Genomic DNA, 110,925 nt, shown 5'->3' with positions numbered 1-110,925 from the left:
GAACCACGTTACTTGCAGAGAGCTTTCGAAGATGTACTCCGAATGTTCAGTACATTGACATAAAAATAAAAAAAAATTGGCTTTAGCCTTTCAGTCGACTGAGCCGGACGCATAAAGGAACCTGTGAGTTTTTCACGATCACATTAAGCTACGTCATTCGCTTACGCGTCAGCATTATGTTCCATTATGCTAAATGTCGGGCTTATAAGCGCTATCGCCTACACTGTCCGAATCGCTAGTGACCCTAAAGTTCTTACCGAAATGAGCGCCCGTAATTTCAAGGTGAAGAAACCAGCTCCGGACAGCGCCATTTCACTCGGCTTCAAGGAATTCCTCGGGTGGAGCATCTGTAAAACATAAGTATTGGCTATGTAGTCCTATTAAGCAAACATATTCAGCTGAATAGGCTTGCTGATGGCGAAGAAGCAGTGTATTTTAGGGGCTATCTCATATTCAGGTGAATAGGCTAGCTGATGGCGAAGAAGCAGTGTATTTTCGAAGTCAAGGGGTGATCTCATATTCAGCCGAATAGGCTTGCTGATGGCGAAGAAGCAATGTATTTTAGGGGCGATCTCATATTCAGCTGAATAGGCTTGCTGATGGCGAAGAAGCAGTGAATTTTCGAAGTCAAGGGGTCATCTCATATTCACCCGAATAGGCTTGCTGATGGCGAAGAAGCAGGGTATTTTCGAAGTCAAGGGGCGATCTCCAATGAGGCCGTCCGCTTCACATTGCGAAGGTTGGTCCGCAAAAAGCGAGAGAGTTCGTCTAGCTTTTACTCTTGACAGCAACTTGTAAAGATTCCTCAAGATTCCCACATGCCGCCACCTACCCTGAGGGAATCGCGAGGAAATGCGAATGCACTGCGTAGCGTTCATAACGCTGTTTCACACGTGGGAACCCATCGTTAGAAGAGTAGTGTTTTTTTTTCTTACGCCGTGCAGCGAATAGCACCGTTTGCCACACGATGCCTTTTTCTGTGGCGAGAAACGTGGTATGTGTTTTCAGCTCAATAGCTAACGTGCACGGTTAAAAAATACTATGAAGTTATAGTTAACTAGAACCAACATTGTTGGTACTAGTTCACTATAACTTTATAGTATTTTGTAACCGTGCACTCTAGCTATTGAGCTGAAAACGCATCTAGTTCACTATAAATGAATTGAACAAAACAAACAGCGTTTTTGTCTCGGTGTTGGCTTTTCACAGCGGTGTCTTGAGCCCACATTTCCGGATTTTCTTGAGAGGTCCCCAGCCAGCGAACGGTCAAAAGTGAGGCGCGAGTGGACGGCTAAGTGAGGTGCAGATAGGAGAAAGAGCGAATGGCGCGAGAAAGAGTGGTGAAGCACTGCACCTGCCCTTTCCTACACTCTCTCGCACCATGTACTCCGGTAGTTACGGGCAAGGCGCGCGCGCCTGCAGCTGTTGCAATGAAAGAGGGAGTGAGATAGGAGAGATAACTCCAGCCGGCGCGCGGACACCGTGGTGGACAACGCCGGATGCCTGACATAGGCCGACTAAGAAATACATTTGCAATTTAAAAATGTTAAAGTTCGCAAGCACGTCCTCAGTACACTTACGGCGTCTTTTTTTTTATGAGCGAAGCTCCTTATGGCGTGGCTTGGGCGTCCCTCGTATGTAACCACCAGTGGCACATACCCGAAATAGGTATAACACTTGACCTCCAAGGTGGTGCCAGTGAGAGATTTCTTCTGTGCGTTGTTTAACAATAAAAAATAGTGCTCAATGTACATGCCAATGGCTGCTAATGGGAAATGAGATACATGAGCATTCGGCTTTTAGTCAACGCGCACGCTGCGATCCCCATTAGCAGCCATTGGCATGTACATTGAGCACTATCGGACAAGAAAGGGATGCTACATTATACTCGCTGGGTGTAACCTCCTTAGCTTTAGAAAGGTTTAGCGAGCGTTGAGCCGCAGTGCCATGAATACAATGAACTTGTATATACCATGAATGAACTCAAGGTGGTTAAAAATGAGAAGTAGATACGAAGCGCAAGCCGTAAGAAAGTAAAAGCCGAATTCTCCTGTCTCTCATTTCTCATTAGCAGCCATTGGCATGTAAATTGAGCCCTATCTGACAGGGAAAGGTTGCTACGTTATACTCGCTGGTCGTAACCTCCTTGGTTTTCGAAAGGTTTAGTGAGCGTTTGGTCGCAGTGCCATGAATACAGTGAACTAGAATATACCATGAACTCGAGGTGGTTAAAGGTGGGAAGTGGACCCAAAGCGCAGGCCGTAAGAAAGTGTGCGTGTGCCACCTCTCGTTTAGTCCTTGGAATGTCCGCTGGATGGCGGTGCTTCTATATGGGGAATATATGATAAAAAGATGCGAGATGGTGGGACTTGGAGTGTTGAATAGATGAACGAACGGACACACAAACAGATGCATGGATGGACGCATGAACGGACGCAGGGGCGGATGCACGAAAGAACGCAGGGACGGGCGCACAAACAGACGCATGGACGGTCACACAGACGGACGCATGGACGGACGAATGCTTCGCCCCACTCTCCATCATTCACTCCGTGGATATGCTGCCATTTTTTTTTCTATCAAGCATTGACCTCAGTTTAAAGCTGAATCTCTGCAGTATTTTGAAATAAAAGCTGACGGCTTTTTAAAGCTGAAGTCGTCCTGCAGTATTTTAAATAAATAAATAAATAAATTTAATGAGGCGTTAGTCGTGTCTAGACTGAAACTGAGGTTAGAAAAACTGCGTCGGAATGTAGCTTGCCCTAAGATGCTTCTTCTTTCTTACATGTCCAGTTTCAGTTCCATCTAAAGCTTGCAGGGAAGTGTGGTGCAGCTCCAATAGCATTCTCAGCTAACTGCTATCGCCATTTTTAGAACACCAATAACAAGTAGTAGGATATGCTTTATTTTTTGAGGAGCATAACTCTTTTACCATGGACCGTGAATGTGTAACACGCCTATACAAGCCGAGGCACTAACATGCTTCCGCGCCTAATAATTAAGGCAGCATTGTAAGCTGAACGCTCATTGAATGTGTACGAGAGCCGCGCTTACCTGGTTGAGGTAGTCCCTATTTTCGAAGGAGATCGTGGCTTTGCGCAGGGTGCGTCTCATTCCCCGTACCTTTAGAGAAAGCCGAGAATCGATTGAAAGATGCTATGTCAAAATACACAACTACAAGAAAAGTTCACGGCACGTTATATTTTAGAGTATCCTACATTGCTGCTTTCTCTGGAAACAGCATCCGGTCAATTGTCCCAGCGTCTAATGGTTGATGCCACCAATATTAGGTCTGTCATTATTGATTGATTGATATGTAGGGTGTAACGTTCCAAAACCACCATATCATTACGAGAGACGCCGTAGTGGAGGGCTCCGGAAATTTCGACCACCTGGGATTCTTTAACGCGCACTCAAAGCTGAGCACACGGGCCTACAAAATTTCCGCTTCCGTCTGCCATTAGAAGTGCTTTAAGAGTGTGTTAGGAGGTAAATTATGAGTATTATTCCCGAGCATATATGAAAATCCACTTTACAGTGCAGTTCACATCTCGTGAACTTTTGCAGTCCTGTGAGCATCAACGATGAAAAACCGCACATGTTTTGTTTACAGTGTAACCATTAGATCTTCTTAACCTTTTAACCTCGCTGACCGCCCATATATGGTACTTAAATGTCTTCATCTCCCATTTCTTCTTGACGAAGAGTTTCCTAAAATTAACTAGAGGGGACTCTGGTGCTGCGATCATTCAGCGACCATGAAAATGAGGGGTAGTACAAAGATTTGCCTTATCTTCGAACTTTAGGGTGGTGAATCGTACTTTATGCTCCGTTTATTGCTGTGTTTTGGTTTTGTTTTGTAGGAGAGACCGAAGCCTTTTGAACTTCGTGACCCGATTTGAAATGGTAAGCCTAAAAGATTAATGTGGTGAAGCGCAGCTGCTGAACATTTGCTTATTATTGTTTTGTGACAAAGCAGCTTCAAGCCACGGGAACCAAAAGGAACAAAAAGTACAACGACTAGGCGAATCCGTATACTACCCATAATTACCACGCTCACTGAACCACCAGCCGTCGCAGCTCCCATTAACACTAGTGTCAGAGTTCCCTCTAGTGTATATAAAGAAAACTATGCTTCTTGAAGGCAATTGAAATGCGCTTTTTTATTATTACAACTTTTATATATTCCTTTAATTGAAACTCCCAATATATTTGAGGTATATCTAGTACATGCCAAAAGCACAATACAAATACGAGGCACGCCGCAGTGGAAGGATCTGGTAATCCCAACCATCTGGTGTCTTTTTCTTTAACGCGCGCGGACATCGCACAGCGCACAGGCACCTATACTATTTTGCCCCATTCAAAATTCGGCCACACCGGCCGGGTCGAACCCACGACGATCGGGTTAGTTACACAGTTTCTTTCAACATTGACAGCTTAACTACACTTTTTATAGGTTGAAATAGCTAATAGCACTCACTTCTGTGCTGATTGCGTCATTGAGAATGGTGATGTCCCGAAAGTCGAGAGTCGTCGAAACGGCGAGCAAGAAGGTCATGAAGTTCTCCAGTGTCCAAAATTCTTCGACGAAGTTCAGGTAGATGCCGGCGCAGGAGGCTATGAGGACCTTAACGCCAGAGGCAGCTATTGCGTATTTCCAGCTTTCGTTTAGACTTCGCTTGAGGTGCGAAACGGCGCAGAGGTTCAATCTGACCCTTTCGACCAATCGCGGTCTCTCTTCCGAGCCGATGACGTCACTTCCGTGACTTTGCACGATAGACCTGGGGACACCATGCTGGTGTTCGATGTACAACCGTATCACTTCGCAGCCGGGCCTGAGCACCAGAAACGACGCCGCATCGTATACGAAAACGAGGAAATTGTCCGCGATGCACGTGAGTTTCAACGCTGTGTCAAGCGCGGGACCACAGCCGAATCGGTCTACGAATTCCAACGAGAGGTAGCTACTGGTGCATAAGTTCGCCGCGAATAGTGCCAGCAGTAAGAAGCCAATTGAGTAGTAGACGGCTGTCTGCTTGAGGTGATTCTTGGGTGCCACGAACCAAGCTCGCTGCTCGTATCTGTACGATTCACAGAAGAATCTCTGCATACATCTCGCCTTGACGAATGTGAGAGTCGCGTTGAGCGTCGCCTCGGCATTGACAACAACGAAGAGGACGACGTGGACGGTCGTGGTGAATGGCACATCGTGGGTGAATACGGCCAGCCAGAGCTCGTAAAAGAAGCCGATCTCGACAACGGCGCATACCGAGATGCAGACCGCGGAATAGATTAGGTACAGCTTATTCCACGAAAATATCTCCTCATTGGATTCCGGCGCCTGGAAGTGTGCAAGATCGCGAGACCGGAGCACTTGCAAATCATTTCGTACCACTTGAAGTGACGCCTCATGAAAGGTGACACGATGACCACTTTGTAATTGTTGAAACAAGAGTATCTTAGTATCCTCCAGATTTTTTTTTGAAAAGTAAGAGTTCGCGAGTGAACTCTGGGTTCCTAACCGCTATTTGTTTCAGTCACGCCAGTAGTCGGGAAAAGAAAAAAAAATAACGGGTAAAGTTGTAAAAGGTTATTGCGTAGTGACCTTCCTTCTAATCCATCGTGTTTTTGCGTAAGTGAAACTCAACTAACTCATGATTTTTGCGTTAAGTAATGCATATGAGAAAACATTCACGTAGGGCCAATGTTTCAGTTATGCACGGAGGCGTCAATATCACGTGCCTTTTGCACATTGGTTAAAATCACACATGTAAACAAAGTTTGGGCATGCTAAATGCACGATGGGTTATTTATTTTCACGTCACCCATGACAATGTAACTTTTATTTGTGTTACTGGTAGGAGCTAGGAGTTGCTTTAACACCCAACATTGTTTATGCTTATATACGTAACGTTGTGTTCTGAAAACTGCATTCACACGACGGACTCTGTTCTGTTTTAACTGTTTTGCTGTGGAGAGGTTGAGGTGCATATTGCCTCGGCTACTCCATATCACAAAGTTCTGCAGCGAAAAAAAAAAGAATAATAGAGAACGGTACCCAAAAATTAACAATACGGAAAAAAAACACGACAGACTCGGTCGCATCAGTCACATGATATGTGACGTGCATGATTCAAATCTTTTCGTAACTAAAATTCACACAACAGGAGAGAATTGATGCTACGAGCCAGAATTTCAGCACAGCTCCCCGAGGATCCCAACTGTGAATTGGACTTCCGTCGTTTCACGATTCGCTTCGCGCCAGCCGAAGCAGGAACGCGGGAACAGGTGGCGTATATGGTGACGTGGTATGCGATCCCCGGGGTCGAATCGCGATTTCATCCGTCGTGTGAATACAGCCTAAAAGTAATGACTTCATTGCAGTTACAACCTTACTCTATCAATTTATTGTTATATTTTTGCTTCTAGGCTACATGGCACGACACTAAGAACCCTTAGACATGTTCCGGAATGATATGGTAATTAAGTCTCAATCCCCAGCATACTGATGACTCTCTTTCCCACCATCTTTAAGCACTCACTCCCGCACTTGGAAGGGCCGTTCTTACACGTTTACTTGGCTGTTAGCTACTTAAGGAGCATCATCAACGACACTCTCTTAAAAGTTACCTGCGACGTGAAATGATCGCTCAACGTGAGGCGCTATACTTGCAAACACGGCTTGTATGTCGTGTTTGTTTGTGTTACTCTGGATACCATGCTTACACTGACTTATCAACGCTTCTTACGTCAGTCCAATTGTTTTCCTCCGGTGGCCACCAGCCAGGATCACACGAGAACTACCTCAGTGGCTCGCCGTGAGTGGGATCTTTGTCACGCAATAAACACATCGATTTGAACTGTCATTACGCATTCCTATAAAGTCGTTCTGCGGTGTCAACACGTGTCATGACCTGCATATTTTATCACTGCAGCCACACGCTGCGAAAAAATAGGGAAGTTTATTGCGAGCGAAATCTGAGTTCATGGCCCGTGAAGTCCAGGTGCAACTTTCCATTTGTCATCAGTGACGTCTAACTTGCAAAACACAATTTAGCGAGTGCTTTTCATTATCAACTCCGATTGATTCTCCAAAGGAGACGTGGGCTGCAGCCATACAGCCTACATGCTATGATTTGGTGTCAATTTGGCTTTCAGAAGGCATGCTGCAAAATAATAAACTCAGTGCTCGTATCAGTCTGCAATAACCTTCACTAAAAAGTATAAAACTACTGCGCCGCACGAAAACGATCGGAACAGCAATCAGGAAACCCTCACAATTTGTTTTTTGTTGTTTTTTGAAATTGCCTTTTGTTCGACGGTTAAGGTGACGCGTGTGACGAATCCTGTGCAAAACACGCAGACATTCCTCACCTTAACATCACATGACCATGTCACATCACTTGGTCAATTGTCTAATAAGGAATACCGTCATAGTCAACGAGTCGGAAAGCGAAATAAAGGAATAGATGAAAAAGATCAAGGACGGGGTCGTCGCTAAGGCAATACTTTCGTACGTGCCGCGGGAAGGCAGTTTGCATCTGATCAGTCTTAATAAATATGGTGAGACGTTTCTGCCTCTGCGTTCACAAAAAATATCACTGCCATATTCCCAGCGTGAATAATGTTAGAGGAGCTTGCTCGAAGATGATCGGGCAACCCACGGTTCTTCTGTACACATCTCCTATCACCATATATAGACGTGACAATGTTGTTATATATCCTGAGTTGTCACCGCAGAGTCTTGGAGGTGAGGCCACCGTGCTTCTGCCTTCGCTTCTGAGGTATTCATGCGGTTAAGCGGCAACGAAGAGTATTCACAACTCCCAGCTAAACTAAGGAAGCGCAGGGGCCGAGACTGGTGTGCGCCACCTTGATTGGCGGTGCGTCATCTAGTGAGAAGCAAAGCAATACGGAACTTTAATATACCGTTGGCAATAAACGTATATGGTCAGAGATTAGTAAAATTTATTGGTGCAAAAATATGGAATGACATGCTAATCGAGGGAAAGCAGAGCAATAATATTTCACACTGGTTAAAAAAAGTATTATCAACTGTAATGTAATCCGTATAGACATTTATGTCATGTACGCAACCAGTATCGATTCTATCGTTTTCTTTCTCTTCTCTCTCAATATTGATATCCTTACCACATGTCAGTTATACACGAGATGTTGTTTCATTGTTCTATACTATATATTCTTCTCTGTTAATTATGTGTGTGTATATGTATGTGTAAATATATGAGTGGCTATATATAGATGTGTGCGTGTATGCATATCTGCTATTTCTCATTTTATTAATGTGTATTTCTGTAATTATATGCCTGTAAATGACCCCAATACTAGCCTTCGGCTAAGGGGTCATACAGTGTTTGCAAACAAAATATACATATTCCATGTGAATGAAACTTCAAACCTCAAAAAATTCTTGAAATTACCGGAAAGTCGATGCTACCGATGCCTCGAGTGACAGCGCGCCATCTAGTCAGCGTTGCTAAAAACACTCAAGTAGGAACCTCAAGTAGGAGTTTCTGAAACACTCAAACGCTCCTAAAACAAGGTTCTAGAAACATCTGAAGTTTTCACTAAAGGTCGCAAATTTTTCTGGAGCATTTCTGGGAAGTTGTATGTACAGTCACGATCACGAGTTTGAGGACCACGCATGCCCTGTAGTAACTTGTTGCCTTGTGGCCTGCTGTCGAGAGACTAGTCCACTTTTCTGCTTGCTGTTGTGCATCCAGCTCGCTGTCCTGCTTAACTCGGTAGCTACACGCCCACCGGTTATCGGAATTAGCGATCGTTGCCGCCAGCAAGGCTCATGGCACAGATGCTACAGCCCAAACTCGACGGAGGGTGCGACCTCGTTGAGGTCTGCGAAGTGTGGATGAACGTCGCCAGCGTGTGCTGATATCCAGACGAGCGAAATTGCGTTTTCTGTGGGTGAATGAGGGGTTTGGTGTAGCACCATTTTACGATAAGGGAAGTCTCTCCAAGCAACGGGGAACGAGGTGTTTGCGTAGCAGGGAATGCCTGCCGTGCACATTAATGTGAATGTCAGAAGATTGGTAAGTTGGGCGAGTTGGTAATGAAGGCAATGGAAATAATAATATGAATGTTCTAATATTGCACCTGTGCGTGCTCTTTAAGAACCCTGTGGTGCTCTCCGATATCAGTTCAACAGATTGCATATCTGGCGTTGTAGTAGGCTCCAAAAGAACTCTACTAATCCCTCTTTTCCCCAACCGGCACTCTTGGCGGTATGCTTGCGGTATGCAAACAAGCATTATGCGAAATTCAGTGAGTACCTTTCGCTCTGTATGACCTTTAGAAAAGCCTGTTTGTCCATCAAACCAAGAGACGATGAAAGTGAAAATGCACGAGCATAGACAAATTAACGACTAGTGTCTTTTTGGTCGTAGATAAGTGGGGTTTAACGTCCCAAAACCACCATAAGATTATGAGAGACGCCATAATGGAAACCTCCGGAAACATTGACCACAAGGGGTTTCTTAACGTGCACCCAAACCTGAGCTAGCACAAGGGTCTCATGCGTTTCCACCTCCATCAAAAATGCAGCCGCCGCAGCCAGGATTCGATCCCGCGACCTGCGGGTCAGCAGCCAAGTGCCTTAGCCAGTAGATCACTGCGGCGGGGCCCTTTTCGATCGTAACATTCTGCCGGTTATAGCGATCTGCGCCCGGGGCGTTTAAGTTTTAAGTAGCTCGAAAACAGCGCCGCTGTTTCGTGATAAGCGCTGGTGGAGGCGGCAACCACAAATTTGGATGATCGGCGAGCGCTTCGGCACCAAGTGGCAGAGCAAGCCGGCCAGCGAGATAGAATGAGCACGCATGCACACTGCGATACCCTCGACAGCAGACTATAATCCCCGTGTTCTAGAACCTCGCTTCACTCAACGCTTCACCTTCACTTGAGAAAGCCGATGGGAGCGCTATCTCTAGGTACGACAAGTCACTGTATATCAGTGATAGTCTGCTGCGATTTTTTAGCAGCGCAGCGTCATTTTCAGCCGAGTGGTGGCGCAGTGCTCAACTCTGTCAAGTGAAGGGTGAAAGTCGAGTCGAGGAGCGTTTGTGAATACGGAGGTAAGCCACTACAGCGACTTGTTGAAAGGTTTTCTCAGCCGCTCACACGAGAGAGTAATGGCGAAACGATGGCTTTTTCCGATGCCATTGCTCTTCACGCTTGGCCAGTGGTCAGAACGTTGTTCCAGCCTGTTATCAACGTGACCAGCTATAGCTGCGAGTGTTGGACGATAAGAAAGGACAGCATGATGGCATCGCACCACGATAACAATCCTGAAACTGTGGTCTGCTTCAAGCTGCTGCCGAGTTAGCTGTCACGTTAGCACCGGGGTGATATATGCTCTGATCGTTCAGTGAGTGAAGTGGTCCACGATACAAGCGTGCAGTTTCGCTAAACGGGCACCTCACTTCCATTGTCGTTTTCGCCAAGAATTTTTCAATGTGGCTGTTTTCATCTGTGGGGGCATCAAGTCGCTGCTGTGGGCACTAAAGCGGCCACGGCACTAGGTTTCGCGGAATACGGGAGTGGCTGTGGCGGCTACTAATGTACGCATGTGGCCTACCTCTCCTTACTGCAACTTGTGTTCTGGCACCAGAGCCACCTTTCATTGCGCCTTTCTCAATTGCCCAACGAGCACAGGCCTCCGTGGTGGCAAGGGTCTGGAGACCAGATTTGATGGTAGACTACACTGTGCGCCTCGTAAACCAACTGGAGCTGCTGCTGCGAACACTGGGCTGGACCAGATGGGTCACCGACATGTGAATGTGCCTGGTCATCTAGAGCCTCTTTCCCATCCCCACCACATTCACATAATTATCCCGTGAGTCGATGAAGCCTCTTTGCCTGCATGCCTTCGTACCTACCCACCTCACCTACCAGCATATACCTAAGTTACGTTGCCTGCCTATCTGCTAAATTTCAGAGCGGGCACTGATTCGGTACAGGACATACTGTGACGAAAAAACAGCGCAAGAAGATAGCCGTGGGACGTCCCTATCTTATTGCACTGTTTTTTTTTTGTTACAATGCAACCAAATCAACTAGCTCACCAATTATCCAGTGCCTATATCATATTAAGAAAAGAGGTTAAAACTTACATCTAATACCCTTTTTAAATAAATAGTTCTAGATGAATAGTTATTCTCTTTTTTTGCTAGGTTTTGAATGGCTCACGTTTATCTGCATGGTATTTATCACTGCTTTCCTAAAAAATGCGCTGCTTACAGTTCCGTTTTATCATGCTTTTTGATTGAAAGCAATTGCCAAAATGCGATTCAGAAGGTGCGACAGACGGTCAATCATATGAAAGTGAAAACTTATTCCATCATGTTATACTTACCATCATGACCCCTATCTTTCAATCTCGTATAAATAACACATTTTGAAGCCTCCCTCACAAGAAATTGTGACCTGTATAGCACCAGAACCGGCCTTGATGAGATCATTCTAAATTGCCCGATCAAGCACAAGCCCCCGAGGCAGGGGTCTGATTGCCTGAACAAGCACAAGGGTCAGAACACCACGAAGCAAAGGTCATAGCACCAGGAGTGATGGTAGGCCGCTTTGCGCACCTAGCCACCAACCAGAGCTACAGCTGTGGACAGTGGGCCAGAGGCCGAAGCCTGGTGCCCGGCCATCTAGAACCGTCTACCCTAGTCACCATTACTTTCTCGTGCGTCACTTGAGCTTACGCGCCTACATATCTCTTCCCGGCATGGTTGGAGAGTAAGATGGGGAGGGACGAATTTCAGGCAGGCATGTGTCGTTCTGAGAAGTGAGAAAACGTAGTACAATTGGAAAAGCCCCGCGTGATCAAAATTATTACGCGGTTTTCTGATACGACGTGCCTCATTTAAGTATTGTCGCCTTGGCACTCTGAACACCCGAATGAGTTTTTATACCCCGCATGGCGAGCAAAGTCTTTCAATTCATATATTGTGTCACAGCCTTGCCACTCACAGCCTTGCCACTCGAACTTTGATCTGGAGGGTGCTACTGCACGCGCTGTTTTTACTGAGATTAGTAGGCGGCTCATGCCCATCGTAAAATTGAATTTGAAAGAAACGCGAACATGTAAAATTTACGCTGCATACTGTTTTGTACTTTTTCTCAAGTGGTTGTAGTCTAGATGGTGATAAAAGCCGCTATATTTCCGCAAAGGTGGGTTGTTACGCTGATATAATTGATATAATTAACGTAGAATTTAAGCACCTGCATACGATTGGGAAGCGTAACAAATAGCCTCAAGTCATTTACGTATCTATGTAGTCGAGGAGAACTGAAAAGGGTACTGACACCAGCTTTCGTAGCCGACTTCACTCCGCCATATCGTTCTCCTTGCATACGAAGGCAGCCGGGAGGTTTTGCTGTGTTTTATTTTGACATTAGAGTGAACTGAAGCGAGGTGCATTGTTGACGTCGTCACTAGTATTACTTTAGACGAGTGTCCATTCTGTTTACGTTATGCACCAGTGGGCTTATTTATGGCAATTTAAGGTATGAAATCTTCAAAAATGGCCGCTTGTGCGTAACCACTGGTGCCGTGGAGTGGCCGGGGAGACCCCACGTCAACTTGCTCGAGCTTGTGACTGAATGCTCATAATGTGTTCTAATACCTGGGCACAAAAAAGCCAAAAACTAGATGTTAAAAACATTCTAAAGTAGTTTTTCAGGATGCATTCACGCTTACGAGTAAATTTTCTAGGCTTTTTAGGGCTTGGCTTTTTTATTTAACACACGCACACAAAAATACTGAACTCAGTTCCGTCAGTACAAATTTATTGTCTGAGGTGACTGGCGAAAATATTCTCGCACTCACTTATTACAGTTACAAACCAATAATAGCATGTCAAGCAATATCTGAATACACATTTGCCTCTCCGAGTATAAAATGTGTTTGCGTAGTTTCCGAAGTCCTATAGAGCTCCCGATTGCGACGAGCTACGAGGTGATTCCTGAGCGACGTCCCATCTCCCATGTTCAGAATGGCCCAGTTCGGTTTGTTCTTGGTAGCGCCTGATGATCGACGCTGTCGCTCGTTTGCACCAAGATGACTGAATATGTTATGATAGCTCCGGCCAGCTGCAAAAAAAAAATGCGGTTGGATTATCCAAGGTAGCAGCACCGAGAGTCACTCGAGTTTCTTTTCGGGCACTTCGGTGCGGGTACTTCTGATTGTCCAAGTATGCAGAACTCTCCTAAAACCTGACACGTGTACGAAGTTGATGCTTCGGGTTGAAATTATCCGTTATTTTGGACACATATAGTATCGGAGCAAAATGTACTTAAGATAAGGGTGAATTATTTACCTGGACAATTAATGAGGATGAGTTAATCAATTGAGTTTGTTGAATCAGGCGACACTTATTTCTTTGTTGATTTATTGAGTATGAATGTGCTGCTCATTCTTTGGCAGGATTGCTACTAGAGGGGAATAATAACACCAAAAATCATTCACATCAGCAGTATAACCCTAAAGATTCGCAGGAGGGGACTCACTAGAGAAATAGAAATTATGAAGAAGAGTAGGTGTACAAGATAGGTAGTAGATTCAGTATTGATGTTCCATCGACATAAAAAGCTGACTATGGTAAAATGCAGCTGCAGCAGTTAGTGTGAATGTAAATACTGGCAAGCAAGCTAACACATGGGAAGTAATCATAAGAAAGGAAAATACGAACTATGTTATCAGGCTTATAGGTATGTGCTATGTGTAATTTTCCTATGAATACGTGGGGTTGGTGCTACACCTGGTAGAGCCGATTTTAACTGCGCGCTCATATGTACGTGACCTTCAAGATGTGCTTCGGGCACTGCGCTAAGCACACCTATAGCCTAAAGAATGGACCAGGGTACAGTAAAGGTGTGAGTAGCACTACCAGATGCACGGTCACATCAGTTTTGTTATGCATATGTGGCTCACGTTTGTACATTTCTGCAAAGCTTAACTTCATTTCTCTTCGGTGCTCTAGAGTACAAATCTAGATACATTTCAGCGTCATTTGAAGGCTATCGCAATATCGACCAAGACAACAGCGCCATTTTCCAGAATACTCTTGTGCGAAAAAGGGGGGGGGGGGGAGGGGGCAGGAAAGCTTCCCTTAGTGTTATTGCTGGTCCTTAAACTGAGATCACTCTGGTCCGAAAACAACGCATTTACATATTTTTCTTGTGATAATGCGGTACATGTAGGGCAACTTAGCATGCCGTTCCCATTAAGGAGTGCAAAAAACCTGCTTTGCTGCATATTTTCTAGCAATATCGCTATTGTACCAGTTAATAGGAGCCAATGAAATAGACTTTATTGCAATGATTAGAAATTTTTATATAAACAGAAAGAGTACAGAGTTAGTCGTATGGTTATTTTAGCGCCGTGCCCTGCCACGGTGGTCTACATAGTGTCGAAGGTACTCGGCTGCCGACCCGCAGGTCGCGGGATTGAATCCCGGCTGCGGCGGCTGCATTTTCGATGGAGGCGAAAATGCTGTAGGCCCGTGTGCTCAGATTTGGGTGCACGTTAAAAAACCCCAGGTGGTCGAAATTTCCAGAGCCCTCCACTACGGCGTCTCTCGTAGTGATATGGTGGTTTTAGAAGGTTAAACCCCACATATCATTCAATCGATTTTTGAGTCGGGGAACAGCCTACGCGGGAGATAAGGCGATATCTTCATTCTCAATGTTTTGAAACCTGCCGCTTGGTCCCTGGGACGTTGGGCAGGTCAACGCTCGTGCAATAGCTTGCATACAGTACACGACTGCCCATACAGAGGGAATGGGAAGGAGTGTGAACCGAGTGGCATCTACAATCTCTGCTGTTTCGTTGATTTTCAAAAGGTATAAGCCTCGATGGTAACATAAGATTGCTATCGTCATCTTCGATACAATCGAGAACTATTGAAGTGTCTCTGTATGGCCACCAAGGTCAGAGCGTGCGGTGCTGTGCGCGTTTCATTCCATCCTTCTTGTACTATAGGCTGATGCAATGATCTAGTTTTAATAACTGTTTTTCGGCGAGCAAAAGGGTATATACATCTTACCGACACCAGCAGTGGCATATTAAGCTTGAAATAATTTCCTCCAGTGAGGTACATTTCCTCAGGATGGATGGCATTGTGTAGGTACGCTACCTGCATACAGAACGAGCACTCTAATTGAGCAATTGTACAGTTGTTGGCCTTTACGAACACGGTAAGTACTCTTCACGTATGACAACGCAAGAAATGAGAGCAGGCGAACGGTTTTCTTTTATTTGTAATGCAAAAAGCTATGTTCTTGCCTGAGCACAACGGGCTGCCGACTCGTGCAACAAGGACACCGTCACCAGGTATTCCTTCAATTCCAGGAGCTGGTAAACGAAAAAAAAACATTACTTTGAATACATGCACGTGTACATAATGTGTTTCATGCAACAAGAACGTGAGATGCGTGTCTTCTGACTCGGACAATGCTAAGTAAAGAGCAACAAACCGGATACGAATCCCGGAACAATGCCGTTGTTCGGTGGCTTCGTGAATACTGTCACCTTTTTGAAACGATTAGTCATTTCATAAGTTATGATTACTTGCATTACGGTGAACGTTTGGACGTCTACTTCTTCGTGAAGTTGGTGAGCTTGATTCTCCGTGGTTTCCAGCCCGCTAGATCATTGCTATTATTATCCTGCGTTTCTAACGCTACACGAAAGGTGAAGACATATGCGGAGCGATGTACGCTTACATATCGCTTTGCATCTTTTGATGCAGCGAAATTTCGACCGGAGAGTTTGTTTGCGCAAGAGCGAAAAATCCCGATGACCCCAACTCCGCTTGTAAAGAAAAAATGAAAAACACTTGAATGGTCACAACGACAATCGTTAGACGGCTTCGTGCTACATCAAGTTCTCCAGTGCCGTTTGGGACAAATGCCTCCACGCTGTGCTTCCTGCAACAATGAAATCGTACCGTCAGACGGTCGGAAGACGAAAGTCTGTGGATACACGAGAAATACTAATGAGCACAATGTCTTCTGCATCTTGCACTAATGTTGGAATAGGACGGCAATATGAAAAATCCAGGTGCAATAGAGGTTAAACAAACTGCAACTATAGGAGCCTCAAGAAGACGCTTTGATCGGTGGTCCTATCTATTGACGGCACGATGCCACATCCTTGCCGATAACAGCTATCAAAGACAGGCAGATAACGTTCACGCGCAGAGATACCACGTGATCAACGATTTGTGCAGTCAGTTCTCTTCAACTCCATTTCAACTGTTATTTTGTAATGTTGTGCAGTGTCCGCTTAACCATGGCGAACGTCTGTTAGAGTTTTCTGATACTGATCGAATGATGGCTTATGTTTCGACAAAAAATGGCTAACGTCTGGTAATTATGCTTGATAGTGATGCTAAATTACGCTCAGGTTTGATTCGTAGTGGCTGAATAGTGGCAGATAGCCGAAGACATGATGCACTGTGAAATTACCAATGTGTATTTTGAAACAAAAATCCAACTATTCGGTTTTCCAGCGGTGTTCCACACATGCGAGATACTTGCCTCATTAGACATTTTCTGGCTCAGCCGCGCCACGTCGGCGAAGTCTACTGCCGAGTAGAAGCAGTACGACATGGTCAGCAGGAGCTGTTCCGTGCTTATGCCATCGTCGAACAGGCAGTAGGTGGAGACGCACGTGATGATGAGGACCACGGTCGCCGACGCCATGATCGAATACTGCCAGACGTCGTTTAGCAGCTTCTTCAGCTCTGCGATGGAGCAGAGGTTTACCCTCACCAGCTCCAGGTCACCGTTGTCGTCGGCTCCAGCGAGCTTCACGATGGCCGCTTTGCCGGTCGCCAGAGTCGCCTTGAGAGCGTCGTGCTGGTGGCGTATGTAGGACACGAGCACCTCGCAGCAAGGCTTCAGGGCCACGAAGTGCAGCACGTCGTGGACGAAGCAGAGCGAGTTGAACAGCATGACTCCGGCCTTGAGCGCGAACTGGAGGAACTGGTCTCCAGCTATGTGCACCGTCCGCATGCTCAGGTTGGCGCTGACCACGATGTGGCCGAAGAAGGCAACCAGGAAGAAGAACCTGCGCTTATTGGCATTTCGTTGCGGTAGTGGTGGTGTGCCTGGTACGTGGTTTGTTGTTTATTTATTTGATTTGCATGCACAGATACACAACGACACAGAGGAAAGAGGGAGAGAGCAAGCTGGCAACTGCCACCTGGAGGGGCACAACGCCTGTTCAGTCTTTCGGGAGGAGGGAAGAAACAGCGGAGACAAAGATTGTTTGAGGCACAGGAGAAAAGGTCGATTGTTTGCTCGTGTCACATCACATGGGCAAGGGCTTCTTACTGCTGTCTCTCTGCTTTCCTTCATTCTTTTTCTTCTGCCACTTAATGAAGGGTAGCAAATCGAGTGCAACAATTCTGGTTGACCTATCTGCCTTTCTCTTGTTTTACTACCACTTAATTTTCTCTGCATGCTACAATGACTACACGATCGGTTGTTCTGTGCCACTCGCAGTTACGTGCAGGTGCTGCAAATCAACTTTCCTCTCTTTCGTCTACCCAAAAAGGAAAGAAGTGGCTTAATTGTCTATTGAGCATGATGGGGCACCTATGACGCTTTAGACTCAATGGGGCCTAATGTGAATATTCATACACGGCGTTCATACGCGCACGTTTAGCAGTGTTTGTATAGTCAGTGTCAAACGTTTTGAGGCGACGGGACACAAGGTAAAGATGAATGTTTTGCCAGCTAGGAAACCTATCTGACCTGTTCTGTAACGTGTGCAATGCACATAGTGATTCAAAGGAGTACAGTTACGTTACAAATTGATGGAAAATTATAAGCTTTTTTCAGACTTATCAGTTTCTAAACTTGGCCATACACCTACTGTGCACCACCTAGGTTTGACACATTGATAACGCAAAGGCCACTTCAAAGACCGTATCACCACTCCTGCATCAGAGATCGTTCCCGTTACAACTACACGATTCCTTCTTCAAGGACTTCAGCTTCCTACGTGCGAATCTACTAATCTGTGGCTCCACCTAAACTGATTCCCGCTGCGTGCACTCACCACCGTTTTTAAGCGTAAGTCCATGGCCCCGAAAAATCTCAAGATGACAATGTACATTATACACGTACCTGCGAATAGGTGAACTGCTTGAACAACAGTAGGATTGGGGCCAGTGTTTCGAAAATCGCACTTGCCTTTACCAAGTCTAGAACTCATTGCTGTAAGCTACCCTAACGAAGGCAACTCTACTTGTCGTATAGTGTTAGCTCTAACAAAGCTTCCTGTTCGCCGATCTTTCATCGCTTCAAGCCGCAATCTTCCCCTGAACATCCACGTTGTTCGGATTACGTACCTTAGAATATACGATATCCAGGATCTGAAGCGGTGATGTTCCCGCGAGAACGCCGTCCTCTTCTCGTACTCGGCCGCCTTCCTGAAGAACGTAGCCATACCCCGGGCGCCGGCGAAGGCCGTGGCCACGTTCACGGTCACCCTCACCACCATCACGGCGGAGATGACCAGGATCATGGACTTCGTGAAGGAGCGTACTCTCAAGTAGACGCGTCGCACGTTGGACACGGCGACGGTGCCCTCGCCCGCAGCGAAGCAGAGCAGGCAGACGACCGAGTACAGAGTGTACCAGCTCTTCCACTTCTCTCGTACGTCGCGGACGTTCTTGGACTGCAGGCCTTGCACGAAGAACAGGCCTACGGCCCAGCAAATCCAGCCGTACGGTTTGAAGTGCGCGGCCATGACGCTTGCCATGACTGACCTTGTGACGTCGAAGAGCGCAACCCTGAAATTTGGCAAAGGTATGAGAGTAAAGCCTGGAGAGCATCACAGGACGCGCTATTTTGCAAAACACCAGGAATGGCAACACTTGTTTCTGTTTGAGTCGGTGCCTCAGTTTGCTAAGCGTGTTATTTCTGCTGCAATGCTTGCTGCATAAAAAAAAGACAGAGAAGAGACGAAAGAGGGCCGACTACCAACTGTCTAATAACGATAGAAGTGTGGCAACAAGTAAACTTCCCGGCATGTGCAGTGGCGTATGCTTCGAATAAACTGATAGTAGATGCCACTGTCCCGTTTCTTCTGCGTCCCTTTTTTGTGTTTCGAGCAATGCGCCAGAAATAACATGTACGGCGAAATCGGGAAACGCGTCTGTCCACAGGTCACTGCCATTTTCAAAAGATCCCGCCAAACCGTTATCACCTGAGCAGCTACTCGCGACACTCGATTTCATGCAAAGTCAGTCTCACCTTTCACTCTTAGTGCTGTAAAGAACGTACGGCGAGCGATGTTGCCCTGACCTAGCATATTTACTTTTACTAATAAGAATGGTAAGTACTAATCAATATTGGCTAGGATTAGTTTGTTGACCTAACGGTTCTTGGTGGAGGTTAAACGTAGGCTACATCCGCTGATTCATATATAGTTGGCGCACAGCGGAATCGGAATATGCGTCTTTGGCATACGTCACAGGATACAGTAGATACGCAATGCATTCTCACCTTGAGACTTCTAGAAGATAGCCTGCTTTAGTCCAGTGTTGTCCTGCTTCAGAATCAGTCGACTTTAGCGCACGCGAGCTTTGTCGATTTCGCACATGCGCTGGTGAAACTATCGAGTGTCGCGGCCACGCGGCGCCACCTGTCATCGAGCCGCAGCGTGGTCGATGTACAGGAAGGTCATTCACAATCCGTGCATAAATAATTTATCTGGACGAACTTGCATTGCAGTGCTCATTTTTAGAGGTTTCTTTTTTCCTTCGGTGTAGAGGAAATTCAAATGGAGGGACCCGATACGTATTGTTATTCATAACCTCGGATGTGAGCAGTTCATAGACGGCTATCGGAAGAGGTCTTTTTTTTGTGTGTGTATGTTTATTTCCATCTCTTTTTATCTCCATACTCGTGCTCTCAAGTTGTGCTCTCTCTTTTATTATTCGACACTTGCTGTAGCATCTTAGCTGGGCAGGGTACACATCTGTGGACAAACGAGATGCGTTGAGGTAGCGTCTTAGTTGGGCAGGGTGCACAAAACAAGATGTGTAGAGGTGCTTCGCAGCTCTACACATATATAAACTAACGAAATGCACCTCTACGCATGTCGTTTGTTCATAGCGACACGTCCATGGGGACACGTTCATGGGGACACGTTCATGGGGACACGTTCATGGGGACACGTCAATGTCAATGAGAGGCCAGCGTTGCCTCGTTGCTACGGACCGCGTCCAGCACACATCGATCACCGTGCTTAAGCTGACATGCTTGCTTACGTTGTAAAAGAGTATACGATCGGCACGCTTTCCCGATGGTCACGGGATCGAATCTTGTCCACGGTGGTCGCGTTTTTCAATGGAGGCAAAAGTACGTCATTTTTTGTACTTGGATTCATGTACACGTTAGAGAACCCCAGGAGGCCCAAATTTTTGGAGGTTTTTATTGCGGCATCTCGCGTAATCGTATCCTGGGTTTTGAAACGTTAAGCTCCGACGGTTACCATTATTCGGCAGGTTGTTTCTGTTCACTGTGTGGTGACGTTCGTTTAAGGTGTCTGTCTATAGGCCATCCTTACTGAAGTCAATCAAAGTTTGACACCGCTAATCTTCATGTAAACGAATTGTCTGAGAAGAAGTTCTGTGTTAATAAATGGTTAAAGTAATGCTTGCCAGTACGTGCTCAAACAGTTGATCAATTTTACAGTCTGACGCATCCTGAATCCTCGTGTGACACTCTACAAAAAATGATGAGCAATGTATGTACCTTATCGTACGCAATTCGTTTTCGACCTGGTCACATATGAAGCTGTCTGTCTGACCATTGTTTTTTGTCTTCTGTTTAACTATTCGTATGACTCCGATATGACATCTAAGCTACACACCCTGCATAGTGTCTTTTCGTAGCCCCGGTGAAACATCTTCCAACGTTTAGTCGTTTTTTGAGTACTCATCTACATGAGCTTGCAGAGTGCATACGTATCAGATGCTGCTTTGTGCTGCGAATACCTTTTTTGTAACGCATGTATTCGTAAGCATTTTACCTGTTCCCCATATACTGTTCTGTTCTTTCATTTATGGTGTGGTTGTCTTATCCAATAAAGACCAAGGGGGAGGATGTTTCGCTATTATTTCACACTTTTTATTCAATGAAGTGTACAGTTCGCGAAAACCTCGTGGGAAAGTTCATAACTCATAATTTATCATGTTTACAGTAATTCATTTAATTCGAACAACTTCTCGGGAAAATGGTTCCCATGACAGAATCGACACAAGGCCAGAGTGATATAAGATCTTGGGGAGGGGATCATCTTTACCAGTAATCCAAAGAAGGACAGTCTGTATTTCAATAGCACGTTTCATGCGGCCCTTGTGCCCCGCCACAGTGGTCTAGTGGCTAAGGTACTCGGCTGCTGACCCGTAGGTCGCGGGATCGAATGCCGGCTGTGGCCGCTGCATTTCCGATGGAGGCGGAAATGTTGTAGGTCCGTGTGCTCAGATTTCGGTGCACGTTAAAGAACCTCAGGTGGTCGACATTTCCGAAGCCCTCCACTATGGAGCCTTTCATGATCGTACAGAGGTTTAGGGACGTTAAACCCCACATATCATCATAATGTGGCCTTTAAAAGCTTGCTTGTCTGTGCATGTTTGAGCTCCTAATTCCTTAGCACTTTATTCTCACGGGGTGATTGCAACATTACGTCAAGACGGTTTATGATAGTGAGTCTATGCGTGCTGTAATAAATACCGTGAGCAGGAAAAGATATATCGGTAAATGTTAACAGCGATTAGCTTGCCTCGTTTCGAAGGGCACATCGCTACAAAGACATCAGTTCGCATCCCAGCAATGACGTTCGTGAACGAAGATTAATAGCAACGCCGATAGAGGGCGGGCTCGTTCGTACATACTGGGCGTGCTTCGTTCGTTTGGTTGTTCAGTCTCGGTGCGTCGTTTTCAGGCTAAGTTTACTTCTCTTTTGCGACGTGCTTGTTCGCGGTGATACTCTAGTTGAGAAGGCCTCGTTGTGATGCTCAACGACAACTTAACGCAATTAGTAAGTGAACAGAGGGACAAAACAGAGTTATCATCTGCTTGAGGTCATTAGGGAGAATGTCACGCACTTTTTTTAATGTAGCGGAAATAAATATTTATTCTAAAAAACGTGACTTGCAAACACGGACAGAAGAAAAGGTCAAGACATACAAACGTCAACTACGAACTTAAGAGGTGCGCAAAGGCAAAGAAAGAAGACACAGAAGCTTATCTGCGCATGTCCGTGTAAAAGGGCGAACTTATCAATCCGGCTCGTGATTGGATCTGTATACGTGGATGATAGCCCGTGTGTCCGTGTTTTCATTCCCTGTCTTTTTAGAATGACTACCCTGAAGGGTTCTTGCTTTGGCTATGTAACTAACTCGTTACAGTAAGGGTGCCTTTAAAAAGCAAAACACCCATGTCATGTGTGCTTTGGTGTCTCAAAACACCCTTATATTAGAGTGTTAGTTATAGACAAGGCAAAGCATCCTCATGCGTGCGAACTAGTTTAGTGGGAATTAACTCCGCTTTCTGTTATTCTAGGCAACCGGTGGTAGCATGTCTTCCTGCATATATAAGCACATTATATGGATGTGCTTACGCATTTGTGTGGACGGATGAATGAACGAATGCTATGAATGTTTCTTTAAAAAAGGGTGGTGGCATGTGTACCACAAGGCTCGCAAGAAAAAATGAAAGAAAAACTTCGTATGTTTGCCCAATGCCTTATCTACTTCGAATAAATTGATGTACTATAACAAAAAGAAATTAAATTTATGTTCCATTGCTCTGCCTCTTCAAGCAGAGTGACCACATTTTCTCACTATTTCTCTCTTTTGTTCCTACTTTTCTGCCACCAATAGTCTAACCGTCTCTCACTGTCTTCTATCGCGGACGTGTTCAGCTTTCTATGTTTGTGCCTAAAACCCAAAACCTCATGTAGGCCACACGTATAGCTGGGTCAATATCCCCGCATTCAATCGTAACATGTTTCCTTAACTGCCTTCGCAGCATGTGCATTGTTCTTTCTCTTTATTTAATCTCGCTTTATTAGAACGTGTTCTAAGGCAACCCGGCCTTGCTTTGAACGCCAATGCGCTTCTCCTTGAATTATCATGAAACCTCTCCCGCCTTATTTTGTTCTGGTCCTTTCGGTAGTTACTGAGTGCCGGCTTCTTTTCCATGACTGTCATTCAATACACCCTCTCCACCTCTCTGACTTTTCACGTAATGCTTCTTGTTGCCATATCGCCCACACTGCCCGCCGTATGTTAACTGGTGAGCCTCCTAGTTCTGTCTCTACACTTTGTGTCCACGCTCCCCCTATACAAATATCTGAACACTTTCCCTGCCCATCAACTCTCCTTCATTTTCCTAAGCCTCACTTCAAATCTCATTTTGTTCTATGCTTCCCTTACTTCAAAGCCAGTCCATATACATATACCCCTTTACAGCTTCATTCGCGATTGTCGTTGCGAGTGCCTTGCGGAATGTCGTTGTTCCGTCCACTGCTAGCAAGTACTGTCTATTCCGGTCCGGTGTTCAATTCACCGCCGTCAGAGACCGCCAGTGTAGTTGGACCTCGGAGGCGTCAGGTGATCGACGCTGTCGCTGGTCTGCACCAAAATGACTGAGTAGGTGATGATCGACCCAGCCAGCTGCAAATAAAATGCGGCAGTTTTGTATTGTTCGAAGGTCACTAGACAATTTCAAAGTGCAGTAAGAGGAAAACCAGTCGCTACAGTTGAAGCGTTAGCGGAAACCTTGATTGTTCCTATTGCATTTCAATACACTGTCCAGCCAATTTTTTATGGAGGCTCAATTGCTGGAGGACCACGTAATGTGGGATGAAAAAGCACTTTTGAGAATTCCAAGTGCGCGAAATTATTGGGAACTCTGCATAGCGACATGCCTTACAATCACATCCGGGCTGTGGTGCGTGGAACTTTCTATTTCTATTATTCAGTGCAAAGTAAATGAATCAATCGATCAATTATTGAATCAATCAATCACTCAATCAATAAAGTTTCTATTATTCAGTGCAAAGTAAATGAATCAACTGATAAATTATTGAATCAATCAATCACTCAATTAATCAAGCTTTTATGGCAATGGCACGTGAAGCCACAGCTCTTATTCAGTGCAAAATGAATGAATCAGTCGATCAATAAATTAATCAAAGAATTACTCAATCAACCATACGTATTTCATTACCGTGACACGTTCAGCCATAGCTCGTGTTTTCTGCTGCCATACACATCGACTAAACGGGAAAACTATTTCGCCGACGAGTGATTTTAGGTTAATGCAAAGAAAGAAAACGTGGCCTACCGACACCAGGAGTGGCATGTTCAGCTTGAAATAATTTCCTCCGGTGAGGTACATTTGCCGAGGATGAATGGCGTTGTGTAGATATGCCACCTGCGTGGGTGACGGTACGCATGAGAAAAATGTTTGTTCGTAGTTATGCGGAGGAGTGGGACAAATACTCTGCCGACCTATAAGACGATCGATAAAACATGTAGCCAATTTTCTTTTGATGTTTTTTTTCTTTTTTAACAAACAGATTTAAACAGCAGAATTGGCTACATTTTGAGGCCGAGGGGCAATATCCATGATGCCAACACAACGTGGGGAGAACGTAAAATGGAGGTGAGTGAGGAAGGGGCGTTGAGGACTTTGCCAGCAATAAAAACATTCAGGTAATTGACAATAGTTTACTAAACTGAATATGAAATCACCTTTCTTATAAGCAAGCATGTCATAAAGTTGCAATTAGAAAAGTAACAAGCGAAACTACCAGTTTAGGTCAAAACTGTTGTATCAGCTTTAAAGTATTTATGTATATTAGCTTTTTGTGAGTTTTTTTCCTTTTCAGTTCTACTGTTTAGCATTAGTCCCAGCTTCATCTTGTTTAATTGTGTGTCTTTTATTTTTGTTTTGCATATTTCCTTACTGTTCGGCTGCAAACACGTCGGTCTGATTCCTGTCTTACAACGACATTGGGTGCTATTCTGGACATTGTCGAATCCCACCATGTTGTCTGATTCCGCCATTCATCAATGCTGATTGGCCAAGTTAGCTGCTACGACCTCTCTAACTGGCTCAAAACGCCGCCATTACAAAATTTGTCGATAAGGCCGAATTATACAGTGTCCAGAATAGCACCCCTGATACAAACGACACGTATTACTAAAGTCCTCCTTTTACCAGAAGGTTCTGATACAGTCTTCAACTTTGAGACCTCCTTTTATATACTAACGACACGTAACATTTCTGTATTTGTATGAATTGATGAAAAAAAATTGATAACAAAAGGGGTTCGACATCGTTCCAAAGGCCGCCTAATAATGCTATGCGGACGGCAAGTTGCTGGCGCCTGCTTTAATCACACAGAACGGTCAAGGCTGGCGTCGGATGTCTATGTGGCAAATTTTAGAAAAATTAATTTACCAGTTGTTATCTCACCTGTGCACAATGGGCTGGCGACTCATGGAGCAGGGACACCCTCACCAGGTATTCTTTCAGATCTTTCAGCTTGCAGGAAAAGGGAATAACAGTGACATCACTGATACGCATGAACACAGCAAGCGCAAAAAATACAATGCGACAGATACCGCACGCTATACACGTATCTATTGTTGTTGCGCCAGAGAGCTTATATTTCAGCATAAAACAATTCACATATGACGACGCCTCTATATATGTTTGAAGTTGAGAATTCTTTTACGAGATAGATGTCAAGCGTACACCCTGTTTGTTCTTAATCAAGAATGTTCAAACACTGAGGTGGGCGCGAGACGGAGTTAAAATCAAACTGCCCAGTGCCGTTTAAGCCAGTCACCTCCTATTGCAAAACAAACCTTCGACCCATTAGAAAGTCCGATACAACCCCTGCATATAATTCATATGTGGGGGTTAACGTCCCAAAACCACCATATGATTATGAAAGACGCCGTAGTGGAGGGCTCCGGAGATTTCGACCACCTGGTTTTTTTTAACGTGCACCCAAATCTGAGCACACGGGCCTACAACATTTCAGCCTCCATTGGAAATGCAGCTGCCGCAGCCGGGATTAGAACCCGCGACCTTCGGGTCAGCAGCCGAGTACCTTAGCCACTAGACCACCGCGGCGGGGCGGCCCCGGCATATAAAACGCCGACACAACGAATTAATGGATAAAACTAAATATGCCTAATAATTTCTCGTCCCTATCGCCGTAATTAAGTACATTTCAAATATACATTGCGCATAAAAAAAGATATTTTCTGCCAGCTGCGCCTTGCTTAGGGGGGGGGGGGGGGGTCTATGTTTCCGGAGTTTATTTTCCTTGAAATTTACCGGTGTTTTCAGACCATAATTTTAATTTTAGAGGAAGTTTTGGCCTTTATCGGAGTTTTCTGGTCAATCTCCAACTCCCCGAAATTCGGTGTTTAATTTTCTATTCTGAGTTGTTGCAATGTATTCTTGTTAATTTTATTTTCAATGAAAAAGCACTGCATTGTTGGAGGAATTCCTGTATTTTCATGTTTTCAGTTTCTTTCATTTTCTGTTCATTTACCTTGTTTATAAGGATGTTGATGTGCAGTGCTGTTAATTCGCCAAAGTGTACTTCGGGGGATGGGCGGGAGCTAGTCACTTCTTCTCAGCTTTTAAAGACCATAGGCTTTTTTAAAAAAACTTCACCGTAGGAATTTTTGTTTATCTGTCTTGTGTTTGTCTGCCTGTCTTACGATTAGGCCACCCGGTGAAAGTTTAAGCACTTGCTCTGCGCCCACTCATCTTGATGTTGTGACTGCGTTCATACTTGCGAACATTGTGGACCAAAAATCAAATATTGCGCATAACTGAGGCGCAACATCAGTACGTAAGTATTAGGTTATGTGTTTATTTATAGCAAATGCATAGATACGTATCTCCAAAGACATTGGTGTTTCTTAGGCTGCACTGACAATGTGACGCTATGCACGAAACAGGTGGGTGTTTCCTACGCTTCGCTAACATGACACAGTTCTGCCACCTGCCAGTGGCTCTGCGTTCTAGAGAAGCTTTCATTTCGTGAAATTACTGCCAGATGGCGTTTGTATCTCGCGTAGCACCTCCAGACAGAAGACAATCGTCTTTCGGCGAAATTTTCAGCGAAGCGCACGCAGATAAGCGGTCAACTCTTCTCCCAGCATCCTTCATCTTCTCGATGTACGAAAACAGGTCGTATATTTCTAACAATATTCTCAATTATGCAACGTGTTAGATGAAGTGATATCTGAACGCGAAAACATGTGAACACACCAAGTGTATTTTAGATGTCTGCGAGGTTTGAACGCGCGCACACGTATACATACAAGCAGCAATACTTGAATACAAAAGACCTACGTTTGTTCGGAATACTACCCTAGAGCTTGTCGTAACAGAAGCGAAAATACAAAATACATTACAAAGTTGCTGGCGCTGTTGGTGATGCGTTTCTTTGGACTGACGACTTTCTTTTTTTAATGTCTCTTGAACGTTCAAAATGGCCTTTTAAAATCGAAGCTTATTGAATGAATCGGAATGGTCAGAAATTTTACCGGCAAATTTTTATCGAATTTCTTTCGAATTTCTCCAAAAACGCGAAGCTCTAGATACAACATGTAGTTTGTTATATACCCTAGTTTATTTACGTGAGTACGTACTGACCTCATTCGACATTTGCTGACTCAGTCGCGCTACTTCAGCGAAGTCAATGGCCGCGTAGATGCAGTACGTCATGGTCAGTAGGAGCTGCTCCGTGCTTACGCCTTCGTCGAACAGACAGTACGTGCAGATGCACGTGACAGTGAGAACGGTGGTCGCTGACGCCATGATGGAGTACTGCCAGACACCGTTCAGGGTCTTCTTCAGGTCGGCAATGGAGCACAGGTTCATGCGCACCACCTCCAGGTCCTGGACGTCACCTGTCATCAGTTTAGCGAAGGCTGCCGTGTTGCCCTTTGCGAGCGCCGTCCTGAGCGTGTCGTGTTGGTGGCGTATGTACGACACGAGCACCTCGCAGCAGGGTCTCAGGGCTAAGGAGTGCAGGACGTCGTAGATGAAGAAGAGTGAGCTGAACAGCAAGACTCCGGCCTTGAGCAGGAATTCAAGGAACTCGTTGCCCGCTACGTCCACCATCCGCACGGTCCTGTTGACGTTGAACGCGACGTGTGCGAAGAACATGATCACGATGAGGAACCTGTGGTGCAGTGTTTTATTTGGGTTTGTTCGATTCACAAAACGTCCATGGCACCAAGAGATGGAACACAGGCCCAAAGTGCAGTTAGTGACGGTCTGCGGAACTTAAGCAACCCACACCAAGGTTCCATTAAATTGCAGTGCATACAGTAAAAAAATCTACGTTCACGAACGTATTCTGCTACTGGGGTATTACGTAATACTTCGCTCTGTACTCGAAGCAATCGAAAAAATATAAGGTTCAGTGTGTGACACTGCGCCTAGGAGAATACTGCGCTTGTTGGAGCACCGCACCGACGTTAGGTGTCGAGGCAGTCGGTTAAATCGAATAGAATTTGCTGTTGGGACTTTTGAAATGGCTCCTTTAAAGTTGAAATAAAATTCAATTGATTTGAGTCTGTAGAAAAAAAAAGATGACAGATCCGTCTGCACGAAAGTGAGGCGGGCCTTCACCGAGATAGTTGAGCGTTTATTGCGCATCATTTCACTACAACGGCGAAGGGATGAATGCTACAGCAACGAGTTTCAATTTCATGCGAAGAACAACAAGCAGCTATAAACTTACAGTGCGCACCTCAAGGCGAAATCACGCACGAAAAAAGCAAACAGGGAACTAGCGCCGACAACTGTCACAGCTCGGCGCTTAAAGCACGCTGCTCAAGCAGAAAGAAAGACGCACGAAACGAACGCACAAGTAAATACTCACGACCAGCGCGAACAACTGTCACAATTGTCGCTTCATCGTATGTGAGCAGTGTGAGCCTTTCGTAAAGGCACCCGCTGCAGCGAGTGAAGCAGCCTTTGTGCTCTAAAGAATCACGAGTCCGATTTGATGAGCCCGAGCGCAGTCCAGACCTTGCCCCGTGGAGGTGCGCGCTCTAAAAAAATGCGATTAAGGTGAGAAGCTCTGGCAGCCGCCGACCATATATTGTGTATATAAATGGTTCGCCGTTAGCAAGCTTCACAACGTGTGCTCTGTGGCTTAGCAGATTGAGTCGCGTGCTGCAAAGTGAGAGCTCCATGGGTCGACGCCCCGCTGCCGAACTTTTCCTTGTCATTTTTAGATGCGAATCAGCTCTTTGGCTAGCCTGTGTAGCGCTGTCCGTCCGTTTCTCCGTGCCAACGCGCCGAACCGCCCTTGCCCCGCCACAGTTGTTGGAGCGACACCAAGTAGGTCAAGTCACAGCTGCGCATTGACGTCACTCTTTGCTTCACCCGCTGCAGCTGCCGGCTCCTTTCAGCACACATAGGTGGTGTTGCTACTACTGCTACTAATAATAATATTATTACTGTTAGTAGTAGTAGTATTGCAGTAGTGGAGATAGCAGTGCTGGTAGTACTCTTCATGCTACGTAGTCCTGCTTGCACTGATTGGACATTGAAAACCGCCCTATCTACGTAGCGCTGTTGCGTCTTGTACGCAACCTACGGTTGCACTACTGCTTTATGTATACGTCTGTGCTGGCTTGAGTTGTATTCATGTCCACTTCATCTCCTAACACGTTTCGCTTGTCTTATGTATGACATCTACATAACGAACAAAAGTAGCGAATTCTTCCGAGGGGGCAAGTTTTTTTTATAGACAAAACCGAATTGTTCTACACACCACTATGCGTAAGACTATTAATAATAACAATAATATCGGTGTGTTACATTCGAAAAAGACGACATGACTATGAAGTGCGCCGCTCTGGAGGGCTCCGAGAATTTATACCCTCTGGTGTTCTTTAACGTGCGCTCCAGACATCGCGCAGTATACATGGGTCTCTACCATTTCGCCTCCATCAAAATGCAACCACCGCGGCCGTACTCGAAGTTGCGACCTTCGGATTAGCAGCCAAGTACCCTAACCGCTACACCACCACGGCAACCTCTAGGCGTAGGATTGCCTAATCACTTGTAACCTTGGCATAACCTGCACTTATTTGGTTATATCGACATATTTGTCGTGCCCGACGTGATTTTTTTATCACGGGCTCCAATCCGTTCATCGCCTTCTTCGAGCACTGCCATTCTCGAAACGTGCCGCAGCACTCACACTGGTGAATGGTGTGTCACAGCTCAGAATGATACGCACCTGAAAAAGTACCACATGCGGGATCTGGGGTGGTGATATTCGGGCCCGAACGCAGTCCTCTTCTCGTATTTGGTCGACTTCCGGAAGAACACTGCCATGGCGCGGGAGCCTAAAATGACGGTCACCACGTTAACGACCACCCTCACGGCTATCACGGCCCAGATCACCACGAGCATCGACTTCGTGAAGGAGCGCACTCTATAGAAGAGGCGCATAGCGTTGGCCACGGTGATGGCGAGCTCGACCGCCGTCAATCCGAGCAGGCAGGTGATCGAGTACAGGAAGTACCACGTCTTCCACGTCGCCCGCACGTCGTAGGCATTCCTGGACTGCAAGCCTTGCAAGAAGAACAGACCCACGGCCAGGAAAACCCAACCGTATGGTTTGAAGTGGGCAGCCATGACACTCGCCATGACGATTCTGGTGACTTCGAAACTTGCAGCTCTTAATGCTGAAATTGGAAACGGTGTGACGGTCAATTATTTGAAGCCTCGTGTTAAGATAACTGAGGGAGATTTGGTAAAACATCACAAAGCACTTTTTTCTGGTTGCCCTCTCGAAGTAGCTCAGATCAAGACGTTGTTTCCGAAATGCTCTGTGAATAGCCGAAAGTGGTGCTGGACTTTGCTGCCCCTGTTTACGCCTGCACTAAAAGTTTTGTACACATTTTTCAAACCTGTATGACGTACTAGCACAAGATTACCACGCATTAAAGTGCCTCGCGCTAATCATGTGTCTGAAATCTCCAAAACAGCATATCAAGAAGGTTTCTTTCAGTAAGCACCAACTAGTCCCAAGATATATTCCGTCCAGGGAGTCATAATACCCCATTTTCGATCGTAATCTGCGTTATCTTGATTAGTCCTTGAGCGTTCATAAACAGTTTTGTGAAGCTTTAGCGCGTTTGGTCTATAGCACCCAATTTATGATGGAATCTTTTTTTACAAACACGCTAGCAGCCTGAGATACTGGCAACAATAGCACGTTCGCAAGCCCTCATATAACAAGCAGCTAATAGCGTGAGCTCCTGCATTCCAGCGAATGATATTGTCGTGTGCTCAGCTGCGTGTAACGTCGAAATATTTTGGCACTGAGATTTTAATTATCTGCATCGGCTGAAACTACAGTACGTGGCGACGGCTCGGCTCCTTTCATCACTCTACGTCACACGGGCCGTGCCAAAAGGGTGGTCACCGGTGGCTGGGGCTTACGGCAGACTTCTAGTACTTGTCTTGGACTGAAATGTTCTTTTACGACCCAGTTTTGTATAGCTGACTAGGAATGATTTATTCCGCACTTCTAGTTTTCGCAGAAATCAACAAATTTCTCGGTTGCCGGGTGATGGCCCCTTTAAAGGGGCATTGCAACACTTTTCTGAGTAGCCACGGAACGCATTTACTTTCGGAGCTTATTTGCTCACGAATTCGCTGCCTTAACAATTTTGAGGATCTGTTCAGTACGAGCACAAGTACAAAGATTTGTCGCAAGATGCAATCACTATCTCTCTTCTTTCGTCCTGACGAAAGCGCTGGGATGGCCCGGGGGGAAAAAATACGTCACGGGCACTTCGTGGCCTTGAGCATTTTTTTCTAATTTTTTTTCTTCGAATGAGCCGCTTTTTAGGGTGATTGCGCATGGTCGCGTCTACAAGTCGCGACCAACGACAGAGCGCGCCAAGTTCAAATCAGCCAACGGCTGATACTAGGTCTGGGACGTAGTGATTGGGTGCCTCTAGCGTCATTTATCAGGAGAAGAGAAAGTGACCTGTAGCTGACTTTGAGAAATTATTGTATATTCCAGGCCGCGTGCTGCGCTACAGTATTTGGCACGCGCGTTCTCAGGATCCTCGACTAGCGATCGGCAGCGTTTTCTGACCATCCACACAAAGTGTTGCAGGGCCCTTTTAAGTAACATTCTGTGCTTAATTCAGGCCACCCTATACACTTCACAGTGCATCGGAAATGTGAGGGTCCTAGCAAACGCAAACTTTGTCTATGTAGGTGCTTCGTGTAGAAGACGCATCGTGTTAAGTGCCAAAGTTCGAACAATAGACGTGGCTTTTTGGTGCCCGTATAACACCACAGGAATCATGGGAATAATAGTCATGCACTCAAAATATAAACAAATATGTTTCTTGCGACTTAAGTTTCCTCGGTGCCGCGGTATTTGAGTACTTCTGCTCATCGTACAATTATTTCATAACTTTCAATACATCCATGCCCGGGGGAAGGGGGAGGGGGAGGGGTGGTGCAGCGTCACATTGAGGACGTTATCAGAAAGTTGTAGTTCAGCTTGAGTGCACTGCCTCACAATGAAAAATAATAACGCAGAAACCATTATTAAAGTGGCTTTAACACACGCATTGATTGACTAACTGGCTTATAACCTGACAAAAGGCAATACTACTTATTAGCTTTTGTCAGTACATCGAGTGATCCCTATAGAGGTTTACGGTCAACATATTCAGCGTATTTATAGTTTCATCCAAGGACCTCTCTCTACACAGCTTCTCTCTCCTGACGTCAGGCATCTCAAAACGAACGACAGAATTGCAGACATCTTAAGGTACTTCTTAAATATGTGGAGGTGTATGTGTAAGGCAATGGCATCGCATTTTTTGCTGCTTCGGAGGACATTCACAAACTTTACCAAATTCTGCAGACATACATGAATAGCCTGTGAAAGTGGCTGGAGGGTATTAACTTATCACTCAATATTAACAGAAGAGCAATCATAGTTTTCTGGCTAACCTACACCAAAAAACTTCACTGGGGTCGCTGTGTAGAAAATATGGCTGCTAATGGAGCACGTTCAGTAGGGATGCCGCGTAAGCTCAGCAATAAACGTGCCGATTTGCGTAGAAATGTGCTCGTCGTGATTTATCGCGTGCACCTTCGACCGGCATTAAAATTCGGCTGCGTGTTGTTTTCTGGCTCTCTGCCTCTTAAAGTTCGACTATTGATTCTCTTATAACGTGAATCGTTACGCTTATGCCTGTGGTTTCCGTTTATGAATAGAAGGTAGCTGTAGGAATCGTATAATCCTCTCTAAATTAGGCTTTATCAATTCGATTACCTGACTTTACCCCTATTTACCGAGCTGAGCTACTGGAAATAGTCCTAGCATCGCGTAAATTGTCCCAGGGTCTGTCAGTGATTGTTATTGCAGACTGCCTCTCTCTGTGCTGCCTTAAGCGCGGCTAATTTATCGCGTACGTTAGATACATTCTACTCACTCATTCCTGGACACATGCCACTCGTTCGACTAATGTGTGTGCTAGGCCATAGTGGATTAGCTCTCAATGAACATGCAGATGCACTAGCAATATTATCACATGATTATTCTAGTTTTCTTCATTTGTCTACGCCGGAGTCACAGCAGCACGTTTTCAAAAGCGTACAATGGCCAATGCCTTGAAAAAAATTGTCGTTGTTTTTATCAGATTTTTGTCAGCTAAAGTTTCTTCGGAAGAGCAGGTGGTGTTCGTCTAGAAAGGAAGAAATAGCAATTACAAGGCTACGTTGTCCAGCCCCTTCACTGAACTTTTGCTTTCACAGGTCATGATTGATTTGTGGGGTTTAACGTCCCAAAACCACCATATGATTATGAGAGACGCCATAGTGGAGGGCTCCGGAAATTTCGACCACCTGGGGTTCTTTAACGTGCAGCCAAATCTGAGCACACGGGCCTACAACATTTCCGCCTCCATCGGAAACGCAGCCGCCGCAGCCGGGAATCGAACCCGCGACCTGCGGGTCAGCAGCCCAGTACCTTATCCACTAGGCCACCGCGGCGGGGCTGCTTTCACAGGTCAGGTCTGGCTGTCACCTTCATGGCGTCACTGTAATGAGATTGAATCCCTGGAACGCTCAATTTTGACTTGCCGAAAATTTTAAATTCAAAGAAAAAAGACTACTAGAATAACACTTACCACCGTCGGATTTAAACTTATCACTTCCGTTGATTGTTTCGTTTGGCACAATCACACATGATTTTCACAGGAGCGTTTTCGACGCTGTGACGAATTTTTTACAAGAGGCTAAAAGAATGGTGGGTTAAGTGTAGCTAAATTTAGTTGTTTTATGTACAGACAGTTTTTGTGTTTTTTACGCTAGTGTTTTAAAGTTCTTTTTTCGAAATCTTACCTCTTCAAATTATTACCTGTGGTTGCTAATGAATTCTTCATTTTCAACCCTTTCCTACAAAAAGTGAGTTAGCTTACTAAGCTAGGTACCCTCCAATGCATGGCCTATCCCCCATAGTGGGTTGCGCAAGAATGTTGAGGAATCAACGAACCAACCTTGGAATGTGTTGGGCGCATTGAACGTCCCACTTGTTGCACAATTTGCGTTGTGAGACGCCTTTTTTTTTTACTTTCTATGACACAAGTTGACATGATTGTTTTTTCACATCGGAAGCTTGGGCACAGTTTTTTTAAGGGGCGCAGCTCCTTATGGTGTGGCTTGTGCGTCCCCCATTGTAGTGCGTAACCACCTGTGGCACATACCCAAAAAAGCATTCCTTAGAAGGTCCGCTGGATGGCGGTACTTGTATGTTATGAATACATGATGAAAAGATGGGAGACGGCGGTACTCGGAGTGTTCGCTAGATAGGCGGATGGACAGATGGACATACAGATGGACCGATGCATGGATGGACAGACAGGGAGGAGGGGACGCGCGGACGGACGGATCCACAGACAGAGGGACGGCCACACGAACAGACGCTCGGACGGACGCACAGACAGACAGACAGACAGACAGACAGACAGACAGACAGACAGACAGACAGACAGACAGACAGACAGACAGACAGACAGACGAGTGAACGGACGGACGGACGGACGCATGAACGGATGGAAGCAAGAACGAGTGGACGAACGGAAGCACGGACGGACTGACGAACGCTTCACCCCACCACTCATCATTCGCTCCGTAGATATGCTGCGATGTTTTTTTTTTTATGCTGTGGTGGATGACTATATGGAGTAACGACCGATCCCTTTGTAATGTGTTAGACCATTAAACGACTCCCTTCTTAGGCAATTTACATTGTATGATGACCGGTTGCTATTTTGCTGTTCTACTACCCTATGTTACGTATGTGTAAATTACGTAACTGCCACGCAGAGGGTCCGGCTCCAAATGCCCTGAGACTGTTTTTTTTTTTCTTCTTTTTTGCATGGTAGTGGTAACGGGTACCGGTGATGGGTGGCGAAGAACTACAGCGAGAAAATCAGTGACCCTATTGCCTCTTTCGATGTAAGATAGTGTGGATCAGCCGCACTTCCCTCAATTTTATAAAACAAGGATGCTAATATTGACCAGTGCATTAGTTTTGCGTTGGCATTCTTCGATAAGGATGGTTCGAGTTCCTGCAAGCTCTTCAGTGGCCAGGCTCCTCTCGCTGATGTCGCGACCATCGTCGTGATGTCGCGGCCATCCTCAACTCCCATCACACTACAACTATAGCGGCCGCTATTCCTAACCACATCTTTCACATAGGGCAATGGAATCCTGCAGACTGTGACCTGAACAGTACCGCAAAACAAAACAAAAATTTCAACTACACAACGCTATTATAAGAAAGATTTCTGTGCACCTCCAAAACACCGCATCTTCTTGTCGTGCTTCAGAAAAAAACCTACTCGCGTTGCCCCACGGAAAGTTATTCACGAAGTTTGTGACCGCAGAGTGCTATGATATGGCCCTGATCTTTGCCTCATCTATGACCATCACCTTTGGAAATTTCACCTTATGCGACATAATTGCTAAAAATTGCTTAATATAAAGACAAGCATCGATGGGGTCGCCGTTAGGCATCATCTATCATCGTCGATGTGGCTGCTACTGTGCATCGAGAAAGTACACAGAATTGATTCTACAGGCACCCTTAACTTCAACACTGCCTTCTCGCGTTTCTGACACCTGCAAATGCGCAGCTTTCTGCGTAACAGGCCTCGTCAGGGACGTTATTGCCGACCACACGACATAGAGTGTTCGATTCATTGGCGATTCCAGCGCTCATTTCCCGCAAGAATAAAGTTGGTCTGCTTGTCTTTGACACCCTGTTTGCGTTAATGGCATTAAGGGCAGGCTTTCGCAATCAAGGAAGTAAGCACGAGACGCTGAACCTCAGCCATTCGCATCGCTCGCTCACCTGGGTAGACGGTGTGCGGACGCGCGTCGCATCGGCTCCGCAGATTTTCTATGGTTTTTCGGCGATTTCTGGTTGTTTGAAGTGCATCGGATTCGTGAAAGTACAGCGAACAGTGAACGTCGAATTTCAGCGGTGAGTGGCTGTTTTTCGGTTTTCTGCAAGCTGAAAACTTCGAGGCAGCGACCGTCGCGCCCGGCCAGACGCACCGCCGCATAGCGGCTTCTGCGTCGTGGTCGCGTCTCAAGCGTCGGCGGATGGACGCTCTTCAGGAAACACCGAGGTCTCCTCAGGAGCAGCCACTGGTTCACACAGATGAGGAGTCTGCTACAGAAACCACTCAAATGGACGTTCAGACCTGGTCACCGCAGGGTTCGTCCGAAGAAGTCGACAATGTGTCTGCAGGGGAACGCCACGATGGTGCCGCATGGACGGAGGATGGCTGGCACACGGTTTTGACACGCCGGCAAAAGAAGAACCAGAAGAAAAACCAGAAAAACGCGTCAGAAGCTGTGGAGTGCAACGCCTCGTCAAGCAGCCCACCGAAGCAGGGAAGTCAGGTGAAGCGCCGACGTCGTACGAGAAGTCGCCGTCCGCTCCCGCCCCTGCCAAAGGACGACATAAAGATCATCCTTAGGCCTCACAAAGGCCTCGCCGTAAAAGACATACTCGGCTACGAACTTTCCACCGCTGTAATAGACGCTTGCCACCGACACTTCGACGGTGGTAGCTTCATGCTGCGAGTCCACCCGGGCTCGAATATTATCATCGTATCGACGCCCCACGAGCATGTAGCCAAAGAGCTGCGAGAGATCACGCATCTGAATATCAGGGGACGAGTGCACTCATTCAACTCGTATGTGGCGGATCCTGAGGACGTCCTACGAGGCATAGTCCATGGTATTCCGTCGGGGACTTCTCAAGCAGAACTCATGGCGAATCTCCGTGTGAGAACACAGGGGGTCAAGATTGAGCGGGCACGCATGCTCGGATCTACGAAGACCGCCATCATTACCTTCACGGGCAGCACACTGCCTAGGTGCGTCTATTTCATGGGAGCGGAAGCCATCTGTTATCCCCACAAGCCTACGAGGCAGGCTTGCAAGGTATGCCACTCCACAGGGCATCGAACTGACGTGTGCCCAACGCCCGACGCCAATGTATGCTCCACGTGTGGAACACGTGAACCCGCACAAGGACACGCGTGTACCCCTAAGTGCGTGATATGTGGTGAGGACCATATGACAGGTGACAAAATGTGCAAGAAGAAGCTTAAACACGTTCCGCCTAGGAGGTCCCGAGTGGATCAGCCAAAACGGAGGCACCATCCACGCTGGTTCAGCTCCGAGCGGGACTCGTCAGTGGAATCACGCTCACGTTCAAGATCCAAGTCACGGGCTTCCTCAAAGGGTCGAGCCCAGTCTGCGTCCAGAAAACGACTCAACAAACAGCCGCATCAGCAGCAGCACCAACAGCAGCAACAGCAGCAGCAACAACAACAGCAGCAGCAGCAGCAACAGCAGCAACAGCAACAGCAACAGCAGCAGCAGCAACAGCAGCAGCATCAGCAGCAGAAGAAGACAGCGCTGGTACAAATCTTGACGCCGCCCAAAGAGGGGACGGAGGCAGCCGCCTGCCAGCCAGCAAACACGGTGAGCTGGGCGAGGATTGTGTCTCCATCTGCTCCCTTAATTGAGAATCCCGAATATCAGAAAATGGTTGCCGAGAATAAGCAGCTTGCTTTAGAAAACGAGAAACTTCGATGCCAGATTAAGGAGGAACGCCGGGAGTTCCACAAAATCATATCATCTTTAGAAACCAAACTTGAAGCCAGGCTTAACGCCTTAGAGGCGAACAACAACGCCACTCATGCTATCTCCAGGGCAACCGTAGCCCACTCTTTGGAGGGAGGAACGGCGAAAGTAGACATACCTCAGAGGTTTAGCGAGGAGGCCCACGTTAGCCAGTTACAGATGGGGGAACAGTTGCAGAGCTTGCGGAACTTAATGCGAGAACTCCAATCACAACAGCAACGAGCAGCGTCTGAACTCCGAGAGCAGATGATGCAGCAAATGCATCAAATGTTTTCGGAGTACAGGAAAGAGTTTGCAGCAGAAACGGAACAACAAAGACGATACGTTAATGACTCAGTTGTAGGCATTCAGCGTGCCATCAACAAGCGGGTCAGTGTTACCTCCGCGAGCAGTCCACTACCGAAGGACCGTCGAATCACGGAGAAAGCAGACACCCCCCAATAAAGGCAGTAGTCACCATGGCGCGAACTAATTCCACGCAAAACTCCGACCACCTAGAAATCTGGCAGTGGAATTGTCGCACGTTCCACAAACGAGCGGCGGCATTGCAGAATTACATCCATTCGGCACTAATCCCACCTGATGTAATATGCCTGCAAGAAGTTGGGAACCGTCCCGTCAAATTGCAGGGATATTACACATTATACGATCCAAAATACCCCCGCGTTGCAGCGCTGGTGAGTAACTTCATGACAGTCGCGCTAGACCATTACGATCAGACTGACATTAATCACCAAATTATCGATGTCTTCCCACAAAAACGAGGAAAAGTACGAACGAAAATTTTAAACATATACAGTCCTCCCAAAAACCGGAAAGACGACTTCGGCCCACTCCTAAACGAGGCAGTTCGAGCCGTTGGCACCAGAGATCAATTAGTGGTGGTGGGCGACTTTAATGCTCCGAGCACCGCTTGGGGCTACGTCCGGGATTCACCCAAGGGAGTGTTATTAGAGAACACCACGTCTAAATTAGGTTTTACCCTTATCACTCTGCCAACAGCACCCACCAGGCTTGGTAATAGCATTAGCAGGGACACGTACCCTGATTTGACCTTCACCTTCAACATTAAAAATGCCACGTGGTCAAACCTCGATGAAAACCTTGGTAGTGACCATTATATTCTTAGCACCTCTATAGCATCACCAAAAGTTCGTCGTGTCGCTGGTGACGTTGTGATGACAGACTGGGTGACCTTTCGAAAGCGCCCTCTGCCGGAGCAAACGCCCTGTGATGTCAGTGGGTGGGTTGCTTTCATTCGAGAAACGCATGATGCCACCTCTAAGAAAATAGCGCGCACAGTTGAGGCGCCTGCGATAGACCGGCACCTATTGCACATGTGGGATAGTAGGCGACGCCTGATCAAGAGATGGAAAAAACAACGCCTCAACCGCTGCCTCTACAGGCGAATCGCTGCTCTGTCGGAGGAAGCGAATGAATACGCAACGAAACTTGCCACCGATGGTTGGGTGCAGTTTTGCGGTTCTCTCCGCGGTACACTAGGGACTAGCCAGACGTGGGCGATACTGAGGTCCATGCTGGAGCCGGACAAATCTAAGTCCTCCATGAACCGCATTCTTCAAAGAATAGTACACAGCTACCCCGGCACCGACGGAGAGTTGATCCAGGCGCTTAAAGACCGTTATATCGGTACTGATGTGGTTCCGCCATGTACATTAGAGTACATCGGCAGCGAGAATGCCACATTAGACGCCGCAATCACGAAAGAAGAGGTTTTCGCGGCAGCCCAGGCAGCCAATCGGAACTCTGCGCCGGGGTCGGATGGTATAACAAACGCTATGATAAGAAACCTCAGCACTGAGGTTCTTGAGCAGATAACGCAATTTCTTAACGACCACTGCTGGTCCCAAGGTCACGTTCCTCCGGAGTGGAAGGAAGCCAAAATAATAACTATACCAAAGCCCGGTAAAGCACCATCGCTCGGAGCCCTGCGGCCCATTTCGCTTACTTCGTGCATGGGCAAGCTCTACGAGCGAGTAGTACAGACACGGCTTCAAAATTACATTGAAAAAGAAAATCTGTTTCCCGCTACCATGATTGGTTTTCGCTCCGGACTCTCAACCCAGGATGCCTTCCTCCTTTTAAAAGAAGAGGTCATGAGTTGCGTACCCAGGGGAGGCGAACATTTGGTCTTGGCCCTCGACCTCAAAGGGGCCTTTGATAATGTTTCGCACGAGGCCATTCTCTCTGAACTCAACACAATCGGCTGCGGAAAGCGTACATTTAACTACATTAAATCCTTCCTCTCTGGGCGGACGGCAACTATTGGGATAGGCGACACGAGGTCGGTGCCGTTCTCGATGCCAAATAAAGGCACACCGCAAGGGGCAGTCATCTCCCCCTTGCTCTTTAACATAGCTATGCGCAGACTTGCTCACGAGCTCGAAGCAATCCCGCACCTTGGATATACATTGTATGCGGACGACATCACACTCTGGGCTACGAAGGGTTCACTGGCGCTGAAAGAGCAGACCCTCCAGGCTGCTGCGACAGCTGTGGCAGAGTTCGCAAGAAAAAGTGGGCTGAGCTGTGCGCCTGAAAAATCTGAACTCATAAGAATACACAGTAAGTATTACAAAAGTAACGGTGACATAAACTTACAGGTAGACGGCCATGCCATAGCCGAGGTTACTCAGGCCCGTATACTTGGCTTCTGGGTCCAAAGCAATGGCAAAGCCAGTCACACGATAACCACCTTAAAGACTACGGTTAAACAGATAGCTAGAATGATCCGTCGCATCACTTATCATAAAAAAGGCATGAAAGAAAAGGATACTCTCCGGCTTGTCCAGGCCTTAGTTTTGAGCAGAGTGACGTATGGCCTACCGTACCACTCACTCGACAGAAGTGAGGAGAGCCAGGTGGATGTGCTCATTAGAAGCGCTTTTAAGGCAGCACTTGGTCTACCCACCAGCACACCGACCGAGCGGCTCCTAGCTCTCGGTATACATAACACTTATGCTGAGCTCAGTGCCGCAGTCCTCATGTCTCAGAGGAATCGTCTAAGTGAAACTTCAGCAGGCAGGGCGATACTCACTAGAATAGGAATTTCGCCCCACCCACAGCACATTGATGAGGAGCTGGTCGACGTAGCCCAAGAGGTCCGCAGGCGAATCTCAATCGCACCGGTGCCCAAAAATATGCATCACGACTTTCACGCTGAGCGACGTACTGCGAGGGTAAACTGGCTTCGAAAGCAATTCGGCTCAGCTTCAAATGTCGCGTACGTCGATGCGGCCAGTTTCGATTGGCAGAGACACATAATTACTGTTGTCGACAACAACATGACGCTGCTAACGAGTGCCTCCGTACGCACGACCTCGGCTACAAAGGCGGAGACGATGGCCATAGCCTTAGCCTTAAGGTTTCAGGAGCGTAGAGGGGAGCCATCAGTTATTTTATCCGACTCCCAGGAAGCCTGCCGGCTCTTTTTAAGGGGCCGCCTTCCAGCAATGGGGCTGAGGCTGCTAGGATCCAAACTCACTCACCACCATCGCTTGATCTGGTGCCCGGGACACGCAGGTCTCGAAGGCAATGAAAGGGCGGACGCTCTAGCTCGTGCGTTTTGTAACCGAGCGGAGAATCCATCTCTTTCATTGACCATGCCAATTTTACCTAGGGAGATTCTAGCTCACCAGCGCTTCACGCGTCAAAAATGTGGAACACCTCACAGATCCCTTAATGGGGAAGAGGCCACTGACCTTAGAAAAATTCAAACGGATGTATTTCCGCACCTACTGAAGTTACACGCGATACATCCAACTCTTTACCCGGCTGTATGTCCGTGGTGCGGCGGAAGACCGACTCTCTACCACATATCGTGGGGGTGCGATCGTAAACCAAGCGACATAACCAATTTTCTCGGCGAACCTTTAACACCTAGTATGGAGCAGTGGGAGGCACACCTCGCTAGCTCGGACCCAGGAGTGCAGCTCGCACTACTGGATCAAGTCCGGCGGGCGGCTAAGGCCAGTGGAGCCCTGGACGTAGGGCCCCAACCATAAAGGCTCTAAAACGCCCCTCTCCCTTTCCCCTTCAATAAAGTTTTACTCTCTCTCACCTGGGTATGGCTTTCGCAACTCAGTTGTTGTCGTCACGTGGTACGCTCTGCGTATGGCATCGGTGGAGTGAGAGCACGCGAGCTTTGCTTGTTTCGCACGGGCACTGGAGAAGCCGCCAGCCGCTGCCGTGAAACACGCTGCAGCCACAGGTCGTCGAGGTGTGGTCGATAAGCGGGTATGATGTCAGCCACAATGGCACGTGAATAATGAGTGAGTGAGAACAACTTTATTATGGCACGTGAATAATTTATACGCGCGAACCAGCGTTGGGCAGTATTTATTTCCTGCAGGTGCTCTTTTTTTTTTTCACTTCTGCGTACTAGAGATGTACATACATGGGCGGGGCGTGTGTATATATTAACGGCCTCGTATGCTGCATGTCCTAGGGGAACACCGTTGAAATGCATTGTGCGGAATTATCAACGTAATTAGGTAAATAAAATAGAGATAGATCTGCCGTCTGCGTGTGCGAGGAATGGGGCCATTCGTCACATTTTGGCCCCTTATGAAGCCGTAATAGGCCCTGCCGTGTTTTTACGCCCAACCACCTGCTTTCGCGTCAAGTGGCAAAAAAGTTCATGATTGTTTCTGCTTTCCAGCAAAATTTCAAATGTATGTAACTCACCTACATTAAAAAAAAACTTGGCCACTGAAACTTCATTGACGCGATCACGTTTGCACTAGCGTAAAGACTACTCGACAGCGTAAGGCATCTTGTGGACATTTTTCTTCTCAATCAATTGCAGTGATCTGTTCCGAAAGATTTCTGCCTCCATGATCGGACGCGCTGCCAGTTATCTGAGCACCATTTGGTGTTTCAGCGCCTCCTGGATTGTGGCATCTTTGACCAGGCGATGGTGTCACGTGACGTCAGGTTGTGTGACGCCATAGTGACATCATATAGACTGAACAGATTTTCTCGCAGATGATGTCACAAATCATCAGTGACGCCACGACGACGTCACGTGATGATCTTTTTAACACAAAAGTGTTTTATGCCAGGGTCAACCAAGACTTCAATGGCGTTTTTGCGTCACGGAAATGACGTCAAAAAGCTACGCGTGATCAGAAGATGAATAAAAAAAGCTCCGTCATCGGGAGTTGAACTCTTGGTTTTTAGGCCCGCGACAACAAATGTCAAGCACGCTATTCACAGCACCGCGTTCGCATACTAAGCAAGATTGAAAACTACGTCTTTTTATATGTCTACCACGGTCCTTTCACATGATTCTTGGTAACTTCAGTGATGCATCATGACTGTGTAGTGGCTAAGGTGCTCGTCTGGTCACCCGCAGATCGCGGGATAGAATCCTGCCTGTGGTGCCTGCATTTTTCGATAGAGGTGAAAATGCTGTGGGCCTGTGTGCTCAGATTTGGGTGCACGTTGAAGAACCCTAGGCGGTCGAAATTTCCGGAGCCCTCCAATACGGTGTCTCTCATAATCATATGGTAGTTTTCGGACGTAAAACCCCACATATCGATCAATCAATCAGTCAGTCAGTCAATCATGACTGTGGCATTGACGATTAGTTCCTTAAAGCATTGTTTCTACGCGTTCGTCACATTCGGCACGTTTCGAATAGTAAAAATGCAATTTTTTTCACGCATTAACACGCCACAAGGTGGTAACTTACCCCCAACTACGGCCTCCCTCATAGCATCCATCTATGCCGAAAATAAAGTTGCGACACCCTCAGGTGTCACCTTATTTTAACTAAGCGTTCCACACTTTAAACTAGCGACCACCTTTTCCACACACTGGTGGCCCTTAATCACCCAAAAACACTCGCGTATCTCTGAAAGGGCATCGTTTACACCACTGTGAAGCAGGCGCTGGTGTATGCAGTCGACGATGAGGTATATGCAGCGGTGGTCAGCTGGTAGTAGGATCTGGCACCTCCCGTCTTCTGATGTTTTTACGTTGTTGAGCCGGGTCTTGATCCTTCAAATACCGTCATTGTCCAGGAATGGATGCAGATCATGAATTCGGGACGCCTTAGGTACTGGTTTGTCCTTTAACAATGAGGCGAATTGAATAGAGGGTTGTGTGTGAGAAGTGGCATCTTCAATCATTTCCGCATGCCCTTTCATATCGTATTGGCTGATAGCCTTATGATAGGCTCGCATGGTTTCATTGTTTGATGGCAGTCGCCGGAAGATTCTGTAAAGCCTCGAAAAGGCTACTTCCGGATCATCGGCCATGTCGACAAGAGGAGATTTCAGGAGTAATGAAACTTCATATCGTTCTTTTGAAAGTACAGCTGGGTTGTTAAATTCGCCGGTAACATCTGCGGTGCGCTGATACGTTGGCGTGTCAGACATTCCAATGTCTTCGAGGTGCCGAAATCTTTGTTATTGGAAAGCGACCTCGTCATTTTCATGGGAACCTGTTCGCAGAACACATACTTGGGCGCTTGCTCTCTTACTTGCCCTTCCAACGCAAGGGGCCCTGAAGAGTCCAGCCCATCCTTGTGCTGATGGCGAGTAAGGTGGGATTTTCTCCGTCCTACTTAACTCGTGCTAGACATCAACTTCCAAAGCTGGTCTGATCCAACGAGGAAACTCACACCTGGCTCACACTCTACGCTCGGGTAAACGACGGCGTCGGCCAGATGTTTCCCCGCTTCTGCGAAGGCTTGTATAAGACGACTTTGACTTGGAGCTTCAATCATCTCCTCACAAATAAAGAGCACCGCGATGGCTTCAACGTCGATGGTCATGCTGTCATGCTGACTGCGTAGCATGAATTTGACTATTCTGAACCGCCTTGTTGGAACGCTGGCTCTACCAAACGCGCTGATGGCAAGTTTGGTCTCGGCAAGAGCCGGTAGGTTTAGCTTGGAAGCGGCTCTCTCAGTAGTGAATGTTCACTGCTTCTATCATCCAGAACTCCGCGTACATAACGACAATGTGACGAAGTCGTCACCCAAGCTCGAAAGGTCTGGAGTAGAATGTCATTGATGGGTCGGAAAGCTGAAAATTTCTGAGTAGACACTTGCATCGTAGCGATCGGCTCATTCTGAAAATTAGTTGACGATATTTCCAAGCTACGAGCATTGCACATCGAGGAGGCGTATCGGTGTTGACATGCCTTGCAGTGCGCTCTCCGTCGGCAATCACGGAGAAGATGTCCCTTTGTGGTGCACCAGAAACATCGACCATCTGTCACAAGTTTGTTGCGTTTCTCGGCAAGAGTGACGTCACTCGTGCAGTCCTTTGTCTTGTGATCGGTAGCGCAGCAGCAAAAGCAGGACGAGAGGGAAGATAGTGTCTTGGTCTGAAAAACCGACGCGGCAGGAGTCCCAGACGGCTTCTTGAATGATCTGTTAAATACTGGAACACTGCTGCCCCATGTCTCTGGTAAAGTGCTAACTTATCAACTACTTTCTCGGCATTCAACTTCGATGCGGAGAAACTTCATCAATTGCTCCAGTTCCCGATCAGGTGAAGCCTGGTTCGTTTCCGTCGCGTTCTTCATACTTTCCTTTTTGAAGTATTCTACGATAAAATCAGCTGGTATGACTTTGAGCAGAACTTTATTCAGCATAGCCACGTAATATGACTCCGTGATTCCAAGACAATGCAGTCCCCTCCTGTTTAGTTGCACTGAGTCAAAAAGCTTGCGCAGAGCAGGGACATCACTCGCTAGAGTTTCACTGGTTTGAGCGTACGCAAATTCTCTAGGTATACTTCTGCTAAATGATTTTCTGGTTTCCAAACCGACGCTTCAAAATTTCTGGCGCATCATCATAACAAGAATCTGTCACCCGAATACCTGCGACGGCTGGAGCTGCAGGTCCATCCAGAAATGAGACCAAGTAGTGAAACCAGTCTGTGTTGAAAGCCTCGGGTTCTCGTGCACGGAGTGCAAGAACACATCCCAAAAAAGTTGCCACTTGGTCACGGTCGCGTCGAAACGAAGAAGCTCCAACTTGGGAAGAAGTGCTCCAAACTCACGTTGTGGAAGTCGTTCATGTCTGCTCGGTGCACACTCATAGGACCTTGCGCCCATGACTGAAGTTGTAGACGACGCCGGTGTAGCAGAAGGCTTCTTAACGTCAATGTGGTGCTCGAGTAACGCCAGAGTACTGTTTGCGGCGTCGTCGTATTGCATGACCACCTCACAGCCGTCTGCCGCCAGGTCGTCAGTCATCAGGGCTTAAACATCGCTGTTCAAGGCTTTAAGTTCCACGTTGCCGGCGTGTAGGTGGCCTTGCAAATTTCGAAGTCCGGAAAGCTCAAACTGATTGGACTGGAGCAGCTGGTTGACCTCGTTGATGATTCTCGTGTTCATCATTCGCCGCGAGGCTTGCTTGTTCTTCATTCCCTCCGTGTCAATCTAGCTCGAAGCACAGCTCACCCACACCCGGAATGAAAGTCTCGGGTCGTTGTTGGCTCGATTCCCAGGTCATCGGCACCAAAATCAATGTAGGATAACCACGCTTCGTCGTTTAAAGGCGCCAAATGAAATAGACGTAAATCCTAGCATCCATGGTAAAAGAGCCTGTTGTTGTTGTTGTTGTTGTTTCCCTGTAGAAATGGCTCGTACCCAAAGAAGGGGATTGGCCGATTTTAAGGTGAATTTGCCCTAAACTTTCAGCATTGTGTCATTCCTACAATTTTTTTTGTAACTTAATTTTGATTTGAAATACCGATATCAAGTTTGCAGAAAAAAAAATAAGAAAAATTTTGAGACAGCAATTTAGCAAGAAAATCGTTTAGTCGCAGTGATGTATTCTTGAACGGCGAATAAAACATCCCTGTGGCTGAAACCCAGTGTAGAGGCTCCAAATGAAAGAAGATCAGGCTGTGATAGTTGCAAGCCCAGTCTTTGAAGAGGTGGTGCTAGTATGCTTTGCCTGAATAAATCGAAACGGCGACAATGTAATAAAAAATGACTGATCGTTTCCTCTTGATTACAGTAAATGCACATAGGGGAATTCAATATGCCTGATCTATGCAAGTAAAAATTGAGGGAGGTAACGCGGCAACGAAATTTCGTGATGACAACTTCCATCATCCTTGATTTAGTCAGTTCACTGCGCCAGGGAAATAACAAGTGTTTGTACTCTGGAGAAGCCGTCAGTGCAGGGTCAGATAAATTTTGCCTGATTTTAAGTGTGCGAAATCGTGCCACCGTAATGTATACTGTATGAGGGAAAATAGGAATAATTGGTGTCGAAAAGGATGCCTTCGCAAGAGAATCAGCTATTTCGTTTAACAACAAACCTTTGTGTCCTGGTGTCCAGATTAAATGAATACTTCGGAGATGACAGGGGATCAACGATTTAAAAAGTTTCACTATAGGTGAGTGACCAGATGCGGACAGAGAAGAGCACACTGATAATGAATCAGTTATGACTGCTACAACTGGAATGAAAATATTTACCTTTCGCAAAGCTAACATTATTGCCATGAATTCAGCCAGAAAGACAGGAAGAAAGTCCGGTAAGCGAAGTGAAAATGACCAATCAAGTACGGGGCAATATATTCCAACGCCTGATTTTTCATGTGATTGAGATGCGTCCGTTGCTATAATGACATTTGTTGGCAGAGTACTTAAATGGTCCTGCAACAAACCATTTAAAATGCCTGTAGGTAATAGCTTTGCGTGAGTTGGGAAGATATCATGGTAAACAATTTCTGGAGAATTTTGTTGCTCAGTTAAAGGAATCAGGTCACGAACGTGTACATTAAGGGGCTCAAGTAACGATTGAACAAATACTATTTGTGGTTTGGTAAATCTGGGCCAATGCATCGAGAAGAATAGGTCAGGATTGTAAATAAAAATAATTTGTTCAGGGTTAAACGGTGCTTCATATAGTCGTAAAAAGGTCTGCACAGTAAGAATGTTAAAGCGACATAATAAGGTTGGTATTCGTGCTTCAAGGTATAGCACTGCATTTGCAGTATACTTTGGAAGTCCTAAGCAGAGCCGTAAAGCCTCTCTTTCCAACAGAACGAGCGGCCGAAGTTTGTAGGCTGGCGCACCAGAAAAAAGAATGCAGCCAAACTCCAACACAGGTCGGACATACATTTTATATATAATCAAAAGTGCCTTTCTTCTCATACCTGATCTGCAATTGCTCAACCTCCGCAATACCCCCATCGCGCGTACTGCTTTTGTCGCGATGTATTCAATGTGAGGGCGCCAATTTAGACGCTCATTATACATAACTCCAAGATATTTCAATGATTGTACTTGTGGGATATCTTGAAGCTTGTAATTAATAGATATGTGCACGGGATCTTTGATTGGAAAAACGAGAATAGCACATTTACCGGTATTGAGGTTCAACATCAATCCATCCAACCAATGTTCTATTTTATTAAGATATGTTTGCAAGATAGTGTAGAGACAGTGGAAGTCATGTGCCATAGCAAAGAAAGCAATGTCATCGGCATAAACATAGGTTTTCGCTTCTGGATGAACGGGAATGGTACTAAGCAATATGTTGAATAAAACCGGGGAAAGTACTGACCCCTGAGGTACACCTCGGGTTTGCTTGTGCTTACAGGAAGAGAAACCGCCTTGATAACAATAGAATTCTCTTCTACTTAAAAATTCCGTCACCCATGCTACTATATAAGGTGGAAGTCCATGACTCCATAACTGATTAGTCAAGATAGAATACTCTACACTATCATATGCTTTACATATGTCTAACGTTACTAAAGGCGCAAAGTGCTTTTTGTGACGGGCAATATGAATACGACTTTCCAGATCTACATGTGCATGCCATATGAAATATCCAGATCTAAAGCCAATTTGGGAAGAACTCAACAGTTGTTTCTCGTTAATAAACCTAATTATACGACCATGAAGTACCCTTTCAATAAGTTTTACTACATTAGATGTTAAGGCTATCGGTCGTATGTTGTCTAAATTATAGCCTGCCCCCTGTTTCTTAAGCAATGGTATAATTTTCGCAATCTTCCATTCAGAAGGGATTCATGCTCTTCTAAGGGAATAATTGACGAGACCTAACAAATCATTCGGATATTCCCTGTGAAGTATTTTTAGCATTGTATTTGTTATTCCATCGGGGCCTGGTGCTGCATTTGGCAATCTTTCCATAGCCTGATTTAATTCGGAAGTCGATATTTCTGTGTAGTCATAGATGGTTGTTGTGTAAGCCGAATTAGGAAGATGCGTTGAGAACCTGTTTTCTAATTCTTTAGCCAACTGATTCAATGATTCCTGTAGCTCCTGTGAGGTGTAAACTACTGAGTCAACGTTTCCTGGTATAGGGGTCTTCTTCCTACCACGAAGGAAGTTGAATAAAGCACGTTTGTTATTTGATTTAGACAGGTACTCGAAATGTTCTTGGTCATATTGCTCTTTCGCTCGCGATACAGTGCGTTTAAATGTTGCCGCAATGAACTGATAATCCTTCCAATTTTTTGGACTCTGATTACATATAAGTCTTTTCCATGCGGCTTTTCTTCTTCTATAATCTCGTGTGCACTCATCATTCCACCATCTACTAGGTTGGGCACTTTTGGATGACGACGAAGCAATTACAAATTCTGAAGTGTTCTTGGAGATTTTTAAAGCAGAACAGAGATTTCTGCCGAGGACTTCATTTTGACCACTGGACACTGCCCTAATGTTGGAACGCAAGCAGTCTTTAAATTTTTTGTAATTGATCAATGTTTTCTTTGTCCTTTCAATAGATTTCACAGCACATGAGATTTCAAAGTATACAGGAAGATGGTCACTGTTTGAAGAGAAATCAATTGTTTTCCAAGACTTTATTGAAACACTTGGGCTGCAAAACGTGAGATCTAATACCGATCGTGTCCGTCCGCGAATAAAAGTAGGCTGTCTATCATTTAGGCAGGTAAGATTTTTATTAATCATCCAATCCCACAGAAGAGTACCAGAATGGTGTGTTCGAAATCCCCATGAAACATGATGTGAGTTGAAATCACCAGTCAGAAGGAAATCATTCTTGCAATTAGCTAAGGCAGTATCTAATTGTTGAGTATTATGCAAACCCGTTGGAAAATATGCGTTTATAAGTGAAAAAGGGTGGTGCCCGGGCAGACAGAGGTCTATTGCCAAAATTTCACAGTCTGTGGGCATAAGCTGAAAAGCTATGCTCGCTGTGCGGCAAAATTTATTCGAGACTAGTATAATTAGACCACCTCCTAGTGATGGACGGTCTAACCGAAATGCTCTAAAATTGTTTAAATGATAATTCTTAACAGGGTTAAGCCAGGTTTCTTTTAATAAGATTATATCCGGATATAACTGATTAATTAAGCAAAGTAAGTCAGTAGAAGCAGAAATCAAAGACCTACAATTCCACTGTAGTACTTTCAAGGTATCTATGTTGACGAGCGAAACACTTCAGCAACGGCAGCTTCTAAAATACTCTCCTTAAAAAGTGCACTGGCATTTTCGCTGCCCTTTTTGGGTTTTGTGTTTGGGCAAGGAGATTTTAATGGAGATCCAGTGCGCTTCTGACGCCTGAAATCTTGGCATACGTCCATTTCATTCTGATCCTCCACGTGGGTCGAAGTAGAAGGTACGGACGAAATTGGGGTTTTCTCCTCGCGGGATTGTCGCTGTGGGGCTAAATTCGGTATAACTTCCACTGCACAAGGTGCCGACTTGGCCATCGGTACTGCTATCGCAGAAGCCAGCTGTGTCATCTGTGAGCAAAACACTTGAGAGATGCACTCACTCACGCTCGTAACTATGTGTTCCAGCGCTTTCGACATCGCCTTTTCTACTGCAGCCTCAATAAGATTAAGAATCTTCGTCTCACTTAGTTGTTCGTGCCTCGACGCGGCTCCGGCATATCCAAAGGCTCTATCCTTCACAACTGTTATTGCTTCTCGCCGCGAGCAACGACGTCTGTCCATGATTTCTAGAAGTTGCGTTTCATTAGACCTTGCGGTGCAGTTCAGATAATCGGCCGCGTGATTTCCCGCACAGAGGCAGCACTTTTCGATTTCGGCGATGCACTCCTTCGATGGGTGGGTATCGCCACAGATGCGGCAACGTGAATTTGATTTACAGCCCCCTGCACTGTGACCAAAACGCCAACAGTTTTGACATTGGAGAGGACGAGAAGCGAGACGTTCGACTCTGAAAATGAGCGGCCATATTTTCAACTCGGATGGACAGGAAGTGCCGGCAAAGGTAGCAATAACCGACTCAGTGGGGACTTTCTCACCGTTAACTAATCGGTTGCAGCCTGTTATTTGTTTGATTGTTTGTTTGTTTCCCTAAACTCGTGGTTCACACCCACTCGGGGGGATCGGCCAAGAAAGCGTAGGGCATTTTTTTCTTTGAGCATTATAACTATGTGTTAAAATGAATTTGTATTATGATATGACTAATGTAAGAAAAATCACATGAAAAACAGCGAACGAAGAAAATGGAAAGGTCAGTTTGGGAAATATTGAGATTTCAGGTGTTGTGATTATCACTCAGCTGCGTTTACTTTACTTCACCATTTAGAATTTCTTTTTATTTCCTTGGCGCTTTCTTCTTCGTCGTCGTTCTCAATCCTTCGATGCGCGCGCTATTCGCGTGGGAGATTCAAACGATTCGCAACGCGCCCCGCGAATAATCGCGGTCAGCCGAAGTGAAGACACGACGAGTGTCGCTTTTCTCTCTGGTCGGGCCGACCGCAGGCATTAACCCTACGCCTATTACAGACACACACGTACCCAAACATTGCCACGCTTCACGTTTCTATTCCCGATGCATACCCCAGCGACACATGCCCATCATGTGGACACACAGCGACACTCGCACACATGCTGTGGGAGTGTAGAACAACTCCTCCCGACTCTACCTCAAGCAAGTGGGAGAGGTCCCTCAGAAGCTCACTTCTAGCCGACCAGCAATGGGCCGTCCAGCAGGCCCACGAAGCAGCTGCCAAGTACTCCCTGTCGGTTCCTACGTGGGAGACGCCCGCTACGCGCTAAGCGCATCCTGCAGGACTGAAATAAAGTTTTTTCATTCCATTCCATTCTGGTCGGGCAGGGCTGTCGCGCTCCTCTGGCTGTCACGTCGCTTTCTCTTATTCCGCTCTCACCCATTAACTACTAGAGCTACCGCAAGCATCTAGTACCTCGAACATTTGTTCAATCATTTATGATGGACTTTAGTCACTGGGACCGACATGCATGACTAAGTGTTTACGTGGATGCATTCACGTTAAGCGATGTTACAGCTGTCACACCAATCGACACGCACGCTCTCTTACATCAATGTGCAGTAGACATTGAACTACTTCTGTGAGCACATGATTTACTATCGCGTTACGCCAGTTCCTATTACGGAAGGATCAAACTTTCCTTGTTGTTGTTGTTGTTGTTGTTGTTGTTGTTGTTGTTGTTGTTGTTGTTGTTGTTGTTGTTGTTGTTGTTGTTGTTGTTGTTGTTGTTGTTGTTGTTGTTGTTGTTGTTGTTGTTGTTGTTGTTGTTGTTGTTTTGCGCCCTGTCGTGTTGCCGCCGGTGATCGCTTTCCCCCAGGGATGATGCATCGAGCACTTTGGCCGCAATAACGGTGATCTAAATAATAAGTGTCCTTTTTGCCCGGTTGCGCAATGTAAAGTCAGGAAGGAGGTATTTCGGAGAAGTACAGCAGAGTCTACAGGCACTTTAATTGCACGACTTCCCACATTATAACACGATGAATCGACACACTGAAATTAAGGCTCGTGACAGGAGCACCCAATGGCTTCTTGCCTCAATCTTGAGCAGCGCTAAATCAAGGCGCACCTGTGACCGTCTTCCAAGCGCATTCGGGAACCCGATGGGCATTGGAATGTCGATGAGAATTCTTCCATGTTCATCATTGGCACGTTGACTCTGAAAAAGATGGGAGTTCAGTAAAGCATTACGTGACCAGCCGCGGTGGTCTTGTGGCTAAGGCACTCGGCTGCTGACCCGCAGGTCGCGGGATCGAATCCCGGTCGCGGTGGCTGCATTCTCGACGAAGTAAAAGTGCTTGAGGCTGGTGTGCTTACATTTTGGGTTTTCGTTAAAGAACCTCGGAGGGTCGAAATTTCCGGGGCCCTCTACTACAGTGTTCCTCATAGTCATATAGTGGTTTTAGGGCGTTAAACCCTAAATATTATAATATTATTTAGAGTATTGCGTGAACCATAGTATGAAGATGCAGTAAGTCACTGAAAACTAGTAGTGAGTTAGTCATTTTCGGGCTTATTTTCTGGTCACAAGTAAACGTACATATTTCCTGAACAATTTTCGATCTGCTCTCAAGCGTTAAAGTACCTTAAGTTGTCGACCATGTCGCTCATCAAAAAAAGCGAGTACCAGCTTCCTTACAAAGAAATTAGTTGCATCTCGATGTTGTCTTTACATTTAATGGCGGAGTCTGCATGCCACCAAAAGCAGGAGCGAGAACGAGCCTGACACAGCGGTTGCTGATTGATCATTGCGCAACAGGCAACGTTGTCGTTTTAGTGTTGCACCATGGCTTCAGCATATCCTACAGTGCCACATTTCGTGAACCAACTTCAACATGAAATATAGATATCCCTAAAGTGTATCACCAATCTGCATGTTTTGCTATTGTGACAAAGTGCACGTTTAAACAGAGCGAGGTGCAGGTAGATGAATTCAGTCTCAAAGGAATTTTATGAGTTTTTATTCGTTTATTTAGAAATACTGCCAATCTCAAACAAGCTCAAGGCAGGAAAGGGGAGGGGTACGGCAGAATACTTAAAAATAGTAAACGAATGACATTACGTTGTACGATAATGCGCTAAAATGCTTCAATGCAAGCACAAGTTAACTGAAGATTACACAATATAAGGGTCCTTCCACTTGAAATAAGAGTAGCAAAAAGGAAAAAAAACGTACATAAAAATTAATAAATCCGGAATAGCATAACCCGACCGCGTTGTGTAAGTACGGTTTCCTCGATTGTCGTGTCGATTATATTCAGTAGCGAATTCAGTTCTTCGTGAATACAAGGCGTTCAGAAACAGAAAACCGAGTGTTCCATTTCTGCAGCCCGTGGTTCAATGTGCAGCTATTTGCGTGCACAGGGAAGTTTTCTCTCTGCTTTTGTAATGAAGGAAATGGTCTGTCTCGGTCATCGTCATACCGTGCGTATACGGTGCCGGGCTGCTCAGGCGAAGGTCGCCGGTTCAAACCCGGCAGAGGAGGTCGCGCTTCGACGGAGGCGACATGATAAAGTTCAGTGGACTATGCAACGCTTGCGCCTAACGGGCAAAATTTCTGGATCCCTTCACTGCGGTGTGCCTCTTAACCATGCCCCTGTTTCCATTTATTATTATTATTATTATTATTATTATTATTATTATTATTATTATTATTATTATTATTATTATTATTATTATTTATTACAGCGAACCTTTATATAGTGCACCTGCTTGATCTTGCAGCGCCCATTCGTGTTCATTCACGAACAGAGAAACACCAACGTAACCTCCTCCTACAATTGATGACATCACGACGTCACGGATCACTAGATTTGTGACGTCATCATAGCGAGAGAAACCACGACTTCGCCGATTGTCGTCGTGGATCGCTTAAAGGAGCACTAAGTGAGGTACCGACAGCTTCAGCGGTGGATTGTGCCTTCCGTGTGTGTATCCCTATACACGGCAGTCCTGTCTAAGCGCTGCGCTTGATCGGTCGTGCGTGGTAAGGATGAGTCAACAGCGCATGGCGAGAAATTTTGGGTAACAACGACTTATAAGGATTGCCGACGACAGCGAACAAAGGTGGCCGCAGGGTTCTCCTTCGAAAAATGGGGGCAGAGGGAGGGGGGGGAGGTTTGTTGCAGCACCCCCTCCCTAACATGTTAATGCATGGAGTTAGCTTCGCTCCCCTCCTCCTCCCGAGACACGTCCCCCCCTTATCCTCCTGTTATGTTTATGTAAGTGGCTGACTTTGCGTCCCCCCCACCCCCCTGAGCAGGCCTCTATGATAGAAGAGACAAAAGTGCGCCCATCATCTCAGTCGGTCACCCTCCTTCACGGAGGGAAATGACCGCTATACCTTTATTATTCGCCCTTCGAAAGATGTAGTTTTAGAAAGATGGGTGCATCCTCTCATTTTTTTTATTTGCCAACGCAATTCGTTTTTTCTTGTTATGTGAAAAAACATCCGTTATACATTACAACCAGTTCCTATTCGTAATCTTTCCGAAACTTTCTGATGAGGTGGTGGGTATGTACGCGATGACACTACAAATAAAGATATACCGACCTGCATAACTTACCTATATCGATTTAGAAATGGTTCACTCGTAACTCCTGTTTCCTTATTTCCTTCGGAACTTTCATGTGCGCACAACAGCTGTCAACGCAAAGAAAAAAACTTACACAAGAATATGGTAATGATCCGCACATCAAAGTATTCGTACGATTTTCCGGCTACTTTTCAGCATCACTAATTTAGCATTACTATAATTACACTTATCGAGGCTCAGCCATGGCTGAGTCTTCGCACCATATTAAAATTCAATTGATCTCATGTTACGAAACTGGCATGGGCTAAACTATAACACAGTTCAGCGCAGAAATGGAAATGTTTTGTTCATTTCATTTATATTACCCTCAACCACACGCCACTTTACTAATAGGAGTGGGATACCTAAAATAACAAGTTACAAATACATATGAACAAGATAATAATAAAATAATAATAAATATGAACATAAAATCACATTAAGCTAACACAACTCAATACAAATGTACGTACGATAAGAAGTGCAGAACAAAATTATATATAACACATCATCAAGTAGGTAATTTTGTACGGTGAAGAAAAGCATAATTTGAAATGAAAACGATGTCCAAGGAAAAGTCGTTTCAGTCGCTCGACGTTCGTAGGATAAATGAACGATAGAAAGTATTGGTGTGGCAGCTAATTAATTGTACCTAATAGGGATTATCTAAACGAGTTGAGCGATAACATCCAGTCATAACGAGCTGAAATTTTAAAACTTGTTGATTTGATATCTTCCGCAAAAGTATGAGAAGACGTTATTTGCGGCGCGATTCAAGTGGCTGCTTGTGGTGGGCTTCATTGCAAGGACACCGCTAGAGCAATGCTAGTTGGATAATGAAAAGAAAAGGAGCAAGGCCTGCAGGCTTCCGGCAAGAAATGGTTACTTTGACCCACTGGGAGGGCACGGTCCGCCAGGGGTCGCACGCGACTTTTCTTAAAAACGATCGACAGCCGGATCACTCATTTGTGCGCGCCGTGCTCTCGTCGCGTGAAGTTGACGTTGAAGAAATTGCCAGCGCAAAATACGCTTCTGTCAATGCAGCGACCGTGCATCCTGAAATACCGAACTTTTACTCTTTCTAACAGTCCAGTTTGATGCAGTCACTTTCATTGATTAGCCCTTGCTGCCAAACTAATTCTTAACACGAAAGTGTTTTATGCCGAGGTCCCATATCACCGCTTCGCTGACGTGTTTCCGTCACGGATATGACGTTGTAAAATATATACCAACAGATCAAAAAGAAAAAAAACGAGAAGAATTTTTTTCCGCAGCGGGGCTGCTAAACAGCGACGCTACCCAGCACGCGACGCTAACCACTACGCCACAGAGCGAACCTTCTCCAATCCACTACGGCGAGCCATTTACGTATATTATGTACCGCTGGCGGTCCGCAGAGCTCAGCAACTTCAGCGCGTTTTTGTTATCAGTAGAAAGATGGAACGCGCGTTGGGCGGCACGCGCTGTAATGGTAATCGTACCTCCGCATCGCGTGATTACAAGTGCGTATAGATATTCTCCAGCACGGTGGCTCACTCGCGTGCGCGCGCTTATCTCGAGATTCTCGCGCTTCTAAAGACGATAGTCTTTCTTGGGGACCTTCGACCTTGAAATTTTGGTCTGTCGGTCTGTCTGTACAATTGTCTATTTGTCCACGCTTAACGGTATTGGATACTCTGAATGGACCAGCCCGATACTCCAAATGGACGACGCCATCTGCAGCGCCCACCAATGTTGCTCAAGATTTATCGTTCATACTTGTGCGATTGTCAATGAAAAAGCAATTATTGTGCACATTTGAGCATATATTCCGTATATATTCTGTATGCGCGTCTTTTACTATAAAAGGTATACATAAGTAATTTTAAGGACCGTAGTGCTTATCACACTGCGCTGACGATGCAACGCTTGCGCGAAAAGGCAAGTGTTTCCAACGCTTTGCTATGATGACGCGGTGGTGGCACCTACCCGTCGCCTTGCGTCCTACACCTTACCACCTCTGAGACGTGCGCGCACGCCCGTCTCAGAGCCACGTGCTTCGTCTTCCAAGAAAACTGCCAGATGGCGCTCATGTCTCACGTGTGACGTGACTTGATGCCCTCGTTCGCCTCCGCTGCACGCTCGAGGCTCTCTAACGCAGCGCCTCCAGAATACCATTCACCGATTTTCTTGCGCAGAACGTCAAATAAATGTCTTGTTCCCTCTCTCCACACGCAAAACTATCGTCTTTCGACGACATTTGCAGATTAACATGTATTTACTGGTCCATTTTTTTTTACTTGAGCTGTCACTGCAAGTTTGTTTTGAAGATACGGTAGTTAAAGAGTCCGCCGCGGTGGTTCAGTGGCTAAAGTACTCGGCTGCTGACCCGCATGTTGCGGGATCGAATCCCGGCTTCGGCGGCTCCATTTCCGGTGGAGGCGGAAATGCTGTAGGCCCGTGTGCTCATATTTGGGTGCACGATAAAGAACCCCAGGTGGTCGAAATTTCGAGAGACCTCCACTACGGCGTCTCTCATAATCAAATCGTGGTTTGGGGACATTAAACCCCACAAATCAATCAATCACGGTAGTTAAAGAGAGCTCGAAGGTCACTTCGCTTGTTTGTGCAGTCACGCTTACGAAAGCATCGCGCTGCTCATACGCGAAGAAGTGAAGGAGGAGAAATAAATGAGGAAGGACAGGGAGGTTAGCCAGTTCTCAGACCGGCTGGCTACCCTGTACTGGGGAAGGGGGTAAGGGGGATAAAGGATGAGAGAAAAGAGACGTTGTAAAAAAAGAGAGAGAGAGAAGGTCATCAGACGATCCACGACACCGAAGAAGTGAAAATTCTGACAACTGTTCGCGCTCATCGTTTGTATACCTGTGTGTTCATTTTGTGCGTCTTTTTTGTTTGAGCAGCGTTCTTCAAGTGTCTAGCTGTGAAAGTAGCTTGTCCATGCTCGTCTTGTGTATGCTAGTTTCGTGCGCGCTTTCTTCTTGGGGTGTGCGCTGCAAGTTTCGGTGTGCTTGCCCTAATTCGCGTTACATTGCAATTCGTTGCTGTAGCATTCATTCCTTAGCCCTTGCGGCGAAACAATGCACAATGAACGCTTAACTACCTCTGCGAAGAAACGTTTCACTTTCGTGTTATAACGATTACTACAAAGAGGGATCAACTGCGTTTGTTTTTGTTTCCTAAGCTTCACTACAATAAGATAACAAAGTCACCACTGCCAAGTTCGAAACACAGGAAAGAGGGACGACACAAATGTGTTTTATACATAGATAGCATCCATGTTGGCTCGTGCGTGGTTTGCCCAGGGCCCTATCCTTTGTATGTTTTGACCAGCTTCAGTTTTTTTTTTTTGTTATTTCAATAAATCAGTCGGTAGATGCGCTTTCTGTGCTTTGAACTTCTCCAGCACTGCCTTTATCATACTGTATGATTCCAATAGCCCCTTCCTACGCAAGCTCTTCTTACTATAGGCTTATGGGACGGGCTTCGTTTTAGATATTATTTCCAACATAGCATGTCTTTTATCCTCTCACAATGGAGCGTCACCGACAAGGCGCTTCTTCGGTCTAAAAGACGCCATAAGAGTATACTACCAATACCAACGCCATCTAGAAATTTCCGCCTCGAGTCGACGTGATGATATACCTTTTGACAGCGTCTGCTGAGGTCTACATAAATCTCTTTCGTTTAAAGGAAGTCGCACGGTGTTTTTACGTAACATAACGAAGCAAGTATAGGGACTATTTTGCTTAGCCAGAATGGTCAAAACGTGAGGACGAAAAGCAGCAGTTTCGTCACAAAAGCAAAGAAAAAATGAGCGCAATGGCAACGACTTGGAGGGTCATGCGACATGCGAGGTTATTTTGTCCCAATATGGATGGATATTTACGGAACTTCACGGCGACGTAAATGGTGAACGTAGAAAGGCATCTGAAATATCTCACAAAAAAAAAGACAACAGATTTCGTGACGTAACGCTGAGATTCAGGCGCAGGGAGATATGGTGCGAAATTGAAAAATGGAACACCAATTTTTGTTTGTCAATCTTCGTTGGACGCAAGTTAATTATCTTTAAAATTTTCCATGTTATCAATTATAGGTGGAGGTATGTAGTGCAACACTTTGTTGATCACTAAGCAATTCGTTATTCAAGCAGTTTCTTTGTGAACGAAAGGGGACGAATGATGAGATAAGTCCATAAGTTGTCAACAACTTACCGAGGCGTAGGATAAGAAGTACAGCTGTTCAGGAGAAAATTTTTCGAGGCCTGGCAGCAACATCATCGGTTTTTCTTCCGCGGAAGCTAGTAGTGCCTGAAAGCCACCAAAAAAAAAAACAGTCCTAATTAACAGGCTAGAAGCTTTGTAAGTAAAAAATGCCGCTTAGACAACAAAAAAATCAATACTGGAGTTGAAAGTTGCCAAGGAACGACCGAACGAGGGAAAGAGAGACAAAAGACGGGATTTTCAACCTAACCAGTCTAATTACTATTAGGCACATAACATGGTGATTTTGGCGCTACAAAAGACGTACGCATGTGAGAGACAGAGGACAGACGTGCCGCAAGTGTAATAATATTGTATTCAAGAATTTTTACAGCCCTTTGGCGCTTTCATCCTTAACGACTTCTCAGGACGACCGGACATGCTGGTCGAGTGGTTGTAGCACGGGTGACCCGATGGTCACCGGATCGAATCCCAACCGCAGTTCACCGGAGGTGAAGTGCTACACGCCGCACACCTACGTTTTGGTGCACGTTAAAGAGGCACTAAATAGCGAAACGATTCCTCGAGCATAGGTAAGGAGCAACTGCAAAATCCCGAAAACACCAATATTACAGCGACACGCCGCTTGGTTGGCGGGAAAAGAACATGTGGGTGGTGACGTCAATCTGAAATTTCCACCGCTTGGTTGGTGAGAAAACGCGTGAAAAGAACGTGAGGGTGGTGACGTCACCCCGAGATTTCCGCCGCTTGGCCGGTGTGAAAACGCGCGAAAAGAAAATGCGGGTGGTGACGTCACCCTGAGATTTCCGCCGCTTGGTTGGTGAAAAAATGCGCGAAAAGAACATGCGAGTGGTGACGTCACTCTGAGATTCCGCCGCTTGGTTAGTGAAAAAGCGTGCGAAAAGAACATGCGAGTGGTGACGTCACCCTGAGATTCCGATACTTGGTTGTTGAGAAAACGCGCGAAAAGAACATGCGGGTGGTGTCGTCACCCTAAAATTTCTGCACAAAACAATTTGACGTCATTAATATTGAAGGTGTCCACTGGGTTCTACGTAGCTTTTAATTTGTAAAACTGAACTACACATACCTTATCGGCGACCTCCTCACAAATGAACTGCAGAGCTAATTTACGCTGGTGACGATCTGTGGACTCTCTGCAGCAAGCATCTAAACTGCACCACATGGTGTGGTTTATCTTGCCTACCTCATTTAGGGACGAGTTGATGAGCTGGCGGGGAAAGAGCACATCTTTGATGTAGCTTCTGAAAGTCTAACTTTTGCTCGTATCCTGCCATGTAGGTGCTGCTCAGCAGCGAGCCGAATGCCCAGCAGGCCGGCCAGATTGGTATGCTGTCATATACCTAGCATATGAAGTTTTAGAAAATTTCACCGAGCCAATGTCGCGAAAATATCAAAAAATACTATTTGATGTTTTTGACCTCCCACTTCCAAGTTGAGGAGCGAACTTTAAAACTAATGTCAACATTGATTTGCTCCGCTAATAATGAAGTATAAGATAGTTAAACATACGGTATTGGAGTTTTTAGAGTGTTTAGTTTGTCAACACAAAACAAGTCATTGCTTCTCTTTAGTGCCCTTTTACCGAACATCATATGGTCAAAGTTTCTGGACGTTGTTCTGAAGTCACCCCGTGATTAGAGTACACTGGACCGCGAACATCTTGTGCGTTCACGTCATATCCTCCTTGTCACACACTTTCGCCCGGTCCTTGCTTCCGTTGTGTCAGCTATGTTCCAGCTTACACGGCGTTTGACCCGTGGACATCTGAGGACATGAATCTCGTCGGGTGCTCTTGTCTTTCGGCAGCCCCTGGTGTAGCGAGCCTCTCACCATTCCTCCTTCATTTAAGAGCACGCGCCTGCTTACGTTACCAGTTGCTCCTGTGAGTGTCGACATGTACATACATCTGAGCTAGTTGGTTCGCGTTCGCAATCAAACAGTACCGTGGACAACAACAGATCAAACCAGGAGAAGGGCGCCTTTTGTACGTGTCCCTCTCCTTATGTGGTCTGTTGTTTTGGCTCCGTTTTACCGTGATCGAAACTGGTGAACATGCCGGGGTGCCGGTGTACAGTTATTGTTACGAGCCATCTTCTGGCTTTCTAGATTTCACGGGACTGTCCCGACTTTTCTCTGCATCATACTGAGTCTCGCGTCGTCTTTTTTTCGGGAAAACTACGTGTCCCGAATTTCTTCCGGACAGTTCAGTTATAGGAATCTTACGGGACCCAACACGCGCCCAACAACGCGCGCCTCAAGGAGGACCACGAAATTTGCACAGGCCGCTCGCACAAAGCAATGTTGTGGTAGCTAGTGGTTGGACAGGCTTTAGCCACTTCTGTTTAAACTTTCCCTTTGAAGTGCGACGTCTTTTACGAGTACATTATTCAGCACGAGGAAGTGCCACGAGCATCACGTATTCAGCTCAAGTGTTTCAGGAGGCCACAATCATGAAGGAACAACGGATTTGTCTGAAAGATAGTGGGATAACAAAAATTGATTTTACTGGCTCGCTATGGTATTGTGCGTGTCCGCCCCTCCACATCCCAACTTCCTTCATTGGAGGAGTTGGTAACCCTTTGTGCAGTGTGCTAGAGGAGAAATGGTGGGCTCCACATCGGTGTCTCCCCACTAAGGAACGTACCAGGGCTCAGGGCGAGTGACATTAGACGCATCATTGGCCTGGAGATTTTTTTTTTCAATTATAAAAATAGCGCCCTTTCGTTCCGCGGAGCATAAATCAACTAGATAAAATATTTTCCTCGGTGGCACCATTGAAACGTGGCGACACTTTCGTTAGCCGTTATCAATAAAAGTCGAATATCGCGCACTTGCATCATCGATGCATGCAGAGTATTATTCGGAAAATTTACTCACTTGGAATGCGATTCGGAGTGCCGCGTTGTCAGCAACAGCTTCGATCAATCTATTCATCTCGTCTGGCTGAAATTTCAATACGAGTCATTAGGAAGTGAAAAAAAAAAGAATGCGATCAAGTTAAATAGATATAAGCTGGTGCTCCATATTAAAGCAAAACGCACGGCCTTCATCTAGCTTACCTCGAGCGCTCCGCAGCGTGTCCTGAAACGTCATGACTGCCACCAGCGCAACGTAACTTTGAGTTCTGTTGTCGATATATTCCCCACGCATTCCGACGTGATATCCAAGCATAGCGACGTATTTGGCGCCCAACGCTTCGAAGCTGGCGTCAGTCAAACTAGCTCAGGTAACGCTGTGTGGCGTTCAAGTTAAGTTTGCTTACAAATGTGCGTCTCCAAACTCGTAACCAGTCAGGCACGTTCGGCTGATTTACGAAATAAGGAATTATTCAACAAAAGCCATCGCTTACAAAGCAAGCCTTTTATGTGACTGACAGACGTTTTGCGGCGCAGGCGCATCTCTTGTGTGATGCAGCAATGACTGATGCTTTAGCGAAATTCTTTTTTAACATGGAAGCTGTTTAAGCTATTTGTGACTTGTGCTCCGTCGCGCAAAACTTCATAAGTGTCTGTCAGACACTTATGAGCAAAATGAGAAAAGCCCTATTACAGAGTACAGCAGATGCGAGTGCCGAATGAAAAGTCTGCTCGGCGAATCGAAATAGTCCCGTAACACGTGAAAAAAAGAAAGAGAAAGATGTAGAAATACGCCCGAAATTGGATGAAATTAACACGTGAAGCAGTTGAAAGACAGAGAACAATATAGAAACGGGTATGATAAAGAGATAGAATAAGTACAGGGAGCGCAAAACAGAAACAGAAGTATAGACAAATAAAAGAGAAAGACAAAGACAGGGAGCAAAGATAGAACGAGCAATAAATGGAAACAAATAGATAGCGACAGCCAGAAATAAGCAGAAACAAATGGATTCAGAAAAAGAAATACAAGAAACAGATAGAAAGAACAAATAAAGACAAAAATCTAGCACTTGTTCCATGTACGAATCTAACCAAATGAGCGAAACTCCTTAGAAATGAGATGCAAGTGACTATATGCGCCTGATCTCGCTGCTATATCTTTAGTGAAAGCGGTAGAGTGGGGAGCGGGTGGGGAGAGCGTTTGCTGCACTCGGTGGCGGGAACGACTGAGCGAGTGAGCGTCGGGTGTAAGCGGCGCAGCGCGAGCCTTCTGCCGACGCGCCTGTGCGCGCTCGCGCTCAGAGTTTTGCTCAGTACGCTTGCCCAGCGCAGGGAGCTTCGACGGCGGCGGCGGCCTAAGGAGCTTCGCTCCCAACAAGAAAGGCCACTGAGCCGTGCTCTTCCATCTCACTTGGTAGCGCTAGTGCAAAGCTAACGTAATTTTTTTTGTTTATACAATTATGTTTTCCCATTGTCAATTCTTGGGTGTCGATCGACCTCGCCGGTCTTCTCTTTTGTTACAACTGCGTTCTGCTCTGCAAAATTTTATGTGGCACGACTGTCGAGCCTCATCTTGTTTCCTGGTTTGCCCCGAAATCACTTCCAGTAGAACACCTAATTCCGGTTTTTCGAACATTAGTCGAGTGCATTCTAAAAATTGGAAATATTTTATTCTCGCTCAAATTCAGCTTTATTTGACGCATATGGTAGCGGAGCGCAACGTTTTTTAGGATAAAGACCTATGAACTCTCGCGATAAATAACGCAAATTAGTTTACTGAGTTGATTGAAATATTGCCACCAGCTGTGACTGCGGCCCCTGGAGGAGCGGATCTCAACCACTCGGCTCTTTTTACGTGGCCTCCGAGATTCACCTAAGATGCGCGCGAATGGCTAGGTCAACCCGAAGAATGCACCCGGAAACGCGAACGCCAACGTGCGTGTGCCCCTAACAGACACCTAATTCAAGGATTAGAGTAGCCGGCGTAATGTTTCTCTCAATCAAACGCGACAGCTGCTCGTTCATGTTAGAGTGGGGTTTTTTTGGTGGCTTAGAGTGTCTCGCAAAAGAAGCGTTGAGCTTAAGAAAACCCGAAAAAGAAGGAAGCCTTTGAAATTCTGTTCCTTAAACCTCGTCCTTCAGTGCAAAACTCTTTCGTAGTGCTCTATCCCGTTGTTCTGAGCGCCCTTAATCAACGCCTGCCGTTGAAGCATGCGCGCTAGATAACCTGGCGAGGCCAGGGTTGGGGCTTGTCAGGAGACATACGAGTACCATTTTGCCTTACTCCGTGGACATATTTCACACCGTGCATTGTGCATATAAGTCTGAAATAAACAAATTTAAATTAAAATTTAAAAGTATGCGCCTGGGTGCGTGTGTATGAATGGGTGGATATGTGTGTAGATGTGTGGACACATGTGACCTTGTGCGTGCGCGTACGCGTTTCATGTGTTCATGTGTCTATACCTGTACTCGCACGTGAATGCCCGTGCACGTTTTATTCGAACATCAGACTAACAATCGCTATTTGCAAAAAAAAAAAACAATGTTGCGAATGCTCGTAGAATCGTCACAAATGATGCTAACGTGTTCATACCGTCATGTTAGCCGGAGTGTCCACAATGCTTCCGTACTGCTTGAGCAGACAGCCGGCCCTGTCGTAGAACGACGCCTGTGTGTAGTCGGTCCACCATCGTCTTATCATCCCTCTAGAGTCGTAGTGCAAGTCTGAAAAGAGAAAGCTTGTTCGTCAGCTGCCTCACCACGTCTAACAGAAAGGTGATATTGCATAGAAATAATACTGGTGAGCAGGAACAGGACTTATAAACATTTGCACCTAGTGCCATCTCGCGTTGGCGAGAGCAATGGTCTACAGTAACTAAATGGGAAATAGGCGCAAACAGTCATATCTGACAAAAAAGCTAGCTATCTAAAATGGCTCCAGATTCTATACAGCAGAGACTTCATTGAAGATACTGTTAAAGTTACAGTGTCGCACTGAAAGCCACGTGGCGTTCCAAAGTATTTATTATTTTACAATGAGGCCCCACGCATTTCTAATGGGCGGTGTTCAGTTGTCCTGGGAAGCCACGTGTCTTGTAGAGCAATACTGAAATTTCGCCAAGGTGACCCAGTAGTTCTCTGCCGTATAGACCCCAGGGTCATTTTCTGAAAGGTAGCTTTTTTTTTCAAAAGATGGAATTTTTTTTCGCCTTTTTGTCATTCAGTTATGGCAGGATGCCGTTGCTGCCACTGAGAGATCGTGCCACGAATCGATATCCCCAAACCCTGTGAATGCGAGCGCTGGTAAACAATACCGGTCAGCAGAGGCCTGCGTAGGGCTCTAAATTAGGGGGTTCCAACTTTCATCGCAGAAATCTTCCCCCTCCCTGCACTCGTTCGCTGAGTGCTAAAGAGAACGAGGAGCGTGATAGATGCGAAAACGCAAATAAAGCAGCGGTGAGCTTTTCGCAAAGGTCTGCATTTGATCGTGAGTCTCTAAATCAGTAAAAATAATTTCTCCTAGCCATTTTAAACTGAGAATATTTAAAATTAATGAGTGATAACATCTAATTGTTTGTTTGTTGTTCAGTTTTCTAAAGTGGCTGCGAGCCATACATATAGGCCACCATCATCATTTGTACCTTGGGTTTCTCGAGTACTGATGAGAAGTAAACAGTTCCTTTAATGCAACAACAGGGGTCCTTGTTTGCCATTGTCGTAAAAAGAGACTAAAAGAAACGTGTGCAGCCGTAACTCTACGTACTAATATAAATGTGGCAAGGAGGAATGTACGGAAGGCTGCTTCGACTTCATTAACGAGAGGAGCACGGCATGCAATAGGTACAGGTGTTTCCTACAAAATCTTCACCCTCTATATACTGCTTTACTTGCCAGCGATGTACTCACAGACCACCAGCTTGCAGATATAGTAAAAAAGTGGTCTACGAAGTAGATCACTTTACCGTATAGACGCACTTTTGTCTCACTGATTTTGGGTAGGAAACTAGCGCGCCTCGGTCCAAGATTCTCCTAGTGTTGCTGAGCAAAACGTAATTTTTTAGTGAGTGCCTGCAAGCCTTCAGCTGATCAGATGCATAGTTTGTACCAGTAATGAGTACTAGGGTTTATCCTATACCTTTTTTTTTGTGGAGCATACCGAATTATGATTGACCATGACGACGACATGACACGCTGATAAGCCGATACCACAAGGTGCTTCTACCCTGAGATGACGGGAACAGCATCACTCAATAAAGGTATTGGGTAGAATAGGCACCCATTTTAGGTGATTAGGAGAACGGTGACCGATCCCCATCCCACCTTTCTAGGTGCACGATACGAAAAAAAATGGCCGCACGTCTGCGTGTTTCGATGCAAACGACGCCTAAAGACGATATCATTCGGTATGTAGGTCCTGCGTGAGATATGGCGCCATCTGGCAGCATTGTTAAGGAACGAAAGAAGGCAGCGCTGGTGGTATATGGCAGCACAGGGTCGTTTTAGCGAAGCGTAGGAAACACCCGCTTCTTCCTTCATAAACACTGTGGTCTTTACAATGAAGTATCTGTGCATTTTCTAAATAAAGAAACAAAGTAACTCACACCTACGTATTAATGCACTGCTTCAAATATGCATAATATTCACTTTTTGATCCAAAATGTTCACATGTGTGAACGCAGCCACCTCATCAGATGTGTGGGCGTTGAGCAAGGAGTTAAACATTCGCCCAGCGGTTGAATCGTTGGACGGACGGACGGACGGACGGACAGACAGACAGACAGACAGACAGACAGACAGACAGACAGACAGACAGACAGACAGACAGACAGACAGACAGACAGACAGACAGACAGACAGACAGACAGACAGACAGACAGACAGACAGACAGACAGACAGACAGACAGACAGACAGACAGACAGACAGACAGACAGACAGACGGGCGGACGGACGGACAAGCGGACTAAGACGTCTGCGATGAAATATCCCAAGACTATCGTCTTTAAAACCACAGCATATTCTGCGAATGCTGTTGGAATCTAAGTACAGATTAGCTCCTTTGCGTCGTTTGCTTCAAAGACATTGCTTTAAAGGCTGTAAGCGTAAGTAAAGCTTAGTTTGTAAGAAGCAACAAACCGAAAACGGAAACCTTTGTTGCGTTCAACGTGTTCGAACGCAAGTGTATCACGCTACCTCCAGTGTCTTGCGGGCCATTCACCCAGCGTGTTACCTTTCTGGATCAAGTCGACCGTCATCTCATGGGCCATGACTGTTCCGATGGTGCCGAAGTTTACCGATCTGAAGTAAGAAAGTAAGATTCGCTGCTGCAGGCATGACGTCACACAACAACCACTGATACACATGAATCGTAGTCAAGTCGCTTTTATGATAGACCAATCAATAAACTACATAACTTATGTAGTTTCCAAGAAGAACCTGTGAGTTTTGTTTTCATTGACAGGATGTAAGAAGATCTTGAAGCCCAAAAAAATTCTCAGCATATCCACGGAGTGAATTATGAGTGGGGCGAAGCATCCGTCCGTTCGTCCGTTACGAGGTCACACCCTCGAGGTCCTCGTGAACTCGGCAAACTTGGACGGACGGACGCTTATCCCCGCTCATCATCATTCACTCCATGAATAAGCTGTGAATTTCTTATAACAGCGCCACTTATCCTATATAATCGTCAACTATACCAAAACCACCAACGCCATCGAAAGGTAATATTTCCAAGGAAATATGCACACAACGCCATCTAGTGAGCAATTCTTGAAGCTAACTAGAAGTGGTTACTACAACATACTATTACAGAGGAGGGAATGACCCCCACAGTAAGGAGCTTCACCCCTAAAAAAGGCGCCAGCTACTTTTTAGCTCTTAGAGGTGGGTCAAACGTAGCCCGTCCTAGTTCGAAATTTCCTAGCGTGACACAGCACAAACTATTTACAACTTTGGTCATGCCACTCTTGTCAAAAACGTTAATAGAAAAAAAACAGAAAAACAAAAGAAATACGGGAGATCAAATGGAAGGTAAGCTGCTGGTTCACTTCCCTACACTAGAGAGAAGAGGGCAAGAAACGGCTGAAAGAAGAGTGCATACAAAGAAGCAATATTTAAAGAACAGAGCAGGTGGAAAACAGGAGAACTAGTCTTTCTATAGCAGGCAATTAACACGTCGAAACCTCAATGCTTACTTGACAAATATATAGATGTATATCAAGCGATTCAATTATGGGACGATTTTCTATTGCTAAAGTGTAAAGTGTTGATGATTTCTTAATTTTGTCACAAATATGGTGCAGCTATACGTATTTCTATCACACTCACAAAACAATACGATGACTATAAAGTAATTACGTCCACCAAAACAACTTACGAAGGTAGACCAGGCTCGAAGAAAGGCGTCTGGAGTATGCCAGCCGGAACCACTGTGAAGAACAAGAGCAGAACAGAAAAACGGACAGTACTGCCCCGTTCAGTTTTTCCAGCACGGCAAAAAAGAATCGCGCTTTGGAGCGTCTAGTTTGTTTTTGTATATTTAAGCATGTATTGAGTACTTGGTCCCCCTGCAAACATATACTAATAGGCAGATCACTTCGAAGTCTGTCCTCTCCCAACTTGTTTGCTGCAGAGGGACATCGACAGAACTTCAACAATGAGGTCCTGTAAGTCAGTTAATAAGGAATATGACCTGGTTATACACCAAGTCACTGATACTGAGAAATCATGATTGAACATCGCAGTTCATACAAATTTTTATTCCTCGATGGCCAATCCGATGGCCCAATCCTCGATGACCACGTAGAATTGAATGGACCATCTAATCAATAATCAAGGAAGCTAAGTGGCATTTTGATCCAAAAAAAGTTGTCTTTTTGCGCTGATAGATGTCTAAATACTCAATAACCAACTCACTCAAGCAGCAGTTTTAGCAATCGAAGGAAGCGAGCTATGCCATAAAAGAACGTAAACCAAGACTCTGCAGCTGTTGTGGTAACCGCTGTTCATTGCAAGGCAATAATCTCAAAAGAGTTTTTACTCAGTCTGTACTACGATGCAACAAAAAATAAGCTGCTACCAAAATGAAATTATTTTACACGTGATGACATGTAAAAGGCAGTCGTTAGCATGCACTTATTAACAAATAATTCTTACCGAGAACATTTGGTGGTATGTAAATCATGCCGACGGTCTCGAATGCAACTCCGATTCTGCGGAAATAGAGACGACACATCGTCCTATCACTTCATGATGTCCCCTCTGGAACTATACCAAAAATGAACGTAATTCACGTTGGTTTTGCAATCACGTTCTCGCCGATGAATGCTCCTGTTTGCGATGGAACCATAGCTCGGCATATATACTCACTCATAATTACACTCACTAGCCCTCATACTCATTTGAAATGCGGGAGTAAGAACGTGAGTGAGTGAATTAGTGAATATGAATGCAGGTGAGCACTCGTGAGTATGAGTAGCCGTGAGTGTAAACGTGGGTAAGTACTCACGAGCGTGAGAATTAAGACGTGATATATGAACGCGAGTGAATAACTGTGGACGCTGGCTGAGACATGAGTAGAATTAGTACGCTGGGCGTGCTCGGGCTTACCAAAAATCCTGATTGGCGGTACTGGGCCGGGTGAATTCGTTTTCACGGTGGGCCCGGGGTAGGCTCGGGTCGGAAGCTCCGGGCATAGAGTCGGGCCCCGGTTTGAGGTCACGGGCTTGGGTGGGGCTTGGTCTCTACTTAGTTCTTAAGATTTTTCTACTTGCGTAGTGCATACGTGAAAATTCCAGATATCTTATTTGCAAAAGAATGCTGTTATGTGGGTGAAGCTATACGGAGCTTTACAACTGACAATTCCTGAAATTTTTTTTTTTTTTGCTTCTTGCAAATGGGGCTACATTATTTATGCGAAACGGGTGGGCTAAAGCACGTTACGTACTCAGCACGTGCACTCAATTGTTTCAATTGTGAGCCCCTTTTCACATGAAACTACCGTAGGTAAAGTATATTAGTTAGCAATGAATATGCGCCAAACATCGTACACATATTTGCCACTGTACGCCTCGCTTTCGATTCCATGTTCGGGTAACACCGCCTAGATCATTGGCTTGGGTCCCTATCGGGCCCGGTCTGCCATCGAGGCGGGCCAGGTATGCGAAATATTCTCTCTGGCTTGCGCGAAAAAAGGGTCTTGCTTTGAGTCACGGGCCACGCCCGTCTCTTCGACAATGCGTGCTATGACGTGAAACACCTCTCTTTTTTCAAGGTCAATGGTTTTTTTGGGGGGATACTCTAACACAAAAACTTTGGTCAGTCTGGCTGTCTGTTCGTCTGTCTGCCAATCGCATCAGCCACTCAGTGAAAGTTGCACATATTGATGCACAACACCAATACGTGAGTAGTAAGTGGTGTGCTTTTTTTACTTTATTAATGCATAGATAGTTAATTCCAAAGAGAGCAGTGTTTACTACGCTGCGCTGACAATGCCCCTCTATGAGCGAAAAAGCGTGTACGTAGAGCAACTGGTTAGTTACTCTGCGTTATAAAAAAACTTTCGTTCCTTGACATTACTGCCAGATGGCGTTCATATCCGACGCAGCACCTTAAGACAGAAGACTGCAGTTTTTCGACGTCTTTTGCGGTGAAACACGGTAACCCGAGGCCAACTTTTCTTTTTCATGAACGCGCGTTTTTTTTTTTTTTTTTAGTGTGATTGTGAGCACGCAGCGGCATTCCGAGGTGGCCGCGGTAACTATGAAGCTCATCATGTCCAATTAAGCCAATGGCCATAGATTTTGGGTTCATTGAAATGTCGTCTGGGTTTATGGCACCATCTGTCGAGAGAAGAGCGAGCGATTTCTAGCTGACTTCTAGCTGACTTCTAGATTTCTAGCTGAATAAATAATTCCTAATCTCAGGCCAAGTGCTGCGCTTATAATATCTAGCTTAGGTGTCCTCAGGAGCCTCGACTACACATCAGTGCCGTTTTTGGATTACGCTGAAAATTGGTTGTATGGCCCCTTTCAACCTTGTTGAATGTAACCGACTACTACAAAGTGGCAGTTCATTTTATTTTTTTTACGTTTTCTTAAACGTTTGAAAGTTTCCGCAGAGCTGATATATTGTGCGAAGCAATCAGAACAACCTCCCTGTGATGTCATAGCACACTTACGTGGGCTCTCTGTCCTCGTCGCAAAGTTGAGAAAGCCTCCTCATTAAAGCATTTTCTTCGAGCCTCTGAGTGATTGTCGACATAGAATCGCTCCTTCTGAGACGTCCAACCTGTAATAATTACCCGTGGGATCATAGCGACAAAAAGCAGCAATAATGTCCAACGTTTTTTCAATGCTCCTTTTTTTTTCTTTTTCGTCCGCATTTTTATTTTATTTTTTTTATTTTTTTTTCCAGTCGCGTGTTTACTCAGAAGTTGAATTGGTAGGTTCATACCCGTTTTCACTAAGAAATTATGCACACTCTGCGCAAAACGACGAAAAAAAAAAAGAATAGAACAAACAGGAGTAATGTGACCACTAAATTTCGGCGAATTTATCGTAACAATGTACACGGGCTACATAACAACCACCCTTCTGCGCCAACTGCCGAGCAACATGCATGCGCGGTCACATCAACATCAAATATTTTCTCAAGAACGAGAAAGCACGAGCTCTGTTTCAGTGGTTTTCAAATTTCTTTGTTCGTTCATTTACTTATTGTTGTGGGTGAAACCATCTGCTTCATTTTCTGCATTCGTTATTTCTAATTGTACATATATTTCTCATTTATTTTTTGCCTGTTTTCTATATATTAAAAACCGTCAGCCAACAAATTGACAGTATTTAGTCACAACTACCCGGTTCTTGGCCAATCCCCTAGCGTGGATGTGTGTCACAGTTTCCGGGCATTTCCTTCCTTTCTTCCCTAAAAGTGGAGTGTATTTGTCTGCGCATTGCCATGCTTGTCGTCGCGTGAGCCACGGCTGGACGATATTGGGATTTCGGGCCGAAGCAAAGATGCAGCCGGTGCGTGAGAATTGTTGGAAGCCTTCCACATCAGTGGATCAGATGGTCGCGGGTTCGATTCCGGCCGCGGCAGTCGCATTTCGAATGAGGCGAACTGCTACAGGCCCGTGCGGTGTAAGGGCGCATTGAAGAACACCATACGGTCGAAATTTTCGGGGCCCTGCGCCACGGCGTTCCTTATCATCATATCGTGCTTTTCGAACGTTAAAAATCCCGGATCTATTATTACTATTATTCCATATCCAGGATTTGGGGAAATTGTGTATCAGCGATACTTCGGTTTCCCTTTTTCCTGCATATAGTCGTCCTTTCTAAAGTGTGCTGATGGTGATGTGACGTGTGTCGGTATGCTGTATATCACTTAGCGCGGAAACGTGGCTGTTATAAGGCCTGCCTGCAATGCTTTATTGAGTCAGTCGAAATTTTTTTTTAAATCCAGGCTGCGGCGGCTGCAGTTTCGATGGAGGCGAAAATGCTGCAGGCCCGTGTGCTCTTATTGACGGACACGTTAAGAACCACAGGTGTTAGAAACTTCTAGAGCCCTCCACGATGCCGTCTCTCATGATATGATTCGGGAAGTTTAAACTAACATATTGCTCAATTAATCCAGTCAATCAATCAATCAGTTGAAATTTAGCGCTCATATTGCTTCTCTTCCTCCCTTTATTTTTTTGTTTTGCCCAAAGTGACCGTAGTTATCCTTGTCTAACGTAATACTGTTCCATTTCCCACAGCATTGAACGATATATCGATGTTGCACTTATGTTTACGTTGATTACTTTTCTATTTTCGTATGCCTGTCCGAAAAATGCGACATTTTTTTAATTTACAAACGTTAAAAATGTTGTTACACTCGATATTTTACCATTTGACTGTATATCCACAACGCTTTCACTTTCTCTACGTCTCTGTGGAATTTTATTATCTTATTATTATTAAGATAACTTACATCGTAACTTTCACAAATAACAAGCGATTGAGTAATAATCGACCACCATAGCATCAGAAACAAACTTATAAGTCTGCCGTGGTTTTGTCTCACCTTACGCCGATCCTTCTCCAACTTTTCATTTTCTTTAAAGAGTCTAAATTTAACTTTTTCGTGCAACCTTTCGGAATGTAGTGCAGATAATTAGTTAAACTAATTAGTACTTAATTAACAGCACTCACGTTTTCATACAGCCCATCAACAAAGCTTGCGTTCATCAGCCAGGGAGCGTAGCCGACGTATGGGACTATGTTCCAAATCTGCAAATAAACGAAATAATAAAGAAAATATGCTTCAAATCTACACAACGAATCTCATTTGCGTGCAGACTATTATTACCAGTCACTAACGGAACTCGACCACTGTTCACAAGAACGTGGCCATAAAGTTCCGTGGGAAGTCTGAGCATATTGCAGGAAACAAACACAGCGCCATGCGTCCCCTCTCGCCATCTTTTTTTTTTTTTTACGGCAGCAGCGACTTATCTCATGAAACGAGAAAGTTGACCCGCGTCTCACATCGGCTTCCTCTTTCGGCATCCGGACGAGTGATGCTAAAAAAATTCAGCCAGCTCCGCTTGCCAGACACTGGTGAACAGCGAAGCGAATAGCTTACAAGCCTTCGCTTTGCCAATTATTTTAGCTCGTTGAACCAAGCGGGGTTCGAATGAAGTGGGACATGAATTAACCCTTTTAGACGTTTTGTACATAATTGTTCACACCGCTTGTTTTTTTATATTTGCGTCGACTAGGGGCTAATAAAGCTCAAGATACGGTTATATTTAGAGGAAGTGAACCTCCTGCCTAATTACCTCGTCATCATTTAACCTCAGTTTCCACCGTGCTCTTGCATATTGTCACTTTGCTGAAGGCACTACAGTGTTCAACGAACTTTTGATTAGGTGCTTCTCCAGATCCACGTCGAAGTATTTTTTTTTGTTCTCAAAATCAACAAAACCAGAAACCAATTCGCACTATATTTCTAGTTTAATATTTGATTTTATTTATGCAAGAACACAGCATGAATGCCTTCGGGATAAGTATAAATTTAATCTAAGCTTAATGTGGATGAACTGCTGGAAAGTGCATCCATCAATCTGCTAAAAAAATACTTTTGTCTCAAAAGAATATAGAGTGCCTCGATGCGTCAATTTCACAGACAGTTCTTTAGTGGTGGCGTCTGAAAGAGATAATTATGTGGAGTTGAATTAAGTGGGAACTAAGCGGGAATCATGTGGAGTAAAGTGGGTGTACGAAGTTGAAGGCATGGTGGGAGCAGTATAGGGGTTGAAGAGGTGAGTCTGTGGAGTTGTGATCTTATTTTTGTACCACATTTCATTCCTCTTACATTATTATCCAGGACGGGGTAGCCAACTAGTATGAAAAAATGGCTCACAGACACTGCCTTTCGTCCTTCCGCATATCACTCCTTCCTCCTCGTTTTTCTTCTACTGCAGTTCGTTTCTGTTCATTGATAATTGTTACTCAAAGTATTGTTTAAGCTTCCTCGACTTCACTGTGTGTTCCTTCACTTCCCAATTATAATAGTGCAATGCAACCGCAAAGTAACGTTGAAGCATGTACGCACCTTTTCCATGGCTGGCTTTTTGGATTCCTGGTCCGCCCACGGAACACGCATCACTTTCTCGTAGTACATTTTCCCGATTGCGTTCAGAAAGTATCTTGCCTGCACAAGGTTTTCGGAGACTGTCGAAGGCGCCACAAAAAAGAAAAAAAGAACTCGCACTAAGACAATACACCCACATTCTTCACCATCCTCCATCACGCCTCCGTCTTTGTGTCCGTGTGGCTTCCTTTAGTCCGTGTTCACCACAGCGCAACCCTTCCTCACTGAATTTCGAACACGCCCATAAAACAGCGTTTCCAAGAAACAGCAGCGTTCCCCGTAAGTTGTAACACGCAGTTAAAGGCGGACTTTGATGAAACGAAGAAGTTGGGGAGAACTTGTGCGCAAGAAACGAACAACCCAAAGAAACTCTGTGTGACCAGAATCTGAAAAAACTGTCGTATAAAGATACGACAGTCCCTTTTCATTACTTCATCTCTTCTTGTTTTTGTTTTTTTTTTCTGTTGTGTATCACGTGTGGAGCGTAGCTGCTGTTGCATGGCTTGACCTGGCACGTGCTGCTTGCTGAATTGGTCACCTGTTTTTCAAGTAAGCCGTCAACAATCGGGATATCCTAAGTATTGGACAGCGCGCGTAGTTTGAAGGTGTCTTGTGCCAATGCCACATCTTAAAAACAAAATCTCTTTCATTTTAGTTTTCTTGTGAAATCCACGCACAAGACGAGCGTGAGATAAACAATGTCTGGAAATTTGTGCACTCTGTAGCTAAAATTGTGTTTTGTAAGTAATTAATTAACTGGCAGCACGGCTGTATTTACCTGCTTTTTTGTCATAGTTTGTGTTATTCTCCGGAGATACTTGGCACTGCTTCCGAAGCACTCGTCTCGGTATGTACCGGTTGCTTATTCTGTTTTTACTCTGTTTTAACGTCCGACCTGCGGCGCTAAAAGTTATGTAAGACACGACCCGTCTTCATGCGGGCTCGACTGGGTGAACTAGGCTCGCAGAGCCGGTTCGGATAATCCCGACTCGAGTTTTCGTTCAGGCAGAACAACCTGGCAAGCGCTAAAGGCAAACTTTAACGCGAGAGTCTTACTCGACCAATCTTTGCCGAGCTGACATGGAGTACCTGATAAGGTTAGCAATCTGATCCTTAATCGACGTTCTTTCGGCCCCGTTAAGTTGTTTACTATGATGCCTGAAAGGTGGACTCGATCCACTATTTTCGAGTACATGTACAGGTTTGTTCATGCATGAGACGAACATTTAATTAGCGTTCCAGAATTATAACATCTGATATTTAAATACACATCTCATACCTAGTCCGTATAATAATTTTGCTTTTGTCGACACCATGGCCAAACGTCATATAGCGGACTTTTCTTTCGTGAAGTAGAATAAGCGCTCAAGTTTCCTCTGTTTGAATACTAATGAGATTTACACCTTAGACGAGATCTACCTTGTAAATTATGTATAAACTGTCTAAAGTTGAAGAGCTTGGTTATGTTACTGACAAGGGTTTGTTCGCTTCAAGTCCAATTAAATCCACTAATGTGGATACACGCTTGCGTAAGCAACTTATACTGAAGCAAGATGTGGGAGCGGGCTAACTGGTGTTTCATTTTTTGAAATTGAAATTGAAAACTATTTGCCCTGTAGAAACACACAGGATCTTACATTTGAAGCGCAAAAGGGTAGACAGTTTACAAAGGGGACCATGAGGACAAGCGCCAACTTCTAAATATCGGTTATTAAAGCAACGCACAAAAACATATACCGGTCACAAGACATCATAACTATATCAGTCAAAGAGTGAAAAGACAAACTTAAGTCAGGCAGCAGTCAACCTATGTAGACAGAACACGTGCCGACCAATTTAGGTAATCTAGTTTTTCTTTTTGCTTGTTGGTTTGTTAGTACGGTGGATGACTTTCTCGTCGTCCGCTTTGTCCACTGTCTACTTTTTTTGCGCTTGAACTGTAACAGCAAGCGACTTACCTGCCACTTCGTACCGTCGTTAAAGTTGTTCTCGACGTAGAGCTTGCTGACGACCTCGGGCATCAATTCGGTGAGCAGCTTTTCGCAACTTCCTGCCATGTCCTCTAGTTCGCCCGCCTTCTTCCCCAACATTTCCGCTATGGCGTCCCGGTAGGCTTTTGAAGAATACCACAGGAGGTTGTGAGCTTCGTATGCACCTAGGCTGTTGTACGCACTGACCCTGCACGCGAAGTGTTGATGAAGATGAAGATCTCTACAAATACAATTTTTTTTGCAAATTGAGTCGTTTTAGTTCCCTTGGACGAAGGAATATGCTTGTAAAGCAGTCATTTTAGTCCCCTGGGACGAGGGTCTATATATACTGGTGAAGCAGTCGTTTTAGTTTCCTTGGACGAGGAACTATGCTTGTAAAGCAGTCATTTCAGTCCCCTTGGACGAGGGTCTGTATATATTGGTGAAGCAGTCGTTTTAGTTCCCTTAGATGAGGAACTATGCTTGTAAAGCAGTCATTTTAGTTCCCTTGGACGAGGGTCTATATAGATATTGGTGAAGCAGTCGTTTTAGTTTCTTTAGACGAGGATTTATGCTTGTAAAGCAGTCATTTTAGTTCCCCTGGACGAGGGTCTATATAGATATTGGTGAAGCAGTCGTTTTAGTTCGCTTGGACGAGGAACTACACTTGTAAAGCAGTCATTTTAGTCCCCTTGGACGAAGGTCTATATTGGTGAAGCAGTCGTTTTAGTCTCTTTGGACGAGGGTCTGTATTGGGAAAGGCAGCTGCTTGTGCTTTCTCGGTGCGCTCTTGGATGTTCAGACCAGAGCTGGAACAACTTGCCTGCCGGCCTTCAATTCAGAAATTTTCATCGGGTTAGTTGGTAATGATTTATATGTAACGTGAAACTTTTAGAAGAACCAATGCAAGGAGGATTAATACGAATTGCTTTTCGCTTGGCCTCTTTGTATAATTTCTTCATCATAGTTTCGCGCTACCTACAATGACACCTGGTTAATATATGTGGCCTGATTTTTTTGGGCACTCCCATACTATTTGGTATACAAATTTACGAAATTCCAGTACCACTCATACTTCTTCACAAAAAGCCTACATTCCTGGCTGAAAGTTCCTGGACCTTATGTCATTTGAACGTAGACACAACGTAAATCACTATCGTCATCACCAACGACATATTTTCAACTTCCGAGCTCAGGTAGTTCCAATAAATATCCAAACATGTCTCCGTTAGCGCCAGCATATTGGATCTCCTGCCTGTAGGCGTCCCAGTTTCTTGACTCTTTGCCATCCTTCGTTGTCCTCTTGACTAAGCGCACATATGTCCACTCCGATAGAGACCAGCCGATTCGTCAGACTAGTTACCAGCCAATTACGTAATATATTGCGTAATTACGTAATATATATGTTCCATTTTTGTTATGTCAACTAGAATATAAAATAGTGCAGTTTTTCTCTTATAACGATGAACGATGATCCATTACAATACTGCTACTTATCATTCCATTGCATATGAAAGACAATTTCGCGTTAGGTCACTTAATTAAACTATTTGAACTGAACCCTCTCATTCGATATATTCTATGTTTAAGAGCCTACTACTTGTATCATCACCACGATGATGTGTTTTCATATGTTAGAAAAAATTTTAGTTCAATCAAAATGATGTTCTTGCTAGACCTTTGAATTGTTATGTTCCATTTAGTTCGACTAAACCGAAATTGTTATTATTGATTCAGTGTTAGTGTTATTAATTATATTATGTCACCCTATTCATGAACAATCATTTGAGGGGCGCGTACGTCATTCAAAATTAAAAACAACACTGAAACAATGGCAGATCACGTAACTTTTATATAAGTGTTTTTAAAACACTAATGTCTAACCACGCAAAGCCATAACGAGGGGTACCGCACAACTGCGGCGCGGCTCATAGCCATCCACCATGATCTTGGTGCGTAGAAACAGGAACCTAACTGTTGTTTAATCTAAGAAGCCTTTTACGCTCAACAGTGAGCTCAATCATTCTTTAGCATTCAGACGCAAATTGATTCACTCGTAGCCCAGGAAAGTATCCGTGCGTTTGTCATCTATTTGGACTTCGGGAATAAACGAGCCTAATGTTATTTCCAAGCGTGAAACAACTTGCTATGTCATAGAAATAGCGTCCAACATAATAAAACAATGGTCGAGCTGAGAATAAAAGCCGTTGTTGCGGAAGACTTGAACAGTGGGCGTATACTCTTACGATCGAACCAACTCACACATTTTCGCTGTAAAACTCCACGAGGCCTTTCAGGGTATCCAGAGCGAAAACTTCTATTATCTCTGCGTCTGTCAGCGTAGTGCCGACCTTCTTGAACTCGTTGTTAAATAGCTTCAGCCAAGGCACCTAAAGGAGACAGAAGAGTTAGGGCACGACGTTAAGAAACGTGGAAAGAAAGTTCCATACAGTGAACTACGTGCGTTTGGATAGTGAAGTGACAATCCTGGTTCAATATATAGGTCCCTCAAAACTATTCAGTAATTGCAGTGCCAAGATAATCTTATGTTTTGTCGACAGCGCGCTGAGCTTGTTCGCGCTTGTCGTTGGTGCAAGTTGCCTGAAGCTTCTTATAGCGTGTCACATTTGCCTCCGAGATCTCTAAATATCTCACTTACGATAGCGGGGCATACAGTTAATGCAAGCACTCGGTATGAGGTAATATGTGTGGACAGGTTTCCTGTGTGCCTCAAAGATATCAGACTGTGGATATGTTTGCCCATGGTAGGTAGAGTCATGCAAGCCAAGTGTTTGCACTGGCTTGTGGAATGTTGCCTGAATGTTATTTTGCGCGTCTTGTGAACGCTTGCAGAAGAGAGTAAAATGTTCGGAAGACGCAACGACGCTGATATAAACATCGTAGGCGTCACACGACATTCGCTGGGGGAACACTAGATGGCCCTAAAGTAAGCGCAACATCAAACAAACCTCTTTCTGTTTGTGCAAGTCGGTCAACGAGCACGTAATGTAGTAGACATACAGGCTTAGTTTGCCTTTCGTTTTGCATTTTCACTGATTGTCCGTTGTCTTACAGCTAAAAAATATTGAGTTCATCTAAAGCATCAGCTCTACTTTTTTGTCATTTACTTGCTCCAAAGTATTGCACTTACATTTTGATGGTTGAGCCTTGCACAATATGAGTTCAGTTTCCTGACAAGCATTTTGCCACAATACGTGTGAACTTGCGCAATGTGCTTACTTAACTGGTTCACACATTGACAGCTAGAAATGCATAACTACAAAAATACTGAGCAATTACAAAGCGAAATCACAACTAGAACCCTACATTGCGTCTTACGCAGACTTAGGTGTCAATCATATTCGTTTTCGTTTTACACGCCGAGGCCACGGCACGCTTGTCTTGTCTACTTTAAGGCATCAAATTGAAGTTTGTGCACCTAGAAGAAAACAATACCACGTCGCGAAGCATTGTCTTCAGCGACTGGCATAGGCGCCGGCAGGATTTTTCATAGGCGGGTGCCAACCCTTGTTGCCCCTCAGCTTTGGGAGGAGTGGCAAGCTGGTACATCTTATGGGACACAAATCCTGGTGTGGCTTGAGGTGGCAAGTCGCCCTCTTGAACCTCGCTGCCAACGCCCACGGGCTGACAGCCCATATATACAAGTTCGAGGGCATTCCACGTCTCGAAGCTTCCACCTTCTCTGACCCTATGCGGCGGCACAGTCACGTTATTCACTATTTAGGTGATAGGCTCGTATTCACAAACCAAGCTCGGCCTTACCTCACATTTTCTTCAACCTCCTGTACTCTCTACATGCGTTATAAAGGCACAAAAAAAGATAACAGGGCGAAACATAAGGACAAGGCTCGTTCGTCAATACTGGTCCGATTTGTTTATCATGCGCAATAAAGGTTCAAAACCGACTAGGAAAACTCGAGGAAAGGATGAGGTTGGTTTGTGAATACGGTGCATAGTCTTTCTTGGGATACTTCGACGCGACAACTTTGGTCTGTCTATCCGTGTATCGACTTGTCTGTGTTTAAAAGAATTGGTTAACGATTTATATTACTTGGTACTTCACTGTGGGAGAGCATAAAGCCGTCCCGTTAAACTGGTTTAAGAGAATTTTATTTCCAGATATGTCTTGCATAGCTTATGTTCACAAATAAATATGGACAGTGATGATCATGTGCATGTACAGTGCAAGCTGTTATATACAACGAAAATGACTTATTTGTGTATGCAGTGATGTACAATTCAAATTCGTACAATGACAGAACATTCATGAACATCGAGATTAGTTCACTTACATAAACAGTCCCGTTGAACTGACTGAGGACTGGCTTTTATCTTTGACTTCTGAGCCAATAGCCTTCAATTTTGAAATCCAACTACATCCGCAGAGCCCACCAATACTGCTCTAATTTCTGCGTTCATATTTGTGCGTAGTATTATTAAAAAGCAAATGTTGCGCATATATCTGAGGCAAAACATCAACACTTCAATGTACTGCGCCGTGTTTCTTTATGCTACAAAAGCCATACATAGGCAATTTCAAGGAACGTAGCGTTTATTACGTTTAGCTGGCAATACAACGCTATGCACGAAAAGGCGGGTGTTTCTCTGCGCTTCGCTAAGACGATACGGTGGTGGCGCTTACCCGCTGCGCACATCGAAGCACTTCTACGCAGCGCCTCCAGAATTTCATTCACCGACTTTCTTCAGGCAGAACATCAAATAAACGTTTTATTCACTCTCTAGGCGCAAGACTATCGCTATTCGATGGAATTTACAGTGAAACATGCAGATACGGGGCAATTTTGAGCACTTACACTGGGTATTTCGCTTTCTATCTCGTTGATCGTCATTGCCGTACTGTTCTTTGTTGCTCGCTCCATAGACATCGCGGCCTCTTGCAACTGTACAGAGCAAAATATGGACAAGAAATTGAACGAGTTATCTTCAATTTTTTTACGCTTTCGCAGACAGCATTGGAGCTTCTGGTATTATAGTGACTGTGGAATCTAGGTTATTAAAAAAAATAATAAGGCAGATTAGCTCTGGTAGTGCAGTGCCCAAAGGATGAGCGGGGTTGGGCAGGCTTTTTTTTTTTGTTTCTTTACGGCATTCTCTTTGTTTTCCCCTCTTTATTCTATTTTTCTCTTTGCCAGTTTTTATCTGCCTTTCTTTGTGTGTTTATGTCCATTTATTCCTCAATTTTTCCTTTTTTATCCTTCCTTCTTTTCCTTTTCTCTCTGTTCCTCGCTTGCTTCCTCCTTATTTCTTTCAATTTTAGCTGTGGCTGTGGCTTTGTCTGCATGGCTCTACCTGCGTTACGCCAAGTGATCACAGCACGCGGCATTCTGGGGCCGCCAAAGTGCTCTGCACTCAACACACTCAACGCGGAGGTGCCCCTGCTTTTTAAGAAAGCACAAACAGCACAAATGATGGGAGTGACGTGAGCAACAGCTATGGAAACCGCGCCATTACAGGAAGCAATTTCACCATTTTACACAAAATTACGGGAAGCAAGAGCACCTATATGGTCACAATTGAAGCGTCACAATGCAACGCGACTTTATCGAATGTAAATAGCGTAAGCAAGCGCGAAATCAGTTTCACGAGACCGCATAAGACCGCCTTTCAGTATCTCCGTAAAGGCTTGCAAAAAATATATAACTACCGCATTGTGCATTATTTCATTGCCCACTTCATTTGTTAAACGAGAGCAACAATTTTGAGTAATTAAGACTACAATGTTGTTGTTTTTTCAGTGATCTAAGGAATTATGAAGAAAGGCATTCTAAGAAACAGTTTTCAAGCATGCAGCTTCGAATATATTTTTGTCGACGCCCTCAATTACCAAAATAATAATTATTAGTTTAAGTAGATGCATATCTTAAGATCTGCCTTTAAGGAGCAGGACTGCGTCAATGGGAGCCACTGGGTAACGAAAACTCTGCGTATTGGCCATGACCATCTGGGTATATGCGTGCCTCCTAACCATTACGCATCGTTGCTTGCAGACTAAATCCGATTAGAATTCGGCCTCAGTGGTTGCTGCTCGTACAACCGTGCCTCACTACTCAACAGCATATGGAACAGCATATGACCGCGAGTCACCATGGGTCAGTGCGTACGATGTCTCATTCAGGGACGACAAAACAAGCAGTAACACACACCTTCACCCACTTGTCCGCAAACTCAACCACAGAGTTTGCGTATTGCTCCACCTGGTCATCCTCCACGTACAGCATGAGCATTTTTACCGCAGTTTTGAGTGCGCTGATCTGCAGCGGCTTCAGGTCATCGGGGTCGGAGGAGTTCTGCAGTACGTCGATCATGTGCCACGTAAAATACATCTTTGGAGGTAATGGTCCCAGCTGTAATGAAAAAAAAATGCTCCATTTGTGAAATTGGAGCAAACAGCGGAGCTGGGAAGCAAGCAGCCATGCGCACATCTGACAAACACAGATTGAGTTCTCTCTTCCTCCTATGCTTCTTTCTTTAAAATCTTTGTCTTTGTTTTATCTATTTCTATATTACACTTATCCCCCTTTCCCTCTTTTTGTCCGCAACTTTCATTTCCCACCCTTCTATATCGTTTTTTTCTATTTTTGTGTTAGCTTCCAAGTGCAGTGAAACTGCAGGTTTGCGTAAAACCCGCACGATTAAGCGGGAACAATCTAGATAATGTTAAAATTTTTCCAAAACTACCGCTTGTGTGAGTTGTTTCATGTATAAAATGAATTTACCAGTGCAAAAAGAATAAAATAAGAAGGGATACACAGACAGAGCGCTTAACATCTACACCGTTTTCAGAAGGTTGACATTATATAAAACCTTAGCAGTTCCGGAGAACAAAGATTACAAGAGATGTCTCAGTGTAGAGAGAGAGAGAGATAAAGATGCAAGGAAAGGCAGGGAGGTTAACCAGACGCACATCCGGTTTGCTACCCTGCACTGGGGAAGGAATGAAGGGGAGAAAAGAGATTGCAGAGAGATAAGAAGGTACACACAATCACGAGCACACTCGGGGGAGCACACACAAGTGTGCTCAGTGTAGGGCTATGGGAATGTATACCACCTGGGGATCTTTAACGTGCAATCGAAGTGCATGGCGCTCGACCATTTAAAGTTCGCTTCCATCGAAATTGCGGCCGCCACGGCCACGATTCGCAATCGGACACGATAACCGCCAGACAGTTGCGGCGGGTCGGCGTCTCTTGATGACATTCTCAGACTATACTGATCTTGCTTTGAACGGTACGTTGAACTGCTACGTTGAGCTGTCGGAGATGAAAAGGAAGGCATCTCTAAGGAAGGCAACTTGTCCTGATATTCGCGTGAACTTGACTTGGCCTTGTATGCCTGGCTCTATGAAAAAACAAGCTCGGCATATTTCAAAAGAAACAACATAGGTTATTAAAATCTTGGTCGTGGTTAGTACGGCTTTGTCAGCGTCTTCCATTCTGTTTGAAAACATGCTACTTTTCCCCTTTAGATTTTCGGTTCATTACTTGCGCTTGTATTCTTTCCTTTCTTGTGATTCGTTTCATTTCAATTCATTTCATTTTATTTCCTTGAAGACCCCTTGCGGGGCATTACATAAGGGGTGGGTACATAAAAATTGAGCAGAAAACAATCATTTGTCCTAAAGTGAAAGATGATTAGTGATACTGGTTGTGAAGGTAGAAGTACAAGTAATGGCAGGAATGTCGCCTGAAAGGCCATTCCAGGCAACTGCTGTGCGAGGAAAAAATGATGTTGAAAAGGTAACGGTGCGTGCACGTGGGCGTGCGACTTGAAGAAGATGATTAGTTCGTTGAGAGATGTGCGCTGGGGGAACAAAATAAGGTGGCATGCGCATCGAGCTGTGAAAAAACTTATGAAGTAACGAAAGACTGGCGATACGGCGGCAGAGGGAAAGTAGGGGCAGTTGAAGTTCTCCCTTTAGTGAAGATACGCTGACGTCATGGGAGTAAGAATTATTGATAAACCTAGCGGCACGGTTTTGAATACACTCAAGGGCGTCTTGATTTGATTTGTGGGGTTTGACGTCCCAAAACCACGATATGATTATGAGAGACGCCGTAGTGGAGGGCTCCGGAAATTTTTACCACCTGGGGTTCTTTAACATGCACCCAAATCTGAGCACACGGGCCTCGACATTTCCGCCTTCATCGAAAATGCAGCCGCCGCAGCCGGGATTTGAACCCGCGACCTGCGGGTCAGCAGCCGAGTACCTTAGCCACTAGACCACCGCGGCGGGGCCAAGGGCGTCTTCAAGATAGGCCTGTTGCGGGCTCCAGATTGGGGAAGCATATTCAAGTTTAGTTCTAACAAGGCTTTTGTAAGCTAATAATTTTACATTTCTAGGTGCGTTACGTAGATGACGTCGCAAGAATCCCAATGTTTTGTTTGCCGATGATATGACTTTCGTGATATGCGAACCCCATGAAAGATCGTTGCAGAGTGTGACCCCCAGATATTTAAAAGAATTAACAGTTTCAACTGGAACATTACTGATGGAATATGGAAAAACAAGTGGAGAACGGCGGCGGGTGAAGGATAAGGCTTTGCATTTGTGAGGGTTAAGTTCCATTAGCCAATCATCGCACCATTGTTTTACATTGTTAAGATCACTCTGTAGAGCTAATTGGTCAGAAGCGTCACAAACAGTGTGGTAAATAACACAATCGTCGGCAAACATTCGGATTTTACAGGATACATGAGTTGGGAGGTCGTTAATAAATATCAGGAATAAAATCGGGCCCAGAACCGACCCCTGCGGGACACCAGATGTTACCGGAAGTGAAGTAGAGGTAGCATTGTTAACAAAGACAGCTTGAGTGCGGTTACTTAAAAATTCACGGATCCACTTTAGGACGTCGGGGTGTAGGTTTAAGCGGGAAAGTTTCAACAGAAGGCGTTCATGGGGTACTTTATCGAATGCTTTCGCAAAGTCCAGGAATATGGCATCAGTCTGTACGTTAGAATCCAAGTTAATATGCAAGTCGTGCGAAAACATAGCCAGTTGAGTCTCGCACGACAAACCTTTGCGAAAGCCATGCTGCGCGGAATTGAAAAAGTTATTTGAGTCTAGGAAGTCCATAATCCGGGTGTAGATGACATGTTTGATGATTTTGCATGGAATTCTGGTTAATGAAATTGGTCGGTAATTGAGGGGTGACTCTCTAATACCTGATTTGAATACTGGGGTGATATTTCCGTGTTCCCAGTCACTAGGAAGCTCACCCGTGGAAAGAGACTGCGAGTAATGTAGACACAAAAATTTTGCACAGATCTGTTGAGTGTTCTTTAGAAATTTCGAATTTATGTTGTCGATACCTGATAATGAAGATAATTTAAGTTTATCAATGATTGCCAAAACTCCGGGTTCAACAAAAAGGATTGGCGGCGTGAAAGTACTGACTACGGTAGGCTGTGGCGGGGGTGGAACGTCAGTTTCTTTGCTAAAAACCGATGAGAAAGCTCTATTAAACAGGTCGGCAGATTCCGAGTCAGTGTCTTGTGTGTTCTAACCGTCATGAATTATGTTCCAAGTAGCCCAATTTGCTACACTACTTCAGACATCTTTCTGGTCAACCTCTCTGCATTCTTCTTTTCGTTTCCTTTCTTCTTTTTACGGAGCACCTCAGACATTTTCTCGTCACTCTTTGCTTTACTTTAAGACGGGCGGCAATTATTTTACATTTCCCAGTCTAACATGATTTTCCGTTTCTGTGCTTCTCATACGCTATACCTCTTCAACTCCTTAATCCCAGCATTATTATTTGCCAATTATATCGACTACTGTAAGGGGGTCCCGATTCAGTCTCCGACTATGGAACCACCTTCCGTACACACGAATTCCGCAACTGATTCGATCACAAAATGAAACCACATCCGACTCTGACTCAATTCTTTAGGCAAAACCTGTTTTAGAGAAAGGGCACCCTTTTGTGAGGTTTTCATGGGTTCTTACCAATATGGCGCTATGGCCAGCTTTGTCCTTCACAACGTCAATCTCGAAAATCGAGGACAGTCCCGTTTTCTCGAGAACGTCCTCTACGCTTTGAGGTTCTCCTTTCTTGTCTGGGCCACTTGAGAAGAGTGGCCATTGGCCGAGGCCCTTTTTGGCCAGAACTATCGTTATCACCGCCCTCTCCTGCTCTTCGCTCAGCTCTGCAAGGAACCGTGGGTGATTAAAAAAGAACGCAAAAAGAAAGGAATGTTTTGCAGCTGTTACCAATTATGAAATTAGGTTCACTCGATGCTATGCAAGTGCTACTTTGATTGCCCTGCTTTTTTTTTGTCAGCTCTAAGTTTTATTCTAATATGCAGCAAGACTATCGTTAACCATAACTTCATTACAAACCATCATTCTGCCGGTACCAAGAGCTAGAGAACGTTCGAAAGGTATCATAAGAGTTCATTGCTAGTTGGTATGTATTGCATGCTAGGCGTACTTCGCATGGAGCGTTTTATATTCCGACATTCGTTTTGAGCTCAGGAGCATAGCCGGACACCTGACAACTGTGAAAAAAAAACTAAGTACTGGATGCTCACCAGCAAGAATAATGAAATCCCTAATAGTGAGGCACGACTTAGGTAGATAACGTGCAGAGTAACTGCATGCCCGTATAGTTCTGCGATTATCTAATGATAAAAGTTGTCCAAAAAATTATATTGATTCGTTATCTACATTGATGTGCAAGCTCTTTTTCTTATGCAGTTTGTGCAGAGCACCAAGCTTTCAAGAGAATGGCGCACTGAAGTGACAGTTCTCATTTTCATTCCTTCAAAATGAAGAGTATTCGACGTTCCGATCATTAGTGAAAGGTTTTTTTTTACTATTCTTATTGCACTCGGTTCGAAAATTTCTCCGTTGTTAGAGCTGTTTTTTTCTGCATTCAAGCTAATTAAGTTACCTTCTGCAAATCGCCAAGGACCTAAATCTTAATGTCAGAGAGTTCTTTAATTCCTCGCTGATCCAATCTCAGCCACTGCGGCCGGCAATTGAACATCGGGAGACCTCTCGTTTGAATGCGCAACGCTGCGATGGGTTCTACCGCGATTTTCAAACGACGGTCAAGACACGCATAATCTCCTTATGTTGCAGCCCGCAACGGCATTTCAATAATCTGGTTTAAAGGCCTGGTTCCTGGAGGCTCCTTAATTTCAATTAATCAATCAATCACTTTTCTTTGAATGAACTTACCGCTGTTCATGCACACATGGTAGGCCAAGGCGACTTTATCTCTTGCGCTGTCAGCTTCCGTGATGTTTGGAAGGTTTTGAAATATTTCTGTTTAGGAAAAAACCAACAAAACATGCAGTATTTATTTGTTTGTTTGTTTGTTTGTTTGTTTGTTTGTTTGTTTGTTTGTTTGTTTGTTTGTTTGTTTGTTTGTTTGCATGTGGCATTGTATTTGTTGGCAACAAGCACAGTCATTTGCCAGTTGGCTATTACGTATAAGTTTCGAATGAAATAACAATGATAATGGGTTAACCAAATATTTTATGTATTCAAGAGCCCCCAACCAAAGTGGGAAACGAATCCTTTTGATTGTATTTCTAAGCAAAATGAATTAAGACAAAGCATTTTTCACCTTTCTAAACTATGAATAGTTAAATTGGTTAGAAATTATCTCAAGTTGGGTAACCTTTCAGGTGTACCCGACCAAACTGACCATACTTGCGACCAAACTTGGCCACGGGTTTTTCTTCCTCACTAAGGTGTACTAAAGCCCAGGAACCGAGGTTAGTGTGACCATGTGCCGTAGTTGTATAATTTTTTTTTTCCTCTGACACGCGGCATGACTGAATCACTATATATTTTGTACACGAATACACGGCGTTTCACTGTATGGGGGCTTCGAGACGCCACCAAGCACAAACAACATTAAGCTAGCAAAGTTATTGCAAAAAAGTGCACAGCAAACTTTTCAGACAAGAACATTCTAGTGTTCAGTAATATCGAAAGTTGGGCGAGTTGGTTATAGTTCATGAGTGCTTCTGAAGCAGCGCACGACGACAAACACAAAAGGAAGGATGCAGCGGTGTCCCTATCATTCCTTTTGTGTCTGTCGTCGTGCGCTGTTTCATAAGAACATTATGTATTTCACTATATGAGTCACGTCGTGTACCTGACAAGTCACTCGCCACTTTAGCCCGCACTTGGTCCACAGGATTGAGTGCGTCAGCGCCACCTCCCTTTTGGTGCGAACCACAGGCGTAGGTGTAGAAGTCGTCGCACGGATCGCCCTTCTCGTCCATATTGTCCATAATAAACTTTGCTGCAATATCCAGATATTTCGCACGACCAGAGTTCACAACTCGCACTTTCCACAAAATGACCAGTTGTTTCTATGAGAGCCTCACATTCAAACTCCGTATCTGATCTTGTTATATATTACGTTCAGGGATGGCGCCAGCAGGCGGTTTGTGTGAGGGGGGGGGGGAGGTTGGAGTTTTCTTCCCCCAAAAAGTTTCCACCCGCACCCAGCCCCTTCCAAGAGAAACCATAGTCGAAACACAACAGGATTAAGTTGTGTTTCGACTATGTACGACTATGCATAGTCGAAACACATGCATAGTTGAAGCACAACCCAGCCTCCCTGCCACACTCCCACCCCTACCACCTGTTACAAAAATCCTAGCAGCGCCCCTGATTATATTGACTTCGTCTTGACAATAAACAGTTCTTAAGGATGCGGGTTTGATTCCTGGCCGTAGATAACGGATTTCAGTGCGGGAGACATGCATAAACACCCAGCAGAAACCTTAAATTAGGATTCACGTTAGGGAAACCTCATTTGGCTTTCAACATGCTTGTGGACGAAGTTGTTTCGCTGTACGCCATCGCAATAATCATAATCATCATTTTATTATTAAACAATGAGTGGTTAATCATTTCTTAATCTTTGCTTCTGTGTCTATATCTCGCTTCGTTACGACCATGTGAAAATCATGGCTGGCATCGCTGTATTCGATCAACGCAACAGAATCAACTGGCTTCTTGTAAAACATTACCTGGCGGCATTTGAGGCTCACCGACCTACTTATCGGGCAAATTCGGAAATTTTGTTTTATCTACGTCATGCTGATTGTGGCGTTGTTTACATATAGATGTATTCTTCAAGCGTCAAATATAGCGAAATTACCTACGCTTTGCTAAACCCCCACAATTCAACCCCCATATCCCCTCGAGAAGCTACGATGGTTACTGAAATCACGTTCATGTCTGCGTAGCTCCAACGCCCCAGTAATATGTTTTCAATCGTTGTTGTCTCGTATCAGTATTTTGAAGGATATAGTTTCTTCATAGGCACTAATGTTACGTCATGCTGTTCTGGACTTCACAATTTGGCTGCCCGGCTACCACTAAAATATCTAATTTGACAGTTCTCCCATTCCTTCCTGACCGTATAGGTCGGCACTTCAAGGGATCACTTACTCACTCACCACAATTTCTTCAGCCTTCGAATTTACTAACGTTCATGCCTGCTCACCTTCATGGGTGCCAACTCCCGTTCACACTCACGTCAACTCACACTCATAAGTGCTGACTCACGTTCCCACTCACTTCCACTCACGCTCATAAGTGCTGACTCACGTTCCCACTCACGCTCATAAGTGCTGACTCGCGTTCCCACTCACGTCCACTCACGCTCATTAGTGCTGACTCACGTTCCCACTCACGTCCACTCACGCTCATAAGTGCTGACTCACGTTTCCACTCACGCTCATAAGTGCTGACTCACGTTCACACTCACGTCCACTCACACTCATAAGTGCTGACTCACGTTCACACTCACGTCCACTCACGCTCATGAGTGTTCACTCTTACTCCCACCACGTTCAATGAGTGTGAGTGAGTGCCGGTGAGTGGACTCATGATTGTTCCTGAGTTTATCGTTATTTTTTTTTCTTCTCCCTCTGCACAATCTACTGCCCTGTTCCCAAGGGCTATGCCGATGTTCTCTGCATTTACCCCATTCCTCAGTATCGGAATAGCGACAACCGGGCTACTGACATTGCCAACGTTCATGCCCTCCTCCTTTAGTGCTCTTTCGTTCTCCACATTGTGGAATTTCACCGTGTTGTTTCACCTGATCATTTGCGTCTGCGTTTTCTTGAGCCCACCAGAGAGCGCGCGCGGTGGAGACCCTTTCAGCCAATGAGCCAATGACAAAGCATCCAACTCAGAGATGGCGGGATACGACAATTTATCAGCATTTCACACCAGGTGAAGGGTAGCTAACTGGGCAGCATGCTTCTGTTAAGCACCCTTGAACTCTCACTTTTTTCCTTTTTTCTATGAAAAATACATCCGAAATTCTGTTCCCTTATTTTTTTTGATGGCTGACTGCCTTACCTTTTTCGATGCAAGCCTTTGTTCTGCATACTTCGGTTGCATTCAACGCTGCAGAAAGACGGGACAAAACAGGCAGCAATGCAATTGTGAGTCATCACAAGGCGACAATTCGAATACGATACAGGAGTTAGTAACGATTTAGTAGCAACAATTTTGTTTCTGATTTGTTAATATCGTTTCATAACGTACTTTCCAATTTGAAGTCAGCATTTATCAACTTCCGTCTGATGCACAGTGTTTGCAAGTTAACTAAAAATATCACAGAAAAAAGGAACACGCGGGTCATTTCACTCAAAGGACATGTTTTGCATAAAAACATGCGAAAGATGCGCACAATTTTTGCAAGCATGCAAGTGAATAATTTAATATAATCTCGACTGCTCAAGGGTTCATGATACACACAGCATTAACCCGCCTTTTTTTGTGATAACAATTTGAAAGTTTCTTCACGTCACGGGTATTCCGGCACTGAAGCACCTGTAAAACAAAATGCAGCTCAATAACGTCTACTATCGGGCTATTTGATGCATAGCCAACCAAAATGAAGCTTCTATCAGCCTTTTTCCATTTCCTTGCTCAGTTCTTTGGCACTTTGGTAGATTTTGGTAGATGCCGGGTGAACTGTCATATTTGGAACGATGGCCTCCGAGACCAGAAGTCGTTTCGTGACTTTTCCGCTAGGGGAGGACGCATGTGCCGTGGCATCGCGGGAAATGCGAATTAGGCCTGCCAACGCGTGCTGCGCTGTAGGGGGAGGGGGGGGGGACACCTTTTTCAAGACAAGGTCAGATTCGGGATGGGTTCTGAACTTGCCCCTTTCCCCCCCTTGACTTACACATGACCGATGAACAGAACACATGTGTTGAAGATTGGGTAACTGGATTTGTGGTACTCGAACACCGGTAGAGTGCATGACGGGAAAGAAGAAACGGTTGAGTCACCCAACACAGAATGGCAGAGCGCCTATCCATACTAGGGGCGTAGGCAGAAATTTTATGCGGCGGAGGGGGCACCACCTTTATCTGAATGGGGGGAGGGGGGCGCCGGCAAATGTAATAGAGCGTCGTTTTTTGGTCTGCATGACGTGGCAAAAAAATTTAGGGAAGGTGGGGGGGGGGGGAGGGTGGGGGGGGGTTTATTGTGCCAACCCTGTAACTACGCCACTTTTCTATACAGCATACGAAAGACACCCGAGCCTAACGCCCTGAGAAGACCACGCCATCGCAACGTCACAGACCAAAGTTTCAGAGAAGGTTCACCTAATTAGCTCAGTGTGGGCCAGCTCGGCCATTTCTTCTTTCCCGTCATGCACTAAACCAGTTGTATGATGAACAGAAACTGACGTTTGTGTGCGCCTAGAAAGCTTCGCTTTCGGAAGAGCTGCCTCTCCGCGGTGGTCTAGTGGGCCCTCGGCAACTGACCCGCAGGCCGCGGGATCAAATCCCGGCTGCGGCGGCTGCATTTTTCGATGGAGGCAAAAATGCTGTAGGCCCATGTGTTCAGATTTTGGAGCACGTTAAAGAACCCCAGGGGGGTCAAAATTTCTGGAGACCTCCACTATGGAGTCTTTCAAGAGCGTATAGAGGTTTTTGGGACGTTAACCCCCCCCCCCCCCTATCAATCAATCAGTTAATCATTTCGGAAGAGCTGATATGACCATTACCGAATTTGTGCGAGCTATCTCCTTAAGGCATCCATCCTGTCTCCATCCTTAAAAGTCAAATCAGGAAATCGGTTAGAAGTAAGCTAGTCAGATAACTGCGCTCCTAACATCGCTAGCGTACTTCAAAAGAGTTGACTGTTGGGCGAGTTGGAGCTTTGGCAGACGAGGATTCTTTCGTTCTTGTTTGTTTCTTCTTGAATGTCGTGTTAAGTTGCACTTTCACGACGGTTTCTATCGCTAGCGCAGCAGATGTATACCTTGCAATTGTCACCGAAGAGATTTTAAAGGAAATCCGAACCTTACCATGATTAGTTCCCCTGCACAGCAGAACAGCCAAAAGAAGGCTCCAGCCAACATTGGTTATCTGAAAATGCATCACCGATCATTTCAAAAGAAAATGATGTCTGACACAGCTGTGAATGTCATATCTCTGATCTAGCTCTGAATGTCATTGATGCGATATCTTTAGTTTGTTGCTGTGTTACATAAACGATGTCATTCCCGAAAGGTAGTCTTCGGAATGATATAGTCTTTCGGCAATCGATTCCTACAAGTACGTCATTGGCCGGTAGTCTACACATGAGGCTGTATATGCATACCTGCATGATAAATAGGAACGCAGCAACGCTCGAAACAAGAGTGACAATTATTAAAGTCCACGCCATATTGCTGGTAAAAAGAAGGGCGAAGTACAACGGTGAAAGTCAGAGACACTCGAATGGGTGTCTGGCTGAAAGAAAAGTCGTTAACAGGCGAACCGGCCAAAAGATGGCAAGAAAGAAGGAATTTCTTCTATCTGTGTCATTTTTATAGTTAACACCAGTTCGTGGAATACTCCAAACAAGAGAAAGTCAGAGATAACTACAGATCGACGGTAGATGCTCATAACTAAATACACTGATAATGGGGACAACTTCTAATTCTTATCCATAGTGGGCAGCGCACAAAAGGAAACACACAAGAGAAGGAATCAGGACAAGCGCTGGATAAGTTCCAACTCGCCCGCCTTTCGGTGCTACAACAGTTTATTTCTAATTCTTGTTCGGACACCACTCACCTTCATCCTGATGACTGAGGATGCGTCCATACTTTTACGAGTTATCAGTGCAATAGCAGAGGCGCCTGTTCCCGATGACTATCAACGCACTTGACGGATCTACGTGTGCTTACAAGGAGGGCAACCAAATCTGAACGTGGGCCGGGGTTCCCAGTCGAACGTGCGTGCACAAAGGCGTGCGTGTGTCCGAGAGACACCCGAGTCAATTTAATGCGCCGAGTTTTTCCGTGAACAGCGAAGTAAGAACATAAGGAAAACGCGTCATGCAATACGCCTTCGGAGATGTGCGCGCCGCGGGAATTGCACATATCGTGTTAGCTCGAGACGTGCTCTTTAACGCAGAAGCTGCAGGACCGTATACGTAAAGAAATCTGACTTTTGCGTTTACGCAATGCTATGATCTCCGCCATTACACATCTGACTCTAGGCACAGGAATACTCTCTGATAAAAAAAAAACATTTACACGTATTCTTCAATGTGAATTTTTACCATGAGAACGTTTAAAAATAAAAGATGTGAATTTCTTTGAAGCCTTCACTAGATGGTAAGAACAAGAAAATGCTTTGATAGTCCAGGATGGTATGCCTTTTGCACGTAAGGACGATTTGCTCTACAAGTCTGATTATCGTCATCACACCCGTACAACAAAGAACGGCACCAAGGGAAACTCAATGATAGTGTTTGATTTGTCGCAAAATAGTGCTGTATCAATCATTCCCTGTGATTTGGACTTCTCTTGCGAGCTAATTCAAGTCCATGTAAGATGTCCGAGCCTGTGAGAGCCAAAATCAATATTTTAATCCTGAACGCAGACACACGCAAGCTATACAGATTTTAGCCACAATGTAGATTCGAGGCATTTTGGCAGCATGGGCCCACCAGTAAACCCAGGCCTATTGTCTGTAGCAAAAACTGCCCCTTTATTGAGCTTCTGTTGAACCCGGCTTGGCTATATGGAAAAAAAAGCGCCTCGTATATTCAGGCTTTCTGCGGAAAGTTGTAGGAATGATTTTCTCCTGCGAAAACGTGATGGAGAGAGAACGTTACTGTGCAAGTTGTGTGGTGGTGGTGGGGAAGGGGAGGTTTTTAGCCATCAGCGTACCAGTCGCCAGTCGTCCCTTAGCGTTCAAGGAGTGTCTATAGAATTTAAGCTGTACCCCTTTCAGTGTGCCTTGTAAACTCAACAATGTATCGTTTATTAAAGTAGCGTTGAGCCATGACGTTCACCGCCGAACTCAATGCACAATGAGTGAGACTTATGATATACCAAGACTGCTTACGGTAGTGATACCATAAGCCTATCAACATTTCCGAGTGCAACAAATTGTTTCGCGATACGCGAAAGAGAGTTGAATACGAGTCGGTCAAGAATCCCTTCAACAGGAAAAAAAAACTTACAGCATATACACGAAGGTAATGACGAGTGGGGCGAAGCTTCTGAAGGTTTTATCGGTAAGCCATGAATCATCCGTCCATCCGTCCGTCCGTCCGTCCGTCCGTCTGTTTGTCTGTCTGTCTGTCTGTCTGTCTGTCTGTCCGTCTGTCTGTCTGTCTGTCTGTCTGTCTGTCCGTCTGTCTGTCTGTCTGTCTGTCTGTCTGTCTGTCTGTCTGTCTGTCTGTCTGTCTGTCTGTCTGTCTGTCTGTCTGTCTGTCTGTCTGTCTATTCTTCTGTCTCTCTATAAGTACATCCATCCATCTATTCGTCCGTTGCGACCTGCTGAGTGAGTCATTGAACTAGGCAGTCACGTACCGAGGGCTAAGAGGGACAGACTCACGGCTTTAGGACCTTCGCCCCTAAACGTCACGACAAAGCGCCGACCCACACCACCTTTGCTGTTATGGGCTTCCTGACCAAACATGGCACCACTGAGATGTAGATGTTGATAATCATCTTCGGGCCCATGCCCACCCTAGGAGATCTAAACAGATTTCCCAGTCACCTCACAGCCGATGCTGATGCTGATGACCTCTGATGGATGGCGCTTACCCACAAAGGGGGATGGGCCAAGAACCGGTCGGCAGGATGCTTAAATGAAACTAAAATGAAAATTAAGCCAATCTGAAAAAGTAGCATAAAATAATACTACCAAATGCAAAAATGTTTGCTGAGCAAGCGGTCAAACCATCTTTTTTTTTTTTGAAAGACATAACTACGAAGTATAAACTAAAGATATGAAAAGGTAGGGGTTCATTAGCATGGTAATCTTTTAGTTGCGTTGATCAAGCTGCCGCTAGTTTAAACTTCTTCCTCTTCCCTCGATTGAAAAGGCTCATCAACGGACGGGGATCATGGCTTGGCCCAGACCGTGGTGTTGATCGGGCCATTCAAGGGGCCGTGACGAGGGAGCTTAATAGCATTCCAGGTTCTGCGTTCCAGGGAGCCCTCGGGGTTTTACAGCGTAGCTGGAAACGCGGCGCTGGCGCAGACTGGGCATACTTCAAAGACGATTTGGTCGATGTGCCTAAATTGTAAATATCTTCTTTTTTTAACATTTAGCCCAATTAATTTCTGGACACACTCTGCATATAGTCACGCGTTTAGTATGGGGAAGCATATAATGATCAAACCGATAAGATTATAATTAATTAGGCGAACTGGTGTCCTGTCAAGCAACACTCGCTACAAGCAAGTCAACGTTGAAGTACGATTCTGTACTGGTCAGAGTGATCATCGCAGCTAATCTGATGACCATCAGAGAAACACGCGTCGGGCATTTATGCGTTTGGCTTCGTACATCCCAGCGTTATCACTGGTGCTCGCGTCGGTGCGTTCTAGAATAGGCTTTACTACTCTAGTCAAGGTCGCAACCTTGTGGGAATGTTAAAAAGCTTTCGCCAAGGTTTCCGCCCAATCTTGCATGTCCTGCGCCGATCGACAGCACTTGTGAGAGGTTTAGCCATGGATGCTCGTATCGTTGGTAGGGAGAGAGAGAGAATTTATTAGAAGGCAGAGAGGTCGGCCTGAGCTAGTTCGCTCTAGCCTGCTACTCTACACAGGGGATAAGGGAAAGGGGAAGGAAAGAGGGATGAAGGGTGGTATGAATGAACGAAACGTTGTTGCACGGTCACCATCGTATTTTCTCTGGTTCGATGCGTCTCTTTACTGCTGTTCATGTCAGATACGCGTGTTTTTTTTTAACATATGCATATCCTAGCGAAACTCAAGCTGCGTAGTGAAACAAGAAGGCAAGCGAAACGGTAGCCTTCAGAGTTCCGTGTACGACGCAGCAAAGTGGCAGACATGATCTGAAAAGAAATAAAGAAGCATCACTTGCGCCGCAAGGGCGAAGCAATGCATGGGATAGCAACTGAAGAGTTTCCTATAATTTTCGGAACTCAACGATGGTGAAATATTGGAATGTCACACGAAGAACGACAACCAGCGCGAAACGTGCAGCACGCCGCTATAGGCCACACAGGACGCACAGCACACAGGACGAGCGCGAACTAACAACTGTCACAGCTCGGCTCTCGAAGCGCGCTGCTCAAGCACTAAGGAGGAGGAATGCAACGATTCCAAAAGTATGCACCGGACAAGCGTCAACTAACCACTGCCACTGTTGTTACTTCTTTGTCTCGGAGCAGTGCGCTCCTTTCGCAAACGCGGTCGGTGCAGCGAGCGAAGTGACCTTCGGGCGCACCGTAAATTTGCGGAGTTACGCAAACTTTGCGGCGAAAATTTTACGCGAGCGTCTCGGTGAAAGCACGTGGCTTACAAACCATAGAGTTTCCCAAAAATAACTAGAGGGCATTCTGGCGCTGCGATCGTTCAGCGACCATGGGAATGATGGGTAGTACACACATTTGCCTAGTCTTCGTACTTGCGGGCGGTGAACCGTACTTGCCGCTTCGTTTATTACTGGTTACGGTTTTGTTTTGAAAGAAAAAACGAACCCTTTTGAACTTAAGGACTTTATTCAAAATAGTAAGCTTAAAAGAATAAGGTTGTGAAGCGCAAACGGTGAACATTTGCTCATTTATGTTTTCGTGAAAAAACAGCTCCAAGCCACACGAACACACGCGGAGCCAGAAGCAGGACAGAAGTACGAAAATTAGACAAATGTGTGTACTACCCATCATTTCCATGCTCGTTGAAGCGCCGTGCGTTGCAACTCCCATAGACACTAGCGCCAGAGTTCCCTCTAGTAAGTATTGTGGGAAACTCTATGTTACAAACCACCCCATTACTAGATGAGCATACGCACACGTGTGACCACATCCTGTAGGGCAAAGTGCATGTACAGTACTAGTGTATAGGAGGCGCACGCTCAACGCAACGAGCGGGGCGAAGATTTTCAAAGCGCGCACTTCGCACCGTTGAGCCGGTGATAAAGAGGATACACTGAAACAACTCCGAGCTTAGCGTACCGCCAGGGATAGTTCGCCGTGAGCATTTTGAAGGACGCAGGCTCCGTGGCCGAATTGGCTGACGCAGCGCACTGGAGAGGCCCCGCCCAAACGACAGAAGTGTGGCAGCCAATCACTTCCGTGACCAAAGACGTAGTACCACTCATGCACCAAGGCAACATCCTCCGGAGTCACCGTGAGGCTCATGACGTCAGTCTGCAGTGCGCGCCCATTGGTGCAGGCTTTGGTGCATCACCCTTTCAGGAGAAAATGTCGCCGACTTCTAAAGTTGCACTGGACTACACATATATACATATGCGAGACATGACGCTGACGCCGATGGTAGAAACTAGCCCGGAGTGCCCATATTGTTGTTATCGCATTGGAGCACTGGCGTCAGCATTCTTACTATTATACCACACCGATCTTACGCAGCCTCGTTACATTTCTCGTTACACCGCCTAAATTGAGCACCAAAGGTGCTCTACGAGCTACGATAACCTACCTCTAACTTTTGTGAAGCAGGTCTGGTGGTTGCTTTTTGTACCATTAAGTACTCTCAACGTATTTATGTCATTTGTCACAAACACGCTGCTGCTAAATCTCATCATTGGAGTAAAATTGCCTCAGCGCCAGGCAAAAGAAAGTCGCATTCAGCTGCAACTTTGAAACTTCCTACTTTTAATTCGGCCATCTTCCAGGAGGCTATTCATCGTCAACTTCGAGCTCAGTTGTGCCAATAGCTGAATTATTGATTCAGGAACCTTTCCAGCTGGAAAAGTTTATTATAAATCTGCAAATGAAACTTTCTTGGTCTGGAGCGTAACCACTTCACCATATTTGTTTGAATATATGTCTTGTATTTCTCATTTCATTTCTAAAATAGCGACTGTCATAAAAGCGATTTGGATCACCAGTGATGCCCATATGGCAGCTTTCATCACGTATGTGTTTAATTCAAGGCAATAATTTCGGCTACACGTTGCGCGAAGTAAATGCTTTTTAGGGGCGAAGCTCCTTATAGAAACACCTGTTTGTCCCTCGTAGCCGTTGTAGTGTGTAACGAGTATAACATTTTCACCTCCAAGGTGGTGCCGGTGAGAGATTTCGTCTGTGCGTTGTTGAACAATAAAAAATAGTGCTCAATGTGCATGCCAATGGCTGCTAATGGGGAATGAGAGACAGGAGCGTTCGGCTTTTAGTTAACGCGCACGCTGCAATCCCAATTAGCAGCCATTGCAATGTCCATTGAGAACTATCTGACAAGAAAGGGTAGCTACGTTATACTCGCTTGGTGTAACCTCCTTAGTTTTAGGAATATTTAGCGAGCGTTGAGCCGTAGTGCCATGAATACAATGAACTAGTATATACCATGAATGAACTCGAGGTGGTTAAAGGTGGGAAGTAGATACGAAGCGCAAGCCGTAAGAAAGTAAAAGCCGAATTCTCCTGTCTCTCATTTCTCATTAGCAGCCATTGGCATGAACATTGAGCACTATCTGACATGAAAAGGTTGCTACGTTATAATAGCTGGGCGTAACCTCCTTGGTTTCAGAAAGATTTAGTGAGCATTGGGCCGCAGTGCCATGGATACAGTGAACTAGTATATACCATGAACTCGAGGTATTTAAAGGTGGGAAGTAGACCCGAAGCGCAAGCCGTAAGAAAGTGCGCGTGTGCCACCTTTCGTTTAGTCTTTGGAATGTCCGCTGGATGGCGATGCTTCTATATGGGGAATATACGATGAAAAGATGCGAGATGGTGGTACTTGGAGTGTTGAATAGATGGACGAATGGACACACAGACAGATGCATGGATGGACGCATGAACGGACGCAGGGGCGGATGCATGGATGAACGCAGGGACGGACGCACGAACAGACGTACGCACGGACAGGCGGATGGACGCATGGACGTACGAATGCTTCTCCCCACCCTCCATCATTCACTCCGTGGATATGCTGCCATTTTTTTCTTTATTTTGTAGTAGGTAGCATTTGATAGTATCTTGATGATGATCACCTCGTTTTCATGTACCGGTCTTTTTCTTTCACCCTGCACCCCCGATACTTATTGCGATAGTGTCCAAAGGACACTTATGTACTGTAAAAGGTAAATGCCCACTGTCTGGATCCTACTGGTTTCAAAAAGACGAAGTGCCCGGTCGACTCCATTGTTGAATATAGCAAGGCACCGCTCGTTTTATGGCTGATCATCCATGGTGGTTCGCGCCGGATAAAAAAAGAAATCGATCAATCAAACTTCGTAAGGTTTATAAAAGCATTTAAAATCTTCAGCATTATTCTCTAAACATTATTGTGTCAGGACGGCTTTGTGCTCTCCCATAGTACAATTGTAGTCATCAGTAACGTGCGTTAGGGACACCCTACGGACTTGGACACTTTTGTTATATAGACGCTCGTTTCATGGGTTTGTTGCGTCTCACGATTGAATGAACTTTTTTCTAAATACAATTATCAATGATTTTTGACGATGCGGCATCACCAAGTGTATGGCCCTAGAGACGGATGGCTTTGAGCTCTCCCATAGTAGAGTACCGAGTACTCTAAATTGTCAAACACTTCTTCTGAAAAACACATCCTTCAGAGTGGGTATGATTGATTGATATGTGGGATTTAACGTCCCGAAACCTCCATATGATTATGAGAGACGCCGTAGTGGAGGGCTCCGGAAATTTCGACCACCTGGGGTTCTTTAACGTGCGCCCAAATCTGAACACGTGGGCCTACAACATTTCCGCCTCCATCGGAAATGCAGCCACCGCAGCCAGAATTCCAGCGACCTGTGGGTCAACAGCCGAGTACCTTAGCCACTAGACCACCACGGCGGGGCGACGCCAGCACAGCTAACTAGCAGTGGATCCCAGAGTAGCTGCAGTTCCATTGCTGCAATCACTGTCAATACGAAAGAGCCTGCCGTTGGTATCAACTTTGGCCCCACTTACTCATGCTTGGGCATCCTCCAGCACGGGGAAGATGAGTTTATCGCCAACGACCAGGGCAACCGGACGACTCCCAGTTACGTCACCTTACACCGAGACCGAGCGACTCATCGGCGACCCGGCCAAGGCGCACGCTGCCTTGAATCTGGAGACCGTGTTCAGCTCGAAGCGACTCACCGGGCGTACCTTCGACGAACTCGAGCTCCAGAATGACCTTAAGCGCTTGTCCTGTACCCTCATCAATGACAACAGTGAGCTGAAGATTAAGGTGACCTACAAACGCGAGGAGAAAGTGTTTAATCCGGAGGAGATATCGGCCATGTGTGGGTTCGCACATGCGTCACCATGCCGGCCTGCTTCAATTCGCGCCGACAGGCAACCAAGGACGCCTGAACTATCGCCGCTCGTGTCCAAGATACAGAGCAAACCGACTGCCGCTGTCCTGGCCTACGGCCTGGACAAGGTAACCAGCAATGATCTCGTTCTCAATGTCGACCTCGGCGCTGGCACGTTCGACGTTTCCCTTCTGTCCATCAAGAACTCGCACGCGTTCGACCTTATCGACTACAATAACGGCGAGATCCAGCGATAGTTCGACATAAACATATCCAATAAGGCACGTGCCATGCATCGACTGCGAACGGCGGCTGAGCGGGCCAAACTCATCCTTTCCTCCACCACGGAGACAAGCATCGGGATTGACGCCCTCTTCGATGGTACCAATCTCTACACCAGGATCACGCGCGCCCAGTTCGAATAGCTGTGCCCGAACCTCTTCAAGAGCATCCTGGGACCGACACAGAACCACATACATACCAGAACTCGGTGGCGGTGGACATACAGACAAAGGCATGCGCATGTTTCCGCTTTAGAGGGGGCGAAGTCAATATATGGTGCTGATTTTGCGCCCCCCCCCCCCCCCCCGCTAGAGTCACATCGCCCTCTTCCTATTACTCAGTGTATAGGGCTGACATTGCGCCTCCCCGCCCTCTTAGGTGGCCAGAGGGGTCAGTCGCCCCACTCCCTCCCCCCCCCCCCCCCGCGTGCGCACGCCTATGCATACAGGTGAAGATAAAAGGAGATACAGGAGTTCTGCTCACTGTTCATGATGCACCCATGCCGAAAAAATTGCTGTGAAACCGAGATGGCGGTGGCATGCTCATAAGTTCGCCAGAAATCGGCACGTCCGTACTGACCCACTTTCCTCGTCAGTTGTCTCCGATACGGCTCAGTGAAAATAAATATTCTGGCACTGGAATACTCCATAATCTTGTGTCTTAAGACACAAGATTATCGTCGACGACGACGTCTTGGTGGGAAGGCGGTTCTAACAACCTATTTTAGGGGATCAGTCACTTGACGTAAAACTGGAGCAAGAGTGTAGAGGATGGGTAATAAATTGAATGATTTATTTATTTCCAACATTTCCAACATGTTTTTTTTTCAACAAGTTGGGGTAGTAGCTCACAACTGGTGCCCTCACGTTATGTAAGGAGTTGGAATGAGGAGAATAAACAGGGGGGGAGGGGGGGGGGTCGAACGTGACTTCGGAGCGTACGGTGGCCTCTGGCGGAGGGCTGCGTAAGCGTTCTCTGGGGCTGCGCTTACCCTTCCCAGCAGAGCGTCTCGACATGTGGTGTCAGAAGCGGGATCCTGCCACTTGGATGGGTTCGCTCGCAGGATTTCAAGCTGGACGGTTGTGCCCTCGCGATCTCCGACATCAGCGTAGCTCCCGCCGACTGGTTCGCCCTCCGCGGTCTCCTGACGCCGTGCAGCTCTCGCATTGTGGCACCCCGCCATTGGACTGCTTCGACCGGATCCCCACTTTCCTATCTCCTTCTTTTTTTCTCTCGCTTGGCTGTCTTCTTCTCCGTCTATTTTTCTTCTATTCTTTTTATTCCTCCTTCCCCCCACCCCTATAAGGCACTGCGCCGTGTCGCCTGAAGGCAGACAGAAATTAGGTGCCTTTTTCCTCTTCATTCTAACCACTACCACCACCACTTGGATGCCAGATTCTGAGACCCCAAGCTCTTCTGCTGGGCGCCTGCGTTTCCCTTCGCTCTCCGCTGCCGTTCGACTTTGACAATGCAGGTCAGAGTCGAGCATGAATTCAGCCGTTCGAAGACTTCTCCTTCGCGTCAGGCTTAGCGTCTGCTGCCGAAGAAACAAAGGTCCGCACCTTGCTCTACTGCATGGGTCCTCAAGCTCGGGTTATTTTGTCATCTCTCAAGACTGACACGGAAGCATACGCCTCAAGCAGTCAAAGAAAATTCAGTGGATACTTTGTTCACCGGGTCAATGAACTCTACGAGTCCAACTGGTTTCACAAACGCAACCAGCTGTGTGGCGAGACTGTTGATGCGTTCTACACCGTGCTCAAGAACATGTTCAAGGAATGCAACTATCCTCTCACGGTCGAGGATCGTCTAGTGCGCGACTGTTCTGTTGCGGGTCTACCGGACTCGCGCCTGTAGAACCAGCTGTGCCGCCTCTCGAAGATAGAGATGCGCTGACTCAAGCTCGCCAGCCTGATGATGCTGAAAAGGAAAAACAGGCTCGCAGTTCACATGCAAAGCCTGTCGGCAACGTTCAGTACAGTTTTCCAGTCTAACTGCAGCGCCGAGAACATAGTCTAGCGGATAAAAAAAGCAACCTTGAGACGGCGTCGGTGAAGAATGGAACGCGACGCGTGCGTCTCGCGCCTTGCATCCGTCGGCGGATTGTGGCCGGGATGCATGGGGTACGCGCGCACGCGTGTATTTTCAGCGTGCCCCTAACGGCGAATGTCAAAGACTTCGAGACGGGGCAGTGTGAGCAACGCAGCTCACTCTGGTCAGTGCACGGTGCCTGAGCGAGCGAGTGGCCGCACCAGCTCAGACGCGTCTCAACGCTCCTCTCGTTCAGAGGTTAACCAGGATCGCGTCTCGTCGAACGTTACCTGCGACTCCTGTGGTTTGCTGGCACCCTCATGTTATGCGAAGAATTGCCCTGCCAGGAAAGCTACATGCAACTTATGCCATAAAAGAGGACACTTCGATGCAGTTTGCCGTTTAAGGAAGAAGCGTCACAGCCACATTCAGCTGCTCGCAGTAAATGCCTCCCACGAACTTCATCGTTTCGTCAGCGTTGAAGTCAACGGACGCACTCTTCGCTTCAAAGTGGACTCGGGGGCCGATTTGTCTGTTGTTCCTCCAACCTTCGAGGGATTCCCTGCTTCGCTTGACCCGCCAGGAGGCGAGCAACTTATTGGACAGGGACGCAACAGACTCTACTTCATGGGTACGTTTTCTGTAACTTTGACCTGGTGTTCTCGCACCATTGAACAGAAACTCAACGCGGTGCAGGGTATCGACACACCTCTGCTTGGTTATGAGGCGATATTTGGACTTGGTGTCATCCACCACCGGCGTCATTGACGTTGGTCTCAGCAAACCGCCCCAGGCATTGTCTGTTCTTGTCCGCCTGAGCTGCAGGTGGGGTGCCAACTAGAGTAGGAGTAAAGCATGCGTCCTCATCACTGTCTTCACTTGGATTCAGCATGGAAGTGCTTAGCTCCTCAGTCTGCATCTCTATGCTGCCCCTGGCACCAGGCTCGCGGCATGAGTTGTCACTCGCAAGTTTCCTTAGTTTTGGCACTAAAGAAAAGCCTCTGCCCAGCCCAGGCAATGTGAGAGCTGTATCTGTGGCTGATGAATAAAAAGGGATGTTGAAGACGATGACCGCTGTAGGGCAGAGCATTCACCATTCGCAAATCCGGACAATGGTGGCGACTCTTCTACCTCACACATTAACCAACAGTGGTCTAGATTAAAGTGTCCACAAGTCATCGTCGTACAGAAGCTCTTGGAAACATTACATGTTAACCTTCGTGAAGTACGTGTACTAAGAACACCTATTCAAACAATGAAAATAGAATTTGACAATATTTTTCCTAATAATTGCAAAAATTTTCCTAGTAGATATCTAAATGCCATTTTGAAAGACCACCTGGCAAGATTAGACACAAAGATTGTAATAGCAACTGATGCTTCAGTTCGCGAAGAGAAGGCAGGCGTCGGAATTGCATCTTTAGTGTTGGATTAGTCTTTTTCTATTCGTTTACCTGATTTCACACCTATTTATGAAGCGGAATTGCTGGCAATTCTCTTAGCGTTACGAAAATTACCTCAATCAGTAACAGATGCTATTATTCTTTCAGACTGCTTGTCTGTGTGTAGTTCATTAACTATGCCTAATATGTCCAATGCTTTAAAAGTATTTTACGACCTTGCCCCAAGACATTTACAACTAATTCGCTTGGTGTGGATACCAGGGCATAAAGGTTTAACCCTCAATGAATATGCAGATGCACTCGCTGTGGCCTCACATAATTATTCCATAATTTCTATATTGCCGACGCTAGCATTTATCGCCGTGGCACGCTTTGAAAAATTTTTCATGTCAGATCCGTTTGAAAAATCTCGCTTGGCAACATCGGATTTTTCTCATCTTAAGTACCCTTGGAAAAATCGATGGTGCTCCTCTAGAACAGCGGAGATATCAATTACGAGACTAAGATGCCGAGGTCCCCCCCTGAACTTTTATCTACACAGGTCTGGTCTGGGTTATACACAAACCAAAGGAAGAGACTGTTAGAAGAACCTCTGTGTAGGTTGGCTCTAAATCCGGTGGTCCTCTCCTTTGGACCAACTGAAAAGGGATTTAGCCACTGGAATGTTTGCGAGACCCTATGCGTTCTAAAGGCAACAAAACGATTAGAATGTTAAGCTGAGGCATAAATTCACTTTATTTAAAATCATATATTGCGTACCTGACAGGCAGAACACAATATGTAGAAATAAACGGCTTCAAATCTGAGTCATTAAGCGTTACTTCAGGGGTACCACAAGGTTCAGTTTTAGAACCGATATTATTCTTAACTTACATAAATGACATTTCATGCGGCATAGAAGTACTACAGTGCGACTTTTTGCAGACGACTGCCTAATTTATAAAGAAATACGCAGTGAAGCTGACCAAAAACACGTAATGATAATCTTGATGCTGTCAGTAATTGGTGCACTGAATCTGAAATGGAAATAAATCAAACTAAAACAGTTGCTTTGCACGTCACAAACAAAAGTAAGCGTGTCTTACATTTCAATTAAAATCTATTCTACCCGCCTGTCTACCGTAAATGAAATAAAATATTTAGGTGTAACAATATCCAGTAATCTAAATTGGAGGACCCATTTGGAAAACATTTGTGCGGTGGTGGAGAGAAAACTATGGTACTTGCAAACAAAATTAAGACTTGCTACGACTCCCGTTAAGCTAGCAGCATATCTTACGTATATTCGGCCAACATTGAAATATGCCAGCATTGTGTGGGATCCCTCGGAATTCGGCCTCATTAATATGCTAGAAAGAATACAAAGGCGAGCTGCCAGGTTTATTCTTTCAAAGTACTCCTCGACTGAGTCAGTAACAGAAATGCTACGCTCTCTTCAACTGCCCACTTTAGCCGAACGACGGCAATTGGCAAGGATGAAGTTCTTGTTTTTATTGTCAAAAAATAAATTAAACATAAACACAACAAAATACTTATTGACCACGCCGCGGAAGAAACCTAAGAAGTGTAAACGACTACACATACGAAGTACCACAACAGCGTGTCAATGTATATGCGAATTCAGTTTTTCAAAAAACAATTCCTCAGTGGAATGCTTTGCCATTACCACTGGCTCATTGTGATTCACTGGAAAAATTTGAGGAAGGGCTCAAAGATATTTTTCTGTAAGCATGGTCTACTATGTTAATTTATTGCAATTTATTTGTATGCTTACTATGACTGCACTGTTTTTCATTTAGCCTCAATGCCGGTGTTTTCAATGTATGTCATGTGACATTTCCAAGTTCAAGTGTTGCTATTTAAATTGCTGTATGATTTGAATGTATTGATGTTTGTCATTCTTAGTATGTCCCACCCATGTAACAGCCGAAAGGCTAACAGTATACAGAAAATAAATAAATAAAATATTAGCCTGTTCGTTCTTTGTATTACCTCTATTTTATTTCTAATCTATCGTTTACCAATTGGTTCTTTGTTTAAACATCGTTATCTAAATAATCCAGCTGGTAAAACAACTCCACCTGAAAAGTGAGGCACCGTCCGTTTCATGGCCGATCCCCTGTAGTGGGTTGCGCCAGAACTCTGAGGAACAACCAACCAACCAACATTTCGACAGGAACAAGTGCCAAACTGCTCGAACAAGTGTCATAGACAATGTCGAGCACACTGTCATCGAAACGAATCCCAGTTCATATCAAGCTCAGGCCCAACTGGCCATTCACTAACGATCTTGACCACAAGGACAGAAGACAACGACAAGATAAGGCAAGAAGTTACAATGTTGACCGCGCTTTTAAGGATCTCTTTGTCCTAAAAGAAGGGGAAGGAGTGTGTGTGCAGAACGTGAAAGTGTGGGCTAGAGTTCCGAGTCCTGATCAAAGGCCACGCTCTTTGAGGTTCGGATGCCCAGTGGTGTTCTTGCCCAGTTTACCAGTGGTGGTACTTACCCGATTTCTGTGGCATAATCCTGACAGGAAACACAATATTGGCTGCACAAATATTGGCTGCCTTGAACAATGTGTCCCTATTAAAAGTGGGTAGAATCAAAACTTGCAGGCTACCATGTTTCCGACACAGGCATGTTTTGCTGCGATGAGCCTTTGTTAGGAATGGGGTCGCATCGCCCGTGCGAACACGCTATTTTGTCATCCCAAGGCAGTCTCGAAGACAAGTCGACGTGGAACCAAAAAGCTTTATAAAAGTATTATGTCATTGAGACGTGACTGATCAGAAATTCAGCATCTCAGTGATAGTCGCTATGTGCTTATCTGCACAGGTGCTTCTCGTCAAGTTCCAGAGTGGAAATTCTTGACCTACACCAGGTATGCACAATTTAGTGCTGTCCATTTCACATCAACCTGCGTATGATTCCCCTATTGATGTGGTGGTGCCTCACTCGCGAAGTGACGTGAACTCTTCGTTGAAATCACTCGTGCGAGAGCGTAAAGCAACTTATTGGTCTGTCAGACGATGTAGGTGGGAAACAAACCCTGAAATGACTTTTTGCCCAGGATGAATCATCAAAGCCGCACCCTTTTCACTCGCTGCTTCGCACACCATTCCCCGTGCAGACAGCCGCTACTGTGAATGATGCCAAGTTTGCGAAATGTTACACCTATTTTGTGACTGCCCACTTTACACATTAAACCAAGAACGCTCGCTCCAACGCAGACAGGAATAGCGTTCCCAAGGCTAAGTTAAAATAGCATTTTGTTGTCAATGTGCGGCGAGACAAAGAGAACGACTGCTACCAGGGTAGTCACTGGCTTTTTAGGGCATAGAATCGGACACCAGACTTTTACAAAACCAGTACTACGTGTTTCATACATACACACCACTTACCTCCGCATTGTCACTAATTTTTTTTCTCTTTTGGGCCGCTGCCGAGTACCAGGCTAGTAGAGTGCAATAGCTCAGACCAGCCTCTCTGCCTCCTAATAAATTATCTTTCTTAGAACTTATAACAAACAGGGATAAAACTAATCTTCGGTCATAACAAAGCGACTGAGAAATTGGTGTGGCCATTCGTACGGTCCCTGGAATACATACGTTTATAAAGAATTCTCGCAAATTAAGCAATTTTCATGTCAGATGAAACTCCATTATCATGAGGTTTAACCAACTACGGCAGAATTCAGCATTTTTCTGTGTCTTTCTCATTACCACTGAACAGCAACAGATCAGAGGTGTAAAACAAGCCCTATCTGTGGATTCCAAATTGGACACATTACTGGCGGTCCACCTTGGTCAGCGATTGAATATGGTTGAAAAGGGAATGTTGCTGAAGGCAACATTTTGACAAGAAGTGCCTTCATCAGCGTAAGTCCCCGCAGACCGTCAAGTTGTGGCTCAACAAAGGAACACCAGTTGGACACCAAGATTGGAATGGCGTCTCAGAATGTGTGGACAGATGAACACAACTTTTTCTAACAGATGAATTGGCTTTAGTGACGGTAAGCACAAAACCACGTTATTCAACCCACAATGGCACAAAACAAAAGACAATGTCTTTGCAACATGAGGTAAACAACATCATGATCAATGATAATATACGTCCTGATATAACGTCTCGGATGTTTCCAACATAAAAAAGTTGCCTGGATCGTTACCCATTTCATCATCTCGCTCTTCAATTATATATCGCACATACAACAAACTTCATGCAAGAACGTACTGACACCCACAATTCCATCTTCCCACACGACACGGCAACAGCTGGTGGTTGTGAATATATAGTATCTCAATGGAATGAGTACTTCACCATTCTTTTTTAATTTTTTCCTGCAGTGAGCTCAACGATTCAATGCCTGCCACACTTCCCTTAGTTCCTTCAAATTTGGTGTGTATATAATATTGATTAATACGTGGCAGTGGCCACCCATTGCAGGCATCGATCCCCAACTAACTGTTTGCGAGTTTCGCTCTCTGAACAGCACGTCACGGCCAAATCCCTTTCTTTTTTTGCAGCAACTCTAAGAGCACTAACACACATTTGACCTGGGGCAAATTTCTGCACATAGGAATGTCAGGCTATGACCACCCAAGAAGTTTTTCTGATCCAACCCTGAATGTTGGAAAAGTCTTAATGACAAGTGGATTCGCAAGAAAGCATGCACTTCCCTCAAGAGCATGATTCGTCTCCAACGAGAAATCGTCTGCACAATGTCTCATCAGTCCATAATCCCGCATAATTGTCATCACAGTGCAAAACCAAATGAATCAAACAGACAATTAGGTCATGTAAATCAATGAGGACATTGCTGCCTTTGTGTGTAGTATTCTAATTCTTATATAAATGTAAATAAATAAGGGCATAAAATCACCCTTTCAGTCGGTGCGATTCCATCGATGGAAAAGGCAATTGTTCTGCATTTCATTGCATCATACATATTAACAAGCCCCATCGAAGAAAAAAAAACTGCCTTTCAATTTAAGTCACGCTAAGGCACTTTTCAGGATTCAGCAATGCATCGACCACTGCAGCCATCACTCTTGTAAAAGACAATTCATTG

At 45.4% G+C, this 110,925-nt stretch overlaps 1 protein-coding gene, 1 non-coding gene and 1 pseudogene across 2 annotated transcripts; 1 reads left to right on the top strand and 2 right to left on the bottom strand.

Annotated features, from left to right (window-relative positions):
- Window positions 1-34,088: 34,088 nt before the first annotated feature.
- On the bottom strand, window positions 34,089-34,161 carry TRNAS-GCU (transfer RNA serine (anticodon GCU)). The gene has a single exon. It is a non-coding gene; the product is annotated as a tRNA-Ser (tRNA).
- An 18,862-nt stretch (window positions 34,162-53,023) lies between these two features.
- LOC119165445 (endothelin-converting enzyme homolog) lies at window positions 53,024-91,816 on the bottom strand. Its single transcript, XM_075870522.1, has 19 exons — window positions 91,774-91,816; window positions 89,543-89,692; window positions 88,615-88,701; window positions 87,379-87,578; window positions 83,573-83,773; window positions 82,223-82,309; window positions 79,650-79,777; window positions 77,376-77,595; window positions 75,379-75,477; window positions 73,974-74,051; window positions 71,957-72,066; window positions 69,934-69,989; window positions 69,155-69,206; window positions 68,009-68,076; window positions 65,373-65,503; window positions 62,796-62,861; window positions 59,886-59,981; window positions 55,663-55,739; window positions 53,024-53,255 (listed from the first exon to the last, which is right to left on the bottom strand). Exons 2-19 carry the CDS (start codon window positions 89,679-89,681, stop codon window positions 53,150-53,152), a joined length of 2,001 nt encoding a protein of 666 aa, XP_075726637.1. The 5' UTR covers window positions 89,682-89,692; window positions 91,774-91,816; the 3' UTR covers window positions 53,024-53,149.
- A 5,577-nt stretch (window positions 91,817-97,393) lies between these two features.
- LOC119165444 (heat shock cognate 71 kDa protein-like) lies at window positions 97,394-102,394 on the top strand (annotated as a pseudogene).
- The last annotated feature ends 8,531 nt before the right edge of the window (window positions 102,395-110,925 follow it).

The sequence above is a fragment of the Rhipicephalus microplus genome, chromosome 8 (assembly GCF_043290135.1).
Source record: "Rhipicephalus microplus isolate Deutch F79 chromosome 8, USDA_Rmic, whole genome shotgun sequence".
NCBI classification, from domain to species: Eukaryota; Metazoa; Arthropoda; class Arachnida; order Ixodida; family Ixodidae; genus Rhipicephalus; species Rhipicephalus microplus.
This window is presented reverse-complemented; position numbering and strand designations above follow the sequence as displayed.

Excerpts from the sequence above, each read along its gene's own strand:
- LOC119165445 (XM_075870522.1), bottom strand. The coding sequence starts at position 89,681 with ATGGACAATATGGACGAGAAGGGCGATCCGTGCGACGACTTCTACACC. Across the intron at positions 82,310-83,572 it reads TTGCGGACAAGTGGGTGAAG|TTGCAAGAGGCCGCGATGTC; the intron begins GTGTGTGTTACT and ends TGCTCTGTACAG. Across the intron at positions 75,478-77,375 it reads ACGACGGTACGAAGTGGCAG|GCAAGATACTTTCTGAACGC; the intron begins GTAAGTCGCTTG and ends AACCTTGTGCAG.